Source organism: Bos mutus, chromosome X (assembly GCF_027580195.1).
Source record: "Bos mutus isolate GX-2022 chromosome X, NWIPB_WYAK_1.1, whole genome shotgun sequence".
Lineage (NCBI taxonomy): Eukaryota > Metazoa > Chordata > Mammalia > Artiodactyla > Bovidae > Bos > Bos mutus.
This window is the reverse complement of record NC_091646.1, coordinates 9,335,423-9,479,601: the sequence shown is the minus strand read 5'-3', so window position 1 is coordinate 9,479,601 and position 144,179 is coordinate 9,335,423.

Here is a 144,179-nt window from a genome sequence, read left to right as displayed (position 1 = left end):
CTGACACTATTTAGTTGTATGATCCTGAGCAAATGACTTAATCTTTCAGAGTCTCAGTTTCCCATTTGTAAAATTGACATGTGAATAGTCTTTACTTCAACTTAATTGCTTTAAGGGTTAAATCAAACAATATATATAAACGTCAATATGTGTTAGGTATTCCTAGTATTGTGTACTTAGTATACGTCACTATATGTGTCTAGTAGGGGAGAGAAAACAAGGACATAAATAACTACAACACAAAGCAAAAAGTGATATGTCATGAGAGGAGGCATGATAAAATGCTCCAGTAGTTGAAAAAAGCCTGGGAGTCCTTCTGGATGAAGAAACAAGGAAGGAATCATAGAGGAAGTGACAGCTAAACTGAGCCTTGAAGGAAGAATAGAATTAAGGCACACAGTTGTGAGAACACTATTTCTAGAGTTGGCTATAAATACCTACTGGGACTGGACTGCAAATGATGACTCATCTTTTTCTTCTTCATCATCCTAGCAATTTACAAAGAGGAAATCCACAATGGTAGCAAAATCCTGCCTACTGCTGTGCCTCTTCCTTTACTTCCCACCGAGAACATAGTAAGGCATTCTTATTTTCTGCTGCAGTAATGGAAGCACTAGGTTCAAGGTCATATGCTGCTGCTGCTGCTGCTAAGTCGCGTCAGTCGTGTCCGACTCTGTGCGACCCCATAGAAGGCACCCAACAGGGTCCTCCGTCCCTGGGATTCTCCAGGCAAGAATACTGGAGTGGGTTGCCATTTCCTTCTCCAAGGTCATATAGTCACCCTTAAATTAGACACAGGTCTGTGAACTCTGTAAGCAATCAAGCACCATGTACATTTTTATTAGGCACTTAACCCAACATTATGTAGTACTCAGAGATACAGAAGAATGCCCTTGAAGAAATTACTGTCACAATGGGAAATATGACATAAATGTACTAAATAGTATTATAAAATAATGTACAATTCAGTACTGAGCCGTGTGGTGTGGACTCTAAGAGAAGTTCTGAAAAATAATGATCATTGAAACCAGGGGTAACTTTAGAAAGGAGGCTTCATAAAAGGATAAGAACTTGTATTTTAGATTGGGTCAGGAAAGGAGAGCTTTTGAGATGGGGAAATTTATTTAGCAGAGATGGTAATTCATGAATGAATGAATGAAGATAATGTCTTGTAATTCATGCCTTAAAATTTCAGTGATGTCTGTATCTCTTAAACTGAGTGATGTTTGCCAAGATGTGTTTGGATCTACCCTGTCTTAAGGCCCTCCACTCCAGCTGAACTGTAAACCATGCATATAATTGGGGTACTTTCTCAGTCTCCTGCTCTTGCTGATGCTTTCCATCATCCAGAAACTATGCATGCGTGAGCTAAATGAATGTCATGTCATTGACAACAGTAATTCTCCATTTCTAGACATTTTGAGAAAATGCATAATATTGAGTCATTTCAAAAAGGGGTCTTTCAAAGTCAGCACATTCTCTGACATTCCTCTCCCTTCTCCTCTGTCAGTGTGTGAGTCTCACTGATTTCTTAGGAAGGTGCACTGGTTGTCATGGTAAAAACTATGCTAATTGGCTTCCTCTCGTTGACGTTCTGTCAAGCTCACTGCCCCACTGAGGATCTGGAATAGACCACTTAACTTTTTTCTTCCCAGAGAACATATTCTCAGCAAGTCAGGCTACCTCAGCAGAAAATGGAAGGTATTTGAAATGTCCAACACGTTATCCAAATATTTCACCCTTTGTGGGGCCAGACATGCACAGTTTCACTTTCACTAGGTATCTTCTTTCCACAGAGAGTGCTGATGGAAATTCAGCTAGAGATTTTTAACTCTGTTAAGTGGATTTGGGGAATTTGTAAAGAATGAAAGCATGTGGGCAGACCGTTAATATGAGAATGGAGACCTGAGTCCAGGATAGGACTTGTCTGAAGCAAACTGTGAAGTAGTTCTCTCTCTTGTTGTTTTCTTGCCCTGTTTTCCCCACTACCAGAAGGATTGAAGGAAGAAAAAAGGAAGGCAGACAAGTCTAGGACCTCCTCCAAGAGGTGTGGTATCAACCGAATAGGGTTCCTGACTTCCCTTCTCTTCTAGTTTTCAAATCCAAGTGTTGCTAACTGTTGTGTCATTTTGCCAGGGCACTTTATTTGCTTGGGAACTTACAGGAAATCTAACTGTGGTTTTCATGCCTCTGAATGACTTACCATACCACTTATATATCTTATCATTCAAAATTGCTCTTGATGACCATTGGGATAGACATTTTGGTGTTCTTCATATGATATCAGGTAAATAGGTATCATCATCTACATTGTGTTTTAGTTTTGTCTTAGGTTTTCTTGGGCAGTAGTGACTCATTGAGAAATACTGACTATCCTGTGTAGCTCTGTGCTTGTTTGTGTGGCTGATTCTTCTTTCTTTGGAGTAGCACAGGCTTAGGTGGCATGATGTTAGGGGTTTCTGGAGGTCTTTTTCCATCCTCTAAAACACTTTTGTTGCTGTTCAGTTGCTAAGTCATCTCTGACTCTTTGTGACCCCATGAACTGCAACAAAAGTCTTCCCTGTACTTCTCTGTCTCCCAGAGTTTACTCAAATTCATTTCCATTGAGTCAGTGATGCTATCTAATCATTTTATCATCTGTCACCCTCTTCTCCTCCTGCCCTCAATCTTTCCCATCATTAGGGTCTTTTCCAACGAGTTGGCTCTTTGCATCATCAGATGGCCACAGTATTGGAGCTTCAGCACCAGTCCTTCCAATGAATATTCAGGGTTGATTTCCTTGAGGATTGACTGATTTGATTTCCTTGTTGTCCAAGAGACTCTCAAGCATCTTCTCCAGTACTACAGTTTGAAAGCATCCATTCGTCAGTGCTCAGCCTTCTTTATGGTCCAACTGTCACATCCATACATGACTACTGGAAAAACTAAAGCTTTGATGACACAGACCTTTGTTGGTAAAGTGATATCTCTGCTTTTAATATGCTGTCTAGGTTTGTCATAGCTTTCCTTTCAAGAAGCAAATGTCTTTTAACTTCAGGGCTATATTCATCATCCACAGTGATTTTGGACCCCAAGAAAATTAAATCTGTCATTGTTTCCACTTTTTCCCCTTCTTTTTGTCATGAAGTGATGGGGCCAGATGCCATGATCTTAGTTTTTTGAAAGTTGAGTTTTAAGCCAGCTTTTTCACTCTCCTCTTTCACCTTCATCAAGAGGTTCTTTAGTTTCTCTTTGTTTTCGGCCAATAGAGTGCTATCATCTGCATATCTGAGGTTGTTGATATTTCTCCTGGCAATCTTGATTCCAGCTTGTGCTTCATCCAGTCTGGCATGTCACATAATGTGGCCTGTATATAGGTTATGGAGAAGGCAATGGCACCCCACTCCAGTACTCTTGCCTGGAAAATCCCATGGGTGGAGGAGCCTGCTAGGCTGCAGTCCATGGGGTCACGGAAAGTCAGACATGACTGAGTGACTTCACTTTCACTTTTCACTTTCATGCATTGGAGAAGGAAATGGCAACCCACTCCAGTGTTCTTGCCTGGAGAATCCCAGGGACGGGGCAGCCTGGTGGGCTGCCATCTATGGGGCCGCACAGAGTCGGACACGACTGAAGCAGCAGCAGCAGCAGCATATAAGTTAAATTAACAGGGTGACAATATACAGTCTTGAAGTACTCCTTTCCCAATTTTGAACCAGTCCATTGTTCCATGTCTGGTTTTAACTGTTGCTTCTTGACCTGCATACAGGTTTCTCAGGAGGCAGGTAAGGTGGTCTAGTATTCCCATCTCTTTAAGAATATTCCACAATTTGTTGTGATTGGCACAGTCAAAGGCTTTGGCATAGTCAATGAAGCAGAAGTAGATTTCTTTTTTCTGGAATTCCCTTGCTTTTTCTATGATCCAACAGATGCTGGCAATTTGATCTCTAGTTCTTCTGCCTTTTCCAAATCCAACTTCTACATCTGGAAGTTCTAGGTTCATATACTGCTGAAGCCTAGCTTGAAGGATTTTGAGAATAACCTTGCTAGCGTGTGAAATGAGTGCAACTGTGTGGTAGTTTGAACATTCTTTGGCATTTCCCTTCTTTGGGATTATTATGAAAACTGACCTTGAGGACCCTCTATTCTATATATGGACTTCCCAGGTGGGGCTAGTAGTAAAGAATCCGCCTGCCAGTGCAAGAGATGCCAGTTTGATCCCTGGGTCAGGAAGATCTCCTTAAGGGGGAAATGGCATGCAACTCCAGTATTCTTGCCTGGAAAATTCTGTAGTCAGAGGAGTCTGATAGGCTACAGTCCATGGGGTCGCAAAGAGTCAGACACTGCTGAGTGACTGAGCATGCACATTCTATATATATATATATATATATCTTTATCCACTTAAAATTTTTATTTATTTATTTTTGGCTGTGCTGGGTCTTCATTGCTATGAGGGGGCTTTCTCTAGTTATCGAGAGCTGGGGCTGCTCTCCAGTTGTGGTGCATGGGCTTCTCATTGTGGTGGCTTCTCCTGTTGGGGAGCACGAGCTCTAGGGTGTGAGGGCTCCAGTACTTGCTGCATCTGGGCTCAGTAGTTGCAGTTCCTGGGCTCTAGAGCACAGGCTCAGTAGTTGTGGCTCTTGGGCTTAGTTGCTCTGTGGCATGTGGGATCTTCCCAGACCAGGGACTGAACCCGTGTCTCCTGCATTTCAAGGTGGATTCTTAACCATTGGACCACCAGGGCTTTCCAGGTAGAGCTAGTGGTAAAGAACCCACCTGCCAATGTAGGAGACAAAAGAGATGCAGGTTCGATCCCTGGGTTGGGAAGATCCCCTGGAGAAGGAAATGGCAACCCACTCCAGTATTCTTGCCTGGAGAATCCCATGGACAGGGAAGCCTGGCAGGCTGCAGTCTGAGGGGTCCCAAGGAGTCCATCGTGACAGAAGCAACTTAGCATACTGACAGACCACCAGGAAAGCCCCTTTTAACTGTCATTGATCCTCTATACCTCAGTGTGAATGGGTGTCAGAGAGTTTGGGGCACTGACCACCTGAGGGACAACATTGGGAAAGAAAAGTGTCTGTTGGTTGGTTGAGGCTAGGAAACAACTTGTCTTTTGAACAGTTTTGCCTCAGGCTGATGGTGGGGATAATAAAGATAATTATCATCAACAGGATGCGGTGCCCAATTAAGTGCCTAATTGGGCATAATGCTGTACTTAGAGAAATTCACAGGCCTATTCATTTCTGCTGTGAGCCTAACACACTGTCTCAGAGACTGGGCTGTTGGATGGAAGTGTTAAGTCAGCCAGTGGAAAATGTGTGGTCTGCATCACACAAAGTTAAAGATCAGTTCATTTGGGGGAACTAGGGGTCAGTGAGATTAAAAAATATAAAGGGAAATGGAACATGAATATTGTTTGGGCATTATACCATCTCAGATATTTATGTTTGAGCTCTCTTTCCAGCTTTAGAAAGTAATGTTACAGATTCTTCAGTGAGAAAGTCCTTGCTGGGCATTGGTAACATTGTTCAGAGTGATGGATCACTGTTTACTTTTGGAAATGGGGATGGAGAAGGTGAAGGCTGGGTGGGCACTCACAGCAAATGATCCCCTGGAAGATGGTTTTGAGTGGCTTAATAGACTAAAAGAGTATAAATATATGCTAAGATTTATTGGGTTCTTACTAAGTTCCAGGTGCTGTGTGAAGCACCCTACATTAATGTTAACAACTGCTATATAGATAGGGAAATGGAGGGACAGAGAGTATAGAAGTTGCCCAAAGTCACACAGCTGTATTCCCTCCTCCCTTGCCATATACTCGTACTACACTAAGTTTCTGTGATGTGTTTTTTTCTTATCGCTGGGCACCCTCTGCAGAAAGGGGGTGCATTTAGTTGAAGGCTCCATTTAATTGGATTCTGGTTAATTGAGGCTTGGCTCTTTCTTTGGAGGTTGCATATGATTTTGCTCAGGCACAAATTAGCCCCTTGCTGTCCCCAAAATAACCAGATCTCGTGGTAGTTTATTGCTGGAGATTTAGGAAGCTAATATTTATACAGCAAAGAAACTTGATCTATCAAAGGAGAATTAACCAAATTAACTAAAATAATTCAAAGGGCCAGGAACTCTGTTGAATTCAAATTGTTCTTATAATCCCATTATTGTTAAATCCCTTCTTTCCTGATAACTCACCAGCCACCCAGCCTTATTAGCTTGTTTACACAGGGTTTCTTTATTTTAAAAAGAAAAATAGCTTTGCAGCTCATAGGGTGGAGGTGAAGCCTGCCTATGCTGTTGTTCCTACAGTTTGCCCTTATGTGTTTCCATGGAAACAGAATTATTGCTTGAACTAAAAATTCTTAGATTTGTTTTCCTTTGCGTGTTGTTTGAAACTTGCGCTAACTTTATCAAAAATGAGAAGGAGATTTATGGCTTTCCATTCTATTGGCAGTTAGTGAAGCCTTTGTGCTCAGAGGAGAAAGAGGGCACTCAGGACTTTTTAGAGTCAGATTTGCATGAATTCTTGGTACTGTTGAGGAGAGATATACATGAGTGTGTAAAACTCCTTCCAGTATCCAACTTCATCTTCCCAGTCAGCTCAACCATCTTGCTCCAGAGCACAGGATCATTCTGGAAGAAGAGTGGAGTGTAGTTCTAAGAGCTTGGGCTCTAAAGTCAGGCTGGTTTGGGTTTGACTTCTGGCCATGCTACATGTCACCTTATTTAAGTTTGGGCAAGTAATTTAAACATGCCCATCCTCAAATCCTCATATGTAAAATGGGGCATAATACTGATATTAGCTTAAAAGGAATAATGTAAAAGAATAGTGCATTAACCATGGTAGACAGTCAATCGTAAGTTTTAAAAAAAGTTACTTGTACTCCCCCTGAAACCTTTCCTCTCTCTCCTAATTTGTCACACCTTTGAAGGCTTTTTCTTAACCCCATCTCATATTGTCTGCTTTGATGTCACATGTGTTCAGTTGCTTTCATCATGTCTGACTCTGAGACCCCATGGACTGTAGCCTGCCAGGCTTCTCTGTCTATAGAATTTTCCAAGCAAGAATACTAGAGTGGGTTGCCATTTCCTCCTCCAGGGGATATTCCCAATCCAGGGATTGAACCCTTGTCTCCTGTGGCTCCTGCATTGGCAGGACCTTCCTTTACCTCTAGCGCCACCTGGGAAGCCCCGTGTATGCTAAGTCACTTCAGTCATATCCAACTCTTTGTGACCCTATGAACTATAGCCTGCCAGGCTCCTCTGTCCATGGAATTCTCCAGGCATGAATACTGGAGTGGGTTGCCATGCCCTTCTCCAGGGGATCTTCCCAACCCAGGGGTCAAACCTATGTGTCTTGTGTTTCTTGCATCTCCTGTGTTAGCAGGTGGATTCTTTACCACATAGCTTGACACTTTTGAATTGATTGGCAATGGAGTTGTAGTTCTTTTGTTATATATGGGTGTTGTCTCTCAGGTCACCTTCTGTGTGATCTCTTGAGAGCTGAGCACCCAGAAAATGTTAGTAGTCAAGTAAGTAAAGACTGGGCTCTGGGCCTCACGATCATACCCAGAGAAGGTCTGGAGTTGACGTTTTGTCTCCATGGGAGTCCAGATATCACTCTCTTTCCTAGCATTGGCTGCCCCACTAAAACAATCTGGTAAGACACATCCAACATGCCCAATGGGATAGATTTCATCTGTGAAGACCGATGAAGATAAAAGCGTGCTACCATACGACCTAAGACTTCTGTGCCTGAAAGGTCCCTCTGCCTGTGGCTCATTTTACTTGAAGGAAACACTGTATTCAGTTTGGTCAGCCTCAAGGACAGCTGCTGGGGACCTCTTATTGTGTGTGAACTAGCAATGCCTCCATCCACACCAAGCTGAGCTGAGATCAAGGTTAGCTTTACTTTATATTCTGCTATCAATCACCATAGGTCAGCAGTATCAGTCAAACTGAAGGTGTTAATCTTCAACCTGGGCTATTTTTCTCAGATATTTTGCAGTTAAAGATGGTATCTAAGGTGAAAAATCAATTATGGGAAAGTGCCCAAGTTAAGTGGCGAGCTGCTTGCAGGCAGCCTGCTGGAACAGAGAGGGAAACAGTAAGGAATTATTCAGGAAAAATCAGATGTTTACCAGGGCTTTGCAAAATAGAGGGAGAAATGAAAATAGGGCTTCTGTGATAAATTAACAAAGACAATGGATTTGTCTCTGTTTTAAATGCCTCTGTTGCTCTATTCAAATAACAGAATTATTTGAGCTCAGATTATTTTTGCCAGACTGACTATAGGAGACATCCAGGAGGGTCTGGAGGAGGTTTTCAGGGTAAGAGCCACACCCTAGTGAGTGCGTGATTGAGCTGTTCCCGCTGGAGCCCTGTGCTCCACTGTGGAGGGCATTTAGGTGCCAAGTTGGTTGAATATTTTCTGTGAAGACAAAGACCAAGCATCGGCCAGTTCTCCCTCCAGTCAGAGAGCCACCTGCACTGCCACCAGGAATCAAAGGGTAGCCTCAGGCACTGACTGGTGTGAAGATGGGGTAGAGGAGAAAGCCAAAGGGGACGGGATTCAGCTTATTGAGCCAGCCTATTCATTGTGTTCTCTACCTCTAGTCCTGCCTCTCTTCAATCCATTCTCCACACATGTACCATTGATTTTCCTAAACATAAATCTGATTGTCTCATTCCCCTGCTAAAAACCCTTCATTGTTTCCTATTAAGCTGAACATCAAGTCCATGCTTCCTGACATGATGTGCAAGACTCTTCACAGTCTGTCTCCTCTTGTGATCCATTGCCCCTCTCCCTCCTTTCTGCCCTACATTTGATGCTTCCTACGACATTACTGTGGGGCTTCCCTGTACTGGGTGGCTCAGCTGGCAAAAAAAAATCTGCCTGCAATGTGGGAGACCTGGGTTCGATCTCTGGGTTGGGAAGATCCCCTGGAAGGGAACAGCTACCCACTCCAGTATTCTGGCCTGGAGAATTCCATGGACTGTATAGTACAAGGGGTTGCAAAGAGTGACATTACTGAATAATATGGAGTGGCTTACAGATCTTTCTGCCTCAGCTCCCCTATTACACACTTTACAGACAAAAGCCTGTTTTCTGTTCTTGCCCATGACACCATTTCTACATTCTTTACTAATTCCTGTTCCTACTTCAAGACACAGCTCAGATATCAGTTCCTCTAAGAGGCATTCTCCAGCCCCTTCAGATGGGGCTGTATTTCTCCTTTGAGTTCCATGGCACCAGTGTATACCTCTGTCTCGTTATGTACTCCATGAAATGGAAACTATTTACATCTCTCTCTTTCCTATTAGACTACAACCTTCTTAAAGATGGGCCTAAAGGCACTTAAAACATTTCAGAGAGTGGAGAGTGGTATAGAGAGGACCAAGGCGGTGATCTTAAGTGTCTGTCAGAAGCTGCCATGGTTTGGACACCCTTCCTGATCAGTAGATGCTTGCTTTCTCACTGGCTTACAGATTTATGAAAAGTTTCCATGCAATTTTTCAAGCTACTCCTAGCTTTAGGAAATGTTTGCATTTTAGATGGGTATCCTTAATGCCTTACCTTTATGAAACAGTGGAATTTTGTGTACTAAAGCACGCTGATTAGAGATATATTTTCCTTGGCCCTCATACCACACGGTATAGGCAGCTGTCCATTAAGCCTGTGTTTAGGGTCAGCCTTGAACCCTGTGCCCACTGATCAACTACTGTAGTGATCTGCTAACACTTGGTTAATTAGTCTCCTTAAAGAATGGGGGCCTATGGATTCTGGGCCTCTAGCTACAGTGCAAGCTCCTTGCAGAAAGGGACTGTCTGTTTCCAACTTGTCTGGAGTTTCCCAGAGGGCTCTAGAACATATGAGAGGCTCTGAGGGGATTCTGGCTAATCTTGCTGATTTCTGTGGGCTTTCCCTTTTTTTTTGGAATTATGTCTAAACCAGAGTGGAGGGCAGTGCTGTGATACAGTTTAATCAGGATTGAGTGTCCTATGCTTCAAATCCTACAGCGCTATCATCACTAAGTCCAAGGCTTAAATAAAAACTAATGAAAAAAGTAATGCTCAGAAATCCCTTGCATTCCTATACACTAATAATGAGAAAACAGAAAGAGAAATTAAGGAAACAATTCCATTCACCATTGCAACGGAAAGAATAAAATACTTAGGAATTTATCTACCTAAAGAAACTAAAGACCTATATATAGAAAACTATAAAACACTGATGAAAGAAATCAAAGAGGACACTAATAGATGGAGAAATATACCATGTTCATGGATTGGAAGAATCAATATAGTGAAAATGAGTATACTACCCAAAGCAATTTATAGATTCAACGCAATCCCTATCAAACTACCAACAGTATTCTTCACAGAGCTAGAACAAATAATTTCACAATTTGTATGGAAATACAAAAAACCTCGAATAGCCAAAGCGATCTTAAGAAAGAAGAATGGAACTGGAGGAATCAACCTACCTGACTTCAGGCTCTACTACAAAGCTGCAGTTATCAAGACAGTATGGTACTGGCACAAAGACAGAAATATAGATCAATGGAACAAAATAGAAAGCCCAGAGATAAATCCACGCACATATGGACACCTTATCTTTGACAAAGGAGGCAAGAATATACAATGGATTAAAGACAATCTCTTTAACAAGTGGTGCTGGGAAATCTGGTCAACCACTTGTAAAAGAATGAAACTAGAACACTTTCTAACACCATACACAAAAATAAACTCAAAGTAGATTAAAGATCTCAACGTAAGACCAGAAACTATAAAACTCCTAGAAGAGAACATAGGCAAAACACTCTCTGATATACATCACAGCAGGATTCTCTATGACCCACCTCCCAGAATATTGGAAATAAAAGCAAAAATAAACAAATGGGACCTAATTAACCTTAAAAGCTTCTGCACATCAAAGGAAACTATTAGCAAGGTGAAAAGACAGCCTTCAGAATGGGAGAAAATAATAGCAAATGAAGCAACTGACAAACAACTAATCTCAAAAATATACAAGCAACTCCTACAGCTCAACTCCAGAAAAATAAATGACCCAATCAAAAAATGGGCCAAAGAACTAAATAGACATTTCTCCAAAGAAGACATACAGATGGCTAACAAACACATGAAAAGATGCTCAACATCACTCATTATCAGAGAAATGCAAATCAAAACCACTATGAGGTACCATTTCACACCAGTCAGAATGGCTGCGATCCAAAAGTCTACAAATAATAAATGCTGGAGAGGGTGTGGAGAAAAGGGAACCCTCTTACACTGTTGGTGGGAATGCAAACTAGTACAGCCACTATGGAGAACAGTGTGGAGATTCCTTAAAAAACTAGAAATAGAACTGCCTTATGATCCAGCAATCCCACTGCTGGGCATACACACTGAGGAAACCAGAAGGGGAAGAGACACATGTACCCCAATGTTCATTGCAGCACTGTCTATAATAGCCAGGACATGGAAGCAAGCTAGATGTCCATCAGCAGATGAATGGATAAGAAAGCTGTGGTACATATACACAATGGAGTATTACTCAGCCATTAAAAAGAATACATTTGAATCAGTTCTAATGAGGTGGATGAAACTGGAGCCTATTATACAGAGTGAAATAAGCCAGAAGGAAAAACACCATTACAGTATACTAACGCATATATATGGAATTTAGAAAGATGGTAACAATAACCCTTTGTACGAGACAGCAAAAGAGACACTGATGTATAGAACAGTCTTATGGACTCTGTGGGAGAGGGAGAGGGTGGGAAGATTTGGGAGAACAGCATTAAAACATGTAAAATATCATGTATGAAACGAGATGCCAGTCCAGGTTCAATGCACAATACTGGATGCTTGGGGCTAGAGCACTGGGACGACCCAGAGGGATGGTATGGGGAGGGAGGAGGGAGGAGGGTTCAGGATGGGGAACACATGTATACCTGTGGTGGATTCATTTTGATATTTGGCAAAACTAATACAATTATGTAAAGTTTAAAAATAAAATAAAACAAAACAAAACAAAAAACAAACAAACAAACAAAAAAAGTAATGCTCAAAATTCTCCAAGCCAGGCTTCAGCAATACTTGAACCATGAACTTCCAGATGTTCAAGCTGGTTTTAGAAAAGGCAGAGGAACCAGAGATCAAATTGCCAACATCCGCTGGATCATCAAAAAAGCAAGAGAGTTCCAGAAAAATATCTAGTTCTGCTTTATTAACTATGCCAAAACTTTTGACTGTGTGGATCACAATAAACTGTGGAAAATTCTGAAAGAGATGGGAATAACCAGACCACCTGACCTAACTCTTGAGAAACCTATATGCAGGTCAGGAAGCAACAGTTAGAACTGGACATGGAACAACAGACTGGTTCCAAATAGGAAAAGGAGTACGTCAAGGCTATATATTGTCACCCTACTTATTTAACTTATATGCAGAGTACATCATGAGAAACACTGGACTGGAAGAAGCACAAGCTGGAATCAAGATTGCTGGGAGAAATATCAATAACCTCAGATATGCAGATGATACCACCCTTATGGCAGAAAATGAAGAGGAACTCAAAAGCCTCTTGATGAAAGTGAAAGAGGAGAGTGAAAAAGTTGGTTTAAGGCTCAACATTCAGAAAACGAAGATCATGGCATCTGGTCCCATCACTTCATGGGAAATAGATGGGGAAACAGTGGAAACAGTGTCAGACTTTATTTTTTTGGGCTCCAAAATCACTGCAGATGGTGACTGCAGCCATGAAATTAAAAGACGCTTACTCCTTGGTAGGAATGTTGTGACCAACCTAGATAGCATATTCAAAAGCAGAGACATTACTTTGCCAACAAAGGTCCGTCTAGTCAAGGCTTTGGTTTTTCCTGTGGTCATGTATGGATGTGAGAGTTGGACTGTGAAGAAGGCTGAGCGCTGAAGGGTTGATGCTTTTGAACTGTGGTGTTGGAGAAGACTCTTGAGAGTCCCTTGGACTGCAAGGAGATCCAGCCAGTCCATTCTGAAGGAGATCAGCCCTGGGTGTTCTTTGGAAGGAATGATGCTGAAGCTGAAACTCCAGTACTTTGGCCACCTCATGCGAAGAGTTGACTCATTGGAAAAGACTCTGATGCTGGGAGGGATTGGGGGCAGGAGGAGAAGGGGACGACAGAAGATGAGATGGCTGGATGGCATCACCGACTCGATGGATGTGAGTTTGAGTGAACTCCAGGAGTTGGTGATGGACAGGGAGGCCTGGCGTGCTGCAATTCATGGGATCGCAAAGAGTCGGACATGACTGAGCGACTGAACTGAAGGAAAGTGAAGGATGGATAGATGGAAAACACCTTGGACTTTCAAACTTGCTTGCTCTCATCTCACTATTATATCTTAGAAATTTCATATGATTCTTATCATTGAAAATTGAAAAAAAAAAAAATGAAGGAATCACATCTTATAGTATCTGTAGGAAAATGTGCTTTAAGTAGCAAGATCCAGTCTGTCCATATTGGAGAGATGCCAGTTCTACTGATAGAAAAGAACTTCTCAGACCATCTGTCAGTTATTATACAGTCTGTGTTTAACCCCTTCTGTACCAGCATGAAAACATTCATAAATCTTGTAAATTACTGCACTGGGAGCTGTGAGAGATAAGACATGGCACCTCAGGGGGTTTAAAAATTTAATAGAAGAAATAAGAGATATACATCATGATACACAAAGCAGGCTGAATATACTAAGTATCGTAAGGGAGCTACCAAATATGGGGGAAGCACCAATGAGAGGGAAATTACTTTTTGCTGGGTGCAGGGGACTCTCCATGGAGGCATGTGAAGGCAAGGGAAGAGGGCACAATTTGTGGACATTTTGGTTAGAGGGACTAGCATGTTAAATGCCAATAGAGGTGGCAAAGTCCAGGATAGGTCTGTACAAGGGGAATAGTCTCATGTCATAGAAGTATGGAGTATAGAAATAGTAGTAGACAAGGTTTTATAGGTGGGGATCAGATCAAGGGAAAGCATTTGTCTGTGGGATTAGAGGTGTTTTATTCTATAGAGTAGACAATGGGTTCTTGGTGGCAGGTTTTGGAGCAGTCAATACCTTGCTCAGAGCTGCACTTTAGGAGGGTTTTTGGGCAGCCTAGAAAGTGTGGGTTAAGTACTGAACTATTTTCTCTAACCTCAGGGGCAATAGAAATGGCCTCGTAGCTTCTACTATTGAAGATGTGATGCATTGGGTTTTGGAGACTTAGAACTAGTATAGATTTTTCTTTTATTAGTTGCTCTTAGATTGATGGCTCTGAGGTCACTGTTCAGGCCAAGGCAGCCCAGCTTGGATGGGAGGGTACATTTTATTTTTTTGGTTGGACTTTGAACCTATGTGAACTTTGTAGGTTTTGAGTTAAACTGGCCAGTTTTTCACTATTAATTTGGTGTTTGTTTTTTCAGTGCATGTGTATGTGTGTACTGTTTTGATGTTTATTCCTTCTGACAGTTGGGAATCACTTTCCCTGTATTCCGTGGAATAAAGCAGTGGAGGTTGAGGGTGGTGGTGAGGAAGGTCTGGGGTCAGATCTGAAATCTCTGTACATTTATTCTCCAAGTTCTTTCTGGCTGAGTCCTATCAGGAGGCTTATGGGGTCCATTTTTGGTTGGAGTAACACCAGTGTTTCTTCAAAGCCTGGCTGTCTTTGACCACTTATAAAAAATTCAGTTGGGAGAGGAATCTGGTTAAAAATGCACATTTGGGGCCCTGGCCTCAATGGGCTGAATCAGAGACCAGCCTGTTTAACAAACTCCACAAATGCATGAACTCAGGTTCATGCTCAGGTGTGAGGACTACTCAAGTAGGGCTTCTCAGGTGGCGCTGGTGGTAAAGAACCTACCTGCCAATGCAGGAGACATAAGAGAAGTGGGTTTGATCCCTGGGCTGGGAAGATCCCCTGGAGGAGGGCATGGCAACCCAATCCAGTATTCTTGCCCAGAGAATCCCCATGGACAGAGGAGCCTCATGGGCTACAGTCCATGGTGTTGCAAAGAGCTGGACATGACAGAAGTGACTTAGCATGCACACTTGCAAGTAGGAAAAGATTATAAACCAAGAAATGGAGTTTTGAATGTAAAAGGCAAGAAAAAAGTCAATTCTAAGGTTATTAAAAGGTTTAAAAAATATAGAAAACTTGGCCTTTGGATTTTTTTTTTTAAATTCATCAAGCTATGGGTCTTTGGCTCAAAGAAGAGAAACTTGTTATAGAAGGACCTTCCCATTTTGGAATGGTCTTTCTTCTTCCTCCCTCCTGGTTCAGATCTGACCCATTACTTAAGGCTCATCTCCTCTAGAGCGTGTTCAGGACCACTCAAGACCATGAAGATTTTCCTGGTTTTCAGAGTTCCCTTCACTTCCTGGTTGCCCCTTGCATTTACTGCCCAGCCTTGGGATCTGTTGTGTGTTTTCAACTTGTCCATGAATTGGGATTTACTTGCCTCATACCTGTTGATGTTTTTCGAGTTCATCTCTAAATTGTGTCTGACATTTCTTTTGCACTCTCCAATCTGATAGCATCTGACACCATGTGTGCCACCCAGTAGGAGCACACTCAGTACTTGCAGAGTGAATGGAAGGATTTCAGACAACATGATGGAGCTTTGCTTGAGAAACACAAATACCAAAGCTTCGTCAAGGGATAAAGGGGAGAATTAACCTAAAACACATGCTTATAGTCACCAAAATAGTCAAGTACTTAAAAATGAAGTGTGCAGAGTTCTGTGTCTTCCCAGTAGCTTTTAGAGAATTACAGTGAGCCAAAATTTTTTATTTTCATTTATGAGAAACAAACCCATTTCCATAATTCAACTTCCATTTTCAACACTTTCTTTCAATTCCAAACTATGACTCAGGCTTGCTTTATTTCTGGCAGCATGTCATCTTTTAAACAGGGAGTGAAAAGAACTTGGAACAAGGGCTTTCAAACTTCCCTAGTCTTTCGATAACAGTCCCTCTTAAGTGCTGAGGGATAGCTGTTTGTGTATTCACGGATTACATGTGCCATTATACTGGCCCTTGCCATGGGATCCTTTTCTTTCTTTGTGGATTTGATAACTGACCCCATATAATTTCATTTGTCAAAATGTATCTTACCCATTTTCCCTTCCCCCTCATTCTTCCTTTGAAGCTATACCTTCCCTGATTTTAGAGTGTGGGGGACTACGAGTGGGTGGCAATTGATGACTGCCTGGGCTTTTTAAGTACCAGCAGCATTATTTCTATGTTTTTTGTTCTGCCACTGAAAATGCCTCAGCCCACACATAACTAGTTCTCATTCTCTTCCTGTTCCCCCCGCCCACAGCATCCTCATGCTCCTCCTCAAATGCCTGTCCCCCTTCTTGGAGGCCACTTTCCTTCACAGTTCCAGAATGGTGTCATTCATCACTGTCACAGTCCCTGTCGATGGTAAACTCTTCCATCTTATCTGCAGCCACCAGTAAATGAGTTTGCATTTAATATTGTAAAGAGCTTTCTTTGTTTCTGACATTTCTCCACCCACTGATACTTGCACTTATGTGGCTTGCTGTCACCTTTTTCTCTGCCAGTTGATTGGGAGGAACCAATATTCCCCAGAAAAGGCAAGAGGATCATCCTGTCACTCCGGAAATCTGTCTAATTTTCATCTGACTTTGATTACAAGTGCTCAATTTCTTCTTTGGATGAGAAACACAGACTTGGGAAGAAGAAAAACTTACGAAGTTGCCAGATAAAGCTGAAAGTTGCAAATGACTGGGTTGGACACTAGGAAACTTCCGATTTGAGTTCCTGCCATGGGCTGACTTAACTGTTGTGTGTGCATGCTCAGTTGTGTCTGACTCTTTGTGACCCCATGGACTGTAGCTTACCAGGCTCCTCTGTCCATGGGATTCTCCAGGCAAGAATACTGGATTGGGTAGCCATTCCCTTCTCCAGGGGATCTTCCTGACCCAGGGATTGAACCTGGGTCTTCTGCATTGCAGGCAGATTCTTTACCACTGAACCACCTGGGAAGCCCCAGTTCTGTGTAAATTACTTTCTCTGTGTCCTTTCTGTGCTATAGGAATGATGTCAATTTTGGAACTGAGTTGAGGGGCAAAAGTTACAAATACCGTGTTTTGAAAACACAAAGAGCATTGACAAAAGTGATGTCACTTGCTGAAAGCCTGCTGTGTGCAAGAGTGCTAGGTGATATACACACATGATTTTTACTCCTCAAGACAACATTGAATAATGTTGGGGCTTCAAGATACTCAGTATCTGGCTCACAAGCACACATGTAAGGGATGGAAACAAGAATTTTAACATAGATCTGTCTGGCTCCAGAGTTCACAGTCTTATGATGAGTTTGCTGTACAAGAATCAAGGTGATACAGAAAATGATTGAGTGTTCTCAGTGATTTGTGTCTCCTCTTGCCTTGCATTCCTTTAGGACATTCACTGATACTGGGCTGATGTGTGTCTAGGAATGTCTAGGGTTTGAATTTCAACTCAGCCATTTACTAGTTGTACAACTTTGGGCCAGTTATTTAACCTCCCTGTGACAGTTATCTGCATGTGTAAAACTGGGCTGATAAGGGATATTAACAGCCCCTCTCCCATAAATTTGTTTTGAGGCTTGAAAATTTAACCTATAAAGTACTTTGACTTAACGCATTGTTATTGTTGCTGCTGTTCCGTCATTAAGTTTTGTCTGACTTGTGATGCTATCCAACCATCTCATCCTCTGGTACCCCCTTCTCCTCCTGCCTTCAATCTTTCCCAGCATCAGGGTCTTTTCCAATGAGTCAACTCTTCGCATCAGGTGGACAAAGTACTGGAGCTTCAGCATCAGTGCTTCCAATGAACATTCAGGGTTGATTTCCTCTCGAATTGAGTGGTTTGATCTCCTTGCAGTCCAAGGGACTCTCAAGAGTCTTCCCCAGCAGCACTTCAGCTCTTTGGTGCTGGGCCTCCTTTATGGTCCAACTCTCAGACTGTAAGCCCTCAATGATAGTTACCTATCTCCATTGTCAGCCATAGCATTATTTAGTCGCAGTACTTTCTGCTCTGTTTGGCTGATTGACCATGATTCAAATATATTCTTCCTTTCTCACTTACTAAAAAACAAAACAGACTTACTCTGTGCTTTGTTTTCAGAGGGCTTTACTACATTCCAAGGTGACTGATAACTTCCAAGATAACTCATTCTGGAGTATTAGTAGTAGATAATTTACTTTTAACTTAGACTTTCTGATGACTCTGTTCTTTAACTCCAAGAACTAAAATAATTTAGTGTGGACTTCAAGTTTTGATGCTATGAACCTGACTGGAATAAGGGGTGGAGTGGGTCGTGGTATAATTAGGACTATTTGTTGTTCAGTCCCTCGGTCATGTCTGACTCTTTGTGACCGAACGGACTGCAGCACACCAGGCTTCCCTGTCCTTCACCATCGTCGAAGCTTGCTCAAACTCACGTCTACTGAGTCATTGATGCTATCCAACCATGTCATTCTCTGTCATCCCCTTCTTCTTCTACCTTCAATCTTTCCCAGCATCAGGGTCTTTTCCAATGAGTCAGCTCTCTCATAGTTTTGACTATATGGACCTTTGTCAGTAGAGTGATATCTCTGCTTTTTAATATGCTGTCTAGGTTTGTCACAGCTTTTCTTCCAAGGAGCAAGCATCTTTTAATTTCATGGCTGCAGTCACCATCTGCAGTAATTTTCAAGCCCAAGAAAATAAAGTCTCTCACTGTTTCCATAGGGCTATAGCATGTTTTATTCAAAGTAAGAGGGGCCTCATATCTTTTTGGCACTTTTATATCATTTTGCATTCCATTTAGCTTCCTGGTAAAATTTTCTTAGGATTACAATAGCAAATACTTACATAGTACTTGTTGTTGTTTAGTTACTAAGTCATGTCCAACTCTTTTGCAACCCCATGAACTGTAGCCCACCAGTTTCCTCTGTCCATGGTATTTTCCAGGCAAGAATACTGGAGCAGGTTGCCATTTCCTTCTCTATGGGATCTTCCTGACCCAGGGATTGAACCTGCATCTCCTGTTTGGCAGGTGGATTCTTTAACAGTGAACCACCTGAGCAGCCCACCAATGGAGTATTAGAAACACTAAATTAGAAGATGGATAAAAGACACTTTTGCCATACATAGTTCTCAATGCTACATATTATTTAAAACTCAAAACAACCTCAGAAGTTGACATTACCCTCATTTTACAGAAGCTAAAAGCACAGACAAATTAATGTAATTTGCTTAAGGCTAAACAACTAGTATGTGGTAGAACTGGGGTTTGAGGCCAGGCTATACTTAACTACTACATTATATTTCCTCTATTTGACGAAAAGGTTGTCTTGGCTTTTAAAATAAGTTTGAAAACTAGCAGATCGTTAGTAATGGAAATTTAGGCTATTGATTTATGATTAAAAAGTTGGGTGATGTCAGAAAGCTATCACCCTGAGACTGTAGTTTTTATTGTTTTAACATTTCATTTATTCTTTCATAACCAATCCTGTAGTTCTCAAGCAGTGCTCGGCCACCAGGTAGTGAGAGCGAGTTACAAGTCATATGATTCATAAGTCTTGAGGCAGAAATCAAAATGTCTACTTGTCTTTTTAAAGTTAAAATACTTTAATATAAGTCTTAATATAATACTTATATTAATACAATATTAATTATTAATATAAAAATTGATATTACTATAAGAACTTATTATTAATATAAGAAACTTATAAGATACTCTTGCATAATAAGAGTTATATAAGAAACTTATGTTAATATATGAGTTATATTTATATAAGAAACTCAATATGAGTTTATTGAAATTAATTAACACAAACTCTTAATATTACTATATTCAAGTTAATTAATATTAATATATTAATGTTAATTAATATTAATATTAGAAACTCTTAAATGACATGAACCTTAATTTTTAAGAAGTCCTTATGTGAGAGTTGGACTATAAAGAAAGCTGAGCACTGAAGAATTAATGCTTTTGAACTGTGGTGTTGGAGAAGACTCTTGAGAGTCCCTTGGACTGCAAGGAGATGCAACCAGTCCATCCTAAAGGAGATCAGTCCTGAATATTCATTGGAAGGACTGATGGTGAAACTCAAACTCCAATACTTTGGCCACCTAATGCAAAGAACTGACTCATTTGAAAAGACCCTGATGCTGGGAAAGATTGAAGGCAGGAGGAGAAGCGGACAACAGAGGACAAGATGGTTGGATGGCATCACCAACTCAATGGACATGAGTTTGAGTAAGCTCTGGGAGTTGGTGATGGCCTAGCATACTGCAGTCCCTGGGGTCACAAAGAGTCCGACATGACTGAGCGACTGAAGTGAACTATGGAGTATAATCAAAATGTCTAACGTATCATCTCTGCATACTATGTCATAACAAAAAGGTTAACAGAATAAAGGTTGTCTCGCCTACAGAGAGAAGATTTATGGAGATAACTGTCTTCAAATATTTGATCATCAGATGATTATCAGGAGGAAGTGGGACTAGGTTGCTCTCTTTTGAACTAAAGGGCTGAGCTAGAACTAATATATAGGAGTTACAGGGAAAGCAGATTTTGGCTTATCATGAAAATCCTCCCTTATAAACTTGTTTGCTCTTAATTAATGAAGCAAATTTCCTTACGAGCGTTTTATAATGATAACGATATTCTTGGGGAAATCAGACTTTCTGAAAGAGTTATCTAAGAAACCTTCATAGTTGACTTTTCTTATTTATTATTAACTGTACTCCTTCATGTCTTTAACATTTAGTTCTAGGAGAAAATTGTCCCTCTGTAGAACCCTTATACCATTTATTGAGTTATTTTTAATTCTTAGATCTGTCTTAATTTGAGCTTTAGCTCACTACTGAATAAAAACCTCTTTTCTGTGATCAGTGGCTAATGCTCTCCTTTCAGGTGGTCTTTCTTGTGTGTTCTACCCTTTGCCTTCTGTCTTACCCTGGAAAACCCAAGAGACTTAATATTTAGACCTGTGAGAGCACTAAAACCCCACATCCCCCCTCATACCGGGAGAAGGGAGAGCATCTATCTTACTCTCTTGGCTGGTTAACTGAGCTTTTGTTGTCCCAGTATTTTCCCTGAGCAACTATTTAAAATGGAGGGAGATAGGATTATAAAGTGACAGATTGTAAAGGAACAGAAAATGGAACAGATTTTGAACTTTTAAGAATCACAGGGTGGACCTCAATGTGTGTAGCCCATAATCACTTCTAGATATTTTCCTTTTTTGCTTCTTTAGACTTGGGCAAAGTGTCTCATCACTATCTTGAAAAGCATAGCTTTGTTAAATGAAGAACTCTCTCTTTCTGGGAGGAAAGCAGACTTCAGTAAAAGCTCTTAAAATATGTTCTTCAAGATAATGCTGACGACGTCCCTGATGGGTACAGTGACTGAGAGTCCAGCTGCCAGTGCAGGGGATGTGGGTTTGATCCCTGGTCTGGGAAGATTCCATATACTTGAATGCCACAGCTAGAGAGAGAGTGGCCCCTGCTTGCTGTAACTAAAGAAAAGCCCACACACAGCAACAGAGATCCAGAAGAGCCAAAAGTAAATAAACAAATAAAGATAATGCTGAGACAGTTGAGGGTAGAAATGCTGTATCATCTGCTGTCTCTTCTGGTGTAGTATCAAAGATTCCCTCAACTTATCAGTTGTCACATTTTAGCATCCCATGACAGATAAATGAACACTTCAATGAAATTCTTAGCAAGAGATGGTATTCTGTGTATCAAACTGGAAGCTACTGAGACTGTAAATAATTTAAGAAATCACCCTTAGAATTATACAGTAGTTTGTTGGTCGAGGCACCTTCAATGTATTGCAGATTCTGTTTTATATGAAGTCAAACCAGGTCCTCCCTCTGAACCCTCAGTTTTCTGTTAGATATTTTATTATTATCTAATATTCATGGCTAAATATTATGTCCCTCCAGACTCACATTAGAAGGCAGGACTAGATGTGTCATTATTATTATTATTTTTTTTTTTACTAACCACACTAATCAGTTGTGGATAATAAAGAGAAATTAATCTTTCAAAGTAAACCCCATTTTACTGAGGGTTCACCCAAACTTTAAACCTTTAATTGGATCTGTTAAGCAACAGTCCATGTTTTTCTACTTGGAGTTCCCACCTTTTGTTTTCCTGCCTGCCATGTAGTCTGGGAGCTAAGGAAGCCGAGGGCAGATCAGGGAAGCAGCCTGGACCCCAACTAATATCTGATTGGTCCAGCCTCTCCTGAATACATGAGAGATAACTGAAGAATTCACACAGAGTTGCTTTGAGGGGAGAGATGATTGTGCTCTTTTTTTTTTTTTTTCATCACTGGTTGCAAAGTGGGGCTTGGAAAATAGGGGAGTGGCGTTATAATAGCTGCTGGGAGTGGTATTCCATTTTTTATGAGTCAGTTGAGAGAAGCCAGCTGCTTCTGAGCTACTTTACTCTTTCCTGCACCTGTGATAAGGAAACCTCTATTAACCCGAATGCTGGGGTGTGGGAAGGAGGAAAGCATGGAAGGTTCTGATTAGTGGGATTTTTTTCAGGATTACTTGTAAATTTGTTTTTTTTCCCCCTCTTTTGGTTGAAATTATTTCCAAAATGTTTGAATGACTACTGTGGGTGATATATCTTATCCTGATTATACAGATGAGGAATCTAGAATTAAGAGAAAGGAATCTTGAGAGCTTAAGTACATTTTCTAAGGTCATTCAGTAAGGAGAGAGCTTACTTGAGAGCTTAAGTACATTTTCTAAGGTCATTCAGTAAGGAAATAGAACAGCAGTGGTCTGAAACCAAAAGGTGTTGCTCATGCTGTTGTCTTTGCTGCTTGATGATCATATTAAGGCTGAGGACTCCATTTTGGTGTCAGGAACAACTTGAGTGTTGAAGTTACTGTTCTCTATTTGACTGACTATCTTGCACATTCAAGTCATTGAATAGAGACTGTTCATAGAGGCTTCCTAAAAGGGAGATTGTTGTTTTTGGAGACATTATTGTATAATAGGAATAGGATACACATGCACACTTTTGTGTTAAAGAAAATCATTGTGCTTTGTCAATAGACAAGAGCAAATCCCCACACTTGTATGACAGTATTTCTCTCTAGGGTTGCAAAGTCTACTTTACAAAAGTTCAATGACCACTTAAAGTTAAATACCCTTTCATGGATACTTTTTTTTTAAAAAAAACAAAAATTAAAATGATTTCACTAAGAAGTCGAGGCCTGCTGTAGGAAACACCATGAGAATACTCAGAGACTTCCCAATCCTAGCCAGTCTATTTTTTTTTTTTTTTGTACAATGTATGAAGTATCTGCATTCCAGATGCAGTGTGATCAATGCAGTAGAAATGTTCCCAAGAAGTTAACTAGTGAATATCAGTTTTTGTTCATTGAACTATTGTTAACTTGTGCTTATGAAGCTATTATAAAAATCCTGTGATTAATCCATTTTATAATAAAGCAAACACCCCCCCAGTTGAGGTATTTTTATAAGTTTGAGTCTTGTCTCTTGAACAGCTTAAGGTGGAGCAGATCAACACACACAAACTCTGGACAGTCCCTCAGTGACTGCAGTGGGGTTTGAACTTTTATTTGAAACTACAGTCATAAATGCTAAGGAACATGTGGAGGAAAGAAGAGCAAGATTCTAGGAGAGGCTGTCTTGCCTCAGCAATGTGAACAGTATGGCTTGTCTGTTTTCTTCTTAATAAAAAATGGCAAGTGTAGTAACTTTTGGTGTGCTGGATTTCTCAGAAATACTGTGGGGATTCTGATTGTAATTCAATTAGATCAGGCCAGTGAAACATTTTGTAATTAAAAATATAGTACAGAGTACCTGAGTAGAGTGTGTTGGGTGAAGGAGAGTGTTTAAGACCTGGTCTAAAGGGAAATTCCAAGAGGAATCCTTTAATGAAACTGTGGACAGTTGCCCCCTTCTTTGCTGGAGCCATGTATTTTGGTGGCTATGTTTGGTGATTGTGGGCCAAGTCTTTAATTGAGAACCTGTAAATTGTAGGGGAATTCAGGTTTTCATTTTGGTTCTCAAAACTGTATTAAATATGAACTCACTGATGGAATGAAAGATAACTAAGATTAAATGTACTGTATTTCACCCGTGTAATGAGAAAAATTGCATAGTTAATAAAGGAATTTTGGATGTATAACTATATAATGATACTTAACCCTTATAACTTTGAAGCATTTTGTAGATGATAATTTTCATAGCAGTATAGTGAATGAGGAAAGTATTATTTTAATTGATAGGAAGAACCAACTAAAATGTCACAAAGGGTATCTACATTTAGGTTTCAAACATCTGGTAAAGCATTAGCATCAGTTAATGTGTTTAGCAAAGAAAAAAGCAATCAGTAAATTCTTTTTTTAAATTAATTTATTTAATTGGAGGCTAATTACTTTACAATATTGTAGTGGTTTTTGCCATACATAGACATGAATCAGCCATGGGCGCACATGTGTTCCCCATCCAGAACCTCCCTCCCCATCCCATCCCTCAGGGTCATCCCAGTGCACCAGCCCTGAGCACCCTGTCTCATGCATTGAACCTGGACCAGCGATCTGCTTCACATATGATAATATACACGTTTCAACGCTACCCTCTCAAATCATCCCACCCTTGACTTCCGCCACAAAGTCCAAAAGACTGTTCTTTATATCTGTGTCTCTTTTGCAGTCTCGCATATAGGGTCATCATTGCCATCTTTCTAAATTTCATATAAATGCGTTAGTATACTGTATTGCTGTTTTTCTTTCTGACTTCACTCTGCATAATAGGATCCAGTTTCATTCACCTCATTAGAACTGATTCAAATGTATTCTTTTTAATGGCTGAGTAATATTCCATTGTGTATATGTACCACAGCTTTCTTATCCATTCGTCTGCTGATGGGCATCTAGGTTGCTTCCATGTCCTGGCTATTGTAAACAGAGCTGTGATGAACATTGGGGTACACATATCTCTTGCAATTCTGGTTTCCTTGGTGTGTATGCCCAGCAGTGGGATTGCTCAGTCGTATGGCAGTTCTATTTCCAGTGTTTTAAGGAATCTCCACACTGTTCTCCATAGTGGCTGTATTACCTTGCATTCCCACCAACAGTGTAAGAGGCTTTCTTTTTCTCCGCACCCTTTCCAGCATTTATTGTTTGTAGACTTTTGAATATCAGCCATTCTGACCTGCGTGAGATGGTACCTCACTGTGGTTTCGATTTGCATTTCTCTGATAATGAGTGATGTTGAGCATCTTTTCATGTGTTTGTTAGCCATCTGTATGTCTTCTTTGGAGAAATGTCTGTTTAGTTCTTTGGCCCATTTTTTGATTGGGTCGTTTATTTTTCTGGAATTGAGCTGCATGAGCTGCCTGTATATTTTTGAGATTAATTCTTTGTCAGTTTCTTCATTTACTATTATTTTCTCCCATTCGGAAGGCTGTCTTTTCACCTTGCTTAGAGTTTCCTTTGTTGTGCAGAAACTTTTAATTTTAATTAGGTCCCATTTGTTTATTTTTGCTTTTATTTCCACTATTCTGGGAGGTGGGTCATAGAGGATCCTGCTGTGGTTTATGTCGGAGAGTGTTTTGCCTATATTCTCCTCTAGGAGTTGTAAAGTTTCTGGTCTTACAGTTAGATCTTTAATGCATTTTGAGTTTATTTTTGTGTATGGTGTTAGAAAGTGTTCTAGTTTCATTCTTTTACAAGTGGTTGGCCAGTTTTCCCAGCACCACTTGTTATAGAGATTGTCTTTTCTCCATTGTTTATTTTTGCCTCCTTTGTCAAAGATATGGTGTCCATGATATTTGACTTTTCTCTTGTTTCTTGAGGTAACCTTGTATTGCTATGAACCTTCCCCTTACCACTGCTTTTACTGAGTCCCATAGGTTTTGGGTTGTTGTGTTTTCATTTTCATTTGTTTCTATGCATATTTTGATTTCTTTTTTGATTTCTTCTGTGATTTGCTGATTATTCAGAAGCATATTGTTTAGCCTCCATATGTTTGTATTTTTAATAGTTTTTTCCTGTAGTTGACATCTTATCTTACCACGTTGTGATCAGAAAAGATGCATGGAATGATTTCAGGTTTTTTGAATTTACCAAGGCTAGGTTTATGGCCCAGGATGTGATCTGTCCTGAAGAAGGTTTCGTGTGCACTTGAGAAAAAGGTGGAATTCATTGTTTTGGGGTGAAATGTCCTATAGATATCAGTTAGGTCTAACTGGTCCATTGTATCATTTAAAGTTTGTGTTTCCTTGCTAATTTTCTGTTTAGTTGATCTATCCATAGGTATGAGTTGAGTATTAAAGTCTCCCACTATTGTGTTATTCGGAGAAGGCAGTGGCACCCCACTCCAGTACTCTTGCCTGGAAAATCCCATGGACAGAGGAGCCTGGTAGGCTACAGTCCATGGGGTCGCTAAGAGTCGGGCATGACTGAGTGACTTCCCTTTCACTTTTCACTTTCATGCATTGGAGAAGGAAATGGCAACCCACTCGAGTGTTCTTGCCTGGAGAATCCCAGGGACAGAGGAGCCTAGTGGGCTGCCGTCTATGGGGTCGCACAGAGTCAGACATGACTGAAGGGACTTAGCAGCAGCAGCAGCATTGTGTTATTTTTAATTTCCCCTTTCATACTTGTTAGCATTTGTCTTACATATTGTGGTGCTCCTATGTTGAGTGCATACATATTTATAATTGTTATATCTTCTTGCATTGATCCTTTGATCATTATGATCATTATGATCCTTCGATCCTTCTTGCATTGACCCTTTGATCATTATGTAGTGTCCTTCTTTGTCTCTTTTCATGGCCTTTATTTCAAAGTCTATTTTATCTGATATGAGTATTGCTACTCCTGCTTTCTTTTGGTCTCCATTTGCATGAAATGTCTTTTTCCATCCCTTCACTTTCAGTCTGTATGTGTCCCTTGTTTTGAGGTAGTCTCTTGTAGGCAGCATATATAGGGGTCTTGTTTTTGTATCCATTCAGCCAGTCTTTGTCTTTTGGTTGGGGCATTCAACCCATTTACATTTAAGGTAATTATTGATAAGTATGATCCCATTGCCATTTACTTTGTTGTTTTGGGTTCGAGTTTATACACCTTTTCTGTGTTTCCTGTCTAGAGAAGATCCTTTAACATTTGTTGGAGAGCTGGTTTGGTGGTGCTGAATTCTCTCAGCTTTTGCTTATCTGTAAAGCTTTTGATTTCTCCTTCATATCTGAATGAGATCCTTGCTGGGTATAGTAATCTGGGTTGTAGGTTTTTCTCTTTCATCACTTTAAGTATGTCCTGCCATTCCCTTCTGGCCTGAAGAGTTTCTATTGAATGATTGGCAGTTATCCTAATGGAGATCCCCTTGTGTATTATTTGTTGCTTTTCCTTTGCTGCTTTTAACATTTGTTCTTTGTGTTTGATCTTCTTTAATTTGATTAATATGTGTCTTGGGGTGTTTCACCTTGGGTTTATCCTATTTGGGACTCTCTGTGTTTCTTGGACTTGGGTAGCTATTTCCTTCCCCGTTTTAGGGAAGTTTTCAACTATTATCTCCTCAGGTATTTTCTCGTGGCATATCTTTTTGTCTTCTTCTGGGACTTCTATGATTCGAATGTTGGGGTGTTTGACATTTTCCCAGAGGTCTCTGAGGTTGTCCTCATTTCTTTTAATTCTTTTTCCCCTCTCTTCTTCATTTATTTCCACCATTCTATCTTCCACCTCACTTATCCTATTTTCTGCCTCAGTTATTCTACTGTTGGTTCCCTCCAGAGTACTTTTGATCTCAGCTATTGCATTATTCATTATTGATTGACTCTTTTTTATTTCTTCTAGGTCCTTATTAAGCATTTCTTGCATCTTCTCAGTCCTTGTCTCCAGACTATGTATCTGTAACTCCATTTTGTTTTCAAGATTTGGGATCATTTTTACTATCAGTATTCTGAATTATTTTTCAGGTCGACTCCCTATTTCTTCCTCTTTTGTTTGGTTTGGTGGGCATTTATCATGTTCCTTTTCTTGCTGAATATTTCTCTGCCTTTTCATTTTGTTTAGATTACTGTGTTTGGGGTGGCCTTTCTGTGTTTTGGCAGTTTGTGGTTCCTCTTTATTGTGACGGTTCCTCCCTGTGGGTGGGGTTGGACGAGTGGCTTGTCAAGGTTTCCAGGCTAGGGAAGCTTGTGTTGGTGTTCTGGTGGGTGGAGCTGGACCTCTTCTTTCTGGAGTGCAATGAAGTGTCCAGTAGTGAGTTTTGATGTGTCTTTGGGTTTGGTGTGACTTTAGGCAACCTGTATATTAATGTTCAGGGCTATGTTCCTGCATTGCTGGAGAATTAGCGTGGTATGTCTTGCTCTGGAACTTGTTGGCTCTTGGGTGGAGCTTGTTTTCAGTGTAGGTGTGGAGGCTTTTGGATGAACTCTTGTCGATTAATGTTCCCTGGAGTCAGGAGTTTTCTGGTATTCTCAAGTTTTGGATTTAAGCCTCCTGCCTCTGGTTTCAGTCTTATTCTTACAGTAGCCTCAAGACTTCTCCATCCATACTGCACTGATGATAAAACATCTCCTTTTGAAGACAGTGGGCTGCCTTTCTGGGTGCCTGGTGTCCTCTGCCAGCGTTAAGAAGTTGTTTTGTGGAATTTTCTCAGTGTTCAAATGATCCTTCAGTGAATTTGTGGGGAGAAAGTGGTCTCCCTGTCCTACTCCTCCACCATTGTAGGACCACCTGCAATCAATAAATTCTGTAGTCAGAGTTAACTGTTTGTTTTAAGGAAGCAGAGATTCAGTGTTCTTCAAAACAGTCCATTCAGAAGAAAAAAAAAAAGTATGCCTGAATTTATCCATATGTGCTAGTAGTTTATAGTTTATTCAAGCCAACTGTCTAGCACTGACTGAGTCAGCAGACTACAGTCTGTAGGCCAAGTCTGGCCATCACCTGTTTTTGTGAATAAAGTTTTATTGTACACAGTCACACTCATTTGGTTAGGTGTTCTCTATGGCAATTTTTGTGCTATAACAGCAGAGTCAAGTAGTTGAAACAGAGACTGTATGGCCTGCACAGCTTAGTATATTTGGTTACTCTATGGCTTTTTATGGGAAAACTTTACTAATCCCTGCTGTATAGTATTTTGTAGAAGGATCTGTGCTTAGCATTCATTTGCTGAACTTTGTAGTTAGGAATGCATTATTTCTTACCATAAGAAATTATATTCCTTTACAGTAATAATATGTTGTTGTTGTTCAGTCACTAAGTCATGTCCTACACTTTGTGACCACATAGACTATAGCATGCCAGGCTCCTCTGTCCTCCTCTATCTCCTGTACTTCGCTCAAATTCATGTCCATTTGGTTGGTGATGCTATCTAACCATCTCATCCTCTGCCTCCCCTATCTCCTTTTGCCTTCAATCTTTCTTGGCTTCTTCAAGCCAAGCTTGTTGTTATTGTTTAGTTGCTAAGTCATCTTTGCGTATTTTGCGACCCCCTGCATGGTAGCCCACCAGGCTCCTCTGTCTTTGGGATTTCCCAGGGAAGAATACTGAAGTGGGTTGCCACATCCTCCTCCAGGGGATCTTCCGACCCAGGGATTGAACCCATGTCTCTTATGTCTCCTGCATTCCAGGCAGAATGTTTACCACTGAGCCAGCAGGGAAGCGATGTGTATGTTAATCCCTCAGTTGTGTCCAACTTTTTGTGATCCCATGGACTGTAACCCGTTAGGCTTCTCTGTCCATGGAATTCTTCAGGCAAGAATACTGCAGTGGGTAGCCATGCCCTTCTCCAGGGGATTTCCTGACCCAGGGATTGAGCCCGGGTGTCCCACATTATAGGCAGATTCTTTACTGTCTGAGCCACCAGGGAAGCCCCAATAATAATATTTAACTTTTATTGAGGAGTTGTTCTGTTCCAGATATTTTGCAAAGTTCCTTACATGCACCACATGAAGTTTTGAGAGCTTAACTGCCTCAATACTTTTATAAGAGGTGCTAAAAGATTGAATGACTTGCTCAACTGCATACATTTAGTGGCAGAACCAGTATTTAAACCCAAACTTTTTTCTTGCAGTAAAATATTCTTGTTTTCTGAGAGTTTGTATCATGAAATGGTGCTGTATTCTGTCAGATGCCTTTTCTGCTTTAATTTAGATGATCTGTGTTTTTTTCCTCTTTATTCTATTAATGTGAGTTATTACACTGTTTTTCTTTTATTGAAACACTCTTGCATTACTGGTATAAGTTTCACTTGGTTATGGTGAATAATCCTTTTAATATGCTGTTTGGTTCAATTTACTAATCTTTTGCTGGGGAGTTTTGAATCTATATTTGGTATATGGGTCTGTGATTTTTTTTCCCTGTGATGTTTTTATCTGTCTTTATATTGACTCAATGGACATGAGTTTGAGCAAGCTCTGGGAGTTAGTGATGGACAGGGAACCCTGGTGTGCTACAGTCTATGGGGTTTCAAAGAGTCAGACACGACTGAGTGACTGAACTGGCCTAATAGAATGTGTTATGAAGTATTCCTTTCTCTTGAGTTCATTTTTGAAAGTTTGAGAAACATTGGTGATAAATCTTTTATAAATGTTGGATAGAATTCACCTATGAATCCATCAGGTCCAGGACTTTACTTCTACCTTATAGTTCAAAAGTGATGTTCTAACGGTAGATAGGATGGACACTTTGTGGTCATTTGGAATGAGAAGGTGTTGGGAGGGCATTTTTATTCTCATCCTATGGACAGAACTTTGTCATATGGCCATTCAAGGGATTTGGAAAATACAGTCTTTGTGATGGCCATGTCTACCCCTAAAAACTAGAAGTTATATTTCTAAGCAGGAAGTAGGGAAAGGATATTGGGGAAGAGCTAGTCTTTGCTATGGTCCATAATAAACTGAACTAGTGCCTTATTCTTTTTCTGAATAGATGCTCATTGGTTGATCGAGACAAAATAATTCATTTACCCCACTTTTAGACAGAACACAAATTTGGCACTGAGATTCTTAAACCATTTCATGGCAAATGTAAAATAGTTATTTGCTTCAATTTTTTTTAAAGAATAAGGCATTCATAAATATCCTGGAGACAGTTGCTGGTTAATCCAGCAACTAATGTGTATCTTTTTTGTGTGTGTGTTAGTCGCTCAGTTGTGTCTGACTCTTTGCGACCCCATAGACTGTAGCCTGTCAGGCTCCTCTGTCCATGGAATTCTGCAGGCAAGAATACTGGAGTGGGTTGCCATTCCCTTCTCTATGGAGTGTTCCTGACCCAGGGATTGAACCTTGGTCTCCTGTATTGGAGGCAGATTCTTTACCATCTGAGATACCAGGGAAGCCATGTGTCTCTTTAGTACCAAATAATTGCATAGCTTCATAGCAAGAACACATACGTGTCAGACTGAGGAACAAGGTTAATAATATGCATGAAGCAAGTAGAGGACAATAAAAAATGTGTATTTCTTTGGCATGTCCTACTTCCTAACTCACTTTACAGTCATATATATGTGTATATATGTTTCTGTTTACATGTGTGTGTGTGTATGTGTATGTGTGTATATAATATCCTATATCCTGTCTCTCAGCTCTTTGAATTTGGGGCCCTCACATGATTCATCAATTTGACCTCTTGAGAACTCAGCATAGTACTTGAGTGGGTGGGGGGGAAGCCCAGTGAGCTATAATTTGATGTTTCAATTCAAAATCAGAATCTTCTCTAAGGGCTCTCTCCCTTATCCTTTATATCCAATTCATCAGCAAGCTTGCATGCAGTAGTTCTAAAATATATCTACGATCTCCACACCTTTCTTCATATCCATTCTTGCTACCCAATTCAAGCCACCATTCTCTCTAACCCTGGACTTCCACTGTAGCCTTCTAATTGATTTTCTCATTTTTATTTTCCTTTTAATTTTTTTCTTCACAGTAGCTAGAGCCATATTATAAAAATATAAACCAGATAATCTCATGTCTTGTTTTATATACTCTGATAACTTTCAAATATACATAGAATGAAACCCAGAATACTTACCATAATCTGGCCCCTGGCTACCTCTTCACCTTCATCTCTTACTACTTTCCTCTTACTCCAGTCACATGGACCTTCTTTCAATTTCAAGAACATGCCTAGTTCCTTTGCACAGTAAGACCTTTGCATTTATGGTTCCAACCGCTTGGAATGCTCTTTCTGTAATATGTTTATATGTTAGAGTGTCTTGTATGTCACTTTCTTATTGAGGACATTTGTGACTACGCAATCTATATTAACCATACCTTTAGTTTCTCACTTGCTCCTTTATCATTTTTTCTCATAATATTTATCATTATTTGATATATTATTCATTTGCTAATTTGTCCATTGCTTGCTACCCCTCACTAAAATACAGGCTCCATAACAGCAGGAACTTTTTCAATGATCTATCCCTAATACCTAGAAAAAGTCCTCAATGAATATTGAATCAGTGTTTAATGAACTAGAATATACTGAACATTTCTGACATCATTGCCTGTGTTTTCATTTGTTAGGTTCCCTAGGAGGCAACTCTGAGATGGCATATATGTTATAGGATATTTATTGAGGAGTTCCCTTGGGATCAATGTGTATGGAAGGGAAAGGAAAGAAGCAGGAATGGATAGCCAGAGAATCTGAGCTACAGGCTCAACAGCAGCCTTAGCTAATACTTAGCTAGGGAAATCTGGAGCTAAAAAATGTCCTTCAGCATTTTCCTTACTTGGTTCAGAAAGGCCTGGCCATTATGGTGGTTTAGTTGCTGTGTCGTGTCCAACTCTTGCAACCCCATGGACTGTAGACTGCCAGGCTCCTTTGTCCATGGGATTCTTCAGGCAAGAGTACTGGAGTGGGTTGCCACTTCCTTCTCCAGGGGGTCTTCCCCATCCAGGAATCGAATCTGGGCCTCCTGCACTGCAGGCAGATTCTTTACCGACTGAGCTAGAGGGAAGCTCATCAATCAGTCATTGGATATGGCTGCCCCAAGAAGGATCATGACTTTGGGCAAGATGATTTTCTCTGGTTGAGGTAATCTCTGAAAGGCCTAAAAGCTGAAGGATGTCTGCCAAGGTTGCTCCAGCTACTGAAACAATAGGTACTCCATAGGATCAGTGTATTGTAGTGTTTGCCCCCCCTGTTGGCTTAGATTCAATTCTTCTAATGTGTTTCAGCTACAGATTTCCCAGGATTCTATAGACCTCTCTTTCTGGAGAGAACTTAGAAAAGGAAGGTTAATGGAGAAAATTCCAGCTCCCCCAAAGGTGGATGATCTCATGGCTGCAACTGATTCTCAATGTCTGCCTCCTCCACTGTCAATTCTAGTTTCCCCTCAACCTCATTTCACACCCCTACTTGTCCTGGTTACTTACTTGGTGATCAGACCCTCTCCCTTGAGAGGGGACTTTGGTGGTGTGTCTATGTCTTTTCCATTGTGTATTCTTTCTGAGTATTCTGCTCCTTTTAAAATTGTGTGGAAGTGTCTCAGGGGTTAGGTCAGACCATGCTTGCTCTTTAGCAGGCAGAGGAAAATCACCTCAACATGTTTTCTTCACAACATGGCAGCAGCTGCAGCCTTAGAAGTGAAAAGCTAAATATGTCATTGAAACAAATTAATGGTTGATGAATTTTTTACAGAAATGTTTTCAGGTGCTGAAAGAAAACTGCCCATGGCCCCTTTCCCAGCATAATAAGGCAGTAAGAAAATATCCAAGCTCTGAACTAGCACTGTCAAAATCTGCAAAGCTTAATTTAAGGCTGTACATAAACCCTGAACTTAAGGAAGGCAGAATGCCTCATAAAAGCTATCACTACATGTTTCTAAATTCTTAAAATTTTACTACTTCTGGCCTCTAATAACTTCTTCTTAGTTGAAATTTATGCTTCTTTTCCTTATAGGAATTTCCTCCATTTCTACTTGGAAAATAAAACGTGACATTTCTTTGGCAACTTATAAAGAGCTAAAGAAAGCCCTTTGCCTATTTCCTGGGTGTAGGCTCAGTCATAGGAACATCCAGGGTACTTAATCAACAACTTTTTGCTGCTACAACCTGAATGGAAAAGTGGGTCCATAGACAGGCTCATGGTTACCTTAACACAGTATCATATCATATATCACATATTATCACATGTACTTTCTTTTGTGCAAATCTCATACATTCCCTAAAGTCTCCAGTGAAGACTGAGGTGTTTTATGTTCTCCTTCCTACCCCACTTACCCTCATTAGACATTAGGGGCCTGGATTTCAAAGTTCCTGACCCATATCATTTCTCCTTCCTTTCCTGTATATATTTGTATCCTCTTAGTGAATCACTGTAACAATGTGTATGCATACTCAGTCGCTAAATCATGTCCAACTCTTTGTGACCCCGTGGACTGTAGCCCCCCAGGCTTCTGTGTCCATGGGGTTTCCCAGGCAAGAATACTGAAGTGGTTTGCGTTCCTTCTCCAGGGGGATCTTCATGACCCAGAGATTGAACCCACGACTCCTGCATTTGCAGGTGGGTTCTTTAACTCAGTCGCTAAATCATGTCCAACTCTTTGTGATCCCGTGGACTGTAGCCCCCCAGGCTTCTGTGTCCATGGGGTTTCCCAGGCAAGAATACTGAGGTGGTTTGCATTCCTTCTCCAGGGGGATCTTCATGACCCAGAGATTGAACCCACGACTCCTGCATTTGCAGGTGGGTTCTTTACTACTAAGCCACCAGGGAAGCCCCATAGTAACAAATAGCTGCAAATATTGAATGCTTGTTGAGGTAGTTTGCCAAAGACCTTACATGTATTTACTCATTTAATCTTCAGTGCAACTTTATGAGATAAGTAGCAGTGGTCTCTGCACTTTGCAAATGAGTCAAATTTGACACAGACCGTTTAATTTAACTTACCTGAGATCATTTATTTGTTCATCACTATTTAAATTCCAGGAATAATTCTCGGTGCTGGGGATATGACAGTGAACAAAGCAGATGGTAGTTCATACTAATTTAGCTTATATTCTGGTGTGTATTTCTGGAGATAGACAATAAACAGAAAAGTCAAATTTATAATATGTTGGAGGAAAATAATTGAGGGAAGGTATATCACAGGCTAGGATGGAGTGTGCAGTTACAGTATTAAATAGGGCTAGCTTAGGCCTCACTGATAATTAGATTTGTGCAAAACCTTAAAGGAGTTGAGGGAGGGATCCATGTAGATACGTGGGGTCAGCATTTTCCAGGTAGAGTGAACATAAAGCACAAAACTGAGGTGGAGTCTTGCTTAGTTCATTCATGGAAGAGCAAGGAGGCCAGCATACTTAGGGTAGAGTGAGTTAGGTGCAGCGTAGTAGGATATAAGGTCAGAAGGAAAACAGTGAGGCGAGAAAGGCTCTTGGTAGGCCTTGTCAAGATTTAGCTTTTACTCTTGAGTGAGAAAGTCATTGGAGGGTTTTGAGCTGAGGAGGCATATAATCTGACTTACATTTTAATAGGATCCCCAGCTGCTATGTTCAAAACAAACTGTAGGAAACAGTGAGAAACAAATGAAGGAAGATGTTAGGAGGACATTATAAATAATTCATGTAAGAGGATGGTGACTTAGACCACGATGATGCAGTAGAGGACTTGAGAAGTGGTTGAATTTTGGAAATATTATTAAGGTAGGCCAGTGGGATTTGCTGACCAAATGGATTGGGCTGTGAGAAAAATAGGAATTAAAAATGACAACGGAGTTTTTGGCCTAAGTGATTGGAAAGGAGTTACAAACAACTCAGATGGAAGATATGGTGGGAGGAGCAAGTTTAAGAGGGAAGAACTGGAGTTTGGTTTTGGATGTGTTAGGTTTTAGAGGCCTCTCAGACAGCCAAGTGGGAGGTATTATGGAAATGGCTACGTGTGTGTGTGTGTGTGTGTGTGTGTGTACGGAGTTCAGGGGAGGTGCGCTAGCTGGAATTACAAATTTGAGAGAGCTCAATGATTAGATGCAACGAAACTGAAGGAGATGAGCAAGAGTGAGTACAGAAAGAGAAAAGAAATTTCTAAGCTAAACCTTTGGACATTCAAGTATATAGAGACTGGGAAGAGAAAGAGAGCCAAAGTTGGAAACTAAGAAGGTAAGAGGAAGACCAGGAGATTGTGCTGACCTGAAGTTCAGACAGAGACTACTTCAAGTTGGAGAGAGATAATGGTAATTACTACTAAAATTCAAATAAGGTGAGGACTGACAATTTGCCATTGGATTTAGTAACATAGAGATCATACTTGACCTTAGCAAGAGCAGTTTTGTGAAGTAGTGATGGGGAAAAAAGTTTGCCTGCAGTGGATTTAAAGAAATCTTCACAGACAAGAAGTGATAAGAACTCATTGGACTTGTCAACTCAGGCAGCCATATTCTAGAGCTCATGTTCTTCATCATTACCACATGAATTTTTTTCAATAGATTATAATATCATACCCTCTCCTTATACAGATTTAATTATGTCTCTTGACCTCAAATAAGAGGTGATCATTGCCTTAAAGTTTTACTAATATCAGAAATTTCAGTCAATGTGGGAATGGTCCCAGGATTTCACAAACTGTATCATATAGTCTCTTAGAAACACCATGGAAATGTTTAGAAAATGAGTATGGTATCAAAACATAATTTGTCAAAATAACCGGTTTCAGTCTTTGCTGTGTTGGATTGCATTCTTGGTGTGTGTGTGTGTGTGTGTGTGTGTCTGTTTGTCTCTCTGTGTGTGTCTGTGTGTGTCCAGGGAGAGGAAGCAGGGGTGGAGTGGGGAGGGCAGGGAATAGGGGGAAGTGGTGAGGGGAGCAGAGGAAGGAGAGAAGATGGTAAGGGGACAGAAAACAGAAGAGAGAATGACTCACTTGTCCATGCTCAGACAAGGCAGATAATCTGGTAATCTTGTCACGGACAGTTGTTTATTGCCTGTAGGGCAGGCTATCTATTAGGCTGTTTGCTTTCTTTCCTGTAATTTCATTTTGTATATTATATCTTCTAAATTATTTTATAAATAGCTCTAGGCTAGGGGCCCAGACTTTTTATTTCTTCATATAGTAAGCTCCCAATAAATGCCTCTTTGCTAGCTAGAGGACATTTCACCTTTGAACAGAGGTTTACTCCCCTAAACACGTTTGGGGTGTACATTCTGCCATGGTGAAAGACTTTTCCATGCTGTGATATTCATAGTTTATTTTTGTTTCAAATTTCAATCATAACAAAATGTTCTAATGTTTATATAGTTATGGAGCACTTAGAGGTACAATTGGATTCACAATTACATGACTGATTTGTTTAATGCTTTTAATCTTTCGGATGGTTACAAAATTGTGCGTTTCCCTAGGTTGTTGGAATGTTTCACTGCATTGTTCAGATATTGGGTAGGGGTGGAGTCACGTGCTTCTGAATCTTCTGATTATTTGCTATGGTCTCTGAACCAAATCCCAAGCCCCACATGTTTTTAATGTATCCAAATGCCACAGCCAGTCCTTGATTCCTAGTTTATGTCAGTGCATGAAGGTTATTCAGATACATGTGCTCCAGCAGGTAACGGAATGTCAGTCTCAGCAGATGCCAGTTAGAAAGTCTGGGCCAACAGGGCCCTAAGGTATCCAGTCTTGTATAATATAAAATTATAATCTGCTGGATGGATCAACTGAGTTCAAGAGCCATAAATCTAGATAGAAATACCTTCTCAGTATCAGGTGGCCCCTTCAGGAAAGGTAATGAAAAAGCTCCTTCTGAGCGACCAGTGAGTAATTCAGAGTACTTCTGCTGAAGATGTTAGATATTTGACCCAGAGATTCCCCAGAAGATAATAACAAAAATATTGCTGTATTTAAAACTAGCTTTCTCTAAAATTGTTGCTAGTCAGGACAGGCTTTATGCATAATAGGAATTGAGAGAAATAACTTTTTGCCCCTCACACTTCTCACCTGTGGTTCATTTGATGCCTGCATTTCTGTCATGTTTGAGTCATGACTTGGGTGGTTGGGATATTGCGACTTTGGGGAATTTAGTTGATTATGTAAATAGTCCTGAGAAGGGAAATGCTTTGCAACATTACCACTCATTTCTGCCTCGTATAAAGGGCTTTTTTTTAGGGGGGGGAGTGGATAGGGGCCATTGTTTCTGCTGTTGTTTTTAATTAGGTATGTGTTTTGGCAAAGACTTATAGGATGTCTAAGGAAGTTTAATACTGGATAGAGACTTTTTCTGGACCAAGCAGAATGCATCTTGGTGTTCATATGTTTTGGCACTGGCAGCAGTGGTAACACCTGCAGGGGATAGTAGAAGTAGCACTAGACTGTGAGTTGGAAACCTAGGTTCAGGTCCCATCTCAGCAACTAATTAGATTTAGGCATATCTTAAGCAAATCCCTTCTTTTCTCTGAGCCTTAGTCTCCTTTTTTTTAAAAGGAGAGAATGTAGATTGCTGCTGCTGCTAAATCACTTCAGTCGTGTCCCACTCTGTGCAACCCCGTAGACGGCAGCCCACCAGGCTTCCCCACCCCTGGGATTCTCCAGGCAAGAACACTGGAGCGGGTTGCCATTTCCTTCTCCAATGCATGAAAGTAAAAAGTGAAAGTGAAGTCGCTCAGTCGTATCTGACTCTTCGTGACCCCATGGACTGCAGCCTACCAGGCTCCTCTGTCCATGGATTTTCCAGACAAGAGTACTGGAGTGGGGTGCCATTGCCTTCTCTGGAATGTAGATTAGGAGTTCTCAAACTCTAAGGTGTAGAAGAATTATGCAAAGGAGTGTTTAAAAATTCAGATTTGAGGTCATTGTCTAGTTTTTATCTTTTGAGTCAGTAAGTTTAGATTAGGGCCAGGAATCATCAGGTTAAGAAATAACTCAAAGGGAATCTGTATGGTTTAAGGTCCACTCTTTGAGAAATCAGATTAGGTGATTTCTAAGGTCTTTTACAGCTCTAAAAGTTCTTTATTTCTGATGGCTTTCCTTGTGTTTTGGGATGGGAACGACTCATTTTTCTACCTTCATTTTCCTTTCTCTCTCCCTCTTTCTTTGGTCATATTCTTTCCTTCTCTTCCCACCTTTTCCCTTTGCCCTCTTGTCTCATCTCCAAGGTAACAACTGCATTCAGTGGGGATGGGAACAATTCAGTGAACAGTAAATTGGAAAGTACAGGTAGGATGCCTGTCAGCACAGGTTGAGAGATAGGGACAGCAAAACAACACTCTGGCTTTGGGTGGAGAAATGCCGTGTTCACCTGCTAGTGATCTGTGACGCATGGGATGCACATTCTAATAAGAGAGGCATATGATGGGGTAGGGGCCATGTCACAGGGAGCTGAGAGAGGTCATGGGACTTTGGATGGGTAAATGTGAATGCCCTCTTTTTTCTCTCCTTTCCCTTGTGGTCTATTGGGTACCAGAAGGCAATGGCACCCCACTCCAGTACTCTTGCTTGGAAAATCCCATGGACGGAGGAGCCTGGTAGGCTGCAGTCCATGGGGTCGCAAAGAGTCAGACACGACTGAGCGACTTCATTTTCACTTTTCACTTTCATGCATTGGAGAAGGAAATGGCAACCCGCTCCAGTGTTCTTGCCTGGAAAATCCCAGGGACAGTGGAGCCTGATGGGCTGCCGTCATGGGGTCCCACAGAGTCAGAGACGACTGAAGCGACTTAGCAGCAGCAGCAGCAGCAAGTGGAAGTGCTGAAAGAACATACGTAGTAAGAGATGTTGTTCAAATCAGACTTTGAGGGGACCATTCAAATCAGTTGCAGACACACTTCCAACCTGGCTGTACATCAGAAGCCCCTGGGCAGCTGAAAAGAGTAACAGTGCCTAGGTCATGCCGTAGACTAATTAAATCCAAGCCTCTGAGAGCGGGTGTAGGTATTAGCTTCTTTTAAAGATTTTAAAGTCCAGCCAAGGTGAAGAACCACTGTTCTAGCAGGGTTACTTATAGATGTGAGAGAAGCAAGACTTAAATAGCTGGTCTTCTAGCACGTTGCTAAGCTGCTGGCCAGCACTGTCTTAGTTGCGTAGGCCTGAGGTTTGTTTTTCGTGTTCTGTCTCTCCATTTGGCACCTAGCATGCTTCAACTGTGGGTTAACAAAACATGTGCTAATGATGTGCCCCTCCATCTAGACACTCTAGTCTGTGCCTCCTCTTATCCAGGCTCAGTTCTCTGCCTCCAGCTGTGGTAGAAAACACTCAGTGTGAGTGTCTGCATGATAAGAATTTGCTTTAAAGAATCAAGAGTACTTTGGCCTTTATTGTAGTTGGAGGCTTTGAGGTCAATCACTGATAACTGGATCAATTTTCACTTTTGCATGCCCTATCAGTTCCAGCAATAAAAACCAAATATATGAAAGGAGAACTTTCTCTGATTTAGCTTGGGTCTCAATTCATTTTCTTCTAACTCTCAGTTCTATTTACCCACCTAGTAGAACACTGTGGTCTATGTTGACTGGTCTCCTTTTTTTTTTAATTTATTTTTTAATTGAAAGATAATTGCTTTACAGAATTTTGTTGTTTTCTGTCAAACATCAACATGAATCAGCCTTAGGTACTGGTCTTCTTTTATACCTTGTTAATGAACATGCCCGTTTATACCTTCTCTTTAGAAACAACTGAATCTCTGGCCCACTCAGTTTCTTTGCTTGCTTTCAGCAGTAAAGTGGTCAGGATCTTTCTTCCTCCCTGGTAAAGGTTATATAAAGAAGTTGCATTGTACAGTGAGCTCTCCAACCCCTACTTTCATTTCATCCTTACAGCAAGTCCTTGGAGTAGGTGAGGCATAAGTCATTAGCATTCTTTTAAAAATGAGATGGGGTGGAGGTGCAGAGAAGTCACTTGCCCCAGGTTTTTGCAGTCAGTCTCAAAATCCATTTTCTGCATAGCCCATATCATTTGCAGATGTCTTTCAGATTGTTTGCTTATTTGTTTGGTTATTATCTGTCTTCTCTGCCATTAGAATGTACGTTTGATATGAACAGGGCTTTTGTCTGTCATGGTCTCCTCTGTATTCCCTAGAGATTAGATTAGTACATGGCATATAGGGAATGTTAAGTGTTGAAAGGAACCTCAGTCTTCTTGTCCCAAATCCTGTGGTCCTTTAAATTCTTTATGGCTCCTCTTCTTTTGCCTGTGTTCAAAGAAATAGATAGGAAAATGCACAAATTGTCATGCAGCTAGTAATTAGTAGAACCTGGCGCCAGACTCCAGATCGTTTCATTCTCAGTAGAGTAGATCTGTGTTACTTTATTTTTGGATATTGGCGGATCTAACGATATGCTGTGTTTTTTGAAAGATCCTTGAATGATGATGTGCATACTGTAATGCCATGGACAGAACCATGCTACCCAGTCACCTCCCTGCTCTGTCAGCCAAAGCTTTGGTCTTCATTGTTCTGAGGTTACTCAGTGTTACCAGGGGGCCCCACCCTAGCCTGCCCCCTAGTGTTCAGGGTCTTCCCAAATTCCTTCTCTCTGAAATTTTCATAGTCCTTTGACCCACTCTTATTTCAGGTGTCAGTTGCTAGCTGGATGGAGTCACCTTACCTCTTTAGGTCTCAATCCTTACCAAATAACAAAGACAGTAATAGATCCCCCCCTGCCCCCCCGCCTTGTGTCATCTGAGTGGTATGAGTACAGAATGTTACAATGAGTAGTTTTTAAGGCTTTTTATAGATATGAGATATTATTAGGTTTTTCTAGGAAACTGCTTAATATGTCAAACAAATTAAGGGCCCTATGATGTATTTTATAATGGTTTGAGGTATCTTTTCTTGGTTTCTCTGTTAAATTTAACAAAGACATTCAATGCTTTCAACCTAACAGAGTAATTCCTATGATGGCAATTTTAAGACTCTGCAGAAATGTGAGGAACAGATTTTTATTTGGTGGTGGGTGAAGAAGAAGTTTTTAGGGCTTCCCTGTTCATTCTCTTTCTTTATAGTATTCCTCACATTAACTCTTTATTCATCCTGTGTAGCTGCTGCCTAATTTCTGCTGAGCCACAAATTAGTCAGTACTGCCTGTGATTTGGTTTGAAATGGTTCAAATGGATCTCAGCTAGTTATAGTCTATTTGGTTCACTTTCAGAAGGCTTCTCAGTACAGCGCTCTTGTGCTGGAACCCAGTAGGCAGCAGGTCTCTACTGCACAGGTGCAGTTGAATTGGGGCAGTGTTTAATGCCTGCTTGATGCTCTGTGATTGGGGGACCAATACCAGTGAGGCAAAAGGTGAAGGTTACATATTATACAGAAGCTCTCAGCCCTCATTTGAAAAGGCATAGGCCAAACAGGAGGGTGTCTGATTCATTTGGAAACCTGCCTCAGTGTCTACTCATTACAGACCTTTTGTTGAAGTCTGTCAACAAGTGTCCTTTGCAGAGTTGTGAGACCCAGAGGTTGGTGTCTTTCCAGGCATTTTCTTGTCAGAGCCATCATTCCAGAAAATTATAGAGTGTGGACTGAGACTACGATTATAGGTTTAAACAGCCCTTGCCTCTCTCTAACTAGGGAGAGCCTAAGCAATGCCAGAAGCTAAATTTGGTCTTAGTCATTATGAAAATTGAAAGTAATGCTTTACAATTAAGAGTTTGAAAACAGTCTTTAATTTAGATTCCATAAAATATTGATGGGGTGGGAAGATGTAATGCTGAGGGCACAGGGGGCCTCTATTAAAGATGAGTAAAGGCTTTTAAAGCTTTGGTACTAGTTTAAATGTGGTCCAAGGGCCATGGCAATCTCAAGGGGTTGAGATTGGTTGGTTACCTCAGACCCTGTGAAATGGAGTATTAAACTTCCTTGTAGCAAGAATCACTAGAATTACTGCCTAGAAAGGTAAAATGGAGGCTGCGATTCTAGAAAGGTAAGGTGGACTTAAAATACATGAAGCTTAGAAATAAATAGGGAGTTTAAGAAATAGCGATATTCTGGAAGGACTGAGGAAATTTTAAAAGCACAGAAAACCTGTCTTATCCTGAAGTGTGAAAAAGGAGGGAATAGTCAAGACAGAGTGCATGTGTGGATCAAATTGGAAAACAACAAAGAAAAACATTGGAAAATGTCATCTAACTCTCCACTCAGCAAGAGAATCCCAGCTTCTCAATAAACTGAAAAATTCCTGGACCTCACAATCTCCCTGTAATTTGGAAGAGCCAAAACTAAAAGGGAAGGTACCAGGACTCTGATGTAGAGACTGTCATATTGTGAAGGAGGCTGGTCTGAGTCTGGCCATGGGTGGAGAAGTTTCACTAAATAGAGGAAGTGGAGAAAAGGTTTCTTTGCCAGTATTGTTGGAAACTAGCTTATGCTGTGGGTATTTGGAAGTGTGAGTGTTATATTTATGTTTTCTAAATAATGTGTGTGTGTGTGTGTGTGTGTGTGTGTTGGGATGGAGGAAAACAGAAGAAAAAAGCATTTAAAATCCTACCCCCCTAAGATAACTGTCTTAGAATGATCATCCTTTTGTGTGGCTCATTATGTGTATATACATATACATGTTACTTTTCGTAAATGGCGTCATACTCTAATGCTTTCTTTGTTGTTTAAGGATGTCTTTTGAAGGGCTTGTCCTTACTGCCTCTTCTTGTTATACTTGCCCAAGATGACCAAAGTTAACAGCCTGACATATATCTTTCTGTACATTTCTCTAGATTAATTTCACATAATTCAGACAAACACAGACACACACACAGAAGTTTGGTCATTATTTTATAATACTGATTAGTATGTTATACATTTTCTGTATCTTTTGTTTATTAATCAGTACTAATGGACTTGCTGAATTTTACCCAATTCTCTTAATGACAGTAGTTCATGATATGAATGTGTTGTACCACGGTCTGTTTGATCATTTCTATATTAATTCAATGTATTTTTAGTTGCCATACCATTGGCACTGCAGTAACTGTTCTTGTATTAGTTTAAACTATATGAAATCACTATTTTTGTGTACCAAAAATAGTCAATCATCAATAAAAAAACTAGAATGTAAAAAAATAAACCAGAAATAATAGGGATCTGGTTTGTAGATGTGGGAAATAAAATCAGCAATTAATGCTGAGAACAAGAACAAGGGATAAGAATAATGGACTAGAGAATGGAGAAACAACATGTGGCTAATCTATATATCTGAAGATAAAGGATAAATGCAATAGAAACAATTACAGAAGAAAACATCTCTGAAATAAAGAAATGGCTGAATCTGCAGATCAAAAGGTATCACCAGGTACCAAACTAATAAGATGTGACTGACATCTAAATAATCCTGGTGAATGTCCTGAATTTTAAGATGAAAGAAAAAAATCTATAGGAACCCACTCAAAAAAAAAAAAAAAAAAAAAAGAACAACAAAAAATGGCTCACCTCTAAGTAAAAAAATGGGATAAATAGACTTTCACATAATATTAAATGTGATAAGACAATGGAGTGATACTTACATTTTTGATATAAAAATATTTTACCCAAGAAGTTCTCTACCCTGACAGTGCAACATAAAGATACCTTCAGAAATGTAAGAGCTTGGAAAATACACCCTCTGCAGAATCTTTGGAAAAGGAGGTGGGCAACTCAAAATAGAATTCAGAGCAACTGAAAACTGAAAAATAAAGACTTTAAGAGTGTGGATTAGGTTTATAAAAAGGTTCATGCATACAATGACTCCATTTAAACATAGAATTATTCTAAAAATTTTTTAGGTAAGATTATAAAAAACAGAATGCACAAATCATTAATAATTCTTGAAAGGACAGATAACATTTTAAACATTGAAAATACAAAACTCGTCTAAAATCTCACACTATGCCACTGTTACCTGGAAGAAATGGGCATGCGATAGGAAGGCACAGAAGGAATGACTAGGTACTATTTCAAGGAGAATTATAGATTCAAATTATTTTAGTTTTAAGCATAACCTCTTACAGAATTAAAATCAGAAAGTATACTTCCAAATTGCTAAAGCAGAAAAAAAAAAGAAAATCCATATTAAAAAAGGAGATAGGAAGAAAGCATAATTCAAATACAACAGCAGAAGTAAAACCAAGTGATGCTATTAAATGTGAATGAAACATTTCTATTATAGGACAAAGATTCTCAGATGGAGTTCAGAAACAGTGTTCACCTATAGTTTCTGTATTTTATAAAAGACACAATGTAGAAGAAATATCTATCTATATCTCAGCAAATCCAGATAGAAGACATATAATTAATAAGGTGGAACCTAAAGCAACTATATTCATAAGATGAGGCTGGTAATTTATTATGAATTTAACATTTCTTTAATAAGGTAGCTACAATGTGGCTGTGTGGCTTTACATTTAATATAATTAAGATTAAATTTAAAAAGTTCAGTTCCTCAATAGTACTAGTGAAAGTTGCTCAGTTGTGTCCGACTCTTTGTGACCCCATGAACTGTATGGTCCATGGAATTCTCCAGGCCAGAATACTGGAGTAGGTAGCCTTTCCCTTCTCCAGGGGATCTTCCCAACCCAGGGATAGAACCAGGTCTCCCACATGGCAGATGGATTCTTTACCAGCTGAGCCACGAGGGAAGCCCAAGAATACTGGAGTGGGTAGCCTAACCGTTCTCCAGGGGATCTTCTGGACCCACGAACTGAACTGGGGTCTCTTGCATTGCAGGCGGATTCTTTACCAACTGAGCTACTAGGCACATTTCAAATGCTCAGCAGCCACATGTGTCCAAATGCTCAATAATCAGAACACTGGACAGCAATGACAGAAGATTTCATCATCTCGGTTCAGTTTCACAGTACTGGTAAGGACTACAATGTATATATAGTAAGAGTGTAACATTGATGAACCCTAATGTACAAAGTAAAATCCATTCAAATGTAATAATTTAATACTGCCAGATACAAGGAGAAACTTACAGAATGCCAGTTGTAAAGGGGGACAGAATATGTATCTTTTTTTCTATGAAGGATAAAAAGGCAAAATGTAAATAACAATATAGAGGGTCTGATTAATTAATAAAGTTGAAGTAATCAATTTATGAAAAAATTCTTTACCCATGGGACATTAAAAATGTAATCACATACTAACTACAATGTAAACCCCAATTCCCAAAATCAAAGATAGTACAACATTCAGTAATATTTGTAATTAATGATAGATGGACAAGTGGAAACCTTTTGCAAAAAACTTCTTGGTTTGAGAAAGAAACAGAAGCCACAGCATCAGAATATTTAGAGAAATCACAATAATGAGAATTATGTGTCCAAATCTAAGAGGTATTGACAAGCTTTAATGAGAAGGAAATTAATAATTCATAGTTCTACAAAATTTCTTTTATTAAGCATTCTACTTCCAAAGCTAGAACATCATAAACATAAGGGAAAACCTGAGGAAGAACTTAATAGGACTATAAGGAGATATTAATGAACTAGAAAAGAAAAATCCATTGAAACTACATGCAAATGCAAATACTTTTTCTTGAAAAAAAATATGAGGGACAAAATCCTAGGCTAGTAAATCTGAAAGTGAGGAATGCCATAAAATTAGAAATGAAAATGGGAATATAACTAAAAATATGGAGGAGAGTTTCCGAATTATGTGAAAGTCATGTACAACTCCATGCTTTGAATTTGAAGATCTCAATGACATACATCTTTTAAAATACAGATTGTTAAAATTATTCAGTAAGTAGAAGGCCTCGTGGTTGGTGTAAGCAAGAGGTACTACCTATGGATATAACTTTCTTGATGAAGCGTGTTCCTAATTCTTAATTTTTAATTTAAACATTAATTTTTAAACACTACTTTTTATTTAGCTAAAAAACACAACATAAAATTTTGTAATCTAATCATTTCTAAGTTTATATAGTTCTGTTGTGTTAACATTGTTGTGCCACCAATCTCTAGAACATTTTCATTTTGCAAAACTGCAACTTTATACCCATTAAACAATAATTACCCCTTGCCACTGCCCCCTTGTCCTGCTGCTGCTGCTGCTAAATCACTTCAGTCGTGTCCGACTCTGTGTGACCCCATAGACTGCAGCCCACCAGGCTCCCCTGTCCCTGGGATTCTCCAGGCAAGAACACTGGAGTGGGTTGCCATTTCCTTCTCCAGTGCATGAAAGTGAAAAGTGAAAAGTGAAAGTGAAGTCGCTCAGTCGTGTCTGACTGCCCCCTTGTCCTAGCCCCTGGTAACCACCATTCTGTTTTCTATTTCTAAGTAGACTCCTTAAGATACCTCATATATGTAGAATCATACTGTATTTGTCTCTTTGTGACTGGTGTATTTCACTTAGAATGACATTTCAAAGTTCATGTTGTGACAGGATTTTCTTTCTTTAAGTTTGAATAATATTCTGCTGAATATATGTACCACATTAAAAAAATCCATTTGTCCATTGATGGACATCTGGGTTGCTTAATAAATTTTTACACATATTTAATTTACAAAAATAGTATTTTATAATGCACAATATATTGCATTTTGCTCTTTGAAATACAATATATAGGAAAAGAACTTTTCTTCACCAGGACAGTGTATATATTATCAGTCACTAAAGACTTACAGAATGTATCTATCAAATCTGTCAATTTAGACATCTGAAACCACTGGAGATGAAGAAGAGTGTATTTCAACCAAGCAGAATAGACCTGAGGACCTGGTATTCAAACAAATATGGATTTGTTCAGATTGTGATGAGGGTGGAATTTGCATAGGTAAAAATTAGAATTATGATGGGAAATACTCTTTCTGTCCATTGGTTTGGTGGTGGTATTCAGTTGCTCAGTCGTGTCTGACTCTTTGTGACCCCATGAACTGCAGCACACCAGGCTTCCCTGTCCTTCACCATCTCCCAGAGCTTGTTCAAACTCTTGTCCATTGAGTCGGTGATGCCATCCAACCATCTCATCCTCTGTCGTCCCCTTCTCCTACTTTCAATCTTTCCCAGCATCAGGGTCTTTTCTAATGGGTCAGCTCTTCGCATCAGGTGGTCAAAGCTTTGGAGCTTCAGCTTCGGCATCAGTCCTTCCAATGAATATTCAAGATTGATTTCCATAAAGGCCTATTTAAATTAAGGATCATTGTGAAGTGAATTCACACCACATCTCAGCCTACTTACTTTGTGTACATTGAGATAACTTTCTTCCTCAAAGCTTAATTTCCTCACATTTAAAAAAAGTTGGGGCAAAACCTACCCATTTTTTCAGCTTTATGAGGGGGAATTTGTGATAATTTATTAGAAAATATATTTAATACATAGCAAATTTCTTTCACAATTCAGATTAGCCACTAGCTTTTATTTACTGAAAGAGGATTTTTTGTTTCTTTTTTTCAAGAAAAAAGTTATTGAGCAGTAATTTACATAAAGTGAACTGTATTTATTTAAAGGGTACAATGTGATGAGTTTTGGCATATTTATATACCTATGAAATAAGGACACTGAATGTTTCTATTACCTCAAAGAGTTCCTTTGTATGTCTTTACAATTCATCTTTCTCTTTACCCTTGCCCTCAGTATTGATCTCCTTTTTATCATTATAGATTAGTTTGCCTTTTTGAAGTTCTAATTTAATCTTATGATCTGTTCTTTTTTTGTCAGGCTCATTTTACTCAGTGTAATTAATGATCTTGAGGTTTATTGCTGTTGGTATCAGTACTCATTCTGGTGTATTACTGAGTAGTATTGCATTTCATTTATCCATTCACCCATTCATATACCTCTGGGATATTTCTAGTTTTTATGAATAATGAATAAAGCTACCATGATCATGTATACACAAGTTTTGGACATAAGTTTTTTTTTGAGGGAGGGAGTATTTGGTGTTATCATGGTTTTAGTTTATATTCCCATAATGATTAATGAGGTTGAACATTCATTGTGTTTATTGGGCATTTATATATCTTCTTTATGAAGTATGTTTTCATATATACTGCTCATTTTTCTATTGTTTGTCATTCTACCTATAAGAGTTCTTTATATATTCCAGATAAAAATCATTTGGCTGATACATGAATTGCAAATATTTTCTACCAGTCTGTAGTTTGCTTTTTAAAATACTTTATTCATGAATTTTGATAATACGTATACTCAGTACAAGAAAACCCAAAGGACATGGTGTACATAGAGTACAAAATAAATTCTCCCCCTTCACCTGTCTCCTGGCTCCAGATTGGTCTATATGTCCAGCGATGGTCAGAGCAAGCATTGCATGAGTGTTTCTGCAGATGGATGTGGGCCATTATGAGGGAGACTTGGGTCTTGTACAATGGAGCTGTGTAGAGAGATGTGGAAATCTAAGCAGAAATAAGCAGGAGGCCTAGTGCCAGATGCTGAAAGGTTAAAGAAACAGTCTCAATTAGCAGTCTAAATTTCTGGTCCTAGACAGACCAGAGCTGCACCTGCTGGGTCATAGGAACAGCAGAAGAGATGGTACATTGAAGCAACCAGGAGATATGGTCCACTTTAATTATCTGCCAGGTTCTAGGTCCAGACTCAGAAGAGTACTGTGTTAAGTCAAGGAAGAACTATCCCTATCTGTATGTTAAGTGTCCCCACCTCTTTGACCTGGATAGAGCTTCTACAGTAAGGATGTAGGATAGAGCATGATTCAGGAGAAAACAGGCTAGCAGAAGGAGCTTCTACATTGCAACCTCACATCTTGAGGTCAGAAGATTTCATTTAGGTAAAGTTAGGATTTTTCTACTATTATTGAGCTGAAAAGTCATAGGCCTATTGGAGCTTTTCTCCATGAACAAGGAATGGTACTCTCATTGAATTAAATTTTATTGGGAAAACAGAACTGCCATATAATCCAGAAACTCCACTTTTGTTTAAATACAAAACTTGAAGGAAAATAAATCATTATCCTAAAGAGATATCTGCATAACTGTTCATTGAAGCATTATTTATAATAATGCTTCAAGACACAAAAGACACAAAAACAACCTAAGTGTCCATCAATGGATCAGTGGGTAAAGACAATATGAGTAACACACTCAAACACACACAAATATTATTCAGCCATAAGAAGGAAGGAAATACTGCCATTTGTGACAACCTGGATGGACCTTGAGGACATTGCGTGTGTGTGATAAGTTGCTTCAGTTGTGTGTGACTCTTTACAACCCTATGGACTATAGCCCACCAGGCTCCTCTGTCCATGGGATTCTCCAGGCAATAATACTGGAGTGGGTTGCCACGCCCTCTTCCAGGACATCTACCTGACACAGGGATTGAACCCACGTCTCTTATGTCTCCTGCGTTGGCAGGCAGGTTCTTCTTTACCACTAGCTCCACCTGGGAAGCCCTGAGGGCATTATGCTAAGTGAAATAAGTCTGACAAAGACAAATACTCTATGATATCACTTAAAAAATGTGGAATTAAAAAAAAAAAACAAAAACTCATAGAAACAGAACATATTGGTAGTTGCCAGTGTTGTAGCGGGTAGGGGAAATTGGATGAAGATGGTAAAAAGTTATAAACTTCCAGCTGTAAGATTAATAAATTGTTATGATGTAATGTAGAACATGATGATTATAGTTAAAAATACTATATTGTATAATTTGAAAGCTGCTAAAGCAGTTCTCATCATAAGAAAGCAAATTTATAATGGTGTGAAGTTGTGAAGTGATAGATGTTAACTTATTGTGGTAATCATTTTGTAATACACACATAAATCAGATTGTACATCTAAAACTTATGCAGTGTTATATGCTATATCTCAATAAAACTGGAAAAAATAGAATTCATCTTTTCTTTTTTAGTTGTATGTAAACTAGTTAACCATAATAGGATTGTAGAAAAGCCTCAGTGGTTAAGTGTACTTCTTTCAAGAGGAGAAAAAAGAAGTATAGCTAGATGTGATACTAGTGATGCTAATGGGAAAAATTGTAAGAGGTAACAGCCTGGGGTCTAGTTCTATTCTGGTTGTAACCAAAAACTGGTGAAAATTTGTCTCTGTCCTTTCTTTTAGAGATATAATTGACACATGGCTAGCTGTAGTGTGGACCCTAAACCAGGTACACATTATCTTCACACTTACTTTAAATATGCTGGCAGCCTGGTTCATCTTGACCCACTTGGGATTGTAAAATAACATGATAATATATAACTGTGAACATTCCTATAGTTCTCAGAGTTTGTTTTGGGGTCATCGTCATGTCTACAGACAACCTCTCAATCCTTTATTTTTTAAAACTAGTGTTTGTTGACTCTGAATGAGCAAAGAAGAAAATGAAACTACTTCATTTTACTCCTTTGTCCTTTTTCTCCCATCCTATTCTTCCTTCTCCCAATTATAGTTAGTTATATTGTTTTCTTGCTTGTTTAGCTTTATACTTTTAAATATGCCTATACATCTGAGTTATCAGCCTTAAATGATACCCTTTGGTTACCCACTTTAGTCAAAGCTATGGTTTTTCCAGTAGTCATGTATGGATGTGAGAGTTGGACTGTGAAGAAAGCTGAGCACCGAAGAATTGATGTTTTTGAACAGTAGTGTTGGAGAAGACTCTTGAGAATTCCTTGGACTGCAAGGAGATCCAACCAGCCCATCCTAAAGATCAGTCCTGGGTGTTCATTGGAAGGACTGATGCTAAAGCTGAACCTCCAATACTTTGGCCACCTGATGCAAAGAACTGACTCATTTGAAAAGACCCTGATGCTGGGAAAATTGAAGGTGAGAGGAGAAGGGGATGACAGAGGATGAGACATTGGATGGCATCACCGACTCGATGGACATGAGTTTGAGTAAACTCCAGGAGTTGGTGATGGACAGGGGGGCCTGGTGTGCTGCAGTCCATGGGGTCACAAAGAGTTGGACACGACAGAACAACTGAACTGACTAAGCCACTTTAAAATACGAAGACATTGATACACCTATATTAAGTCCTACCTTCTCTCTCCTTGCCTCTCTGTATTTTTTAGTTATGTAGTCTTTGTGTTTTTATTTATAAGATTTCTGTTTTACTCTTTAACTGTAATTTCCAGGGTTATTTTAATCTTAGTCCTGTAGTTAAGTGGTTTCTGTCTTCAACGTTAATCCTTGTGCTAGATTCTCCATCTAACTTTTGAGTAGGCTGACGTTTGTCCTCCAGCAGTTTTTTTTTCCAACGTGTGCCTACTGGAATGATATTCTTTCTGCAAATTCTTGTATAATCCAAAACATTTGTTACTTTTGTTCATGAAAGACTATGTGACAGGATACGGAGAAGGCAATGGCACCCGACTCCGGTACTCTTGCCTGGGAAATCCCATGGATGGAGGAGCCTGGTAGGCTGTAGTCCATAGGGTCGCTAAGAGTCGGACATGACTGAGCAACTTCACTTTCACTTTTCACTTTCATGCATTGGAGAAGGAAATGGCAACCCACTCATGTTCTTGCCTGGAGAACCCCGGGGACGGGGGAGCCTGGTGGGCTGCCGTCTATGGGGTCGCACAGAGTCAGATAGGACTGAAGCGACTTAGCAGCAGCAGCAGCAGCATGTAGCAGGATATGCCTAACATTTGTTTTTTCTGAAGATTTTGTGGACAGACATTGCTTTACTTTCTTTCTTCTGGTGCTGAATGTTGCCCTGGACACATCTGAGGCCAGCCTGATAAAATTCCTTATCAGTGTCCTTCTCATTTTTTGCCTAGATATGCAAAGGATTCTTTGTTCTTGAAATCTCATTATTTTACTAAGATATATTTTAGTGCTGATTGTTCTGTATCAATTTTTCTAGGATTGTGGTATGTTTTGTAAACCTATATATTTGAGTTTCTTGTTTCTGGGGAGATTTAAATATTTTCTAGTCCATTTTCTTAATGTTCCTCAGTTATTTTGGTTTGAATCTCCTTTGTCTTTTTATTTTGAATCCTGTTAAACTCTGTTCATTTCCATTTTTTTAACCCTTTTTAATCCTGTATACCATATATTTCTTACCAGCTGTTCATCAGTACTTATTCCCTTTTGTGTTAATTACAGTGTGGTTTTATTTTATTCTTCTTTGTCTTTTCCTAGTTTATCAGTAGAAAGTTTTTTTTTTTATACATGAATGATTATAAAATAATTTCTAGTTTATCAATTTTTATTGAATAAATATTTCTTTGTCACCTCTACTCATTTTTAAAGTTATAATTAGATATCATTTCCTCTGGGAAACTTTCTCTGACCCCCTCAATTTCAGCCCTCAGTGCTTTCCTGATTATAGCACATCACACAGTTTTTAAAATTTGTTATTTGGAAACTAGAGTCTAAGCTTTGGGAAGTCAGGGACCGTGTTTATTGTTCTTGTTCAGTGATGCATCCCCAGCATCTGGCCTGTAATAACCCTGCCATTTATGCCCTGAATTGTCTGGAAAGGCTTCAAGATGAGGCTCATCACCAGAAAGAATACAATCTTGTGAGTTGCTAATTATGAACATGTGTTGAATTTTTAGTGTGATGCAAAAAAGAATTCTGTACTTCTTCCCATTGTTCAGTGTACAGTTCTGAGTTGCATGAGCATTCTAGGTGTCCATTGTTTTCCTAATGACCTTCCAGCTTCTCTCTGCTATCTTTTGACTTTCCCTAGTGTTCTAGCTCTTTCTCTAGTAATCATAGCTATGGAGATTCATTTGAAAATTTTTTTCAGAGAATTAAAACAAAAAATTTTTTAAATTTATTTATTTTAATTGGAGGCTAATTACTTTACAATATTGTAGTGGTTTTTGCCATACATAGACATGACTCAGCCATGGGTGCACATGTGTTCCCCATCCAGAACCTCCCTCCCACTTCTCTCCTCATCCCATCCCCCAGGGTCATCTCAGTGCACCAGCCCTGAGCACCCTGTCTTATGCATGGAACCTGGACCGGCGATCTGCTTCACATATGATAATATACACATTTCAACGCTACCCTCTAAAATCATCCCACCCTTGGCTTCTGCCACAGAGTCCAAAAGACTCTTCTTTACATCTGTGTCTCTTTTGCTGTGTCACATATAGGGTCATCATTAACATCTTTCTAAATTCCGTATATATGCGTTAGTATACTGTATTGGTGTTTTTCTTTCTGACTTATCTCAGCCATTAAAAAGAATGCATTTAAATCAGTTCTAATATGAAACTGGAGCCTATTATACAGAGTGAAGCAAGTCAGAAAGAAAAACACCAATACAGTATACTAACACATGTATATGGAATTTTCAGGGAATACTGAGGTGATTTTTGTAGAAGAGTTGATTAAAGTTTTAATCTTTTAGTTTCTTCTGAGTGGTACAACCATGTGACAAATATTTTTCTTACTAATACTGGTTGCAGTTTATTGGTTTCTTACTAATATTTGGTTGCAATATGCTGCAGTCCATGCGGTTACAAAGAGACATGACTGAGCGACTGAATTGAACTGAATATTGGTTGCTTATTATTTTGCTAAAATTGTCACTCGGGACTAAAGATGCTAATAAGAAAGAAGGTAGATAGGGTCGAGGGGTGAGAAATCCTGCTCTGCTAATCTAGGAGGTGCTCAGTAAGCACTTCTTGAGTGAAAGAATGAGTAGTGTAACTAGACATGATGCCTGCAAGTTATACCTTGGCTTCATGTAGCAGCCCTTGCACATTTAAGTAAATAGTTCTAACATTTTAGGCTTCTTTTTCCTTTTTCATAGGCTTCTTGTATCATCACCATTGGCCTCTTCCAGTTACACTGTTGCTTCCTTAGTCACTTCGTTTTCAAGCTGTCCAGCAGGAAGCAGGGAAACAAACAACAACAAAATGGAGTGTCAGGCTGTGCTTACTAGCCCCAGACACACGTGAGCTGCAGCTAAACAAATAACAGTTCTTAGATTGACATTCAAGTCCTATAAACTAATCTGCAGCTCCCTAAATATTACCTTCGGTCTCTCCTATGTTTGTGCTTCTGTGAAAATTGGGCAGCTTGTTGAGAGCGGCTTTGTGTGGGGGACAGTGATGGAGAAGCATTCAGACTTCTTGATCCTCTCTAGGTGTACTCTGGAGAGTCTTGTAGCTGCTGCTGCTCGAGCATGGTGTTTTAGTGGAATGCCTTCCTGCTGCTGCTGCTGCTGCTGCTTCAGTCGTGTCTGACTCTGTGCGACCCCATAGACGGCAGGCTCCCCCGTCCCTGGGATTCTCCAGGCAAGAACACTGGAGTGGGTTGCCATTTCCTTCTCCAATGCGTGAAAGTGAAAAGTCAAAGGGAAGTTGCTCAGTCGTGTCTGACCCTCAGCGACCCCATGGACTACAGCCTTCCCGGCTCCTCCATCTAGCTTCTCTAAATTCTACTATTTTTAGGATCTAGAACAAATCCTAGCATCTCCATGATGTCGTCTGTGATTTCCTCAGTGTTCTTTTGGTTTCTGAACCTGACTGTCTGGATTCACATCCAAGCTTTTTCATTTTGAGAAGTGTGATCTTGGACAAGTTACTGAAGCTCTCTGTGCCTCAGTTTTCTCACCTATAAAGTGAGAATGATAATAATACTTACTTGAGCAAGTTGGCTGTTGTGAGGATTAAATGAGTTAATACAGGTAAAGCATTGTGAATACTACCGGGCAATAAGTATAGCACCTGCTCACTAATCAGAAGATATTATTGGTATTATTGTAATGTGGCTTATAACATACACTTAATTTTTTTGTTTATGATTTTATGGCTCCACTTGATCTACCTAAGTGGTGATGTTTGGTCGCTCAGTCATGTCTGACTCTTTGCGATGCCATGGACTGTGGCCCACCAGACTTCTCTGTCCATGGAAGTTTTTAGGCAAGATTACTGAAGTCGGGTGCCATTTCCTTCTCTGGTAAGTAATTTTGGGATAGTGTAATAGAGTGGGAGAAGTATGGAGTCTGCATCCAGACTGCCTGAGTTTGAGTCCTAGCTCTGCTGCTTACTCACTCTATCTCTGATCTTGAACAAGTTACCTAACCTTTGTGAATCTTGGTTTCCTCAGTGTATAATGAGGATAATTATACCAACCTACTGCAGATAATCTTTGTGGAGATTAAATGAGGTGATGCTTATAGTGTACCAGATATAGTAGATGCCTCCTAAATGGAAATGCTATTATTATAAATTTTAGCATCCATAGTGCCTAGGCCCATTTTAGGTACTCATTATATGTTTTCTAAATGGTCTAAGAGTGAAATATTCTGATTTTTCAGGCATCTATCTTTTGTGTTATTTTGGAACAGAGTGAACAGAGAGAGATAACAGAGTATTTGAGCTCTTAAACTTAACTCCAAGTTCAGTATGTTTCCTGCCTATTAAGCTCTATTGTTTTTTCTTGTGTTAGGTCTAATCATGATGACGATGAGGAGTAATAATAAGAGCAGCTACTGATAATTGATTTCTTACTATGTGCAGCATATTTGCTAAGTGCTTTACATAAATTGTCTGTAGTCTCATTTCCCCCACATGCTGCATTTTCTCCCTAAGTAATATCATCCATTATCTTGTCTTCAAATACCATCTATACCACCTATGTGCTAATGACTCCCAAATTCCTCTTTCCTCCAGACCTCTTCTGAGTGCTAGATCTGTATATCTAACATGAAAGTTTGAAATGGGCATTTGGATATTCCAGAGGCAACTGAAACCAAAAGGTTTCAAAATTGGACTGTGCCTCCTACAGGTTCTGTCACCTCATTCGCATTCTGCTTTTCCCTCCGTGTATCTTGTTACCACATGGCACCACCAACTATTCAAGTGCATCCCACATTCAGAAACTCAGAAAATTCTGATATTTTTCTCCAAAATATATAATACATCTGTTTATTTCCTTGTTCAATATCACCGTCATAGTAGAAGCTATTGTCATTTTCTCTGGAGATTATAATAGCATTCTAACTGGTCTCATGTGTCACGTACTTGTTCCCTTTTGATCTGTATCTATGCCTTGGACAGCTCTTTTAGTTTTACTTTTTTAAATGAGACATGACATACATATAGTAATATGTACAAAGTGCATTAGTCTCAGCTGTATGACTCAATGAATTTTAAATATGTATATACTCTTGTAACTATTCCCTAGATCAAAATGTACACTGTTTCCAGCACCTCAGAAAGCTTCTTTGAGCTTCCTTTTGAGGTAACTGCTATTCTGCAGTCAGATTTCTAAAAGCAATCATTTGGGGGAAAGAAAGAAATATTGAACTCCAATTAATGATATGCATGGTGAAGTATTTAGGATGAAGTTTTCAAAGTATTGATGATTATAACTTACTTTGTAATGCATGTGAAAATAAGGTATACTGGATACATTGAAGGATGACTAGGTGGATACACAGGTGATAAAGCAAGTCTAATAAATGTATTGTAGACTCCTAGTGGGTAGTATGGGGGTGCTTACTGTAAAAGTTTTTGAATTTCTGGGGTCATTTTGAAAATTTTCGTTATAAAATGCTGAAAAAGGAGGATCTTTTGCAAACATAAAAGCATCTTGTTGTAGTACCTAAAACTCTTCAGTGGTTTTCAGTTGTACTTGATACAAAATGTATAATCTTTTATGTCTCCTAAAGAGTCCAACATTGCTCTTAACAGAGCTGTCCACCTTGTTCTTCCTCCACTCTAGCATCTCCATCACTATTCAAGACACAATTACCTTTTTCTATTTCCACCAATGTATAGTGTTCCGTTCAGTTCAGTCGCTCAGTCGTGTCCAACTCTTTGCGACCCCATGAACCGCAGCACTCCAGGTCTCCCTGTCCATCACCAACTCCCAAAGTCCACCCAAACCCATGTCCATGGACTCGGTGATGCCATCCAACCATCTCATCGTCTGTCATCCCCTTCTCCTGCCCTCAGTCTTTCCCAGCATCAGGGTCTTTTCCAATGACTCAGCTCTTTGCATCAGGTGGCCAAAGTATTGGAGTTTCAGCTTCAAAATCAGTCCTACCAATGAACACCCAGGACTGATCTCCTTTAGGATGGACTGGTTGGATCTCCTTGCAGTTCAAGGGACTCTCAAGAGTCTTCTCGAACACGAGAGTTCAAAAGCATCAAGTCTTCAATGCTCAGCTTTCTTTATAGTCCAACTCTCACATCCATACATGACTACTGGAAAAACCATAGCCTTGACTAGATGGACCTTTGTTGACAAAGTAATTTCTCTGCTTTTTAATATGCTGTCTAGGTTGGTCATAACTTTCCTTCTAAGAAGTAAGCATCTTTTAATTTCATGGCTGCAGTCACCATCTACAGTGATTTTGGAGCCCCCCAAAATAAAGTCAGCCACTGTTTCCCCATCCATTTGCCATGAAGTGATGGGACCGGATTACATGATCTTAGTTTTCTGGATGTTGAGCTTTTAAGCCAACTGTTTCACTCTCTTCTTTCACTTTCATCAAGAGGCTCTTTAGTTGTTCTTCACTTTCTGCCATAAGGGTGGTGTCATCTGCATATCTGAGGTTATTGATATTTCTCCCAGCAATCTTGATTCCAGTTTGTGCTTCCTCCAGCCCAGCATTTCTCATGATGTACTCTGCATATAAGTTAAATAAGCAGGGTGACAATATACAGCCTTGACGTACTCCTTTTCCTATTTGGAACCAGTCTGTTGTTCCATATCCAGTTCTAACTGTTGCTTCCTGACCTGCATATAGGTTTCTCAAGAGGCAGGTCAGGTGGTCTGCTATTCCCATCTCTTTCAGTGAGTGAATAAAACCAGCATGGGTGTCCTAGTAGGCAGCACACAACAATGAAGCAACCTGGAAAGAGGGCACGTTTTCAGAAATATGGTCTCAGGCAGATAGTATTGTTTGGGTTAAAGATGGGCAAAGAGGCGTAGTTTCTAGTTGTAAAACACATCCAAACATCAGCTGCTACTGCCTTGTGGTAAACAGGAAGTCCATTGATAGCATAGAAGGGGCACTGTGGTCTCCCCTTTGTGATTGGAAGTTCCATGAGCCAGAAACCATGTCTAGTTTTTCCTCTGATGTGTCTGTAGCACCTAGCACAGTCTCAGCCAGTTGTAAAGTAGACATTCCCTAAATGTTGGTTGAATGAAATAATCTCATCAAATCCTTATAGTTGATCTATGGGATAGTTACCAAGTTGACCCCTAGTTTAAGTGAGGACTCTGAAGCCCATCAACGCTGTGTACCTTGCTCAATCCTGCACAGCTATTCATAGAAGAGCTAGCATTCATTCCCAGTTTAGGGGACTCCAGAGTGCCGGCTCTTAGGTGCTCTCTTTCCTTCCCTAATGTAAATATTCTAATCTTTGTGGAAGTCACCCTGAGAGTGAAAAGGGCAGGGCTTGAGAGGGCATAGGAGAGCAAAGGGTGGCTACTTAGGCACCACTGGGGTGATTTCCCCTCCCCCATAAACTCTATTGGTGCCGGAAGCTGCAGTTTGGGGCCCATGCTTGAAGGTGAGCAGTGCCCTTGCTGTGCTGGCATTCCTCCCTAAGCCGGTGATTCATTCTGGCTGAGCACCTCAGTTATATTCATTAGTTTCCTATTCATTAAGCTCAATGTAATAACTGCCATTTTAGCTGGTTTTGGGGATAAGGGTTGAATAAAGCACTGCAATGAAAAAATTGCTAGCATAAATGAAGAAGATCTTCCCTACCCAAACCAGCTTGAAACACTCTTTCAATGTGAGGAGATCCATAAGCAGTCTCTCTGGTCTGACTTTCCACTGGCCCCACGCCTATGTGGGGCAAGTAGCTGCCTTCCTGCTGTGAAGTGAGGGGCGTAGAAGTCCTGGATTACCATCAAGTCTCCCCACCCCTTATATGTGCCATGGTATTTTGAACCTTCATTGCTTCAGGTTAAGGGACCTAAGGCCTTACTAAACTTTAAATGTACCCTCTTGGGCCACTCAAGTGACTATCGGCTGTTAGCATCTCATTAGCAACTCTTGCCCTATTTCCTTTATTGTCCCTCTTCCTCAGCTTTTCCCAGGTAAGCCCACATATATCCAAAAGTACAGATTTGGTCATGCCTCCTGAGCCAATTCTGAATGAAAAAAGAAGCAATAATCACAAATCACAATTGTTAACATTTATTGAGTACTTACTGTGTGCTGGGTACCATGTTAAGCACTTTACATGCATTATGTCAGTTTAATTTTTAGAATAACTCAATGAGATTTTGGTCATGCTTATTTTATGGAGGGCCAACTAGAGGCATAGTAAAGTAAGCAAATTGCCTGAGGCTACATAGTTTGGACAAGTTAGAATTTAAATCCAGATGGCTTGATCTCAGAGCTCATTATCCTAACTGTCCTGCAATATGGCATTTGTCAGCCTCAGTCTGATCATTTGAAATTGTGTAATTCTTTATCTCCAGACATGGTAGACTTGTGAACTCTGAACTACATGATCTTTAAGTCACAGGAAGAAAGGGCTGAGGAAAATAAATGGCTTTCAGAAGTGGGCTAGTGGAAGGAAAGGGTAACGAAGCAGTTCTGTCACAGTTTTTTAAGTTATAATAACTTGCACTTATTGTGGACTTACTCTGTGCCAAGCATTGTGCAATGTTCATTATTTGTATTAACTTCTCTGGAGGCAGTAATTTCAGAGGTCTAGCCTAGGTCTCCATCTCTAGTTTATAAGTGCATTTTGAGTATGTGCAGAAACTGCCTTTATGCAGATGCCAAGAGCTCTGAGACCAAAAGCCATGAAGTGCCATCTTAAAATATGAGGTGTCATGAAATTTTGACACAACAGTGCTTAGGTATACAAAAGAAGCATCTTCTGTCTTGTGATTTGCAGGACAAAAATCAACAATGCTTATTTTATACTTGAAAATTTTGGCTTTAATGAAGTTAGAAAGATAGGTAAAGGAAGAACTAGCTCCCTCTTAGGCAAGATTTGTTCAGTGTGCCATTAGTCAGCAATACCAAAGGATCAGGAATGTATTAATATCTCAATGTGTACATGAGGCGGTTTCTTCAGATGCTACTGCTAAGTCACTTCAGTCGTGTCCGACTCTGTGCGACCCCATGGACGGTAGCCCACCAGGCACCCCCGTCCCTGGGATTCTTCAGGCAAGAACACTGGAGTGGGTTGCCATTTCCTTCTCCAATGCATGAAAGTGAAAAGTGAAAGTGAAGTCGCTCAGTCGTGTCTGACCCTCAGTGACCCCATGGACTGCAGCCTTCCAGGCTCCTCCATCCATAGGATTTTCCAGGCAAGAGTACTGGAGTGGGGTGCCATTGCCTTCTCCGTTCTTCAGATGAGCCACAGCTATTACCCTTGACCCTCAGCAGGATTTCCCTGCACAGTTCTACAGATGAACAAATTATATTTGACTTACTAAGCCTGTTTCTAGGTCATTGTTTCCTAAAGTACAATGTATAAACCACCACTATCAGAACTATATGGGGCATATGTTGAACATGTAGACTTCTGGGCCTTACCCACCCTAGACTTATGAGTCAGAATCTCTGGAGGTAGGGTCTGGAAATCTCCGTGTTTAACACATGCTTCATTTCGAACTACTGCTCAACACTTTCTATAGTTTTGCCTCATTTGAAATGCTTTTTCCCTTAACCTTGCCAGTGAAACTCCTGCTCATTTCTCAAGATGCAGTTCAAAGGGAGTCTCCTCAGTGAGGCCATCTTGATACCCTTCCCTCATTTCCATCATATAGGTTAGCCATGGAGTGGGGGGCATGGGGCATCAGAACTGGGGTTCAAGGAAGAGTTGAGAGAACTGAAATGGGATAACTGGAGCAGAGCTGGAGGACAGACTCTGAATTTTACAGGGAGATTTTGCCCTAGGTTTTCACATGTGAAAATACTATAAGGGAGAGAAACTGGATAAACCAACAGCAAAGTAACAACAGATCTGATTAGTCAGAGCATTGAATTCTGGTCACATAGCAACCATGTTTGAGGAGGAGGCTTGGTGGCCATATCAGGACAAGGAAGTAGGAGGAAAAAGGAGACAAAATGCCCACTTGACAACGGCCTCAAGAGTGGGGAGGGATAAATTTATTTTAAGAACTTCAGAAAAATCTTGTGAAAAACTGTATAAATATATTACTTGCACATGTATGTAACATTTTGAATGTATGTATCCTGGGATTCAGTTACTATTGTCACTATGTTTTCTCGACCATCAGTAGTGAAGTATAGCTGTTGTCATGTGGAGGTCTGAGAAAATGTTTGATGGTAAAGGGGGGTTCTCATATTTTCTGAAAACAACTGGAAACGAAATCTAATGTCTGAGTCAGTTTGGGCTGCTATAAAATAATACCATGATACGGATGCTTAAAACAACAGAAATGTATTTCTCGTGGTTCTGGAAGCTGGAAGGCTGATATATCAAGGGATCAGCATAGTTGGGATTCTTGGTGAGGGCCTGCTCCCTGGTTCTTCTTGCTGTGCCTTCACAGTGGTAGAATGGATGCTGAGAGCTCTGTGGGCCTTTTATAAGGGTACTAATCTTATTCATGAGAGCTCCATCCTCATGAACTAATCACTTTCCTAGAGCCCCATTTCCAATACTATCACAGTGGGCATTAAGATTTCAACTTAAAATTCTGGCGGAACACAGATATTTAGTCCATAACACCTAGTTATAAGAAACCTCAGTGTACAAACAATTTGAGAAAGTCTTGAAAAGAAAGGTGGAAGCCAATCATTGCTGGTCGATTAGCTCTTCTGGTAAGAGGTAAATACCAGCAGAACTGGGCTCGGCCATGGTGAGAGTAGAAGCAGTATGTTTTCCCCGCCAGGGTCACCATTCTGGTCTTCTGTCTATGCCTGCCTGCCCTCACAACTCATTCTCTTACTGCCATGAGACATGACTACCAGAAAAACTGGTTTGTGCATAAGCCTTTTTACCATAAGTTTTTACTCCTTTCCTACCAATTTTCTGTCATGCTAAATGAGGTACCTGACATCCATGAACGTTAGGCCCATCTCCCAGCAGATATAAGGAGACAGAAATGGCAAAAAGTCACATATTGGTAAAAATGATGTTGGGTGTCATAGTGCTCATTGTTTTGAAATTATAGAGCCTTTAGTTATTTAAAAGCCAGTTTCATGATCTCCCTCATTTTAGGAAGAAAAGCATCTAGTCGAACTAAAAGGACTTGGCAAGAATAAACTTGTCATCTACAGATAAACTGCTTTGTGACATGGAATGATCTTGTTGCCTTGAGCCCTCATTAATCTGTGTTCCTCAAACTCACTGTGTGTGGACATGATAGGTAGTTTTAGTTTGGTGGAAGTGCAACAGGGTTTATACCACCCCTGAGGTTCTTAAACCATTCTCAGAGGGCTCATGCAATCATACAATGCTGCTAAGTCTGCTAAGTCACTTCAGTCGTGTCCGACTCTGTGCGGCCCCATAGATGGCAGCCCACCAGGCTCCCCTGTCCCTGGATTCTCCAGGCAAGAACACTGGAGTGGGTTGCCATTTCCTTCTCCAATGCATTAAAGTGAAAAGTGAAAGTGAAGTCGCTCAGTCCTGTCCGACTCTTCACGACCCCATGGACTGCAGCCTACCAGGCTCCTCCGTCCATGGGATTTTCCAAGCAATAGTACTGGAGTGGTGTGCCATTGCCTTCTCCAATCATACAATAACAGAGCTCATTATTTTCCAAAGCCTTCGTTTCATACTTGGGGACACTGAGGACTGGAGAGGCCTCAAATTGTGAAATATCAATGTTTGAAGGCATTCTAATCTAGTCAAGGGACTAGCTCATACACAGTTAGCACATGAGGCAGGGCCACATTCCTGAGAGAATGTGTCATCATGGTTATGTTTAAAGCTTGGAACTTAACTATGTTGCCAGTACCCTTAAAAGCTCTTTACAAATGGTAATACCTATGACGTATTCACAACATACCTATGAGGCAGGTAATGTTATTTTCAGTTTCATTTCATAGAGAATAAGTCATTTCCCCATTGCCACTCAACTATGAAATAAGTGTTTTTTTAACCTAAATCTCAGTGTTTTGAGATTTTGGGGAGGATTAGTAGACATCATACATGTGAGGTTCTTCACAAAGGCTTCAGATGAGTGTAAATGCTCATAATTATGGATATTTATTTATTTATTTTTACTACATGTTGTAATGGGAAAAAAGTAGATTCTGAAGTTAGACATACCTGAGTTTCAATTCAGACTCTGCCAGTAACTGGTTGAGTGATCTCTGAGAGCTTCACTCTCCTTGTCTGTGAAATGAATATGATAGTATTTCACAGGGCTGATGTGGAGATGATCCTGGTAAGTATCTAATGAAATGTGTGGCATACAGCAGACACTGTGTTAGTTTCTGGTGGCTGTTGTAACAAATCACCACAACATTAGTGGCTTAACACATATTTTATAGTTATAGAAATCAGAAAGGAGTTTTACAGAGCTAAAATCAAAGTGTCACCATGGCTAGTTCCTCATAGAAACTTCAGGTAAGAGTTCGTGCCTTTTTCTTCCAGCTTCTGGTGGTGGTGGTTTGTTTTGCTTCTGGTAGTTGTTGATTGGCTTGTGGCCACATTATTTCAACCTCTGCTTTAGTTGTCCCATTGCCTTCTCTTCTCTGTGGTAGTATTTCCCTCTGCATTGCTCTTCTAAGGATATTTGTGATGGCATTTAGGGCCCTTCTCAAGGCCGGTCAGTTCAGTGACTCAGTTGTGTCTGACTCTTTGCGACCCCATAGACTGCAGCATGCCAGGCTTCCCTGTCCATTACTAACTGCTGGAGCTTGCTCAAACTCATGTCCATGAGTCGGTGATGCCATCCAATCATGTCATCCTCTCTCGTTCCCTTCTCCTCCTGCCTTCAATTTTTCCCAGCATCAGGGTCTTTTCCAGTGAGTCAGTTCTTCATATCAGGTGGTCAAAGTATTGGAGTTTCAGCATCAGTCCTTCCAATAAATATTCAGGATTGACTTCCTTTAGGATTGACTGGTTTGATCTCCTTGCAGTTCAAGGGACTCTCAAGTCTCCTCCAACACCACAGTTTAAAAGTATCAATTCTTCAGTGCTCAGCTTTCTTTATGGTCCAATTCTCCCATCCATATGTGACCACCTGAAAAACCATAGCTTTGACTATATGGACGTTTGTCAGCAAAGTAATGTCTCTGCTTCTTAATATGCTGTCAAGGTTTTTCATAGCTTTTCTTCCAAGGAGCAAGTGTCTTTTAATTTTATGGCTGCAGTAACCATCTGCAGTGATTTTGGAGCCCAAGAAGATAAAAGTCTCTCCCTGTTTCCATTGTTTCCCTTCTATTTGCCATGAAGTGATGGGATGGGAAGCCATGATCTTCGTTTTTTGAATGTTGAGTTTTAAGCCAGCTTTTTCACTCTCCTCTTTTACTTTCAAGAGGCACTTTAGTTCCTCTTTGCTTTCTGCCATAAGGGTGTTATCATCTGCATATCTGAGGTTATTGATATTTCTCCTGGCAATCTTGATTCCAGCTTGTATTTATCGAGCCCAGTTTTTCACATGATGTACTCTGCATATAAGTTGAATAAACTGGGTTACAATATACAGCCTTGACATACTCCTTTCCCAATTTTGAACCAGTCTATTTTTCCATGTCCAGTTCTAGCTGTTGCTTCTTGACCTGCATACAGGTTTCTCAGGAGGCAGATAAGGTGGTCTGGTATTCCTGTCTCTTGAAGAATTTTTCACAGTTTGTTGTGATCCACACAGTCAAAGGCTCTAACGTATTCAAGGAAGCAGAAGTAGACATTTTTCTGGAATTCTCTTTTCTATGATCCAATGGGTGTCAGCAATTTGATCGCTGGTTCCTCTGCCTTTTCTAAATCCAGCTTGAACATCTGGAAGCTCTCGGTTCAAGTACTGTTGAAGCCTGGCTTGGAGAATTTTGAGCGTTACTTTGCTAGCATGGGAAGTGAGTGTAATTGCACATCTCATTTCATCTCAGGATAATCCAGAATAATCTTATCACAAGACCCATAACTTAGTCATACCCACAAAGTCCCTTTTATCATATAAGGTAACATTAGCAGGTTCCATGCATGAGGACCTGGATATCTTCGGAAGACAATTATTCAGCCTACCAGATGCTTAGTGACCCTTATCTTTATTAGCACTCAGGTCTTTTCAATACAGGGATGTTTCCTTTACATCCCATTTTCTCAGATCAACTTCCCATTGGCACTGTCTGTAGAGGATTCAGAAACAATAATGAAACTAAAGTTGATCTGCATTTTATCATCATACAGCAAAGATGCTAAACAACATCAGTGATAAGATATTCTTTCCAACTGGGCAGATATCTCTTGCTGCATCCCCCACATTTGGTATACAGCTTGTCAGGACTAACTGTGAAGTCCTGGGATCCAGAGATACGGAGTGATTTGGGTACAATACTGTCTCCTTTCCTCTGCACATATTCCACCATTTATTCTTGCCCCCAAATTCTCTTCTATATCTGAGTAGCCGGTCATCTTCCACCTTATCCAAGGGTTCTGAGAGATCCTTTGAGGGTAACTGGCAGGTGATAACTGGATGGTGTCCTTTGCAACACTGGCCAGCAATCTCCAGTCCCTGCCCATTCTTCTTAGAAAGAGCTTCACAAGAAAGGTGTGGGGATGGATTCAGAGCTTCCTGTAGCCCTTAGTGTAGAATAAAAGAAATTATTCTTTATTGCCAGGAAATGAGGCAGAGATTGCCTGGTGGGAGGGTACATAAATTACTGTTATGACAAATGGAAAATGAAGATATAATTAGAAGATGAAGTAAAGATACAAGGAAAGCAAGACTTAGTCCCTCTGTGGTCTTTGCACCCATAGCTGAAATCTATTGCTAGATTTTCAAAAGGAGTTAGAGAACCAGAGGCTATGAGAGCTGCAAGAGACCTCAGACCATTCACGCTGAAGGCATCATTTCCCCTTTGAGTTAGATGAGGCCCCAAAGGAAGAAAAGACTTGTCCAAAGTTCCCCATCCTGGCAGGGGTAGAAATATCTTTTCTTATGTTTCAAGAGGCAGATCACAATTTGCTCAACACCTCTGTCTTTCTCACATTCACTCACACTTGCACAGTCATACACGCTCATTTCCTTTCTCTTGCCTATTAACTGATTTAAAAAAAAAATCATTTTCCAAGGATGTAACAACCTAGTTGTTTTCTTGGCTGTTTTTTTGGCATTCTCTTTAGTGTGATTCAGGCTGCCATATGTAAGGAATTGCAGTCCTAGTCATAGAATAATCTGGAGCTAGTTACAGTTGATTGGAATGCACCTTTTTAAACTACGTGTAGAAATCCTATGAGGGCCATAATTGCAGTTTAATACTCGTCAGGGACCAGGTAGTTTGTCTGTTCCAGGATCTGACATCATATCCTAATCTTGGGTATGCTTTTGCAAAAAACTTTTTGTTGGACTCAATTAGAGTAAATACACATACATACAAACTGTCTGTCAGTTTAGTCTCACTGTTGTGTCCAACTCTTTGTGACCCCATAGACTAGCACGCTAGGCTTCCCTGTCCATCACCAACTCCCAGAACTTGCTCAAACTCATGTCCATCGAGTCGGTGATGCCATCCAACCATCTCATCCTTTCTCGACCCCTTCTCCTCCTGCCCTCAATCTTTCCCAGCATCAGGCTCTTTTCCAGTGAGTCAGTCCTTCGCATCAGGTGGCCAAAGTATTGGAGCTTCTACTTCAACATCAGTCCTTTCAATGAATATTCAGGACTGATTTCCTTTACGATGGACTGGTTGGATCTCCTTACAGTCCAAGGGACTCTCAAGAGTCTTCTCTAACACCACAGTTGAAAAGCATCAATTCTTCAGCACTCAGCTTTCATTATAGTCCAACTCTCACATCCATACATGATTACTGGAAAAACCATAACTTTGACTAGACAGACCTTTGTCAGCAAAGTGATGTCTCTGCTTTTTAATATGCTGTCTAGGTTGGTCATAGCTTTTTTTCCAAGGAGCAAGCATCTTTTAATTTCATGGCTGCAGTCACCATCTGCAGTGATTTTGGAGCCCCCAAAATAAAGCCTGTCACTGTTCCCACTGTTTCCCCATCTATTTGCCATGAAGTGATGGAAATGGATGCCATAATCTTAGTTTTCTGAATGTTGAGTTTTAAGCCAGCCTTTTCAGTCTCCTCTTTCACTTTTATCAAGAGGCTTTTCAGTTCTTTGCTTTCTACCATAAGGGTGGTGTCGTCTGCATATCTGAGGTTATTGATATTTCTCCTGGCAATCTTGATTCCAGCTTGTGCTTCATCCAGCCTGGCATTTCGCATAATGTACTCTGCATATAAGTTAAATAAGCAGGGTGACGATATACAGCCTTGACGTACTCCTTTCCCAATTTGCAACTGTACCTCACTTTATTGTGCTTTGCAGATATTGCATTTTTTAACACATCAAAGATTTGCAGCCACCCTGACTTAAGCAGGTCTGTCGGCACCATTTTCCTGACAGCACTTGCTTCGTCTGTGTCTCTGTGTCACATGTTGGTAATTCTCAGACTATTTCAAACTTTTCTCTTATTAGTATAATTGTTACAATGACCTTTCATCATCAGTCTTTGATTTTGCTACCCCAAAATGATTATGACTCACTGAAGTCTCAGATGATGGTTGGAATTTTTTAGCAATAAAGTATTTTTAAATTAAGGCATGTACATTTTTTGTTTAGCCATAATGCTCTTGAACATTTAATAGAATAGCATAAACATAACTTTTGTATGCCTGGAAAGCCAAAAAATTCATGGGGCTCACTACAGATTGAGATGGTCACTTCATTGCGGTGGGCTAGAGCCCGGTCGCAGTGTCCCCTCAGTCTGCTTGCATGGAAATCTCCTCCTGTACCTGAAAGGACAGCTTGGCGCTCACACCAGCTCGCCTATAGCCCTTTAGTGCCAGTTGTGGAGGTGAGGCTAGATTGCCAGTCTCCTTAGGAAGCATGTTAACCTAAGCATCTGACACACTGCTGGGTATTTTTAACCCCACTCCTTATAGTTGATCCACATTCCTGAGTCAGTCATTACACCTACAGCAGAATAGTGAGCATTATGCTCAACAAGCGCAGTCTGATTGTGGTCTTGGAAGTAGCAGTTATGGGAAGGCAGTTGGCAACTCGTTATTCACCATCTGGCTCTAGATCTGTACCTTCTCTCTTGTTACTCATTCAACATCCCTCTGACTTGAACTAAGTCTTAGCCCTTATTTTACAACTAATTTAGGCCCTTATAGCCAAAGTCTTAGCCCTTATTTCCAGTCTCTTGCCTGATCTCTTGGCCTTTATTGCTTTGCTCTGCCTCTGGGCCAGGTTTCCTGCTGGTTGAGGCTTGACCTCACAGACTCTCAAGCTGGTGGTGTCCTGGTCTTCTGTGCTTGATTCAAGGAGAGCCACTCTTTATGTTTTCTGGACCAAATTGCCATGTAAGATTTTTTTTTTTTTTTCCCCCTGATTAGGGTGAGGGGAAAGTGCGTATTTCACTGCTAATGAAAAAGATGAGTTTGAATGTCACTGGCCTACCAGTTGTGTAAGGGAGCTTATGTCATTCTGTTTTGGGTGTGTAAACCACAACCACCACCTTTGAACCCTCAAACATTCTCAACATGTTTTATGTTTGATCTGCTCTTCTTGTCAAGACACTGAGACAGAATGTGGATTTCCAGGCTCATTTGGGAATAATAAGGGTCTGGTTCTTTTGAGGGCTCACAGAGAAATGTTTTAAACATTTTCAGATTATTTTGTTGCAAGGCATGTGAAAGTATTCTGATCTAGGGTGGGATGGAGGAGAGAGATTAGGCAAAAACCAGTAGCCAGATCTGGTGCAATTGTGAAAGCCAAGCCATTCCACTTGCTGACTGTTTACCTCTGCTTCTGCTGTATTACTTACAAGTCATAGAATGATATTAGTATAGACAAAGTTGGTAATAGTGGTGTCAGAAATGATCAAAGAATACAGTAAACAAATGCCAATGAGAACGCTGCAGTTTCTGAGCTGGTGGAGACTGAACACATGCTTTCAACATTGAAGCCTCTTTCTGTTTGCAGACGAGATTAGGTATAATTGTTTTGTTCTTTAAAAACGATGCTCTTTAAGCACCAAGTTTCTTAGCCTGTTTGCTTGAGTGAAGTACATGGAAATTGAACACTAATTCTCAGAAATGCTTTGAGTAGGTTATAGGTGGTGTAGGAGGGAAGATGGCAGAGTGGGGAAAAAGATGTTTCAGGCTTTATGACCAATTCAGTCTTAAAAGAAATTTGCACAAAATGTCTTCCTAATACATGGGATGCTGTGATTTATCTACTTTATAGATCAGCTGTATATTATTTTGGTCAATGAGCTGGTTGGAATAGCTGAAAACAGAGCAGTCAAACCAAGGAAATTAAATTCTTTATATGTCTCTGAATTTATATTGCAATTCTAAAAGTGATTCTACCCTTGTGGCTTTGTAGAAGACTGAAAATTTCTCTACTAATTTGTAGTGATGATTTCCAAAATGACAAAGCTTTGGAGTTAAAGTTAATAAGGGGCACTGATTGGAACACTAGGGGGACTCTTGCATTAGTTCACAATTTGAATTCAAATAGTAATATTTCAGTGTTTTAAAAATATTCCGTCACTTTCAAATACACTTAGTAATATCATCCATTCTTTTACTTATTTAGCAACTTGTTTATTAAACATCTCTGCATGCCAGGCACTGTTCTTAGTGCAGAGAACATAGCAGTGAACAAAATAGACAAAACCCTATTATCATCAGGCTTGATTTCTAGTAGCAGGAGAAAGACAAAAATAATTAAAACATAATAAGAATTAGAAATATTAAACAATATAGCTTAATAGAATTCCTTACAGAAGCTTCCTTAGTGAGTAGCTAATTATCTATAATTTTCATATCTGTTATTTGCATATCTATTAATGGCAAACAATGCACTTGTTACAAAATACTTGAAATTGTTGGTTAAAAGTATAAATATGTTTCTTGAAATTTTGCTCATGCTATTATTTTGGATACCAAACTTTTTTCAAATAACAAATTTCACATTGTTGGGGTCTAAATTAATAAGGTTCTTTTACAAACCAATCTGTAAATTTATATTTGTCTTTTGTCTCATAGTATCTTGAGACATCTTAACTCTTGACCTTGGCATTAGATGAAATGTCAATAGCTTGAAAGCACATAAGGTAGTTTCTTCAATCTGCTAAACAAATAAAAAATAAAAGCAAATGTGGTTTAGACAATACTTTGGAAGTGGCGTATTATGATTGTGATCTGGAGAGACAAAACTTGATTGCTTGTGATGCCTTTTAATCATAGGCCAGAATAGAAAGACTTTCTCCATGTACAAATAAAGCTTTAAAATCCATCTTCTGACATTTATTATCCACAGCTGTTGACTGCACATGCATTATTTGCAAATCACAGTGCAGTAGTAGTGAGAGAGTGGGGCGTGTGTGTGCACATGCATGTGTATGAAAAGTGGGGAAAGAAGAGAAGGAACAAGAGGGAATTGAGTCACTTTGCAGTATGGGAGATACATGTACACAGGTAAATGGGATAAAAATATTAAAATGGTAAGGTCCCTATTAAAAAGTGTAAAAGAAAGTCCTATGTGAGTTCAAGGCAGGGAGTTGTCATTTCTACCTGATGACAACTGGAGAAAGTTCCATGCAGAAGGATATGTGAATTTACTTATGTTTCCTTTGATGTTTTATTAAAATCAGACCAGAATCTTGTATATTATAATTTGAAGGGCACTGAAATGTGCACCTTTACAAAAATGCATTCCTCCCTGCCCTTGCTGTAGGACCCCAAACTCCTATTGTTTGTTGATTCTTTGTAAGTTTCTATTATAGCCCAATTGTGGAAAGATGGATGGAAGAACCCACTTGGCCTCCATTAACGGCACCTCACTCCAGTACTATTGCCTGGAAAATCCCATGGACGGAGGAGCCTGGTAGGCTGCAGTCCATGGGGTCGAGAAGAGTCGGACACGACTGAGCAACTTCCCTTTCACTTTTCACTTTCATGCATTGGAGAAAGAAATGGCAACCCACTCCAGTGTTCTTGCCTGGAGAATCCCAGGGATGGGGGAGCCTGGTGGGCTGCCGTCTATGGGGTCACACAGAGTCGGACACGACTGAAGTGACTTAGCAGCAGCAGCAGCAATGCCTTAGAATTTGTTTCTGGAATAAACCAGAAAGAGAAAATTCCTGATGAAATAGGACACAGAATTGGAATGTTCTACTTCCCTTGGTGGCTCAGCAGTAAAGAATCTGCTTGCAATGCAGAAGACACGGTTTGATCCCTGGGTTAGGAATATTCCCTGGAAGAGGGCATGGCAACACACTCAAGTATTCTTGCCTGGAGAATCCCATGGACAGAGGAAGCCTGGCAGACTACTGTCCATGGGGTCACAAAGAATCCGACGTGACTGAGCAGCTACACAACAACAACACTTGTCAGTGTGGTGAGAAGAAAAAGGGGCAAGGAATAGTCTAGAATGGTAGTGTAGGAGAAGGGTCTTGGCCTGGGTAAGCAGATGGCTGCATGTATTTCCTGTGTACTTGGTTCGGAAACACAAAAGGCAAACTTACATGTTTGCCTGAATGCCTGATGGTCTCCCAGTGTTACCCATTTCAGTGGGTGGCAACTTCACCAGTCACTTGTACCAACTGGGAACCTAGTGGTAGTCATAACTGGAACCTGACATGCCCTTCTGTCTATTTCTCTCCTCTGTTTGCCATAGAGGAGAGGAAACACAGACTGGGAGCTTAGAGCATGAGTGAAAACAGCTGTGGTCTCTCTTTTAAGATACTGTAATAGGCAGCTTCAAGTCAACCTTTCATGTGAGAAAATTCTAGAGTAAGGAAGTTGTTTTATGAGGGTTGTCCTACCACTCCAAGTTACTGCAGTAAACTTTACATACACTCAGGAGCTCCAGAAAACTTTAGATCCTGTGAAGGAGATTCAGGGTTTCTGAAGGATCATTTTCACTTCTCTCTCATAGGGAGTCAGAAATGACATAAAACAATTGAGAGTTCATGAACCTAATGCTTTTATTTCTTTACTTCTTGCTCTAAGAGAGGAACTTATTTTGGCAAGTCTTGTTACTTTAGTGAAGTTATACTTTTGAAGGAAAAAAAGAATGTTAGAGTATGTATGTACTAAATGATATCTGAATTAGTTTCCCACACCTAAGATAAGATTAGCTAATTAATCAAGTCAGAATAAAGCAGACACCAATCTAGTTAGCCTGATTGTAAATATAGTGCTAAATAAGAAGGGACTAGCCGATCAACCTTGCAATTCATACGCACTGAATGTTAGAGAAAGTCGTGACACCTATAGTGATATTTACTTGATTATAAAGGATAATAATTGTAAAGTGCAGGTGAGTTATCTGTTAGTGAAATTTTAACAATATAAATGATTCATATTATATCTGGGATTTTTGAAGATTAGTTGGAGTTGCTCGTTATACCTAAGTTCATAGAAATCTACATTGGGTAGTACTTAAGAGAACAACTTGTGGATGTTTTAAAATTAAAGTTCAGCCATTGGTTGAATGAATGAATGAATAAATAACCAGAATATACTGCAGAATGAGTTTATAATAAATAACAGTTATAACCTCAACATAGTGCTTCTTGTGCCAGATACTATTCTAAATGCTTTTCATATTATTCCATTTAACTCTTACAACATTCCTTAGACATAGGAATATGATTACCTTCATTTTGTAGGTAAGGAAACTGAGGAACATTAACAGTGCTAAATTTCACAGACTCTCTTCTTCCTACTTACACAAGACTACTAAATCTTTGCCAAGGCTTTCTCCCCATCTTAGGGCTTTCCCAGTGGCTCAGCTGGTAAAGAGTCTGCCTGCCAGTGCAGAAGATGCAGGTTTTATCCCTGGGTCAGAAAAGATCCCCTGGAGGAGGAAATGGCAACCCACTCCAATATTCTTGCCTGGGAAATCCCATGGACAGAGGAGCCTGGCAGACTACAGAGCCCATGGAGTTGCAAAGGGTCAGACTCGACTGACCACACATACACACAAGCTCTTCCCATCTTACTGTTCCTTGTCTTCTGCCTGTGATTTCTCAGCGTGTCCAGATAAACCCTGTGAGCCCACACAGCTTGTGTTGTGTGCTTCTGCTGAGCGCTTCTCCTTCTGGGCTATGGTTTACCTGGCACTAGTTTCCTACTGGCAAGTGCTGTCACTCTGTTAGGTGCTGTGGTGTACTGTTTGTGTGGCGTGGTACTTGCCACTGTTCTTGTACTCTCCTAAACTATAGGGGCCGTGTCATTGGTCTATGACCCCCTCAGGGGAAGTTACAGTCTTCTGCTGGGTGCTGCCATTCTTCCCTTGGGCAATATTGCTGCTCCTCTCAATTCACCCCCTCTGATAATTGGAAGAACTGATGGTGGAACAGATAAGCAGCTCTCTGTGGCAGAGAGACTTCTCTCTCATTTTTTCCTGAGTGATTAGAGGAGTTCCAGAATAATCTGCTTCTTTCCCAAAGTATTAGAGCTTTTTGTTGAAACAGCATTTTGCAACATACACACAGTATTTTCTCTTCTTAGAACTCAGATGTATCCATCTGGGTGGGCCAAGGACACAGTTGAGTGTAAGTCATTTTCTAAATGTGGCGTCACTTCTCCCTTCTGATCACTAAGACTTTGTTGCAAGGTCAAGTTTTCTGTCTTTTCCCATCTGTCTCTTTCTTTCTGTAGGATGAATTTCCTTCCAGAAGCTTCTTTCTCTCCTAAGCCCAGCCTACTAGATTTGTTCAAGACTTTTTTAACCAGAGCAATGGCAATAGTTTTAGCTCAAGTTTGGCTCACTTTGTCGGAGAAGAAGCCATTTGACTTGGTGGTACCCAGAGTACCCTCTTCAAGCTGTAGTAATCAACAATGGTATAGTTCTAAATAGAATCTGACTTTCTTAAAAACAAACAAACAAATAAACAAACAGTGGTTTAACCTGATGGATTAAGCAAAAGGAGCTATCACATTATTTTTTTTTAATTTGAATTTATTTTTTGGCTGTGCTGGGTCTTCATTTCTGTGCAGGCTTTTGTCTGTTGCAGTGAGCTTAGTCGCTTTTGTCTATTGCAGTGGGCTTAGTTGCTCCACGGCATGTAGGATCTTCCTGGACCAGGGATTGAACCTGTGTCTCCTGCTTTGGCTCTTTACCAATGAGCCACCAAGGAAGACCCAAACTGTATTTTTTTTTAATTGATTCTCTCTTTATTTTTGGCCGTTCTGTGGCATGTGGGATCTTGGTTTCCCAGCTAGGGATGGAACCTTTACCCCTAGCAATGGAAGCATGGAGTCTTAACTGCTGGACCACCAGAGAAGTCGAAACTGTTTACAAAATGCATTTTTACATGTCAAGATTTTTTTTAAAAAAAGATTGTTTAATAAGCAGAATACCCATCAGTACCCAAAGCCCCAACTACTACATGCCGTGGAGCAACTGAGCCCATGCACCACAACTGCTGAGCCTGTGCTCCAGAGGCTGGGAGCTGCAGCAAGAGAAGCCACCACAATGAGAAGCCTGCACACCACAGCTGGAGAGTAGACCCTGCTCACTGCAATAGACAAAGGCCTGCACAGAAATGAAGACCCAGCACAGCCAAAAATACAGTAAAATTTTAAGGAAACTCTTTTTGGATTTATGCCATACATCATCATTATTTCCTTCATGAATTCTGTCAGCATCTTAGTACGAGAATGTGACCAAAAGAAATGGCTCTTTATCACAATTAAGCAGGTTTGCAAAGTCACACGTCCATCTGGATATATTTTCAAAATGCATGGCTGCAAAGAAAACTCACTCTGTTGCTGAGATCAAAATCTTTTAGTTTCTAAGTGATTGAGTGTTAGTAATGATCAAATTTAAAGAGCATGCATTACAGAATTTCTAGTGGTTTCACAGACGTTCTTTCAGTAATGTTTCAAAACTTAACATTTTTTCATGGGAAGGTTTGAGAGTTTAGGGTCAGATTTAGGTGATTTAGACTAATGCTCATGAATGGAGCCTCCAACAGTATTGCTAAACTGAAGCTAATGTAATGAAATACAAGATTTTCCCATTGCAGCCCAGCCCATTTTCCAAAGTTTACACATGGGATAAATTTGAAAGAAGGAGAGTTTATCAGGTAATATGCAAATTACAAGTCAAATTCAAAGATTACTAATTTAAAATATAGATATTTCCACAGTGAAAGCATTGCAGCTGAAATGCTAAAATCATTCTTTGTGTACAAAGGAAAACACATTTTGCTCTGATTTTATGAACAGTTTTTCACTTTCTATGTGTTAGGCACTGTATTAGATGCTTATACTATCTTAATAAACTACTACTCTTAGATGTCTATGATCCTAAAAGCCACTTCCTTAAGTATTCCTTAGTTCAGTTCAGTTGCTCAGTTGTGTCTGACTCTTTTCGACCCCATGAACTGCAGCATGCCAGGCTTCCCTGTCGATCACTAACTCCTGGAGCTTGCTCAAACTCATGTCCATCCAGTTGGTGATGCCACAGTACTCATATACAGATTTTAACTATTTTTATTGAAAGTAGCTCAATTACAAACTGTTTTTTAGAAAGAGTAGAAATATAATCAAGAAAAAACTTTCTAAAAATCCCTAATAATCCTATTATCCAGAAATAACCATCACATCATCTGGGTGAACGTCTTTTCAGGCCTATTTCTATACATATACTTCATTTTACAGAGATGTTATTTCCAAAACAACCTACTCTCTTCCTAGCTTTCCTTTTTCTTAAGTGTAGTATGCTAATTATTATTTACTCTCATCATGATTATTCAAAGTTAGGATTATAAGCAGCAGTTGTTCTCTTGTTTTCCTCTAAGACTGATGTGTGGAGTCTTCATTCTGGAGGTCTAGGAGAGACAACTGAGTGGTTGCTTTTAATCTAAAGAGAGCTTCAGGACTCAGTGAAATCAGTACCACAAGAGAGCAAAGGTACACATTGTCAGGGATTGTTCTGAATCACCTGTGGACTGTCACCTGCATAAATGGTCTTCACACTTCATGCTTGATAGGGTCTTTTAAGAGAAAGCTTCAGTTTCAAGGGTGGGTATAGGCATAGTTATTTGATGAGGTGATTTGAAAGAAATGTTGGCTACAAGTGTACCTTTTGTTACTAGTATGAAATCTAGTTGATGATTTATAGATTATGATTTGAAGAGTACTGGATAATACTGAATAAATAATCATGTATAAATTCACCATTAGAGTTACTTCCTAGATATAGGGCATTCAAGGTCACTGTGAAAGTGCAAATATGTTATCTTGGAGGGGAAGTATCATAAACTACTATCATATAAAAACACCAGAGTTTACAGGAGAAATGGAACTCAGCAAATTGCACAATGCCTGGCATATGGTAGTTGTCTGACTACTAAATGTGTTACTTGAATGGTGAATGAAAGGGTACAAAGGCTTTGATATAAGCTTGGTCAGAAACAGCCCAGAAAGTAGGACAGAAGAACATTAAATACAAATAATGGTTCCTCTGCTGGTCTCAGTTTATGAAATATTCAGTGTTCACCACTTATGGAATGGTCAACATCCTAAATAAAGTAGATGAGGGAAAAATGTGTTGTACCTTTTGCTACTCTAAAAAGACATGCAGACAAGAGATTGAGTTCCTTAATCCAATTTTAGCTGAATATTTTTCCTAGGACCAAACAAGACCTTGGTATCTTAAAGAGGAAGGACAGATACCCAGTTTTCTAGATTGAGCTGAAGTTGTTGCCAGGTTTCAGCGAGGCAGTTCTCACCTAAAGGTATGAGACGATTGTTATTTGAATGGGCAAACAAACCTCTTTCATAGTTGACTTCATCTATGACTGGAGCTTCGGATCAACAGTTTGCTCATCTCCTTCCAGCACGCTCTACTTATAGGAAAAGTGCTGTGCTGTGTGCTGTGCTTGGTCACTCAGTCATGTCCAACTCTTTGTGAACCCATGGACTGTAGCCTGCCAGGTTCCTCCGTCCATGGGGATTCTCCAGGCAAGATATGAATGGGTTGCCATGCCCTCCTCCAGAGGATCTTCCAAACCCAGGGATCAAACGCGGGTCTCCCGCCTTGCAGACAGATTCTTTACTGTCTGAACCACCAGGGAAGCCCAAGAATACTCGACTGGGTAGCTTATCCCTTCTCTAGGGGATCTTTTTGACCCAGGCATCTAACCGGGGTCTTCTGCATTGCAGGTGGATTCTTTACCAGTTGAGCTAACAGGAGCAAATAGAGTGTAAAAGCTGAACTTGATAGTAAAATTACACTGCCTGGCTTAGGAGCCAGAATCTATGTATCCTATCTGATAAGCCTATTACCACCCAGAGACATATGGAAGACTATAGGATTATGAAAAGACAAGAAGTAAGTCGAGCAAAGTTTGGTAAGGAAGAAGGAAATTTAGGTGCCTATGATACCATCTTGGCTAGGCATCAGGAAAGCATTCTGTGTAGGACTCTGTCCGAATAGGAAAGATGTTAGGATAGCTTGAGGGGGAAGGAGGTGGAGAGGCCTGAAAGGATAAGACTGTATCAGTGTCATTTTACAGTGGCTGGCAGAGTATTCTCAGGTCCAAGGAGACTTAGGAGTTTCCAGATATTACATGGTGTTTGCTCTTGCTTTCTCTTTTCACTCCTTGGATTTTATACTATCTTTTCTCTCTGTCCCTCCACATTGGCTAGAACATTGTATAATAGCTTTGGGTAATGAAAATAGGCTGTAAGTGTCACAAAAAATGCCAGAAAGTCAAAATCAGTTCAAAATTTACCTCTCTGCTTTCAGATTTTCTTTGTACGAGTGGATATTTTAGTTATGAAAATTCAAATTATACTAAGGCTGTCAGGGAAAACCCAATAAAGGTAAACTAATACACTTTAATACATCCTCAAATTTCGTGCTTGCATTTTTAATTTTAGAAACATACTTAAAATATGTGGCTCTTGTCTTTGATGAGAGAGGAGTGGAAAATAAAAAACTTTGCATCCCAGGAAGCAGCCAATTTTAATTAAAAATGCCAGGCTAATTTGTCTCCCTCCCAGAGGCACCGATATTTTGCCTTTGGGCTGTTGTGTAGACTTGTCTGCCATTTGTCTGAATATAAATAACTCTCATTTTCACACTTGTCTTTTCTTGCAGTTTGTCAAAATGGTTGCTTATAGCAGTAAATTAATTTCCTATCTAATGAACATCTATCTATCTACAGAGAGACAGACAGACAGACAGTAGACATAGGCAGAGAGAGAGAGAGAGACAGCTCAAGGGTGCAAGAACAAGCTAGCACACCACTCATCAACGAAAGACTATTTTATCAGTTGTATGAGAACATAGTTGAATCAGGGGTCACCAAGACAATTCTCCTATTGGACGATTTGCTAGAAGGACTCATAGAACTTAGAAAAGCTGTACTCATCATGATGGTTCATTATGGTGAGAGGATACAAATTAAAATCAGCAAAGGGAAGAGGCATCTAGGGCAGAGCCCAGGAGCAACTGGGCACAGGCATCCACTTGTCCTCTCCCAGTGGAATTGCCCAGGTGGCATTTAATTCTCCCATTAACAAAGTGTGATGGCACATGAAAAGTGTTGCCAAAAAATAAATTCATTGGCGGCTTGGTGGCCAGGGTTTTATTAGGGGTCAGTCATAGGCATGGAAGCAACAGTTAGAACTGGACATGGAACAACAGACTGGTTCCAAATAGGAAAAGGAGTTCGTCAAGGCTGTATATTGTCACCCTGCTTATTTAACTTATATGCAGAGTACATCATGAGAAACACTGGACTGGAAGAAACACAAGCTGGAATCAAGATTGCCAGGACAAATATCAATAACCTCAGATATGCAGATGACACCACCCTTATGGCAGAAAGTGAAGAGGAACTCAAAAGCCTCTTGATGAAAGTGAAAGTAGAGAGTGAAAAAATTGGCTTAAAGCTCAACATTCAGAAAACGAAGATCATGGCATCTGGTCCCACCACTTCATGGGAAATAGATGGGGAAAGAGTGGAAACAGTGTCAGACTTTATTTTTCTGGGCTCCAAAATCACTACAGATGGTGACTGCAGCCATGAAATTAAAAAAGACGCTTACTCCTTGGAAGGAAAGTTATGACCAACCTAGATAGCATATTCAAAAGCAGAGACATTACTTTGCCAACAAAGGTTCATCTAGTCAAGGCTATGGTTTTTCCTGTGGTCATGTATGGATGTGAGAGTTGGACTATGAAGAAGGCTGAGCACTGAAGAATTGATGCTTTTGAACTGTGGTGTTGGAGAAGACTCTTGAGAGTCCCTTGGACTGCAAGGAGATCCAACCAGTCCATTCTGAAGGAGATCAGCCCTGGGATTTCTTTGGAAGGAATGATGCTAAAGCTGAAACTCCAGTACTTTGGCCACCTCATGCGAAGAGTTGACTCATTGGAAAAGACTCTGATGCTGGGAGGGATTGGGGGCAGGAGGAGAAGAGGAAGACAGAGGATGAGATGGCTGGATGGCATCGCTGACTCAATGGATGTGAGTCTCAGTGAACTCCGGGAGTTGGTGATGGACAGGGAGGCCTGGCGTGCTGCGATTCATGGGGTCGCAAAGAGTCGGACACGACTGAGCGACTGATCTGATCTGATCTTATAGGCATGGAGCTCCACATGACTGATCTTAGCTACTCAGTCTCCAGCACAGCCTTCCCCCACACCTTCCCCCTCTCCATGATCAAACTCCAGTGTGGCCCAGGGTCACAAAAAGCAGTGTTCAAGTTCAGTCTGCTGTGGTCCAAGGCCCCAGATATACAAAGACATTCTGATCAGGCAGGATATTCCAAAGGTTTATAGGATATTTCCCTGTAGTCTGTTAAGGGTTAGTCCTGAATACCTTCGGAATTTGCAGGAGGATTTGAATAAGCCAGGCCTGCAGAGTTAACCCTTTACTGAACACGGTGGTGCCAAATACAGAGGTCTTTCACACAGTTCTGAATGCTGAATTACTTCTTTGGGAAAAGTGTGAAGGCAGCATGATTCCTTTGCCCTCAAAATGTTGAAGGAAATAGACAATACTGCCTTCTGTCAAAGAGGCTTCTTTTGTAGTGTACATGTGCTAAGAGGCAATTAACTAGCATTGTGTAATCCCATACCAGAGACTTGTGGAATAGCCAGTACCGGTAGTCTTATGTGTGTTATGCTTGTTTCGGGAGCCCCCTTGTAACCTTTTAAAAATATTTCCTGGAAGGGGAAATACCACTTGGTTAATTATTTTTGCCTCTGCATAAAGTTCTTTATCCTTTTAGCAACATGTAATCTAGCAGAGGAGAAACCATAAGGGAATAGTGGATGGAAACATTTATTATTTGAAAAATAGGAGCAAAGATCTGGGCACAGAGTGCCCAAAATGGCATGCTTGTGACCATCCGTGGGAATTCCTGAGAATCAAGGGAACATTCTATTGACAGGGTATCTGGGGTATTTTCAGTATGAATTCAATATGAAGGTATATTTCTCCAACTTCCCCAATTTTTTTTAATTCTTTTTTTTTTAATTTTATTTTATTTTTAAACTTTACATAATTGTATTAGTTTTGCCAAATATCAAAATAAATCCGCCACAGGTATACATGTGTTCCCCATCCTGAACCCTCCTCCCTCCTCCCTCCCCATACCATCCCTCTGGGTCATCCCAGTGCACTAGCCCCAAGCATCCAGTATCGTGCATTGAACCTGGACTGGCAACTCGTTTCTTACATGATATTTTACATGTTTCAATGCCAAATTTTTTTAATGAATGCAGGCCCTGGGGATATGATGTGTTCTTATGTTTTATGTTTACCTGTTGATCTCACTTGATTTCAAGCATTTAGAAAAATATAATGGAAATATAGGATAGACAAGTATCCATGGCTTATATCAACAGCCTCTTACCCATGCTAGCAAGATTACTCCTAGAGCCCACCTATAGGTATGAACAAGGATGAAAACAGTGGTGGGAGTTTAAAGGAAAGCCATGGCAGTTTGCTGAAGGTGGACTGGAGTACAGTGCAACACACCTGATTCCATTCAGCATAGATACAGTTTAGTGAAGAGATCAGTGTACTTTGATATTATGAATGTATAATTTTAAATCTAGATAATTTGAGTTACCTAGAAAAAAACAAAATTGTTAATCATGTGATATTTTAAAACCAAATGGAGTCCTCTGTGATTTGGATCCTACACATATAATAAGGGTGCATTTGATATAATGTGCCCTATTATAATTGGGGTCATTTGGTTAAAAAAAAAAAAAAGACCTGAATAAACTTGGGCCTCAAGCATTAAACGTGATGCCTGAACATTTTTAAGTTATCATAAGGATAACTTATCAAAACATTACTAAGAGCATTTTGGAAGGGCCTTAAGTGGTAGTTCAGTTTTATGTTGGTCTTTGTCCCTTATAGAATACTGAATTTCTTGCATTTCACGTTCTGCCAAGTTGTTTGCATAAAAGGATTTCCTGAATTTCTTGGTAATTAAATTTTGAAAATGTTTTGGATTTTGTTAAAGAGGGATTGATTTGATATTTGTTTTGTTTTCCAAATGTATTTTACTGTTTAAGCAGTGCAATTTAAACATGATATAATTTTTTTCTAATTTTTTCTCATATTTCTTATTTTTCTGCCCTTCATTTTCCCCCTCTTTCTTTCCTGTTGCTCTCATTTTTGCTCTTCTCTGCAACCTTTTCTCTCTCCTATTCATCAATGCAGCTATCCCTTGAATATTTACTTCAACACTCCCCTATTTTCAGGTACAATACTGGTTATAAGGGACAAAGAGATGAGTAATCAGAGCTTTCTCTTAAGAATTCCACAGTCTCACTTATATTTAGTGTTGTCAGTCTTCCTCGTTTCAGCCATTCTTGTGGCTGTGAAGTATTATCTCATTTTGGTTTTAATTTAGACTTCTCTGATGGTTAATGGTGTTGAGTACCTTTTCATGTACTCATTGGACATTCATATACCTTATTTTATTAAGTGTCTAACTCTTTGGCTCACTTTTATTGGATTGTCTCTATTATTGTAGTAATTCTAAGTTCTGAATACAAGTCCTTTTTTTAGATATATATATAGAAAACATATTCTCCCCATCTGTACCTTTTCTTATTACTCATTTAATGGTATATTTTGATAAAAAAGTTAATGGGGAAGAATTCATCAATATTTCTTTTATGTTTAATATTTTTGTGTTGTAAGAAAAATCTGCCTACCCAAATTGATAAAGTTTTTCACCTATGTTTATTTCTAGAATCTTTCCAGTGTTAGCTTTCATGCTTGGCTCTATTATGTATAAACAGTTAAATTTTGTGTATGGTGTGGTGTAGAGGTCAATATTCATTTTTTTTCAATTTTAATAGACTTTATTTTTTTAGAGCAGTTTTTGATCGCAAAATGGAACAGAAACTATTCTCCTCATCACCACCTCTCCCACTATTATAAATCCCCAATTTTGTGTGGCATGTGAGGTAGGTAGAAGTCAAGGTTAATTCTGCCCCCCCCACATTTTAATAGATATTAGAGCAGTTTTAGATTTACAACAAAATTGAGTGTAAAGTACCCTCTGCTGCCAACACATGCACTGCCTCCCCCACTATCCACATTCTATGCCAAAGTAATAAATTTGTTATAACCTATAACTTCATCACACCAAATCCATAGTTGACATTAGGGTTCCCTCTTGGTGTCGTACAGTCTATGGGTTTTGACAGATTTATGACATATGTCCTCCATTGTAATATCATACAGAATAGTGTCATGCTGAAAAGCCAGCATGGGCTTCCCTGGTGGCTCAGAGAGTAAAGAATCTGCCTGCAATGTGGGAGACCTGAGTTCAGTCCCTGGGTTGGGAAGATCCTCTGGCAGAGGGCTTGGCAACCCACCCACTTCAGTAGTCTAGCCTGGAGATTCCCCTTGGACAGAGGAGTCTGGTGGGATACAGTTCACGGGGTCACAAAGGGTAGGACACGACTGAGCAACTAAACATAGGAAAAATCCTCTGTGCTCTGCCAGTTCATTTCTCCCTTCTCCCCAACGTCTGGCAACCACTGATCTTTCACCTGTCTCTGTAGTTTTGCCTTTTTCAGAATGTCGTATAGTTGGAATCATACTGGATGTAGCCTTTTCAGATTGACTTATTTCACTTAAATATATATTTGTTTCCTGCATGTTGTTTGTTTTCTTTTTCTTGATTTATTTATTTTTGGTTTCTCTGAGTCTTTGTTGCTGCACACAGGCCTTCTTTAGTTGCTGATTGGGAGCTACTCTTAGTTCTGGTGTGCAGGCTTCTCCTATCTATGGCTTTTCTTACTGCAGAGCACAGGCTCTAGCTATGCTAGAGTTGTTCAGTAGTTGTGACTTGTGGGCCCTAGAGCACGGGCTCAGTTAGTTGTGATGCATGTCTTTGTAATTATATTTTTAAATAGAGCAAGTCTTTAAATTAGGTAATGTAAGTCTTCTGACTTTGAAGCTGTGGCTCTAATTGGAGAAAATAGATATTTTGAAGTCTTGTAATCCATGGGCATGATAAATACCATGCTCTTTTTTATATCCTTTATTTTCTCTTATCAATATTTTAGTTTTCAGTGGGTACTTTACATACATCTTTTATTAAATTTATTTTATAAAATTATTATTTGATATTACTGTGAATAATAATGTAGAATTTATTTTCTAATATGCTTGTTCCTAGGGTAAAAAAAATGTTTATTGACTTTTTAAAAATTGTTGATTTTTAGTTGTGCTGGGTCTTCGTTGCTGCATGTGGGCTTTCTGTAGTTGCAGTGAGCGGGGACTATTCTTCATTCTGGTGCATCAACTTCTCATTGCAGTGGCTTCTCTTGTTGCCAAGTTCAGGCTCTGGAGCATGCAGACTTCAGTAGCTATGGCACTCTGGCTTAATAGTTGCAGTGCATGGGCTTAGTTGCCCTTCAGCATGTGGGATTTTCCTGGACCAGGGATTGCACCCATGTCGTCTGCATTGGCAGGCAGATTTTTAACCACTCTACCATGAGGGAAGTCCTGCTTATTGACTTTTTAAATTAATAATTTAAAATATTTCAAAGGGTTTTTGTGGGTTCCTTAGAATTTTTTATGTATACAGTTACGTTGTCTATGGAAAAAGTTGTATTACTTTTTCTTTCTAATAATTACACCTGTATTACATTTTCCTGTCTCATTTCATTCATTAGGACCTCTGTTCAGCCACTAAGTCATGTCCAATTCTTTGCAACCCCATGGACTGCAGCACACAACAGGCTTTCCTGTCCTTTACTATCTCCCAGAGTTTGCTCAAATTTATGTCCATTGAGTTGATGATGCCATCCAACCATCTCATCCTCTGTCACCCCTTTCTCCTCCTGCCCTCAATCTTTCCCAGCATCAGGGTCTTTTCCAGTGAGTCAGTTCTTCGCATCAGGTGGCCAAAATATTGGCGCTTAAGCATTAGTCCTCCCAGTAAATATTCAGGGTTGATTTCCCTTTAGGATGGACTGGTTTGATCTCCTCGCAGTCCAAGGGACTCTCAAGAGTCTCCTCTAACACCACAGTTCAAAAGCATCAATTCTTCAGTGCTCAGCCTTCTTAATAGTCCAACTTTCATACCTATACATGACTACTGGAAAAATCATAGCTTTAACGATACAGACCTTTGTCAACATAGTGATAACTCTGCTTTTGAATATGCTATCTAGGTTGGTCATAGCTTTTCTTCCAAGGAGCAAGCATCTTTTAATTTCATGGTTACAGTCACTGTCCACAGTGATTTTGGAAACCAAGAAAATTAAATCTGTCACTGTTTCCACTTTTTTCTGCCTCATTTCACTAATTAGGACCTTTAGATCCATATTGAAGTGTTGATAGGGAAATGGTTATCTGATTTTAAGTTAAGGGCCAAATAGTCACTATTTCACCATTACATATGATTTCTAAAAAATTTTTTAATTGAAGAATAATTGCTTTATAGAATTTTGTGGTTTTCTGTCATATATCAACAAGAATCAGCCATAGGTACACCCATGTCCCCTCCCTCCCGAACCTCCCTCCCATCTCCTTCCCCATCCTACCTTTCTAGATTGTCACAGAACCCCTGTTTGCATTCCATGAGTCAAACAGCAAATTCCCATTGGCTATCTATTTTACATATGGTATTGTAAATATCCATGTTACTCTCTCCATAGCTCTTACCTTCTCCCTCTCCACACCCCCCACCATGTCTATAGGTCTGTTCTCTATGTCTTTTTCTCCATTGCTGCCCTGAAAATAAATTCATCAGTGCCATCTTTTTAGATTCCATATATATGTGTCAGTATGTGATATTTATATTTCTCTTTCTGACTTACTCACTCTGTATATAGGTTCGAGGTTCATCCACCTCATTAGAACTGACTCAAATGCATTCCTTTTTATGACTGAGTAGTATTCCATTATATATATGTAGCACAGCTTCTTTATCCTTTATCATATACATATGATTTTTAACTGTGTGTTTTTCTTTGTGGATGCCATTTATAAAATAAATTTTACTTCCATTCCCAATTTACTACTAGTTTTTAGCAAAAGGAGATGTTGGGTATTATCAAATACTTTCTCCACATCAACTAAATTGATTGTTTGAGTTTTGGCCTTTATTCTGTTAATGTGGTAAATGACACTATAAAATTGTTAATGCAGTTTCCTGTGCCCAGAGCACAGTGAGGCCAAGCAAACTGAAAGGTCGGAGTTTGGAGCAGAGAAAAGTTTATTGCAGGGCCATGCCAGGAGACAAGGTGGCTCTTGCCTTAAATAGCCTTGAGCTCCCTAAAGGGTTTTGGCAAAACATTTTTAAAAGCCAGGTTTGGAAGGGTGGGTCACAGGGTCCATAATCAGCTCATACACAGTTCTCTGATTGGCTGATGGTGAGGGAACAAGGTGATGTCACAAGGGTTAACATTATCAGTCTTTGGGTCCCAGGAGGTCTAGGGTTATGTGCTCAGGATCATCAAGTAGGTAACATCTTCCATTTGGTGGGGAGTTATCATATCTGCAAACAAATCAGGAAATTTGCTGATTATATATCATCTAGTTACTTCAGAGAGGAGCTAAAGCAGAGGGCATAGGGGAAGAAGGCCTGTTCAGGGAAGACTATAGGATCCTGCTGGGTTAGAAAATAATTTTTTTTTTTTAAAAAACCCTTTTATTCTTGGAATAAACTCACTGTGGTCATTTTTATATAATACGGGATTCAGTTTGCAGTTTTATGTTTAGGTTTTTGCACCTGTGTTCTTGAATGATATTGTCACATAAATGTTCTTTTTCATAATTTTTTGGTCAGGTATTGGGGTTAAAATTATGCTGACTTCATTAAATAATTGAGGAAGTGTTCCCTTTTTTAAAAAACGTAAAGTTTAAATTTGGTGATATATTATGTTCATGAATCCTTTAGTGTTCAATAAAATATGGAGAACAGTATGGAGCTTCCTTAAAAATCTTGGAATAAAACTACCAGATGACCCAGGAACCCCACTATTGGGCATATACCCTGAGGAAACCAGAATTGAAGAAGACACACGTGCCCCAGTGTTCATTGCAGTCCTATTTACAATAGCTAGGACATGGAAGCAACCTAGATGTCCATTGGCAGATGAATGGATAAGGAAGTTGTGGTACATATACACAGTGGAATTATTACTCATCTATAAAAAGGAGTGTATCTGAGTCAGTGCTAATGAGGTGGATGAACTTGGAGCCTATTATACAGACTGAAGTAAGTCAGAAAGAGAAAGACAAATACCATATATTTACACATATATATAGAATCTAGAAAGGTGGTACAGATGATCCTACGTGCAGGGCAGCAAAAGAGACACACGTAAAGAACAGACTTTTGTAATCAGTGGGAGAAGCAAAGGGTGGGATGATTTGAGAGAATAGCATTGAAACATATGTATTACCATGTGTAAAACAGATAACCAGTGCAAGTTTGATGTATGACGCAGGGCACCCAAAGCCGGTACTCTGTGACAACCTGGAGGGGTAGGGTGGGGAGGAAGATGGGAGGGGGGCTCAGGATGGAGAGGACACATGGATACCTATGGCAAATTCATATTGATGTATGGCAAAACCATCACAATATTGTAATTATCCTCTAATTAAAAAAATAAGAAAAGGCCTTTGAACTTGGAGTTTTCTTTGTGGGAAGTTAATTACAAGTTTAAATCCTTTAATAGTTGTAACATTATTTGGGTTTTTTTTTTGTGTGTGAGTTTTGGCAAGTTGTACTTTTTTATGAATTTGTCTGTTTCAACTAAATTTTTATTTTTCTTTGATTTTCATTGTTCATTTTGGCTTTCTGCTAACTTCTTGAGAGGAGTGCCTAGTTAAGACATCCACAAACTTTGTTACAAAGCTCCATTTTAGGCTTGTGAACCATGTAGTCATTGTCTCAGTTACCTCTTCAGTTGTAGCACAAAAGCAGTCAGCCTGCTGCTGCTGAGTCGCTTCAGTCGTGTCTGACTCTGTGAGACCCCATAGATGGCAGCCCACCAGGCTCCCCCGTCCCTGGGATTCTCCAGGCAAGAACACTGGAGTGGGTTGCCATTTCCTTCTCCAATGCATGAAAGTGAAAAGTGAAAGTGAAGTCACTCAGTCGTGTCCCACTCTTAGCGACCACATGGACTGCAGCCCACCAGGCTCCTCTGTCTGTAGGATTTTCCAGGCAAGAGTACTGGAGTAGGGTTCCATTGCCTTCTCTGAAAAGCAGCCATAGGCAATACTTAAACAAATGGGTGTGGTTATATTTTCCTAAAGACTATTTACAAAAGCAGATGACTGGCCTGTGGGCCATAGTTAGCAAATTCTTATAACAGTGATTTTCAGCTTGCCTGCCTTCTTTTCTCAGTTATTCATTTAAGATTATAAATTTTCCTCTAAGCCTCAAGTCTTTATATATCATATTTTCTTTTTTTTTATATCAATTTTCTTGATTACTTAGTTCAAAATATTTTTCAAACTCCATTGTGATTTCTTTTTTGACCCATGGTTATTTTGAACTGTATTTCTTAGTTTCAAAACATATAAGGATTTTTAAAGTGATATTTTGTTATTCTATATTAATTCCACTGTGGGCAGAGAACATGCTCTGTGTAATTTAAAGCATTATGGTCAATTTTAGTATAATTTTTTATCATGTACTTGCAAAGGATTCTCTCTTCACTTTGGTGCACTGTTCTGTGTCTCAGTTATGTCTAATTTGTTAATTATTTTATTCATAGCTTCTTTATTCTGTCAGTTAGGTAATTGTGTTAAACTCTCCCTGTGGTTGTGGATTTGTCTGTTTATATTTTCTTTTGTGTGTGTGTGTGGTTTCAGTTTTCTTCAAGTTTTTATTGAGATATAACTGACATACAGCAGTGTACAGATATAGCTCATTTTACTGCATGTAGCTTTTTGGTGCTTTGCAGATGTACAAAATGAAGGTTTGTGGCAATCCTGTGATATCAGATGATGGCTTGCACTTTTTAACAATAAAGTATTTTAAGTATATACATTTTTTTTTTAGACAGTGCTATGGCACACTTAACAGGCTACAATATAGTATAAACATAACTTTTATATGCACTGGCAAACCAAAAAATTTGTGTGAGTTGCTTTATTGCAACATTTGCTTTATTACAGTAGTCTGGAAACAAACCTGAAATATCTCTGAGGTATGCCTGTACAAGTTTAAGGTGTACAGCATAATGACTTGCCTTACATATATTGTGAAACAATTACTGCAATAAATTTAGTTAACAGCCATCCTATCTCAAATGATACAAAGAAAAAGGAAAAAGAAAAATATATTTTCCTTCTGATAACAGAACTCGTAGGGTTTGTCCTCTTAACAATGGTCAAATATACCATACAACAGTGTTAACTATAGCCATCATGTTGCTCATTACATCCCTAGTGCTTACTGATCTTGAACTAGAAGTTTGAACCTTATTACCAGCTTATTTCCATGTTCAATCCTACATAATTTTTCCTTATATATTTCAAAGATGTGTTATTAGATCAAATCAGATCAGTCGCTCAGTCGTGTCCGACTCTTTGCGACCCCATGAATCGCAGCACGCCAGGCCTCCCTGTCCATCACCAACTCCCGGACTTCAGTGAGACTCACGTCCATCGAGTCAGCGATGCCATCCAGCCATCTCATCCTCTGTCGTCCCCTTCTCCTCCTGCCCCCAATCCCTCCCAGCATCAGAGTCTTTTCCAATGAGTCAACTCTTCGCATGAGGTGGCCAAAGTACTGGAGTTTCAGCTTTAGCATCATTCCTTCCAAAGAAATCCCAGGGCTGACCTCCTTCAGAATGGACTGGTTGGATCTCCTTGCAGTCCAAGGGACTCTCAAGAGTCTTCTCCAACACCACAGTTCAAAAGCATCAATTCTTTAGCGCTCAGCCTTCTTCACAGTCCAACTCTCACATCCATACATGACCACAGGAAAAACCATAGCCTTGACTAGATGAACCTTTGTTGGCAAAGTAATGTCTCTGCTTTTGAATATGCTGTCTAGGTTGGTCATAACTTTCCTTCCAAGGAGTAAGCGTCTTTTAATTTCATGGCTGCAGTCACCATCTGTAGTGATTTTGGAGCCCAGAAAAATAAAGTCTGACACTGTTTCCACTGTTTCCCCATCTATTTCCCATGAAGTGGTGGGACCAGATGCCATGATCTTCGTTTTCTGAATGTTGAGCTTTAAGCCAACTTTTTCACTCTCCACTTTCACTTTCATCAAGAGGCTTTTGAGTTCCTTTTCACTTTCTGCCATAAGGGTGGTGTCATCTGCGTATCTGAGGTTATTGATATTTCTCCTGGAAATCTTGATTCCAGTTTGTGTTTCTTCCAGTCCAGCATTTCTCATGATGTACTCTGCATATAAGTTAAATGGTGACAATATATAGCCTTGACGAACTCCTTTTCCTATTTGGAACCAGTCTGTTGTTCCATGTCCAGTTCTAACTGTTGCTTCCTGACCTGCATTCAGGTTTCTCAAGAGGCTGGTCAGGTGGTCTGGTATTCCCATCTCTTTCAGAATTTTCTACAGTTTATTGTGATCCACACAGTCAAAGGCTTTGGCATAGTCAATAAAGCAGAAATAGATGTTTTGCTGGAACTCTCTTGCTTTTTCCATGATCCAGCGGATGTTGGCAATTTGATCTCTGGTTCCTCTGCCTTTTCTAAAACCAGCTTGAACATCAGGAAGTTCACGGTTCACATGTTGCTGAAGCCTGGCTTGGAGAATTTTGAGCATTACTTTACTGGCATGTGAGATGAGTGCAATTGTGCAGTAGTTTGAGCATTCTTTGGCATTGCCTTTCCTTGGGATTGGAATGAAAACTGCCCTTTTCCAGTCCTGTGGCCACTGCTGAGTTTTCCAAATTTGCTGGCATATTGAGTGCAGCACTTTCACAGCATCATCTTTCAGGATTTGGAATAGTTCAACTTGAATTCCATCACCTCCACTAGCTTTGTTTGTAGTGATGCTTTCTAAGGCCCACTTGACTTCACATTCCAGGATGTCTGGCTCTAGGTCAGTGATCACACCATCGTGATTATCTGGGTCGTGAAGATCTTTTTTGTACAGTTCTTCTGTGTATTCTTGCCACCTCTTCTTAATATCTTCTGCTTCTTTTAGGTCCATACCATTTCTGTCCTTTATCGAGCCCATCTTTGCATGAAATGTTCCTTTGGTATCTCTGAGTTTCTTGAAGAGATTCCTAGTCTTTCCCATTCTGTTGTTTTCCTCTATTTGTTTGCATTGATCACTGAAGAAGGCTTTCTTATCTCTTCTTCCTATTCTTTGGAACTCTGCATTGAGATGCTTATATCTTTCCTTTTCTCCTTTGCTTTTTGCTTCTCTTCTTTCCATAGCTATGTTCATATAAATTTAGAATTATTTTCTTAATTGATTGATCCCTTTATCATTAGAAAACATCCCACTGTGTCTCTAGTAATGCTTCTTGCCTTAACCTTTAGTTTGTCTATTAGTCTAGCGTCATCAGCTTTCTTCTGTTTGGAGTGTGCATGACATATCCTTCCTATCTTTATACTTGCAGTTTTCCATACTCATGTTTAAGATGTATTTCTTATATGAAACATATGTATTTGTATTTAGTCCAACAGTTGTTTAATTGGAGTACCTTGTTGATTTACATGCACTATAATTAGTACCTATATTTGCATTTAAATCCATATTGCCGAATTCTTCATATGTTTTCCATTCATTCTAAGTTCATTTTGTCCCTTCTTATTTTGCCTTCTTTTGGATTAACTAGTTATCTTTTCCTCTTCTATTAGCATGGTAACTATATACTGTTTTATTATTATTTTAGTGGATACCCTAAATATTATAGCACACATTCCTGGCTTCTTCCAAGCTTCAAACACAATGAAAAAAGTGAAAATGTTAGTTGCTCAGTCGTGTCCAACTCTTTACAACCCCATAGACTATAGCCTTCCTCTGTCCATAGTATTCTCCAGGCAAGAATACTGGAGTGTGGGTAGCCATTCCCTTCTCCAGGGGATCTTCCCAACCCAGGGATGGAAACCAGGTCTCCTGAATTACAGGCAGATTTTTTACCATCTGAGCCACCAGGGAAGCCCAGCTAGTAACTCCATTTTAACCTTTTCTCAAATTATATGCTGTTCTAATTGTGTATCTTTCTATATTTTAAACCCCACAAGAGGAAGAATATTCTTCCTCCTGAAGAATACCCTTTTACTATTTCTCTCAATTTGAATCTAGGTAGTGAAAATTTTATTTTTGTTTTGTTTAATAGTTATTTTCCTTAAGCACTTTGATAGTATCATTCAGTCCCCCCCGCCCCTGGATTGTATTGTCTCTGTTGAGGTAAGCAGCAAGTTTAATTAATATATTGAACATAATCTATCTTTATTTTCTCTTTTCTTTTTGTTTGTTTTAGATTTCTATTGAGATAAAATTCACTGTTTTATTTATTGTACATAAAAATATTACAGAAAGAAATTGAGTTCTAGTATGACAGTATCTTCCTAAATAAAGGCTCCTACCTTTTTTTTTAAACTGACAAATGGTTATGAGAACTCACAGTCCTGGATCATCTTAATGCAGTTTCAGTGACTGGTAGGCATAGTCTCTGAGTGAGCTGGTCTTTTACAGTCCATCCTATGCCTAGGACAGAAATTCACGTGCCCCAATCTAAAGCATTTACCTTGCCTCCCCAGTAGACTCTGGATTTCACTTGTTCTCCTCTAATCTCATCAGATTTTCAAATTTATTGTTCAGTTTCTTGGTCTCTAAGCTGCCTATTCTAGAATGAAAGATCCAGATTACCTTTCTTGGTTTCCTTCTCCTTTTATATCTTTATAAGTTTTTACCACCATTTTAGTTCTCTAGTGCCTTCCTAGAGACTTAAATTTTGTCATTTGTAAATATTTTTCTTTCTTTCTTTTTCAGACAACAGACTTTAAAAAATATTTATGGCAGGCTTTCTGGTTGTTTTGGGGGGGAAGTTGGTCTTTATTGCTTCTTATTAGCTAGTTACCTTTATACACAGTAGAAATCTGCTAGTTGGTTTTCAGTTCAGATCAGTTCAGTTGCTCAGTCGTGTCCGACTCTTTGCGACCCCATGAATCGCAGCACACCAGGCCTCCCTGTCCATCACCAACTCCCGGAGTTCACTGAGACTCACGTCCATCGAGTCAGCGATGCCATCCAGCCATCTCTTCCTCTGTCGTCCCCTTCTCCTCCTGCCCCCAATCCCTCTCAGCATCAGAGTCTTTTCCAATGAGTCAACTCTTTGCATGAGGTGGCCAAAGTACTGGAGTTTCAGCTTTAGCATCATTCCTTCCAAAGAAATCCCAGGGCTGATCTCCTTCAGAATGGACTGGTTGGATCTCCTTGCAGTCCAGGGGACTCTCAAGAGTCTTCTCCAACACCACACTTCCAAAGCATCAATTCTTCAGTGCTCAGCCTTCTTCACAGTCCAACTCTCACATCCATACATGACCACAGGAAAAACCATAGCCTTGACTGGATGAACCTTTGTTGGCAAAGTAATGTCTCTGCTTTTCAATATGCTATCTAGGTTTTAAAATGTCCTTATTTGGCCAAATAAAATTTCTGCAATCTTTTATCAGATCCCCAGAGTCTTTTTGTGGAGATTTTGCTTGCCCACAAAATCTCTAGGTTTAAGAGCCACTGATTAAGCAGATACAAAAGAAGTAAATGTTCCCAATCTTGTGATTAAGGAGCTTATAAAATCATAGTTACCATGGAAGAAGTAATTAGTGACTTGTAGAATATTGTATTTATTACAAAGCTTTGATTGAATAGCATGATCTCCAATAGTAGTTCAGAATTCACATAGAAGATGGGTCTAGAGCTAGGGTTTGAAGGATAGAGATTGCCATACGTTGGGGGAGAGTATTTTGGACATGCAACAACCTAAACTAAGGCTTAGTCACCATTGACCTGATTTAATTCATAGCATAATGACTGAATAGTTTATCCCTTAATCCTTCTTTCCCTTGGTATGTTGTTAATACTAATCAGACTCTGCTGAAAACTTGGGAATTCATTGGTGTACACTGTGATACATGTGTTAATTTGATTGCCTGTGATTTCTGTAGCAGACCCAGGAGTGCAGCAAACATGCAGGTAATTGTATAAACTCTGCATTGTTCCCTAGCTGGGTGTTTTACAATCAGCTCCACCCAGGAGAATCCCAGCTAACCCAGCTGTTTTCTTCTAATGCTCAGTTTAGGGACTCCCCTGTACTCACTCCCCTGCCTTGGTACCTGAGTGAGACATTTGTGATTATAAGCCTAAAGCATAAAAGTAAAGATTAGGAACCACATTGCACCTCCCTGTTCAGGCTGCTGATTTCACCTGGCTGAAGTGACAGTGTTTTGGAGCTCAGTATTTTTTTTCTGTGAATCTGCTGAAGATGCATGAAACATCTTATATAATTTGTGAGGGCACAGAGCCTCTATCTTTTAGGTATTCAGTTGGTCTGAATGTCTGGCAGAGGTCAAGAGAGCTGACAAGGTAGTATTGTGAGCGTGACTTTAATTTCATAAGCTCAGGTGCATAAGAAGTATTTTATATGTTTTCTCTAAATCAGGTTTCATCTACTCTGAGCCCCCAATTCATCAGGCTAGTTGGAAATTCAATCTCAGTTATCATTGGTCCTTTATCTTATCCCTGTGCTTCGTCCATTGTTCAGTGGTCTTGGGAGTCTAGCACAGAGCAGAACATGCAGGGAGGGCTCTTTGATCTTTGGGTCATACTGATCACCACTGATGGACTCCTCATCCAAGCCTGCCCAGACACTTGAAGGGAAGTTCTGCTGTGGCCTCCATGGATTTTTGCTGAGTCTTTGTGTCCTTGGGCCCATGAGGTAGCCTCTTCAGACACCACCACATGTGTTCCTCCAAGATCCTGACACCATTACAGGGAATTCTCAGAGGAAGAGGATCTAAGCACAGTCCCCTCCATAGCCTTCTAGCATCTTTTCTTCTTTTCACAGAGGCAAAGATGAAAATATAGTGGCAAGTACTGTGAAGTTACCTCCCAACTCTGCTGCTAGTAGATATCTCTCTCTTTCACTGGGTGAAAGGGGTTTGTGGGAACCTGGCAACTAAGAGAAGCAAAGGAGCTTTAGAGTCGTCAGTTGATTACCTATTTGGCCTCAGGTCCTATGCAATGAATAACATCTAGTCTGTGTGCTCAGATTCTGTTCTAGAGGAGGACAAAGATGTAAGGGCAAAAGAGGCCCTTACTGCTGCCGACCTCAGCTTCTGAGGGGAGCATCTTAACTCTTAGCTCTCACATTGCCTTTTTCATTTTAACTGGTAATTATGAGTCAGTTTTCCTTTGGGGACGTTTGGCCTGTAACTATGGGAATGGATGAGTGTGCCTATTTCTGTAGTAGGCGTTCTTGGGCTGTGTGGCCTCAAAGGCCGGAACTGCGTGGCTCAGGCACTTTTCTGAAATCTGTGCCTTTGCAAGACTTCCTGCTGCAGATAAGGACAGCGACTTCTCTTATCTGCTTGTCCCTAGTTGCCTCTCTCTGGCAAGCTACTGACTTCACCTGCAGAGCTATATTGCTTTTATTCCTGAATTATACACTGCAGGCACTCGAGATTAGTGCCAAGAGAGGAGAAAGGGGAACTGTTTCTGGGGAAAGGAATTGTGTAGGTGCTAGTTGCTTTAAAAGCTAGGGGCTAGAGTGGTATTTAGTCAAACATGGCTGCCACACAGCAATGAAAAGGCCTTTTGGCATCGTTTTCAAAGAGCTCTACACTGACATGCTTCGTACTCTGACAGTTATTCTAGGGAAATGTGTATAAAATGTTTCAGCCTTTTAAAAAAAATTCCTCACCTGTTTTAGCTGTATATCACATTTTTGCTGAAGCTTCTGGAATACTAATGATATCAGGTTTTTGTTAATTCAGTGATGCTGTGTTGTAAACTGAAAAGTTTACATTCTTGGCCCATACTGTTTTAATTTTCTAACCATCTGAGCAAACTGCACCTCTTACTTGATAAGTATCTAATGTTCTTATTGTCAAGTATATGTTTCTCCTAAGAAACTTAGTCCTGGGGAGAGCCTTTTATGTGCAATTTTGACTTTGTATTTTGTAAGCCTCTATTAATGTTTTTTTCCCTCTCCATAGAAGTGGGGCTCCTTTTCAGAGTTTTATCTTTTTTAACAAATGTGAGTAAATCTAAGTGGAACTTCTACAGAGAGCCCTTAAAATTGCCCTAATGACTTAGGGGTATCAAGGTTACCGGTATTCTTTTTAATTTAGGCAGAAGGGAATTAATTTTGAGGAAGAAGTACGTTAAACCACATTCTCCCAGCAGAAGTGAGGTTAGTTTCTTAAATATCTGTCTTCCTCTCACTTGAAATCTATCTATATGAGAGAAGGAAAGACAGCAGGCAGAACTGGAGAGTATTGAATGTATAAAGCAGATCACCTGGTTTCTCTGATTATTTTTTTCCTGTCCCATCTGGATGGTCCCTCTCCTTAGCCTGTTTTTGGACACCCCCACCTGCTTTCTACACCCTGACAAAACTTGGTCTGAAGAAGGAATTGGAAACATATTCACAGTAAAGTCTGAAAAACTTAATGGCTTAACATGTCACTACTCTATGACACTTGCAAAACTCAAAAGAAAACCTCTCATAGATTTTCAGGCCTCAGTCCTTTAGTAGTACGTTTCTGTACTCCACTTCCAACCATCAGAATATCTGGTTAGGGTTTCCCTAGTGTTTTTTCATATATCTGATTCTGACTCAAAATATCCATGCTGAGTGGCAGTTGAACTGTACGTGACCAAGTCTCTGATTTGATCTCTGACTCTGTGTGTGTGTAGGGGGAGGGCAGGGGGTTGGTGGTGGGGAATGGAGATGTAAAGAGGAAGAGCAGTGCTAAGAAGGAAGCAACTCTGTCATGCTTGTGCATCCTCTGTGGGTTGAATGGGGCTGTATTTCATGGAAAGATGGAAAACCAAGCATAATTCCTGGTTATGACTCTGGTGATTAACAAAGATAAAGGTGTGTCATTTAGAAAACATTTGGAGAGATGCCAGACTGGGATTGTATACATCATTCTAACTTAACTTCTTCTTAACTGTATATTCTTGGATGAATTCTTTCCCCTCTCTAGCCCTGGATTCCTCAAATGTAAAATGAAACTCCTGCCTACCTGCTGTTGAAGGATACCATGAAGAACAAAGGAGAGAATAAATATAAAAGCCTTTTGCAAACCCCAAAGCTGTAAGTACAGTTTAAAGCTGAGATGTTTGTAAATGAGGACAACAGTTTAATAATATTCAGCTGATTTCTTCAACCTTGCCTTCTTGCTTTTCCCTACAGTTGCATTGCCTTTTGCTTCCTTGGTTGGTAAAGGCCACACCAATGTAAAACTGGTGGCATAGTCTGGTTAGCCAAAATCATTTAGTGCTCCTGGGAAGTCATAGAGGGCCCTGTGCTCAGAAGGGCCCTGTACTTGGCTTAATGGTCTGTTTTCTTCACCTTGAAATTCTTTAAAAAGCTGTCACACATTTTCATTTTGCACTTGTTCAGTGGCTCAGTCTTGTCTGACTCTTTGCAACCCAATGGACTGCAGCACAACAGGCTTTCCTGTCCTTCACTATCTCACAGAGTTTTCTCAAACTCATGTCCATTGAGTTGGTGATGCCTTCCAACCATCTCATCCTCTTTCATCCCCTTCTCCTCCTGCCCTCAATCTTTCCCAGCATCAAGGTCTTTTCTAAGGAGTCAGCTGTTCTCATCAGATGACCAAAATACTAGAGCTTCAGCTTCAGTATCAGTCCTTCCAATGAATATTCAGGGTTGATTTCCTTTAGGATTGACTGGTTTGATCTCCTTGCAGTCCAAGGGATTCTCAGGTCTTCTCCAACACCACAGTTAAAAAGCATCAATTCTTTGGTGCTCAGCCTTCTTTATGGTCTAATTCTCACATCTGTACACGACTACTGGAAAAACCATAGCTTTGACTAGATGGCCTTTTGTTGGCAAAGTGATATCTCTAGGTTTGTCATAGCTTTTCTTCCAAGGAGCAAGTGTCTTTTAATTTCATGGCTGCAGTCACTGTATGCAGTGATTTTGGAGCCCAAGAAAATAAAATCTGTCACTTGTTTCTGCTTTTTCCCATCTATTTACCATGAAGTGATGGGACCAGATGCCATGATTTTAGTTTTTTGAATGTTGAGTTTTAAGCCAGCTTTTTCACTCTTCTCTTTCACCTTCATCAAGAGGCTCTTTAGTTCCTCTTCGCTTTCTGCCATAAGGGTGGTGTCATCTGTGTATCTGAGGTTATTGATATTTCTCCTGGCAATCTTGATTCCAGCTTGTGTTTCATCCAGCCCGGCATTTCACATGATGTACTCTGCATAAATTTAAATAAGCAGGGTGACAATATACAGCCTTGACATGCTTCTTTTCCAATTTTGAACCAGTCCATTGTTCCATGTCTAGTTCTACCTGTTGCTTCTTGACCTGCATACAGGTTTCTCAGGAGGCAGGTAAGGTGGTCTGGTATTCCATCTCCTAAATCATGTAGGTGATCCTGGCCCTGGGCTGCTCTCTATTCTTTTGTGGAGGTGGAACTAGAAAGAAGTTTCTTATTGACTCCACTGGCAGGAGTATAATGGGAGTCAGTTAGCTGAGATTCTGCTGGGAGACTTTCCCAGAGGGGTTTCAATTACAGGAGTTAAGTAGTTCTCCAGATGAGCAGTGTGGGATGGTTAGCCTTGGCTAAGAACCAAATGTTAAGTCTGAGCCAAACATCTGGATGTCCATTGTGCTAATGAATGCCTTGGTGGAGCCTCATCAGCAGCAAGGATCATTAGGTCCTGACCATGCTAAAAGAAAACTTAGAATTCGCCAGCTCCTGGCCTCAGCAGCAAATGCCAACAGATGAGCAGTGGCCAGGCAGACAAGGCACATTGCCACAGAGCCCTAAGGAATCAGAGTTGGAGGACAGTTACAGGAATCTGATACTGACTGTGAGCTTGCCTTCCATTTCCTTCTGTTACAAGCTTATGTAACAGTGCAGTAGAACTTAATGAAGTGAATTTATAAATTGTCTGCCTTCTTCCCATCTTCCTCAGTGTCTGCTCAAATCTGCTTAGTGATTTGGTTCTTTCTTTGCCACTGGATGAAATCTTGGCAGGTCCTAAAGCTTCTGGATGATTACAAGTTCCCTGGTCACATTTGCCCCAAGAATTGTCTCTCTTCAATAATGAAAATGTGAAATCCTATGTAATGGTTAATATTCTGAACTTCATTTGAAGTTAAAGCTTCTTCCTTCCCTGAGAATGGTTCATTTCAGACTTAACTGTAGGATAAAAGGGGGCATACCTTTTTCATTGTGCATCTCCTTTTAGCCCTTCCCCACTGTGATAGCCACATTTTATGAACTATTTAGGTCACAGTGGGTAGAAGAGTAAGAAATAAGAAATAAAAGTCTTAACCTGAAAGGCCTTATTGTGGTTTGACTTTGATGTATCTGTTTGGCAGGTATTAAGCCTTACTCTTGAGTTGTCTTTAGTTATTTGTTGTTAGTTATTAGTTGTATTAGTTAATAGTTGTTAATTAGTTAATTAACTAATAGTTAATAGTTAATTAGTTAATAGTTAATTAGTTGTATTAGTTAATAGTTGTTAATTAGTTAATTAACTAATAGTTAATTAGTTAATAGTTAATAATAATTAGTTGTATTAGTTAATCTATTAGTTAATAGTTTTAGTTATTAGTTGTATTTAGTTATTTACCTCCACATTCTTTAACAAAGTTAGTCTGTCTTCTGGATGGCTGTTAAAGAACACTCTCCCATTCCTACCCACTCCTAATTTTGATGATATATCTCATCTCTTTCTGCTGAGGTCCCATTGTTCTAGGGTTAAGGCAATCTTGAGATGGAGGATTGAAGAAAGCTCACTTCTGGTCTATGGTAGAGTAAATAATCGTCTTTCAAAGATATCAATGTCTGAATCTCTGGAAATTGTGAATATGTTATCTCACATGATAATAGGGACATTGTGGGTGTGATTAAGGATTTTGAGATGAGATTTTCCTGGATTATTTCTACTAATATTATAGTAAGGCCTGATATAATCACAAGGGTGTTTATAAGAGGGAAGCAAAGAGGGGAGAGAAGGCAATGTAAGAGTGGAAGTAGAAATTTGAGTGATGTGGCTACAAGCCAAGGGATGCCAGCAGTCTCTACAAGCAGAAAAGGATAAAGACTTTATCTTCCCTTGCAGCCCTCAGAATGAACCAGTCCGTCTAACACTGGTAAGACTCATTTTGGACTGTAACCACCAGAACTTTAAGAAACTTGTGTTTTAGGGCTTCCCTGGTGGCTCAGCTGGTAAAGAAATCGCCTGCAATTGCAGGACACCCCAGTTCAATTCCTGGGATGGGAAAATCCGCTGGAGAAGGGATAGGCTACCCACTCCAGTATTCTCGAGCTTCCCTGGTGGCTCAGCTGGTAAAGAATCTGCCTGCAGTGTGGGAGACCTGCATTTGATCTCTGGGTTGGAAAGATCCCCTGGAGAAGGGAACAGCTACCCACTCCAGTACTCTGGCCTGGAGAATTCCATGGACTGTATAGTCCATGGGGTCATAAACAGTCAGACATGACTGACTTTCACTTGCACTTTTTTAAGCCACTTACTTTGTGGTAATTTGTTATAGGAGCAATAGGAAAAAATACCTGGTGAAAAAGGGATACCACTGTGGCATTTATGTAGACAAATTCTGGGCGTGTAGACCACTGTCACTGTACTATCCTCTCTTTGCTCTCAGAACAGCTAGGCAGCCACAACCTCCTGCCCTTTAGATTTCCAAATAGACACAAGTATCCTGTGGCCCCTAAATGGAAGGAGACAAAAAATAAGCCCTCTGAATGTTGAGGGCCTTCTCAGTTGAATTAAGGTAATGGGAAAACACCAACTTCTTTTTGCTTTGGGGAGAAGAGAGAATATTACTAAAAATCAACAATTTCTTTTTTGTTTAAGTATAGTTGCTGTGCAATATTATATCAGTTACAGGTGTATTATATAGTGATTCACTGACTCAACGGATATGAGTTTGAGCAGGCTTTGGGAGTTGGTGATGGACAAGGAAGCCTGACGTGCCGCAGTCCATGGGGTCCCAAAGAGTCAGTACAACTGAGCAACTGAGCTGAACTGAAAGGTTATACTTTGTTTGTAGTTATTGTAAAATATTGACTATATTCTCCATGTTGTATTTTGTTTTATATAGAGTAGTTTGTACCTCTTAGTCTCCTATCCCTATATTGCCCCTCTCATTTGTCCCCACTGGTAATCTCTAGTTCATTCTCTGTGAGTCTGCTGCTTTTATTGTTATATTCACTAGTTGGTTGTATATTTTAGATTCTACATATAAATGCTATCAGGCTTCCCAGGCATCAGTAGTGGTAAAGAACCAGCCTTCCGATGCAGGAGATGTAAGAGACACTGGTTCAATCCCTGGGTCAGGAAGATCCCCTGGAGATGGAAATGGCAGGCCACTTCACTATTCTTGCCTGGAGAATCCCATGGACAGAGGAGCCTAGTGGGCTCCACTCCATGGGGGTAACAGAGAGCCAGACACATCTGAAGTGTATTAGCACATGTGCACATATGCACACACACACAGACACACACAACTGACGTCATACAGTATTTGTCTTTCTCTAACATTGTACGTCCAAGTCCAGCCACATTGCTTCAAATGGGAAAACTTCATTCTTTTCTGTGGCTGAATAGTATTCCATTGTTTGTGTGTGCACACACACACACCACCTCTTATTTATCCATTATTTATCCATTCATTGTTGATGAACACTTAGGTTGCTTCCATATCTTGGCTATTGTAAATAACGCTGCTACAAATATAGGGGTGCATGTATCATTTCAAATTCACGATTTTGTGGGGTTTTGTTGGGTATATATGCAGAAGTGAAATTGCTGGATCATATCTTAATTCCATTTTTAGTTTTCTTGAGAAAACTTCATACTATTCTCCACCCTGGCTGCACCTATTTACCTTGCTACCAACAGTGTTCAAGGGTTCTCTTTGTTTCACATCTCTGCCAACATTTGTTCTTTGTGATCTTTTCAATGATAGCTATTCTGACAGGTGTGAGGTGATATCTCATTGTGGCTTTGATTTGCATTTCTCTGATAATTAGTGATGGTGAGCATATCTTCATGTATCTGTAGGCCACCTGTCTTTTGTCCTTGGAAAAATGTCTATATTCAGTTCTTCTGCCCATTTTTTAATCAAAATTTTTTGTTGTTGTTGTTTTGAGTTGTATGAGCTTCAACTACTTCTGAAAGGAGTTGTTTCCATTTTCCAATCCCTCCTCAACCTCAGCTCACTTCTGCCAGAGGTGGATATTTGCACTAAGGGTCATGAAACCTCCTTTAAGGGTTGCTGGACTTCACCTTCAAAATTCTTGCATTGGTAGTTCAAGAGCCTGACTTCGGAGTGGAAGTATACTTGTGAGTAATTTTTTTTTATTCTTAATCTTTTGAGGTGTCAGATTAAATAGATTGAAAGGGCCCCATTTTAATATCTTCTTATATTCATGAAAGCCCTTTCACAATGCTCAAGTGTCATCTTGGGGATGTGCTGGGAGATGGAAAGCACATTTAGAAACCGAATTTATGTAAAGACTGTAACTTAAAGAGTTTAAATTATTAGATTAGGCTTAAAATGAACAAATTGAGCTAGAGAAACTTCTCTCTTCTGTCTTTTTTATCTTCTCTCAAGTGGGTGAGGGTTTATCAGATCAGTTATAGAATCAATGAATAAGCTACACTTTCTTCGTGCATCTGAGTGCTGTATGAGTGGATTTTTTTTCCTGCTATATGGTTGATTTTTGAGTACCTAATGATTGACAAAGTCAGCAATGCTTCTTCCATGTCAGGACTGTCTTAGGGACTACCATAGTGATTGCTACAGAAACCGATTACATAAATTTAATTAAAGGCTTTTATTGATGCTTAAGAATAGAGAACTTCCCAAGTGTATTACCTGACCTCTGGTGGAGGAAGGAAAACCCATCTATATGTCTTTCATATTTCTAGTTTAGAGATTGATGTAGTGGGATAAGACATTTCACTTAGAATAGGTATAAGATGCAGAATAGATGTAAGAATAGATGTAAAAAGGAAAATTATAAGTTGCATCCCTGAATCTTAGCCCTGCTTGGTGGAACCTAGGTTCTAGTCTTCATACCCTGCTGTAAGGAGAGCTGTCTGTTAGTACATGCAATGCCTGATGACTGCATGTAATATCTCAAGGAGAAAAAAATCATAGAAATAAACACCCAGAAACATCTGTTGGGTCTGAAAAAGTACAGTGCTAATTTACATCCAGAACCATCATCAGCTGAGAAATGAATTAACTGGATGGCATGTTTAATGCATAGCATACAGTATCTTAGTTGCAAGTGTCTCATCTTCAATCAGAATATAAAGTTGTCTATTACACCTATTGCTCAGATGGTTGATAAGCAAATAAAGCTTATGCTTAGATCACAAGTGATTTCAGGAAGCTAACAATATGATTTTAGCTCTATTAAGTGAGTGTGCTTATGTGTTTTGTTAGAAGTGCATGTGATAATCATCTGAAAAGCACGGAGTAGGGGTTAGGAAGGATAGCTTCTCATCCCACCTTTGTCGTGTGTTAGCTCTATTGATCTTAGACAATTCACAACTTATCTGGGTTTATTATTTTTCATCATTTTATTGTAGGTACTGTTCCCTGCCTTGTCTGTTTCATAAGGTAGCTGTGAAGCTCAAATGAGGAGATACACATGAAAGAGCTTCATATAATATAAAGTGCTATACAGATGAAGATTATTATGTTAGCTTTAGAAGGACTCATGTATGCGGTGTCTTTATTGAATTCCCTTTCTCTCTCACTTTCCCTCTAAGGAATTCCCATCACTGTCTCAAGAACAGTCTATTTTCAGTGGGCCATCTTGAGTGTGGTCTGCTATTTTAGTTTCTCAAGACATTTCCCTTTGTATTTAATGAATTTCCATTACAGGGAAGGATGGCGAGAGTCTGTTCATGCCACCTGAAATTGCCTGAAAATTTATGTTAATTTTTTTATGTTAGAATTACTGTGTTTGCTGGCATATATTTCCCTTTCTGCATGTTCTTTTTCTCTGTTCATAGTTCCAGTGATTAAATACAAGATTGCTTTTCTCTGTATTATTTTGTTCTTGGTGGAATGTTAATTGCTAGCAGCAATTAAATTCTAAGCTTTGAAGAATGGGTCAGAGCAATTTAAGGGATATAAACTATGTTGATTATAGTAAACCAAGTTGTATTTGGATAGGATAGATTATGCTGCAGGAGCAAAGAACCAATGAAATCTCAGTGGCTTCAAACATAAAAGGTTAATTTCCTATCTGTTCAAGCTGTGCATCCATCTCAGGTCTTTGGGGGCTGGAGTCTGCTCTGCATTTCCATTGCTGTCACTCTGACTCAGGCTGATGGAGAAACAACTATAGGGAACATTGCTAATAGGTAGCAGAGGGGAAGAAGAGGCCTTTGAAGATCCTTAAAAGAAGAATTCTCTGCTTCATAATCAGCATATATCACTTTCAGTAACAACCCATTGACCAGAGCTAGTCATGTAGAACCACTGAAAAGCACATGGAGGCCGGGAAGTGCAATCCTACTACATGCCCCAAAGATGGAAAATCTAAACATTTTGACAAGTTTAACGAAAGTGCTCACCCTTTTTTGAGGCCTCTGATCTGCAAGAGAGGAGATTGGAATCATTTGTCAGTTTTGCTGTGGACAGTCTTTTTGGTATCTGAGTCGTTACTTTCCCTTTGAGATTTGATTTATAGAGTTAAATCCCCTGATAAAGTCAACACACGCATTCTTTCTGAAGTCTTTCTCTGGTTTCAGTGATGCCGCTTGTTATTTTCATGGCAGGATTTGGTAATCTCTAGTCCTATTGGTAAGAAAACAGAAGGATTCTAGTTTGTTCATGTGACTCTTTTGTTAATACTTCAAGTTTCCTATCATTCATTCATATCGATCCATGCACTCTAATGACAGCCTTGCCAGACACCTCCTGTATGCCAGGCTCTTTTGTAGGTGCTGCAGATAAAAGGTAGAATTAAGCATGGTCTCTTTTCTAAGGAAATTTCTATTTTCTAATTCATGCCCCTCTTGATAAATGTAAAAGTGTCACACCATTAATATTTTAAATATCAAAATGGTGTGACAAAAAACACACTAAGAAATGACCATTTTATAATTTCTTTTTAAAAATTATCCACATAACTCTTTCCTCAAAAGGTTGTATGTTGCATGGTGAGCTTCCTCACTGCTCCCTGTATCTGTAGCACTCTTTCATCTCCACCTCCACCCCAGGCTGAGAATCTGTAGTTTAATTGTATCATTTGCCCTTATGTCCATTGTTAGAATGGGCATTGGGGACCTTTCAGGCCATGTGTATGAGCCCACAGTGATCTTGCAGGATGAAAAGACTTTGGTGGTCAGATTCAGATGAGAAGAGATTTTTAACTGAATTAAAACACACTACATTATGATTCTTGTTCCCATTCTTTTTCTGTTTTTAATTTCTTTTGTATCCTTTCACAATACTGTGAACATAGAAGATGCTTCTTCTAAACTTGCTTGTTCTGTGGATAAAGGAATTGACCTACGCTAAAACTCTTGTTTGGAGGCTCAAGTATTGACAGGCAGGTAGCTGTAAAATGTATTAACTGCAGCAGAAGCAAAGTCTCAAATATTAAAGCCTTTCTAACCTTTCACAAGGGGTTCTAAAAGACTATAATAGCCTGAATATAGAAAGAGACTTTGGGGAAAAGAAACTCCAGTTCATTAATTGGCTGATTTAGAGACAGAGACATATAATCTGGGACTGCAGAGCCTCCCACTGCTCCCTGGAAACAGCCAGTCCCTGGCCATGTTGTGAGAACTTTGTATTGTTCTGATTTAGCCTTAGTGCTCTAGGTCCTCATTACCTGGCTTGAAAATCCCATCACTGATCTAATTTTGCAGGTAAAGACTAGGACACTGGCTCTTCAAGACCAGCATTAAAAATGAGAGAGATTTCCTGAGTGTGCATCCCTTACCATAGTTTTGGTTTTTGGAAGTCGCAATATGTGACAAGAAGGGACAGTGGGAATGAGGGCTTCATGAGAATACTTAGGAAAGTGTGTGTCACACTGACTCTGCTGATGCCTGTCACCAGTCCGGCCCTGGATCCATCTTTTCCTTCATTCTGTTTTTGCCATCACCTTTCCTTGCTCCCAGACAACCTGACTTTACCGATAGTGTGGCTTCCTTCCAAACTGGAGCCCTGCTAGTTGGCCTAAGGAATGGCTTTCCTCACTTACTCTACAGTTTCACTGATTTTTATCAAAAGATCGAAACCTATCATCAGCACTTCTTGTCTTCACCTCCAGATTTTACTTTGTATAATTGCCCAAGTGGATTCCAGGGGGTAATTGCCATGGAACATTTGGTTTACTGCTTTTTAGAAATTTCTTAATATCCACATGATTATTTTACTTGCAGCAAAGAATGATTTTGTAAATCTGATAATTGACTCAGATAATCTCTTGTGTAAAGGGCAAAATAAACCACATACCAGGTTTCCTTAAAGAAAGGCCTTCCTGTCAGTCTGCACTTCCCTGCTGTTCCTTTTCCTGCAAAGCAGTCCTTTTATTATTGCTCTGGGAAATTTCAGTGGGTTGTCTTTGGGAAATGCAAAAGGATAACAACCTAACATTCTTCTCAAAGGGTAATGCTTTCTTCGGGACAAGGCCACTTTTCTTTTGTACTTCAGATACTCAGCAGCTCTGTGTGCTGTAGAATGAGACACATGTATAATTTAAAAACCATTTCCTGCATCTTAATATCAGACTTTACCAGGAAAGCAAAGTCCTGTTTCTCCCCTTTCTCCATCCCTGTGCCCTTCACAGTCAGTATTCCTTGAGGCTAAATGAACCCAGACTGTTTATTTTTGCTCCTTTTCTCCTCTCTCAGTTCTCCTGGAGGATCAAGATTAAAAAGGACCATATTACTGTTCAATTTTTTGCAATGTATTTTTCCATTCCCGGAATGCAAGGCTCCTCTAGTTCCCCGATCATCTTTGGCATTTAAGCATTTCCAACTTTACCTTGTGTATAAAATCATGAAACTCAGAAAATATGTGGATCAAGGCCAGGCCCCTCTTTTGTTTATAAGGTTTTTCTTCCTAGTATATTTTCTAGCTCTTGGGGAGTTGCAGTTGTAAAATGTTGTAAAATTCTAATTGAAATTACTAAAATGCCCAGGAAGATCCCTATGAGGTGAAGTTGAGAAGGGAAAACAAATTTGATACTGACCATACTGAGAGAGTTCTAGGAATATCAGCTTGGAGAGGCTTTTCATTTTATAGACTCTGGTGCTCAATATCCAGGACAAACCCCTTTAGCTAAATAGTCTTCCTGGTAAAGATTAATAGTTTAAAGTATCAGAACTTGTTCCAGTTACTTTGTTACTTACTAACCCATGGTTAAAAATCCCAGTTATGGTTTATATCCTCTGGGAAGCCTTCCTTGATCACTCTAGACCAAATAAAATTTTCTCTTTTCTGAACTCTTAGCAGTTATCTGACAATTACATATTACTCTGCACATGAATTGTCTCAAATTGCTAATTTACTCTGATATTATGATTTAAATGTTTGTAAATACATTTGTTAATATATCTCTTACCCTCCTCCTTGAGGACAGACTTTGTATATTTTATTGTAGCTCCTGAAATACTTATTGTCATCCTTTGTAGAACCCCTGTAGATGCTTTTTGAATAAATGAATGTATTAAGTGAAAATTCAATTTTAAATTACCAGCAAACCATAAATTATTCCAGGCGGATAAGCATATCTTTTTTTTAAGACTCTTCCAGTCTTAGCTTGGGTATGCTCTTTTGTGATTAATTTGAATCCTTTTTGTTGCACTCTTGTGTAACTATTCTTAAAGAGAGGTCCTGCTTATTATCTCTCCTCACTTCTTAAACACTTCCAATGCTTTCCTTATCTTAGTCCATCATTATGGTTGTTCCTCCCGGCTCTGTTATTCATACTCTGTTCTCCTGATATATTCATCCTCTTGACAAATTTATTTATGCCTGGCTTCAACTATGATTTCCTTGTAGTTACTTCCCAGATCTACCTTTCCAGTCCTGTCCTGTGGACCTTAGTACAGTGTTGTCAAAATGGGTGGAGTGTCACTTGGGCATATTTTAATTGCCTAAATATCATTTCTATATAAAATAGAAAAAAAAATTTATATTTTTATATAAAATAGAAAAATATTTTATAAAAGAAATGTATTATCTTTTTCTACCTAAAAAATCAACATTTTGTAAAATAAATGGATTATCTTTTCTACCACCCAGTCTCCCTACTCTTTCTAATTTCCTTCCCCATTCTTGCTGTTTGTGTCTTTTTCCATCATCCAGGTCTCCTAGGTCTTAGGATCTTCTTTCTCACACTATTCTTCTCCAGCCTTCATGTGCAGTCTAATCCCAAATCCTGTTGAATCTCTTCTTGGAATGTCTTTGAGAGTCAATCCCTCCTCTCTGTGGCCTCTCTCTAGGCCTAAACAGATTAATTCTAGATTTTTGCCACAGCCTCCTAATTACTTGCCCTAGTATTATTGGTAATAAGGATAATAATTATTTATTAGTATAAATATCTACTATTTATTACTTATCTAGTATATGCTAGGTATTGTAATAATGTACTTTATGAAGATTCTCATTTGATTCTCACAACAACCAGATGAAGTGTATATTACTATTCACATTTTAGAGATTAAAATATCTGTGGCTCAGAGGGCTTACATAACTTATGTCTGGCCTCACAGGTAATGAGTTGAAAAAACACTAAGGTTTTAACTTTGAAGGCCATGCATCAGTAATACTCTAAATATCACTGCTGGACTATTGTACTCTTTTCACTATGCCACTCATCTAGCCACAAATTCATGGAGATTCCCACTGTCTACAGTAAGAGTAAACTTCTTTATCTGATTTTAAGGCCTTCCATGATCTTATACCACCATTTTCCTCCAATCTTATTTCTTTTGACTCTAAATATCTACCCGTTGCTCTATCCAGGCTGACTTTATCCTTGTTTCCCAGTTTATCCCCAGTGCTCACTTCTGCTTAATGATTTCCTCTAGACCTGGGATACCCTTTCCTTATGTTTTCATATCCTGCCTCTACTTTACGGTCCTGGTCATACCATACTTCTCCATGAATCCTTCTCAAAGTAGTCCAACATACAGAGAGCTCTTGTTTCTTTTCTTAACTGTTCTGCCAGTTATTGCATGTACCATAACACTTAGGACTCCATGATGTACTCATGTAATAAATACTCTGTAGTATGAGATGATTCAAGGGAACATTTCAAGTTTAGTAAAATTTGCCTTTGATACTCTTTCTTTTCCTCTTACCTCCCACCATTCTCCTGCATCTAGTATCTCCATATTCTTCTCTGAAGGTCTAAGTCCTTACCTCTACCCAACTGCTGATATACTCTGTCCAGACTCCTTTTAGGTCTTCCCAGATAGAAGTAACTTGTCAGTCATCGACCTTCCATAATGTCTTTTATTCAAACTCAGCTAGATAGGTATAAGGAACCTATGTAAAAGTTTATGTGATTGTCCATCTTTCTAAAAGGGTTGCATTTGAGTTGTGATTGCTTGTGAAACCATGTCTGCTTTGGTTGTTTGAATTTCAGAAAGTTGAGAGTGTAGAGTATGGCAGAGGGAAATAAAGATCTCAGGGAGTGGGGAAGGGAATATTTGGAGGCAGGTAAATATTCCTGGAATCCAGTAAAACATTGTACTAAAAGTGAAAGTCACTCAGTCGTGTCCGACACTTTGCCACCCCATGATACAGTCCATGGAAGTCTCCAGGCCAGAATACTGGAGTGGATATCCTTTCCCTTCTCCAGGGGATCTTCCCAACCCAGGGAACTGAACCCAGGTCTCCCGCATTGTAGGTCACCTCCAATTCTGCCAGAGTATGAATTTGGATTTGGCTGTACTGTCTTCAGATTTTCCTCTACAGAAGTCTGTGGTCTCCAGCTATGAGGTATTATAAAAGTGTGCTTACCAAAAACTATCCTGAAGTTTAAATAAATGATTTCTCAAAAATTCACACATATAATTTTTCAGAATCATGTACAGGCTTTATTTAAATATAAATGAATTTAAGAACACAATTCATAGCAGCTTTTGGTCATTATTAATTTTCATAATCAATGAACACTAAAAGGATAATTGATATCATGATCAGATCCACAAAATACTGTGATTTTTTCAAGGATCCTTTAAAAAAGATCTACAGCTAGAGCTCAATCAGAAACTCTTGGAGGGCAAAGACTATATCTTCTACTTTGTTTACATTTTCCAGAACATGCTACAATATACAACCGGGCTTTGAGTTTCTTGAATGAATGATAGAAGCTGGATGAGGAATTTCTATTTTTATGTCCCAGTCCCTTTGTTTGTCAAATAAGAGTTTTTGTTGTTGTTCAGTCTCTAAGTTGTGTCCGACTCTTTGCAGCCCCATGAACTGGAGCATACCAGATTTCCCTGCTCTTTCCCTGTCTCCCTAAATTTGCTCACATTCATGTCCATTGAGTCGGTGATGCTATCTAACTATCTCATCCTGTGCTGCCCTCTTCTCTTTTTGCCTTCAATCTTTCCCGGCATCAGGGCCTTTAAGAGTTTTCGACTACAGGATATCTGAGTTTCTCTCTAGCTGTAGCACATCCTATGCTAGTATATATTTGGATATAATCCAAATGCTTAACTGCTTCCTTAGGCTAGGGAAGGTTTGAGAGAAGCTGCCTCTTCCTAGTGTATGGTGCTTGGTATCCATTTTGACCTCATTTATCCATTACCCAAAGTGTTGATGAATCACGGGATGTTGATTAAAGCTTTTAGAAGTTTTCATTACACAGCTCTAATGTTTGGGGGTGACCAGTTAAAGATAAGCCACAGGTTAATTTGCTGGCTGTTGATGGCTTGTGAATTATCCTTCTCTGTGGAATGAAGTGTCAACCTCTCTCTTTAAGCACAGAGTCTCAAGAGTTCAAACTATTACTATTTCTCTGATCATGGGAACAATTCATTTAGAGGAGGAGTAGAAGAAAATGGCTTTTCACAGAGGTGGTTTTCTCTTGCCTAGCCATGGCAACATATCAAGTGGTCACCCCTCTCGGACTAATTGTGGTATGGAAAATAACTTCTTGCTCATCTTGCAACAAGCAACAGCTCTAACCAAGTAGTATCTTTCCTCTTCTTCCTTATTTTCTAATAGCTAGTTTCAATCCAGATTCTGTATCTCATTATCTATATAATCTTCAGCAAGTAGTTTTACTGTTTGCAATCTGTTTCCTCTTCCATAAAGCTAGTCTAGTATTGTTGAAAGGATTAGACATAGTGGCATATTAAAATGCCTAGAGAAGTATCAGATATATAATATGCATTCAGTAGAAAGGGGTTGTCACTGTTGTTCACAACTTTTTTTTTCTCCTTTCCTTTTATATTCCCTTTGCCTCTTATGTCTGTCTTGAAAAGAGAAATGACCTTTACCTACTCTTAACAGGTCAGGAAGCAACAGTTAGAACTGTACATGGAAAAACAGACTGGTTCCAAGTTGGAAAAGAAGTATGTCAAGGCTGTATATTGTCACCCTGCTGATTTAACTTATATACAGAGTACATCATGAGAAATGCTGGGCTGGATAAGGCACAAGCTGGAATCAAGATTGCCAGGAGAAATATCAATAACCTCAGATATGCAGATGGCATCACCCTTATGGCAGAAAGTGAAGAGGAACTAAAGAGCCTCTTGATAAAAGTGAAAGAGGAGAGTGAAAAAGTTGGTATAAAGCTGAACATTCAGAAAACTAAGATCATGGCATCTGGTCCCATCACTTCATGGCAAATAGATGGGGAAACAGTGGCTGACTTTATTTTTAGGGGCTCCAAAATCACTGCAGACGGTGATTATTAAATTAAATTTATATTTAAATTTAAATTTAATTTAAAAGAAATTAAAAGACACTTGCTCCTTGGAAGGAAAGTTATGACCAACCTAGACAGCATATTCAAAAGCAGAGACATTACTTTGCCAACAAAGGTCCATCTAGTCAAGGCTATGGTTTTTCAGTGGTCTTGTATGGATGTGAGAGTTGGACTGTGAAGAAAGCTGAGTGCCGAAGAATTGATGTTTTTGAATTGTGGTGTTGGAGAAGACTCTTGAGAGTCCTTTGAACTGCGTGTAGATCCAACCAGTCCATCCTAAAGGAGATCAGTCCTGGGTGTTCATTGGAAGGACTGATGCTGAAGCTGAAACTACAATACTTTGGCCACCTGAGGTGAATAGCTGACTCATTTGAAAAGACCCTGATGCTGGGAAAGACTGAGGGCAGGAGGAGAAGGGGACGACAGAGCATGAGATGGTTGGATGACATCACCGACTCAATGGACATGAGTTTGGGTAGGTTCTAGGAGTTGGTGATGGACAGGGAGGCCTGGTGTGCTGCAGTCCATGGGTTTGCAAAGAGTTGGACACGACTGAATGACTGAACTGAACTGAACAGACTTACCTGGCAAGTAGCACCATCAATCTTTCATCCTGGATATCTAGTTTCCCCCTGAACTCTTTCCCCCTGTAATTTGGGATTTCAGATTTGAAACTAGGGCACTAACTGAATGCAGAGATGGCAAATAACAGTTTGAGAAGCAATTAATCCCAAGCTCATTGCTGCTTCTCAGTGGCCTCAGTCCAGGTGATCTGGGCTTGGAATTGGATCTCATGTGGGTTGTCGCTGCAAAGTTATTTCTGAATCTTCTAGATTTACAAATCATTTGGTACCCAGCTGTTATGCTGTGTGATTCATGGTTATGGGTGCCTTGTTTCAAGCACTTGTCAGCAGTTTCTTCCCTGTGGTTGCCTTGTGATTCAATTGTTTTTGGTGTGGTATGCCTCTCTTCACATTCATGTGGACTCTGCCTCCCCCAACTTCTGTCATGGAACAAATGAGTCAGTGCCTAACGGTGCCTGCTTGCCAGTCAATTACTTTTAAGTTTCCTCTGGTGGGTAGGTGCCAGAGAAGATGCTGTTGGCTCATAGAGGGGGCTGCCTGTCATGTCGCCAAACTGCCCTGAGAAGGGGGAAACAAATGGCCACATTTTCCAGGATGAATTTTCAGGAAGCATTCAGGATAGACACGGTCAAGGGAAAGGATGTTCTCGTTCAGTAGGTGGCAGTGTGGTCTGGCTTGAAGAAGCATCACAAATGCTTGCATGTATTTGCACTGCTTTATCCTGATGCTTTTGACAGCTCGGCTTGAGATTTTATTCTGAGTATTTTAGTACTTTTTGTCAAGTGCTCTTTGCTCAAAAAGAAAAGAAAAGAAAAAAAAAAAAAAACCCTGCTGCTTTAGAAACTTCTCTTGGGAGTGGGCGGCATGTGTTTGTGGCAAGTACCATGATCTGAAGCTTTCTGCAGCTCGGTGACTAATTGCTCTTAGTTGGACATCTAGCCTGGTAGGCTGGACTTGTGTTTCCCAGCTGTGGAGGTGGGAATTCTCTCCTCGTGGACGTGAAGTTATTTCACTGACATTAGCAGCGGGGAGCACGTCTGCAGCCCCAAGGTCTGACCGGTTTCTCTGTTGGGGAGGGAGGTGCCTCAGACCCAGTGTGTCAGCTCTCTCAGAGCCCATTCAGCTTTTGGGGAATAGCACGCTTGGCACAGATGAGTTGGGACTGCAGTAGCACGATGTCCTCCGTCAAGTTGAGCACTGGGACAAATCCTCTACTCTGTTTTTGTACCTTGCCTCCCACCACAGAGCCCTTTCTTGGAATGCCTTATTTCTCAACAAAAGTAGAAATCTTTGAAAAGTTTTGCTTTTGACTAAGAAGCTGACTCTCCAGTATAAGGCCTGAGCAGAAAGAAGAAAATATGTCTAATTAGGCCACAGGCAGTGTCATCCTTGGGAAGATTGGTGGCAATTTGGTTGGGATTGAAAAGCCCAAGCAAGGGCTTTGATTTGCTGTCTCCCTCTTTCATAGTTGTAGATACTGTATCTTAAGGAAGCGGAGTTTCAGACCTTGGAGTCTCTGTGCTGTAGTCCATGTGCGTGTAGATGTGTACACGAGAGCTCCAGGAAGCCAGGCTGGGCCAGGAGATGTTGAGCCTAGTCCCCTTTTACCTCAGACAGGAATAGAAAAGCCTCAAAGAATATACAGTTGATTCCTGTTATCCATGGTCATAATGCTCTATAAAATTGCCACAAATGCTGAATTAGGTTAGGTTCCTGTGAACTGATTTGTCAGTTGATCAATACATAACCTTGTTTTATATGTGTTTCTGTTTAATGACACCTTATGTAATACATATTGTTGATTCATTAACATTGAACTCATAGCCAAGGGCACTACATATAACTCATGCCTGAATGAAGTGTATCTAACACACAAATTTTCTCCATAAGGCTCATCACAGCCTCTTGCACTTAAACACCAGACAGCTCTACGGCACTGGCCTTGGGAGCCATTTTAAATAGTGAAATCACCAACAAAAAATACAAAAATGTGTCTGTGAATAAACTGTGAAAAGGATACTTGTTTCTAGTATGAGAGCTAAAAAAAAAAAAGAAGGGAGAGTATTCCCTTGTTCTGTCTCAACTGGGAATGTGCACATTGGAAAAATGAAAAATTTTCTCTACTCTGCACATGTGCATGCCTATGAGTTACTGTGCAAACACCATAAGTGTTGATCTAGGAGTCACAAATAAATTTTAAGGAGAGGTAATTTTGCAAATATGGAATTCATGAATATTGAGGATCAAATGTATCTGTCCAATGATAGGCCCACAGTGTTTTCTGTGTTTTAACTGTTCGAATTCTTGTCCAATCCACATTTCTCCACTGTGGTAAACCAGGCTGATGTGAATGAGGTGGTGGTCAATTAATAGATCATGAGGACTGGCTTCTAAGCAACTGACTAGAGTGCACAAACTTTGTCAAATACCATTGATTTGTTGGTCTCTCATATGTATTGGTTAGCAATTCTATGGACTAGTTAGATAGGCTTAAAGATAGAGTTGGAGTAGAAAAATTCAAATCACATTATGAAACTCAAGCAAACTACCATTTTACATACACAGACACAGACACACACACTTGGGTTTCAGCATTTAAGGTCAAAGTTGTAATTTAAATTCAAAAGGTAAAAATGATGCCTTAAACCTAAATGATCAACCTGATGACCTCTGGTAAGTCAGCAATCCTTTCTGTTCTTCTACTCTTTGTCTGTACAAGGAAAACAAAAAACACAAAACTGTCTTATCTGTTGATTATCAAGAAAAGAAGATAGTTCCTCTGGGAAGACATTTGTGACTTTTCAAGATAACCCCATTCTCCTGCTGCACTATATCAACCCTTAGAAAAATCTTTAATATTTTTAATTACTATCTGATACCTATAGCTTCTTTTTTTTTTTTTTTACCTATAGCTTCTGACCCTAGAGTTAAATAGATTATTAGAATCATGTCTCTTCCACATGATTAGCCTTTATAAACATATTAAGGTAGCACTGATGTCATTTATTCATCCTTTCCTCCATTAATTCATTCATCTATTTGTTCAACAAATAGTTATTGAAAGCCTAATATATTAATAGGTCTTGTGGTTGGGGAGATATATGGGGGTATATGGGTATATATATATATAAAATTGGGGATATATGGGTAATTAAAAGACATAATTCCTGAATTCATGAATCTTACAGCCACCTAGGTTTTATTCTCTGATGAATACCTTTAGTTTCTGGAACTTTTCCACACATGGCCTGGTTCAGAGTCCCCTCCCAGCTTTGGTCATCTTCCTCTGGACATGTTATCAGTTTCTCTGTAGGAGTGTGGGTCTCAAATTAGGAGTGATCTGACAAATGATTGGCATATCTGGGTTAAAATAGCAACTCTATGTCTTACTGTGTTATATTCAGTAAGGTATTTAACCTCTCTGGACCCCCATTTCTTCTATAAAATGGGAAGAAGAATAATTGCTGGACTATTATGAGGATTAAACAAGATAATAGACATAAAAACACTTAGCATAGTACCACGCATGTAAGTGCCTAATAAAGCATAAAACACTATTTTATTCATATTTGTTAAACAGCCTTAGCTGGCATTCGCATGTTTGACATATATATTTCACTGTGACTGCCTCCTGAGGTTGCTATCACCCTAAACCCCTAAGTCATTTTCTGTCTTCCTGGGAAATTACTTCTGTCTTTGAGAGCCGTGCTCAGATGTCAATCCTCTATCAACCTTGTTGAGACACATTTTGACCAACTCTGTCTGTTTGACTGGCTTATGTGTCATCTTCCTGAGAGATGGATGTAATTTCAGTGCCAGGATCCACGTCCTTGACTTGACTTTTCTTTATCTCTGGGTTTGCTATGAATATGGAAATGTGGCTTGTGGCCTCCCTCAGCGTTAGTTTTTTCTATAGAGATGGATAGATTATAAATATAACACTAAGAAACTGGGGAGAAATGTTGCCCATTCTATTTGTGCCTTGCTTTATTACATTTAGTCAGTGTTTGATGAATATGCCTTTACATGATGATTGTTGAACAAAATTAATCCCAGTTCTTAATGTGATCAACTTAATGATGGCTTGGCTGCCTTTGCCTGATCCATCATTTTGTTTTTGGACTTTACCTGGACTGCTATTTATGACTTTATTTCTTGAATGCACACAAAAACACATGTGTAATTTTTTCCCTCCCCTCACTATTCTCCAGATATCTTTGGCAATAATTCAGAGAGTTAAGGGATCGTGAGTGGGAATAGGGGTGAAGAGAGGATTTGAGCTGAAGAGTACATAAATGAATATAACCCTATGGACAAGGCTTTTTGTCAGGGTTTCTGAGCCAGACATAAATCAGGAGAAGAGGAACCAGGGAACTGGAGAGTTAGAAGCCATTTGAGGAAATTAGTGTGAGAGCAGTACAGAAGATGAAGCAGTGAAGGTTAGAAAGGTGACCCAGAAAGAATGCTCATTTAATTACTTAGGGCCTGTCCAATCTTAGACCTGGGCAAAGTGTGCTACTGTCCTGGGCTCCATGCTCTTAAAGGGATGCATTCTGGTCTTGCTTTTTTAATATTTATTATTTATTTTTTTGGCTGTGCCAGGCCTTAGTTGTGGCACATGGAGTCTTTTTTTTTTTAACTGAAGCATGTGAACTCTTAGTTGCGGTATGTGGGATCTAGTTTCCCGACCAGGGACCAGGATGGAACCTGGCCCCTTGCATTGGGAGTACAGAATCTTAGCCTGTGAACCACCAGGGAAGTCCCTTGGCCCTCCTTTGGCCACCCCCCACACAGGGAGAGGACTTAGTGCTGCCAGAGTGTGCACCCTTAGCCCTAAAGGAAACTGTGTGGAAGGGAGTCCAGTCTTAGGGTGGCCAGATAAAATGTAAGACACCCTATATTTCTATCTGCTGGATCTTGACAACCTTAATAGGGGAAGGAAATGGCAACCCATTCCAGTGTTCTTGCCTGGAGAATCCCAGGGACGGAGGAGCCTGGTGGGCTGCCGTCTATGGGGTCACACAGAGTCGGACACGACTGAAGCGACTTAGCAGCGGCAGCAGACAACCCTAATACAGTCAGAACTCAGATTTGGGGGGCTGGAACATCTACAGGCATGTGTACAAGGCCCTTTCCTCTGTAGCATGGAGCCTGGAGTGGGAAAAGAAGAGAGCAGGCGAGTGACCCTGGGGCCACTTCTCTACACTGGCTATTCCGGTGCAGAACTCTGAGAAATCTAAGAATGCAAACTTTTAACCTGACCTTCAAAGTTATGAATTCTATTTTTCAAGGTAGGAGGAGAGAACATATTTTATTTTACTATTTTTAAATTCTGATTTGTATTTTTAAAACATGAAGACATCTGGTATGTGGGCCTCCGTTTGTGCTCCTGTCTCAGCCTCCAGAAGCACTAGTGGAGGGCCTTTAATAATGGCAACAGATTACCCAATCAAGTTCTGTGCCATGTGCTTCAGATCCAAAATGTTATTTAATCTTCAGAGCAACTCTGATTTTGGCACTGTAAGTATTCCCATTTAATGGATAAGGAGACTGAGGTTCAGCGAATCGAGACATACAGCTTATCCAAGTTCAGAGAAACAGTGAACAACATAACTGAGACTAGGCACAAACCTCAGTCTATATCTGAATGTACGTGTGAGCTTTGGATCTAGACTGAGTCAGAATCCTGCCTCTGCTACTTGCTAGCACTTTCTTCTTGTGTAAATCATTCACCTCTCAGTTTAAATGCCTTAGTTTCTTAAACAGCAAAATGTAGGAATATATATGATAATAATAGGCCAGGGGTCACTGGGGTGGGGGTTTATCTTTGAAAGCTGCTTACCAATAGTACATGGCATTATGGAGCATGTATGACGCTCCACAGGATAAACTTGATGCATCTTCTTGGAGAGGCGACTCTACTTACTTATGTGGCAAATGCATCTTTGCATCCAAATGCAGCTACACTGAGTAATAGATGGAAAAATTCACACAGATTAAAAATAAATAAAAACACAAAATTCTAAAGATGTTGTATGTTTCAGATCACTGTTCTGACTGCACTGCCTTCCCAAGTTCTGCTGAGTCTACTGCAGTGATTTTCAGAGCTCAGAAAAAGAAAAAGAAAAGATTTATTTAAAAAAGTCTTCTTGTTAGGGTCTACGTTTTTTATACGTGCCCCAGGCTTCTGCTCCTTCTGGAACAAGCTGAGCTGGTCGTCTCTGTTGCCTCACTTCTGTAAGATTGGGTGGAGTCAGGGAAATAGGGTCCAGTGCAATGGTCTTCAACCTTGGCTGCATATTCCAATCATCTTGGAAAGTTTTGAAAAAAAAAATGATGAGGTCTGATCCACATCTGCAGAAATTGCTGTTAACAAATAATGTCCAGGAGAAGTTATATCACATGTTAACTCTCTGTTAGAATGATGGAGGGGTTGATTTGCTTGTGCTCTTGATGCCTATCACCACTGATAATAATGATAGTTAATATTTCGTGTACTGATGATATACAGAGGAAAACATGGTTGGATGGCATCACCAAATCAATGGACATGAATGTGAGCAAACCATGGGAGATGGTGAAGGACACAGGAGTCTTGGCACACTGCAGTCCATGGGGTCACAAAGAGTCGACATGACTGAGTGACTGAACAAGAATGATGTGCCTAGCAGGTGCTATACTACGAGCTTTGTGTGTTGTATTTTCCTTAGTCTTCACAAAAATATTATCCCCATTCAGCATATAAGGAACTTGAAGCTGTGTTAGTAAACTTTTCAGGGTTACAGAGCTCACAAGCAGTAGATGTGCTGTGCTTAGTTGCTCAGTCGTGTCCGACTCTTTGCGACCCCGTGGACTGTAGCCTGCCAGGCTCCTCTGTCCATGAGGATTCTCCCATGGAGAATACTGGAGTGGGTTGCCATTCCCTTCTCCAGAGGATCTTCGTGATCCAGGGATTGAACCTGGGTCTCCTGCATTGCAGGCAGATTCTTTACCACTGAGCCATCAGGGAAGCCCAAGGATACTAGAATGAGTAGACTGTCCCTTCTCCAGGGGAATTTCCAGACCCAGGAATTGAACCGGGGTCTCCTGCATTGCAGGTGTATTCTTTACCAGCTCACTGTGTGACATCCACTCTCAAACATGATTTACAGAATTATTTAATCTTCACAGCAGCCCAGTGGGGGAGTACTATTCTTATTGCTGTTTGACATATGTGGAAACTAAGGCACAGAGAGCTTAAGTAAGTGATTTGTGTCCAAGATCACACAGCTGGAACATAACAAAGCCACTGTAAATACATAGCCATTATAAAGTTTTAGTCACTCAGTTGTGTCTGACTCTTTGCAACCTCATGGACTGTAGCCCATCAGGTTCCTCTGTCTGTGGAATTTCCCAGGCAAGAATACTGGAGTGGGTTGCTATTCCCTTCTCCAGGGGATCTTCCTGACCTAGGCATCAAACCCAGGTTTTCTGCATTGCAGGCAGATTCTTTACTGCCTGAGGCACCAGGGAAACCCAACAAACCACTATAATAAATGATGAATAATTTTTTAAAGATTTGTTTGATGTGAACCATTTTTAATGTCTTTATTGAATTTGTTAAAATATTACTTCTGTTTTATTTTATACATTTATTTATTTTTGCCACTAGGCATATAAGATCTTAGCTCCCTGACCAGGGATTGAACCCACACCCCCTGCATTGAAAGGCAAAGTCTTAACCACTGGACTACCAGGGAAATCCCCACAGTCACTATTTAGACATAGTGTATGATAGGGTGGTTTCAGAATCCACCCTTCTACCCACCTTGCATAGTACCTCTTGTATAAGAGTCAAACCCAAGCCACTTGAACCAGAGTCTAAACCAACTGCCATGCTACGTGGCCTCAGTTCAGTTCAGTTCAGTTGCTCAGTCGTGTCCAGCTCTTTGCCACCCCATGAATTGCGCACACCAGGACTCCCGGAGTTCACTCAGACTCACGTCCACAGAGTCAGTGATGCCATCCAGCCATCTCATCCTCTGTCGTCCCCTTCTCCTCCTGCCCCCAATCCCTCCCAGCATCAGAGTCTTTTCCAATGAGTCAACTCTTCACATGAGGTGGCCAAAGTACTGGAGTTTCAGCTTTAGCATCATTGTTTCCAAAGAAATCCCAGGGCTGATCTCCTTCAGAATGGACTGGTTGGGTCTCCTTGCAGTCCAAGGGACTCTCAAGAGTCTTCTCCAACACCACAGTTCAAAAGCATCAATTCTTTGGTGCTCAGCTTTCTTCACAGTCCAACTCTCACATCCATACATGACCACTGGAAAAAGCCATAGCCTTGACTCAGAATACTAGTATTACTGAGCTGTCTTAACATGATGGACACAAAGGAAGGCCTTCATTTTCATATCTTATTTACTCTTTCTGATAGCCCTGCTATGCATGCATGTAAAGTCGCTTCAGTCGTGTCCAACTCTTTGTGACCCCATGGACTGTAGCCCACCAGGCTCCTCTGTCTATGGGGTTCTCCAGATAAGCATACTGAGGTGCGTTGCTATGTCCTCCTCTAGGGGATCTTCTTGACCCAGGGATTGAACCTGCATCTCTTACATTTCTTACATCTCCTGCATTGGCAGTCAGGTTCTTTACCACTAGCACCCCCTGGGAAGCCACAGTCCTCCTATATTTGCACACAATTGAAGCAGATAGTAAAGCCTACCAACCATGTCTGGCAGGTTCCAAAGACCAGCTTGCCTCTTACCCAAATAATCTGCCTCCAGAGATTGAATTCCTGGCCTACCTCTCTACTAGTTAACTGTGAAACCTGAAGTAATTAACAGAGCACTTCATATATTTGAAAAGAGTTATTCTTTTTGAGCCCCCGTTTTTCTCTCCAGGCTAGACATGTTCAGTATTTTCAACTCTGCCTCTTAGGACTTGTTCCTAAACTCTTCTCAATCCTGGTTTCTCTTGTTAGTTTAATGTGTCTTGTTGGAGATGGATGTTATTTACAGTTTAGACAAGAAAGTCCTATACACATGTAGGATTATCTTACACACTTGTAAGATAATTTTTCGCATCTCTGGTCCTATCCAGTGGATGTGAGTAGGTCTCCTGAATCACTGTGACAACTCAGATGCTCCCAACACATTTCCATATGCCCACTGGGGGCACTGCTACCTCTGGATGAGAATAATCATAACCAAACACAGAATCTTATGAAGAAGAACCACTTTGTTTTTTGGATCAAGTGCCTAATGCAGCCTATTTATTGGTTTTGTAATGACTGATGTATTGTTGTGCTCAGTTGTGTCTCTTTTGCGACCCCAGGGACTGCAGCCAGCCAGGCTTCTCTGTTCATGGAATTTTCCAGGCAAAAGTACCAGAGTGGGTTGCCACGACTGATAGTACATTTCCTTGAACACAGTTATGTTGACAGTTTTAAGGAGCCACGGCACTCTGTTGACTCAACAGAATTTGTTGTTAACAGAAGCTTCGAACACCTTTTCATGTGTCACTTCGCCCTGTCTGGTACCCGTACATTTAATTTTTGGGACATGAATGTGGTACTTTATTCCTATTCTGTTTTGACTCCTTATGTTTGATTCTGTCAACCAGTGTATTTGCTCTTCTTTCAAGCCATTTGTCATTTGGAATTTTGACCAACCGGCTTCCTCTCTCTCCATTTAAGTTATTATCCTGTTGTATAGGATTAGGTGAAGGGCAGGAGCCCTGTGTGGTACAGTTAGCCCTCTTCCCAGTTCAACGTTGAGCTTCCAGGCAGCGTCAGTTATGGTTGCACCTCATTGTATTGTAACCTAGACATTTTGCATGTCTTTATTTTGCCTGTATCATGGTATACAATTTCAAGGCATTATGAAATTCCTTTCTGAAAATGCCTTGAAACGATCACGTATCACTCTGGCAACAGATTTCCTTTGATCTACCACTTCAAAGAACGTTGCTTATAACTATCATCTATAAGGGTCATTATTTTACAGACCAGTTCTATTAGCAATTTGAAATTACATGGAAATAAGAAATTTGATAGGTGATTTTGGGTTTAGTGATATTATTGCTTCTAAAATTCGTGAGTAGTATCAAGATGCCAGGCCTGTGCTTGGAATCTGTCCTAATTTTGGACAGATTCTGTGAGTTTAGGGCACGGGAGAAGGGTTGTAATTCCCCCCACCCCAAATTGCTCACTAAAACCAGAAATCTTTTCAACAGATAATGACTGAGCCTATCATTTGACAGTGAGAGAAGCCTTGAAATGTACCCACCAGTGGGAAAAGAGCGTGGTGTCCTATCCTTTTATAATGGGCTACTGGAAGGATATTAATGATATTGCAGCTTTAGGGGGGCAGAATTTGATGAGAGAAGGGGACAGAGGATGAAGACACTGATTACCTGTTTAGGGACAGACTGATTTTATGAGGAAGGCAAGCAGGAAAGAAAAACGAAGTACAGGAAGGAGAGACCATAGACCATTACTCTCTTTGGTCATCAGGCCATGGATCACTTCTGTCCTCTTCCCAGTGTCTACAGAGGCTGAAATTTCTACCTTTTAGAATTACCTTTTTTTTCTTTTGTCAAAACTGTATTTATTTTTAAATTTTATTTTTTTTTACTTTTCTGAATGTTGAGCTTTTTTTTTAAATTTAATTTAATTTTATTTTTTAACTTTACAATGTTGTATGCATGTTGATATATGGCAAAACCAATACAATATTGTAAAGTTATTTTATTTTTTAAGTACTTTTGGAAGGTGTTTTCTTCTGTGCCTTTCCCCTGGTTAGAGGTGTCTGTTGTTACGATTCTGACCTGTAATCATCAAGTGGAGAGCAGCTGTTGAAGCCAGAGGGCTTCCTGAAAAGTCAGGGGACAGGCAGCAGGAGGACCCTGAATACTTGGGGTGGGGAGTGGGAGCCCAAAATGGTGAGAGGGCTGCAGTCAGAGAAGCGGCGGGATTGATGAACACCCACATTTATTTAATTAGTAATTTCAGGCTTTTGCCCAGAGCATGACTGTACATATGGCCAGAATCTGCACCCTCTCATCCCATTGAGACACACATCTCAGCCTGGGAACCTCCCCCACCCTCCATCAGGTGCAAGTCTGCCACCAGTTTTTCTCTAGTTTGTATTTTTGCTCTTGCATGCTTCTGTACAATGCTTTATTGGTGATGCGGTTTTTGCATCCTTTTCTAAGACTGGACTTTGATGAATTTGGCTGTACTTCTTATGGTACATGCAGCATTAAATAATCTGCTTGTGTGTCTTTTTCCTTTTTTCCTTTCCCTTTGAAGTTTGAGAGTGAAGTTGGTCAGCTGGCTGAGTGGCAAAAAGGGTTCTTGTATTCTTGAGCAATGCTTGAGTGAATATGATTTGGCTCACATCTCCTCAGCCCTCCTTTTCCTTGTTTCAGCCCTTGGCTTCCTCAGCTGCTCCGCCCACTAGAACTGAATTATGGATTCTAGCCAAAGGAGCGACAAATAAGCCTCAAAGAGGTGAAGTGAAATGAGAGGTGAGCCTGGTCAGGAACTCAGATCTCCTGACCACAGTCCATGGCTCTTACTGTGGCATCATGCTGCCTGGAACATTTGTGGGACTATATCATGCTGCCACCCTTAGTGTAAGTGGGCAACCAAGAGAGATGGCAACAGAGATGATGGCAAGGGGGATTTATTGATTGAATAGCCATACTTCCTGGACACTTACTTTTTCTTGTATGGGGCGTGCTTACTGCAAGTAAAGTCAAGGATATCAGTTATTTACCACTTGCTCCCACTTCTCTTTTAATCTGGCTTCATCATTACTGTTCATCTTATGCCCATACACAGCCTCAGGCTGCCTCTGGACTAAGGTCCCTTGTTGCTGTTCTCTTACCCCAGCAGTACCTCAAGTTCCAGTCTTCCTCTTACTTGTATTTCAAGGAAAATACTACACAAGAATCAAGTTATTCTAGTAAGTCCAGTGTCATTAGAGAGCTGTTAGGATCTCATGGGTCAATATGTTCATATTATGTGCTTTTTATAATGGGCTACCGGAAGCGATAGCTTAACTGAAGGCATTGGAACCATTCAGAGTTTTTGATAACAATATGTGCGTTACTAGAACCTAGCACAGATTTTCTAAATTAGAAACTTAGGGTGTTAGGACCTGAGTGTCTACATTTCAATAAAATTCGTAGGTGATTCTGAAATATACCAATAGTTGAGGATTACTACTCTTTCTTGTGCTTAGAATCAAAGCATTTGCTCTAAGTGTGTAAGTATGCTGGGATGTGCATGCACGCTCAGTTGCTTGAATCATGTCCAACTCTTTGTGATCCCATGGACTGTAGCCCGCCAGGCTCCTCTGTATATGGAGATTCTCCAGGCAAGAATAGTGGAGTGGGTTGCCATGCCCTCCTCCATGGGGCCTTCCTGACCGAGGGATCAAACCCATGTCTCCTGCATTGGGAGGTGGATTATTTACCATTGAGCCACCAGGGAAGCCTGGTAAGTAGGAATGGTCATTGTTGGGCTAGTTGATGATATCTTGCTTTTAAAATTATATTTCATTGGTCATTGTGGCTTCCCCACCCCCTCCCAGATACATACAGTGGATCAGAATCTTTGAGCCTGGATTTGTCTTTCCAAGGGTCTTGGGCTTCTTCTCTGTGTGTTGAAGGTATATGCATAACCTCTGGGCTCTGTAGTGATTTTTTTTACTAGAAAAATTCTAATTTCCATTTCTAGCTACACTTCATGATATATTTGATAAATATCTATTGAATGTACAACATGTGTACCACATGGCAGAAAGTACTCTATTTCACCAGAACAAAGGCACCTAGCTCATTCCTCCATGATTTAAAAGCAGTTATGACATGAATGAAAGAGGGAGGTTGGTAGGTAAAGGGAAGGCTTCAAAAGATGACTGTATTTATTTCCCATCTTGTAGTATTTTCCTCTCTGGAAGGATTCATGCTTCATGGGTGTCCTAGAAAGTGAGAAGGGGAAAAAAGAAGAAAATAAGTATAGATTATAAAACTGTTTCACCCTTGGGCTCCAATGTAATCTCTTCACAAGGCAGATGTTTTAAAACTCAGGTATTCGCATTCACTGAAGAGATACATGGTAAATAAACATATGACTCAAATGCCACCTTTCAGCCAGAGGGACTGTTTCCTGCCTGTTCTCAGAACTGGTGCCATACCTTATCTATTGACTTTCATGTTCATACAGTGGATAGAGTCTCTGATTGTACAGATGCCAGGCTTAGCTAAATAAGGTGACTCTGCTCTTGATGTTAAACTGCAGAGCTACTCTGTGGCCATGTGGTTGCTTGTGAATGGTGATCAGTGACACTGAAGTTACACACTTGGTCCATTCCACATCATTTGCAAGAAGGGGGAGGGGCATGTTTTTTGACCTTCCACCCACCTCTCATCAAAATAAGATGACTGATTTTGAATTTGCAAGAAATATTCAAGTTGCATGTTTTAAGTAGGGCCTTCCAAACTCTCTACTGGGAAGATTTATTTGGGTCTTAGATTGACTCACACCACAGTGTTGATTTTGACCAAGTGGGTGAAACTGGTGGGTAGAAGAAAGGAATGGTAATACATACTTACCAAAGCTTAGCTGGAGACACTGACCCATTTTCAAACAGATCTGTCCTTTGACAAATTCACTAACTTATAGAAAATCTTCATTTAAGGCTTAAAAGTGTCACATTAAAAAAATGTTGTGTTCATTTAACTCATTGAGTTGAAAAAGCATAAGTTTTCAATTAAGTTAATTTCTACAAATATCTGAAAGCATCATCTTTCATAACTTTATTGGTTTCTCAGTGGTAAACGGGGACAGGTCAGGTAAATGGATTTAAAGGTTTTTGCTCTCTCTTTTTTTAGAACCATGAATCATGAAAGCCTGAGAAATAGAAAGGCACTGATCATGTTCAGATTTTCCTCTTACTACTAGTTATAAGTGAGGAGCTGTGCCTGTCCTCTCTCTGTGATGCAGAAGCAGCTCTCTCTCTGTTACAAGCACACAACCTCATTTAAGCTTTTGGGGAAGAGTAATTCTGTTTTTAAATGAGACGCTAATGAGGTGACAGATTATTTATGTAATTTTAGAGTCATCACACTTCTACATGAAAGTGCCAACCATTTTCTTTACCATCATCATCTTAGTGAACTCAATTCATTCACATCTAAGAAGGAGTGTGCTGCCCTACTCTCACATGTTCCTGCCCCCTTGGCTATGGCTGATATTTATTTATTTTGAAGAATTAATCTTCTTTTTTAAATTGGGGGATAACTGCTTTACAATGTTGTGTTGGTTTCTGCCATAAAACAACACAAATCAGTCATAATTATATATATATATATACACACACACACACACATACACACACACATATATATATCCGCTCTTTCTTGAGCCTCTTTCCCCCCATCCCATCCCCCTCTATAGCTGATATTCAGATGGATATCAGATTCTGTAAGAGCTGTGGACTTGGGGCTACAAAGATGAGTCGTTTAGACTGTTAAGTCATGACCATGCACAAGTTGGTTAGCAGAGAAATAAGGCAGATATAGAGAAATGGAGATAACTGACCACTTGGACCTGGTGGGGGAAGCACAGGGGGACAGAGCAGTTGCCCTTGACTTTCTAGTTCCTGTACGGTCCAGTACTTTTTCCAATGGGATTTTATGGGAATGTTCTGCGTTTGTACAATGAATCTCCTTTTCTAAAATAAATATACTTTCAGCATACCTCTGCTCCTTGCCACCTCTAACAATCCCAGGTCAGAAAGAGTGGGAATGATCATTGCTTTGAAAGCTAAAGACACTGAGCCCTCAGGTGGAATGGGGCTTGTGTTGTCACACAGCTATGTAGAGACAGAGCAAGGTCGAAAATCCATGTCTTCTGGTTTGTAGGCCTAGTACTTACCAGTTACTGGGCACCTGAGGATTGTTTCTAGGTTGACAGATATATCCAAAGGGGGAGTGGGTGATTCCAGTCAGAAACATTGAAAAGGTAGCTGATTTTTTAATCGACGTGATTAATATTCTGAAGGAACCCAATGAAGAAAAGCCTCTGCAGTCTCCAGCGAATTTTCCTGTTTGAACCTTTTCACTTAACAAAAACCAGCATATTTTCCCCCTTATGTGTCTTCAGTAGAGTGCAGATCGGCTCTTACCTTTGAGACTGCTACCCTACCTCACCTCTCTGCAGCTGATGCCAGTAGAGGTGCCAATTATGTGGCTCTGTTTATTTCTACCACAACATTAAAAAAAATAATAATAAAGTTGCCCCTGAGGAGAAACTTAGAATGCCAACTCAACTAGAAACAACTTTCCCAGGCAAATTAGGAACCTCTTGAAGATCATCATTTAGAATCAGAGTCCTGACAGGACCTAGCTTCTAATGGAATATTTTGAGTTGCAAATAGGTAATGTATCCCTTTAACTGCTAAGCATTGCAGCCTCTTCAAGGAAGGCCTGATAAGGGACATACGTATACCTATGGCTGATTGCTGTTGATGCTTAGAAGATACCAACAAAATTCTGTAAAGCAATTATCCCTCAACTAAAAAATAAATACATTTTTTATTTTAAAGGAAGGCCTGATAGAATCTGGTTTCAAAGTATTATATGTGTTTCAGTGGCACTGTTCTATTTTATTTTCCAAGTACTGGCTGATTTAATTTGTCTTTTAAAAAAACAAATAATGAGATGTGTGTGTCAGGAGGTGTTGTGGGGGATGGTTTTCAGGGCTATTTTATGATACATTAATAGGTGTTTAATAGACCAGAAAATCTATCCTCTCTTAAGAGCATACGAGTTTGACTCAATATTGCACATGGTCTCTGAAGGTTTATGTTGCCCATTTAAATAAAAGAAAACTAATCAGAGCGTGGAACATAAGTTTATTCTGTGCCTTTTATTTATAAACAAAGTAGAATTGAAGAGGGATGCTAAGGAAAGAACCATCTTAGAAGCATGATCCAATGAGAAAATGTGGATTGTAAAGCAGTGGTTGTCAAAGAGGACATTATTGTGGGTTCTGAAAAATCCTTGAGTAAGGAAGCCTGTTTTAACTTTTTTTCAACCAGTGTTTAACCTCAGGACTTTTTTCTTCAGATACCACCTATTAGGGTTAGACTGTGGCTTAGTCTAACTTCTGTCTCAGATAAGTTAGAAATAAGAGAGATAAGACTAGAAATATAGATTGACAAAATATTATAGAAGGTCCTGAATACTGTGCTAAGAAGATTCAGCTTCGTTGTATAAACAATGGGATAATTATTTAGCTTTTTTTTTTCTTTAATAGCGTCCCAACTTGTCTCTGTGCTTTCATTTATACTCCTTTTCAGTGCATCCTGAATAGCACTGCTAGACTAATTTTCTTGAAACTCTTTCCATCATTTGTCTGCCCTACTTCAGAACCTAAACAGTGCTCTTTGGGACCCTACATTTTGGCTTCAAACAGATTTTTTTGGATAAATTTCTTTTACTCTCCACTGTTACTGATATATCCACCATTTTATCAAATACATGCATACCTGCTAAGTTGCTCCAGTTGTGTCGGACTCTTTGTGACGCTATGAACTGTACTCTCCCAGGCTCCTCTGTCCATGGGATTCTCCAGGCACGCACACTGGAGTGGGTTGCCATGCCCTCCTCCAGGGGATCTTCCCAACCCAGGGATAGAACCCAAGTCTCTTATGTCTCCTGCATTTTCAGGTGGATTCTTTACCACTAGTGCCACCTAGAAAGCCCAAATACATTCTATTCATTAAAAAAAAAAAAATCTCTTATCAAGTGGTTTTCACCTTGGTTGTATGTTAGTATGACCTAGGGAGCATCTAAAAATTCCTTTGCCCAGACCCCCACCCTGACTGATTATATCAGAATCTCTAGTAGATGGGGCTTAGGCTTCAGTGATAAATAGAACTTCTCAGATAATTCTGATGTGCAGCCACATTTGAGAATCAGTGCCTTGTAAGCTGGCATAAAGCTGAACCCATAATGTCAATATCTACTTACTTCAGAATTGTTGAAGTCACATTGGTTGTTGATATCACATTGATCAATTTCCATGGAGCTTACATTTATCAAGAGGAGACTCTAACTCTCCTCTGGAAATATCAAAGCTGTCAGTTTTGTGCTTGGAAAGAGGAAGTGCCCTTATTAATGAACATTCTCATTTTTTGGAAACAAATCATAAGTCTAACAGGATCTTCTAAGACCAAAGGACTACTGAAGTTTTTTCTGGTAAACTGATTGCAAAGTCTTTGTTAGTCAATTTGATTGATTACAGCATACACACATTGAAGTACACTTCAAGTAGCCAGTTTGTCTGAAGACTTGCTGTTAAATCTCTTCTAAAGTAAATTAAAAGTTAACCTCCAGAGAATTCTGAACAGCTGTTTGAAGGCAACAAGTTCTATTAAATATATCATCACTGCTTAATATTGGCGAAATCAGGTGAACATTCAATCTTGGCATTTAACGGTAATAACAAAGGTAATACATTCAGAAAGATTGCCTTTTCCCATTTTCCTAGCTTGCCTTTTGGCAAAAAGGATGCTAGTGGAGCCATACAAGCACAGAGGCTGTTTAGGCATATCGTAGTGGGAGAATGTGGGGAGGAAGGGTGAAGCCTCAGGATGTGTGCAGGACTTCTTCAAGAGGGATGGCTAAGTTATAGTATTTGACAGTCCTGTTTTCCAGCTTTGTACAGAGAGGAGGAAGAGCACCCATTCACTTTATAAGCAGGTAAAGAGGTTTCAAGTTAATTTGTTGTCGTTCAGTCACTAAGATGTGTCTGACTCTTTGTGACACCATGGACTGCAGCACACCAGGCTTCCCTGTCCTTCCCTGTCTCCTGGAGTTTGCTCAAACTCACGTCCATTGAGTTAGTGATGCTATCCAACCATCTCATCCTCTGTTGCCCTCTTCTCCTCCTGTCCTCATTCTTTCCCATGACTAGTGGAAAAACCATAGTTTTAATGAAATGGACCTTTGTCAGCAAAGTGATGTCTCTGCTTTTTAATACACTGTCTAGGTTTGTCATAGCTTTACTTCCAAGAAGCAAGTGTCTTTTAATTTCATGACTGCAGTCACTGTCTGCAGTGATTTTGGAGCCCAAGAAAAATAAGCTCTGTTACAGTTTCCACTTTTCCCCCATCTGTTTGCCATGAAGTAATGGGACCAGATGCCATGATCTTAGTTTTATGAATGTTGAGTTTTAAGTCAGCTTTTTCACTCTCCTTTTTCATGCTCATCAAGAGGCTCTTTAGTTCCTCTTTGCTTTCTGCCATAAGGGTGGTATTATCTGCATATCTGAGGTAGTTGATATTTCTCCCAGAAATCTTGATTCCAGCCTGAGATTCATCCAAGTTAATTGGTTCTGGATAAATTCTACATTTCTTCCCAAGGGTGTCTTAATTCTAATCTTTCATGGGGCTCATTTTCCCTTGTCTCTTACCCTGGATAGTAATCCTCCTATCCATCAGATGGTCATACTAAAAGCTGTCAAACCTGAACATCGTCTTGGCCGTCTCTCTGTCCGTCACTTTCTGTTTCCTCCAATAAATCCGAGATTTCTACAATTTCTATAGATCAGTGGTTCTCAAACTTTAATATGCACCAGAGTCACCTGGAGGTCTCCCCAAAGCACAGACTTCTGGACACTGCTTCCAGAGTTCCTGATTCAGTAGGTCTGAGGTTGGGCCTGAGAATTTTAATTTTTGACCAGCTTCTAGGTGATACTGATCAGTAAAAGTCTCACTTTGATTTTGAGGAGACTCTCTGCTCTAGTGTAGGGACTGTTCTTAGCCTTAGCTTCACATTGGGATCACCTGGGAGCTTTTTAGTTTATACTGATGCAAGTCCTATTCCCCAATGGTTCTGATTATTTGGTGTGGGAGGGGACCAAGGCATGGATGTGGTTTTTAAAAGACCTCTAATGTGTAATCAGGGTTGATAATCATTGTAAATTTTTGTATCTCAAATACCTTTTTATTTCTTTTTCCTTTTTTATGGTAATCACTTTAAAATGTTTTCTCATTGCCTGCAGAATATTAGCCATATTCCTTAGCATGGCGTATGAGGTCCTTTATTATTTCATTATATTCATTCATTCTTTAAAAACATATATTGATAATAATGGTTGTACAGCAATGTGAATGTACTTATCGTCAGTTTCAACTTAAACATGGTTAAAATGATACATTTTATGTTATGTATATTTTACCACAATAATAAAATAATTTATTGAGCACCTTCTAAGCATCAAACATCTCCCTGTTTTGAAATTTATTGCTTTTTTCTGAACACACGAGGCTTTTTCATATTTAATCACAACTATTGAGTGTGTCCTTCTCTATCCTGACTGGCATTCTCCTCTTTGACATTAAAGATCTATTAAATCTCCCTTTGTACATCGAGCCTTTTTAAATTGCTAGATGCAAAGGAATTTATCACATTAAGATTATAATTGAGTGTAGCTCTTTCTTCCTACTACACTCTTCTTAGAAAGGGGGCTGTTTTCTCTATCTTACTTACCTTTCTGTGTTTGTGTCTGATTCCCGCCTTGGGATGAGTTAGGCAGACCTGGCCAGGTGCTGGGGTTGGAATGTGAATTCCAGTGCTGAAGTAGGCACTAGGAAGCAGTAGGTATCAGAGGAATGGGCTGAACCAGAGCCTGGAGGGGAAAGCTAGGGCTTGCTTAACAGCCAGGGCCAAGTCACAAGGAACAGATAGCAATGAGTTCAGAGTTGGGTGAAGATGTAGTCCAAAAATCTTTCTCCTACTGACCTGCCACCAACATCTGAAGTCCCTATTGTTAGAGATCTTTTGTTGTGCTCAAAGTATAGTGCCTCCTGAAAACAAACTCTTGGGGAAAATATCAGTAACCACAGGTTATTGTATCACCTTGACCCTTCTCTGACACCTGAGCAGAAATGCATTTTCAGTTATCACCTTGGAAAATGATGAATAGGAGCCTGAGTGATGTTTTGGAAGGAAAGGGAAGGGTGGCTCTAGTAGTAGCAGATCAGGGTAACTGGGGCAGCAGAAAAGCAGTGGACTCCTAGGACTGTTGCTGATAGAGAGAATAGAATTACACTTTGCTTTTGTCCAGATCCTGTTGAGAACTGAATCTGTATCCAAAGGGAACGTGGTTCCCTCTCTGATCCCTGGAAATTTGACAGCTATGTGCATAGAATGTGGACATTTTAAAGGAAATGAAGGCCAAAAAAAAGTTGGAATATAAATATTTTCTCTCAACAGCAAAGCTAGAAGAGAGATTGAGATGGATTCAGTGCTTTAGTGCAAGTAGTGAGGTAAGGGAGGGACACTGCATCCTTCCTGCAACCCCCACCCCCGCGCCACCGCCCCGCCAGCTAGCCCTTCTGCTGAGTATCCTGACAGCCTAATTCTTCATTAGCTTGCTTGCATGTATGTGTATGCTCACTGCATTCTTCTTCCTGACTTCCCACTTACTGTCGGCATCACTTTTAGTAGCTGCAGGTGCCTGTGGGAACAGGAGATGCTTCTGTGGCTTGCTGCAATTTTACGTATTCCCTTGACTCCTGCTACATGGCCCTTCTTAAGTTAGACTCTTCATGCTTATGCTTAACAACTGCTTTCTGCTGTAAATGATGCAAGAAGTGAGCGTGTATTAGAATCAAGTCTATACTTGGAATGTACTCAGTTGCTATAGTTTGTGTTTGTGCACAGGTTGTGGGGAGAGAGGGGGTGGCTTGTGCAAGTGTTTCTTGGTACATTTAAATAACCACAGCCAAAGCTGTAAGTCCCACTTGCAATGGTCAGTAGGAAATTCAGGTGTGTGCCAAAACACTTTGAATAGTGTACATCACTTGATACATTGAAAGGATGCTGACAAATACCTAAAGACACTGGAGAGTCCCCCAAAGTTCCTTATTAGCAAGGAGGCTGAGGCTGCTGGGCCAAGTGCAGAGATAAAATAGCAAATTTATTATTACCTCTACCCACTAGAGGATGACACTGGCACAGTTAATACAAAAGCAGTAGATCATCTAGGCATCCTTGATACTTGAGTTAGAGGTACATCATATGACAGATTTACTTCTGTGTTTCATTGAAACCGGTAGGAATACCAGTTGTCTCTCTCTGAGCGCAAGTACATGGGATATGGAGAACTGATAGCTCAGGAATTAAACACTCCCCTGACTAAGCCACAGAATGGTTATTTCTCATCAAAATACCGATTTTTGAAACCCAAGATTATTCCTTGTGACATCTGAGTCTATACTGCCTTAAAGTGTTCTTCATTTATTTCCAGGACATGTGGTTTATTGCTCTAACTAGATTATATGACTCAAAAACAAATCATTTTTTAAAATGAAATGAAACTTTCATTTATTGAGAAAAATTCTATGAGGTGATTAGACTTTCACATATATTATCTCATTGACTTTTCAGAAATTCATGTGGAATGGAACTTTTATTTTTATGGATGAAATGCTGAGGGCTTGGATAAATCTGTACAAGGTCACAGTACCACTTTAATGATGAGCTGGCATTCAGAGCCAGCCATTTTTATCACATGTCACTGCTTTTCTACTTTTGGTACCCCTTAGTCCCTTTTACCTGGCTCTGTGATTTCCCTAAATATTTGGAAGAATATGTCCATTCTCTCTATCTCAGCTGATGGAGAAATAACCCCGAGTATCTTTGTTAGTTAGCAATGTAAGAAAGGATCACATTTCTTTAGTAGAAACAAGAGGAGCTTAAACCTCACTTAAGACTTTTCTGATGTAGAAGCTTGGAAATTGTCATGATGTTTTTACTGTTCTGTAGTGTACACTTGAGGTTTTGGGGAAGCTTAGGATCTCTTACTTAGGATCTCTCACTTAGGATCTCTTACTTCATCTGTGAATTTCAAAATGTGCATTGAAAATGGTATGATTATCAGGGGAACAGAGAGGTAGCTATTTCTCGATAGGCACTAAGCTGTCTTATCCATTTTTCACCAGTCACTCATTTTCTAAAAATGAATCTGCCATTATGTTTTTTTTTTCACAAGATGGAATGGGAACTCATTTATGTTAACTTTTCAGCTATAAAATCCACTTTTAATCTTTCACTGGAGTACTAGTATCAGTCAGAAGAAAAAGATCTCATTAAAAACAAAAATGATATACAGTGTCTATTAATCAATTGGATGGAACTACTTTATGCCCTGGATGCAAAATGTTGAAATGTATCTCTTAAGGATCAATATTGTTTCTAAGTAACTAAAGCTAAATCAATACCAGCTCCACACTTCACTTTGCTAACAGATCATTAGATTCTAGTGTTTCTGAACCTGTAACTACAAATACAGAGTGCCCAGAAATAGTTTTCAGATTCAATTTTTCCCCATTTGTCTTTTTAGAGGTTGATTTATTTGTTTTGTTTGTGTGTGTGTGTGTGTGTTTAGTGAAATCCTTTTATAATATTATTGTTGAGATAAAGTAAATTCTCTTAGAGGAACGGTATTAGACTTTATTGTGTAGGATCTTTAAGTCTCAAAGGGCTTCATTTGATCTATGTATGTCCAAAATCATGTAATAACAGAGTTCAGCTGTATTTTGTATTATGGATTTTTGCTTACTCATTTTCGTTTTAGTGCACACTGGACTTAGAGGGAATTAATGAGTTCTCTGTTAAATGTTTAAGGACAAAAGGGCAAATTCTAAGCCATAGCCTTATTGCATTTCAGGATTAAAGAAAACCCTAAAGGTATATGGTTCAACATCCTAGGTGAGGCTTCGATCAGTCCTCTGTATAGGTTCTCAGCAAACTAACTCATTCTTGAAAAAAAGTGAAAAGAGTTAGTCACTCAGTTGTATTCGGCACTTTATGACCCCATGGACTGTAGCCCACCAGGCTCCTCTGTCCATGGGATTCTCCACGCAAGAATAGTGGAGTGGGTTGCCATGCCCTCCTCCAGGGGATCTTCCTGACCCAGGGATTGAACCCAGGTCTCCTGCATTGCAGGCAGATTTTTTACCATATGAGCCACCAGGGAATCATAGGATGAATTAAATCAAGCATAAAATTTAGAGGGAAGGAGGTTGAACCATTCAGATCCCTGGCAGGTACCCTCTGAAGACAAATTTGAGAAGCATTTTATTAAGGGATATTTACCAGAGGTATGGGGAGGGCTATAGCTACCAATGAGAAGAGAGGGAAGCACTCAGAGGCTAGCAATAATGTGGAACTCTGGGCGAGGAAAAAGAATCTTTACCCTCTAGGTTCTTGGCTGAGAACCCACTATTAACAGGAGAAAAACATATACAAATTTAATAACATGTATGCTTCCTGTATACATGGGAGAGACCTAGGAAAACTGAGTAATTCCTTGAAATGGCCCAGTCCAAGGCCCAAACTGCAACATTTCCAGCTACATAAAAAGATGTTGGGGGTGGATACTTTTGAGAGAGGGGCAAACTGACTATGATAGGTTATCAGGACAAGCATAGTAAACAACAGGTAATATGGTTGTTATGCATATTTAAGTGGTCAATCTCCACTGACAACATTTTCTAGAAATTCATTCTTCTTGGTAGAGAGAGGGATATACCTTACACATGAAGATTTCTCTTAGAAATGTAAATCTCTGTTACAAAAGGTAACTTCTCTGTTTTCAGAGCTTTCCCACTGTCTACTGTTTCTCAAAAAATAATCAGCCTAAAATATTCCCTGTGCCAAAGAGGCAAATTTTGCAGTGGTATGTTCTGCTGCTGCTACTTAACTGCTTCGGTCATGTCCAACTCTGTGCAGCCTCATGGACTGTAGCCTGCCAGGCTCCTCTGTCCATGGGATTCTCTAGACAGGAGTACTGGAGTGGGTTGCCATGCCCTCCTCTGGGGAATCTTCCCAACCCAGGGATCAAACCCAGGTCTCCTGCATTGCAGGCAGATTCTTTACCATCTGAGCCACCAGGAAAGCCCAGTAAATGTTACATAAGTTACATAATTGAAGAGGGGCACCACTGAGAAATTTGAGTGGATCTTGAAGCAGTTGAATCAAGTCCAGTGGGTGAAAATTCTTAAGATGACAGATTTTCATTCAGTATAAAGATGACTTAATTCATAGACATAACATAAATTAACTTATATGGTAGTGAGTTTCTTATCCTGCTGCTGCTGCTGCTAAGTTGCTTCAGTTGTGTCTGACTCTGTGTAACCCCATAGATGGCAGCCCACCAGGCTCCCCCATCCCTGGGATTCTCCAGGCAAGAACACTGGAGTGGGTTGCCATTTCCTTCTCCAATGCATGAAAGTGAAAAGTGAAAGTGAAGTCGCTGAGTCATGTCTGACCCTCAGTGATCCCATGGACTGCAGCCTTCCAGGCTCCTCCGTCCATGGGATTTTCCTTATCCTAGAGGTGGTTAAATGTAGATTAAATAGCAAATCATGTCATACAGAGAGACTGAAGCATAGATTGGGAGGTTGGATTAGAAGACCTTCAAAATCCATTCCTGACATACTGATGATTTCAGCAAAGTCATGTGCATTACAACTGAAAGGATAACCTTGTAAATCTCTGCCTTGATTATGTATAATAGATGTTGACTGAAAACAAATAGACTGTCAGTTATTTCTCCAGCAAAAATGGGTTTGTTCAGGATTAGCAGAGAATTGCAATTCTGGGTTTGCAACCATGGCAAGCCACGTGCAAGTCCCCAGTAAAAATGGAGAAACCTCTTATAGAGGGGAAAAGGAAGTTGGGATGGCTATAATGATCAAAGAGTCCAGGACTTTTCATTGGCTGAGGTATTGCCAGTGTCAAGGAGGAAGAAAATTTTCTCTACTGTTCTCTAGACAGGAGTACTGGAGTGGGTTGCCATGCCCTCCTCTGGGGGATCTTCCCAATCCAGGGATCAAACCCAGGTCTCCTGCATTGCAGACAAATTCTTTACCTGAGCCACCAGGAAAGCCCAGTAAATGTTACATAAGTTACATAATTGAAGAGGGGCACCATTGAGAAATTTGAGTGGATCTTGAAGCAGTTGAATCAAGGTTCTTCTAGGTTCTTCTATCTTGTCTAAGAATTAAATTGATATGAAACAGATTTTTTTTTTCAATTTTTAAAATATTTTTTGTTTTTTAAGGAGGAAAATTTCTTTAAATGTTGCATTGGGTTTTTATCAGCCATAATTATACATATATCCCCTCTCCCTTGAGCCTCCCTCCCTTCCCCCTACCCCATCCCACCCCTTTAGGTCATCACAGAGCGCCAGGCTAGGCTCCCTGTGTTACTCAGCAACTTCTCACCAGCTATTCATTTTACAGATGATAGTGTATATATGTTGATGCTACTTTTCTCCATTCATCCCACTCTCTCCCTTCCCCACTGTGTCCACAAATCTGTTCTCTAGGTCTGCGTCTTCATGCTGCCCTGCAAATAGGTTCATCAGTGCCGTTTTTCTACATTACGTATGTATGTGTTAATATATATTTCTTTTTCTCCTTCTGACTTACTTTTTACTCTGTATAGCAGGCTCTAGGTTCATCTACCTCACTAGAACTGACTCCAGTTTGTTCTTTTTATGGCTGAATAATATTCCATTGTATGTATGCACCACATCTTCTTTATCCATTCATTTGTTGATGGGCATCTAGGTTGCTTCCATGTCTTGGCTATTGTAAATAGTGCTGCAATGAACATTGGTGTACATGTGACTTTTAAAATTGTTTTTTTTTATTATAATTTTTTAATATAAATTTATTTATTTTAATTGAAGGCTAATTACCGCAACATTGTATTGGTTTTGCCATACATCAACATGAATCCACCATGGATGTACATGTGTTCCCCATCCTGAACACCCCTCCCAATTCCCTCCCCATACCTTCCCTCTGGATCAGGGTATATGCCCAGTAGTGGGGTTGCTGGGTCATACAGTAGATTTGTTCCTAGTTTTTGAAGGGACTTCCATACTGTTCTCCATAATGGATGTATCAGTTTACATTCCCACCAACAGTGCAAGAGAGTTTCCTTTTCTCCACATCATTTCCAGCATTTATTGTTAGTAGATTTTTTTATTTTTATATATTTTTTAAAATATAAATTTATTTATTTTAATTGGAGGTTAATTACTTTACAATATTGTATTGGTTTTGCCATACATCAAAATGAATCTGCCATGGGTATACTCGTGTATAGTAAATTTTTTAATGATGGCCATTCTGAGTGGTGTGAGTTGATACTTCTTTGTAGTTTTGATTTGTATTTCTCTAATAATTAGTAATGTTGAGCATCTTTTTAAATGTTTATTGGCCATCTGTATGTCTTCTTTGTAGAAATGTCTGTTTAGGTCTTTTGCCCATTTTTTTTTTTTTTTTTGATTGAGCTGTTTTTCAGATATTGAACTGTATGAGCAGCTTGTATATTTTGGAGATTAATCCTTTATCAGTTGTTTCATTTGCAATTATTTTCTCCAATTCTGAGGGTCTTCTTTGAATCTTGTTTACTGGTTCCTTTGCTGTGAAAAAGCTTTTGTTTCATTGCTGCTGCTGCTGCTAAGTCGCTTCAGTCATGTCCGACTCTGTGCGACCCCATAGACGGCAGCTCACTAGGCTCCCCCATCCATGGGATTCTCCAGGCAAGTAGGTCCCATTTATTTTTGTTTTTATTTCTATTACTCTAGGAGGTGGGTCAAAGAGGATCTTGCTGTCATTTATGTCAAACAGTATATTGTCTATGTTTTCCTATAAAGTGCTTTGTAGTTTCTGGCCTTATATTTAAGTCTTTAATTCATTTTGAGTTTATTTTTGAATACGGTATTAGCAAGTGTTCTGTTTCATTCTTTTGTGTGTAGCTGTCCAGTTTTCCCAGTACCACTTATTGAAGAGGCTGTATTTTCTCCATTGTATATTCTTGTTTCCTCTGTCAAAATAAGGTGCCCATAGGTGCACGGGTTTATGTCTGGATTTTCTATTTTGTTCCATGGGTCTATATTTCTATTTTTGTGTGAGTACCATACTGTCTTGATGACATTGTAATACAATCTGAAGTCAGGAGGGTTGATTCTTCCAGCTCCATTCTTCTTTCTCAAGACTGCTTTGGATATTCAGGGTCTTTTGTGTTTCCTTACAAAGTGTGAAATTTTTTGTTCTAGTTATGTGAAAAATACCATCAGTAATTTGATAAGGATTGCATTGTATCTGTAGATTGCTTTGGGTAGAATAGTCATTTTCATAATATTGATTCTTCCAATCCAAGAACATGGTATATCTCTCCATCTGTTTGTTTCATCTTTGATACTTTTCATCAGTGTCTTATAGTTTTCTTCATACAGGTCTTTTGTCTCTTTAGATAGGTTTATTCCTAGTTATTTTATTCTTTTTGTTGCAGTGGTGAATGGGATTGTTTCCTTAATTTCTCTTTCTGATTTTTCATTGTTAATATGTAGGAATGCAAGGGATTTCTGTATATTAATTTTATATCCTGAGACTTTACTCTGTTCATTGATTAGTTTTAGTAGCTTGGTATGAAAGAGTTTAACAGGAGAAAATCACACAAATTTTAACAACATGTACAATTACTTGGGAAAGATCCAGGAGAAATGAGAAACTCACAAAAATAACTGAAACTCTCACCTTAAATACTATCTTCAGCTAAAGACAAAGAGGATGTTGGGAGTTGTGGTTTGGGACTTCAAAGGGGAAGAAGAAAATTCACATGGAGATGGAAAAACAGATGTTTGGTAAATAAATGCTCATGGGCCACTTAGAGACAATGGAACATGGTGGATTCGGATCTCTAGGCCCTACCTAGAGCTCCCCCCACAACACCTAGCCTGTGTTCTTTGCAGATAGCTCTAATGATAGCTTTATTCCAGGAGCAGATCCTCTGTCTAAATTCTTTATGCAGCTAAGTGGGAGGTGAAAAAGAAAGATTTCCTGAGTCTTCTGTTTTTCAAAAATAATCAGCCTAAATTCATTCCCATGCTGAAGAGAAGCATTTTGGGACAGCAAATTTTGCTCCCTATGTCAGGAAATTGGAGGAGGTCTTTGATGTTGTCATAGGGCATGGGAACTCCCAATTCTGGTCTCCCAAGTCTATTTAATTAAGGCTTCTGTCTAGTCAAGGCTATGGTTTTTCCTGTGGTCATGTATGGATGTGAGAGTTGGACTGTGAAGAAGGCTGAGCACCAAAGAATTGATGCTTTTGAACTGTGGTGTTGGAGAAGACTCTTGAGAGTCCCTTGGACTGCAAGGAGATCCAACCAGTCCATTCTGAAGGAGATCAGCCCTGGGATTTCTTTGGAAGGAATGATGCTAAAGCTGAAACTCCAGAACTTTGGCCACCTCATGCGAAGAGTTGACTCATTGGAAAAGGCTCTGATGCTGGGAGGGATTGGGGGCAGGAGGAGAAGGGGACGACAGAGGATGAGATGGCTGGTTGTCATCACTGACTCTATGGACGTGAGTCTGAGTGAACTCCGGGAGTTGGTGATGGACAGGGAGGCCTGGCGTGCTGCAATTCATGGGGTCGCAAAGAGTCGGACACGACTGAGTGACTGATCTGATCTGATCTGATCTGTTTATCAATTTTTATATAGGCCACACATTGCCCAGATATCATTCTTGACCTTTTGTGCATGAAAAAACACATTCTTTTTGTGCATGAAAAAACACATTCTTAAGGCTCTTTGTGATTATATCATTTCCCACCCTCCGTCATCTTGCAACCATTTCTCCTTCCAATACCATTTTCTTCAGAGAAAATAAGTTCCTTAACTTGGGTTAACTGGTTTTCTTTAATTAACAAGCATCTTTTAATGATTTGACTACCTACCCTTTTGTTACAAAGCTTTTATATAAGCTGGCTCCTCCTTTCACCTCCTTGGAGCAGCTCTCTCAGGGTTGCTTGAGATGCCACCTCCTGGGCTTAAGTCCTAAAAATTCCAACTTTAGGCTGTGACTGTTAAGTCAACGTTAGAATACTTTGTCATATAATAATGATATCTCATATGCTGTTATTGTAAAACTAGTTCCTGAGATGCCTGGTTACCTTGTAAAGTGAAAGTTGCTCATTCGTGTCCGACTCTTTGTGACACCATGGACTATACAGTCCATGGAATTCTCCAGACAAGAATACTGGAGTGGGTAGCTGTTCCCTTCTCCAGGGGATCTTCCCAACCGAGGAATTGAACCCAGGTCTCCCACATTGCAGGTAGATTCTTTACCAGCTGAGCCACCAGGGAAGCCGTTGTAGGCACCAGGTTATCTGATAGGCAACAGATTTTCATACTCCCTTTGAAAGGAGCTTGCAGTCTCCAGTTAATTCTGGAGGGTTTCTGCAGGTTTTGTAAAACTGCTGGGGAAAAGACAAAGAGGTAATTTCTCTTTCAATGAGAACCATCTTTCTTCAAGGCCATCCCCATCCCAAACCAAGTCATGAGGAACTGTATTTAGCAGAAAAGCAGTCCAAGCAGTTCCTCCAGCTGTTTGGAGGAAACCTTTTCAAAGAAGGGATTCTTGCCTCTCAGCAGCCAAGCGTGAAGTTTATATTTGGATTTTCATGTGAATAAAAACTTCAGAAGTTAGAAGGGGCCAGCTGCAAAAGGCTTGGTTGCTCTTTGATCTGTGGAACAAGAACTCAAAACAAAGAAGAATAAGAGAGAGAAATACCACCTTCCCAGTCTTTGTCTATGTAATGAAAGGAGTTTTCAAACTGCCTTTAGCTGCAAATAATTTCAATTAGCATTTTAGAGGGGACTGAATGTAAATACCAATTCTGCTTAGGCTGGAGCCAGTTGATTAACCATTGTTTGAAGTGCTGAAAGCTTCTGGTTGGGAGAGGAAGAGAAGCAGGCACTCCTGTTTGGCATTCTGTTCTGATTCCCACTGGAAGCTTTGAGTCTTATCCTCCCTTCTCTCTTATTCATCCACCCACCCCCAAATGCACATGGATTTTTTTTAATGAGTGGCATCTGAAAGCTAGGATGACAAGGATAGATATAAGGGCAGGATTACAGATCCATCCTAGTTTGTCCATCCATTTTTAACACTGAAACTCCTGGGTATACCCTCAGTTCTGGGCAAACCAGAATGGACACTTTAACTGGAGCGATTAGAAAATATTATGCAGGAAACTATGGGTTAAGTCCCCTGTGGAAAACCTTGACAGGCAGGCTGAAGGGTAGTGTCTCCATATGAATAGATCCCCTAGACTATAGTGAAAGTTCTTGAGACTCAATAAATAAGCTGAAATATACCAACTGGAGGAGAAACAGTATTAATAATGAGGAGAAAGAGTCACAGCTAGTATTTATTAAATGCTGTCTACATTCCAGTTTCCATGTTGTTATTTTATAGATTCTACCTAAATCAGTCCACGATTATGCTCATTTTATGAGCATATGAGAAAACTGAGGCTCAATGATACTGTTCCTTGCAAGGTCATATGGAGCCAGGATTCAAATCCCTGTGTAACTCCAAGGTGTACGCTCTTAACCAGTGTATGATATTGTCTTTTTAAAAATATTTTTATTTATGTATTTTTTTTTTTTTATGGCTGTGCTGGGTCTTTATTGCTTCACAAGGGCTTTCTCTAGTTGCAGTGAGCAGGGGCTACTCTTTAGTTGTGGAGTGTGGACTTCTCACTGTGGTGGCCACTGCACAGGCCTGTTGCAGAGCCCAGGCTCTAGGTGCATAGCCTCTAGTTGCAGCTCCCAGGCTCTAGTTGCTGCTGCTAAGTCGCTTCAGTCATGTCCGACTCTGTGCGACCCCATAGACGGCAGCCCAGTAGGTTCCACCATCCCTGGGATTCTCTAGGCAAGAACACTGGAATAGGTTGCCATTTCCTTCTCCAATTCATGAAAGTGAAAGTAAAGTCGTTCAGTTGTGTCCGACTCTTCACGACCCCATGGACTGCAGCCTACCAGGCTGTTCCATCCATGGGATTTTCCAGGCAGGAATACTGGAGTGGGGTGCCATTGCCTTCTTCCCTGGGCTCTAGAGCACAGGCTCAATACTTGTGGTGCATGGGCTTAGCTGCTCCGTGGCATGTGGGATCTACCTGG